This window comes from Neoarius graeffei, chromosome 8 (assembly GCF_027579695.1).
Source record: "Neoarius graeffei isolate fNeoGra1 chromosome 8, fNeoGra1.pri, whole genome shotgun sequence".
Taxonomy (NCBI): domain Eukaryota; kingdom Metazoa; phylum Chordata; class Actinopteri; order Siluriformes; family Ariidae; genus Neoarius; species Neoarius graeffei.
The window spans coordinates 70,355,929-70,500,107 of NC_083576.1; the positions used below are offsets into that span (position 1 = coordinate 70,355,929).

The window sequence follows — 144,179 nt, forward strand, 5'->3', positions numbered from 1 at the left end:
TCTATATTTATAAATATTTATATATATTGTTTTTCTTAATATATATATATATATATATATATATATATATATATATATATATATATATATATATATATATATATATATGTGTGTGTGTGTGTATTTGGCTTGTGTGTTAAACCATCGTATCCGAACAAATTTGCCCCAAGAAAAGTATCTCCTGACTTTTTTCCTTTCGTTATCTCTTATTTTCTCAACTTTACCCACATTCCTTATATATCTTTATAGCGCTCCCCTTCGCTGTTCGTTTTTTCCTTTTCCAGTTTCAGTTTTTCTCTTATACAGTGTATCTTTCTCTTTCATATATTCTTCCTTTCTATTTATTTATTGTTCTTCTTAAGTTGACTTATTCTGCCTTATTCCGACACGTTTTTTGGATCCACTCCTCCTCCTAGGGCGTTCGAGGTAGAGACACCGTTCCAACTCTGAGACGTCTGGCCCGAAGTGTAATGTGCTTGTATACAGCTTTTGGATCAACGCGCCCGTTCTCTTGTTCTTGTCATTTTTCTTTTGTTTTTTTCCCATAGAGAATGAATAGGGCTCATGAATCGAATCGTCCTACTCGGACACGCTCCATCGCAGATGCACCAAACCTCATGTGATACTTCAGGCCAACTCCCCCGACACATACATGCAATCGGTTCTGACCCGCACTCACAATTTTCCTTTCTTTTTGCTCATCCCTTTTTCCTCCATAGGCTTACATTGATTTTTGGCCCCATTGAAAATTAATGGTGTTTCAGGAGAAAAACTTTCACTCTCCATCAATTTTTTTAACCAAGTGACCAAACTTCAAGAAACTTCACTTGATGCCTCAGGCCAAGGCTCCGCACAGATCCATCCCCTCATCTGAGACCTGCACTCGTCTTTTCCTTGGTTTTCATGCATCTCTTTTTACCTCCATAGGCTTCCATTGATTTTTGGCCCCATTCAAATGAATGGAGTTTTGCTCAGTAACACTTCACCACACATCCACCAAACTTCATACGGCACCTCAGGCCAAATCACCCATCACACACATGATATCGGTTCTGACCTGCACTCGTCTTTGTCTCACCTTTCATCTGTCCACTTTTTCTCCATTTTGCCGCTAATCAGTGGAAGCTTGAGTCATTCCTCCCTTCCCCCATAGGTGATGATGCATTTGGCAAGGATCTGCTCATTTGAGACTTTGACAGCAAATCAACTTCAACTCAATGGCCACTTTATTAGGAATACTTACACGCACACACGATAGCATGCAGAGTTCGCGTGTTTGCTGTTAGCGAGTTCGCCTGAGCATGTTAGCATGCTAACTGTTAGCTGTTAACATGTCACCCTCTGCATGTTAGCATGTTAAAAGTTAACATACTAGCCATTAGCATGTTAGCCTGTTAGCTGTTAGCATGATAGCTGTCAGCATATTAGCCTTAAAGTGTTAGAATTTTAATAGCATGTTAATCATTAGCATGTTAGAATGCTAGCTGTTAGCATGTTATCTATTAGCATATCTATTAGTATGTTAGCATTAACATGTTAACATGCTAGCTTTTAGCATGTTAGTATGCTAACTGTTAGCATGCTAGTTGTTAGCATGTTGGCATGCTAGCTTTTAGCATGATAGCATGATAGCTGTTTTGCTACAGTTCAGCAAGCACACTGCATTTTCTCTGTGGAAATGCAGTCTAGTTATACATTGTCAATTGTGCTTAGCCTTAGGTAAACGGGAATAACTACTGACCAAATTAGAACCTTAACATATCTCTTTGTTTGCATCCCGCACTGCCATTTCTGCCTAAGGCTATGGTCCTTCTTTCCTTTAGGCTATTGAGGCTAATTTACTCAGTTCATTTTTCTTTTTGAATTTGAGTCGTTGAGCTTGAGCTCTCATATTCAATATCAAACATGTCTAGACTTTGGCTTTGATCTAGATCAAAACTAGATCAAAGACTAGATCAAAGCCAAAGTCTAGACATGTTTGATATTGAATATGAGAGCTTAAGCTCAACGACTCAAATTCAAAAAGAAAAATGAACTGAGTAAATTAGCCTCAATAGCCTAAAGGAAAGAAGGACCATTGGACATTGGACATTTTCATCGAAAATCTGACACAGTTACAGTGTTCATCCCAGATATCAATGTCAGATTTTCAACAAAAACAGACAAGATGATGAGACAGATTTTCTGTTTTTTTTTCTTTCACTCTTGCAAACAATCATAAAAAGCTATAGGGGGTCCACGCAAATGGCACTGTGCACACGTGTAAAAATTATTACACACTATCAATCCTTGATTTGCAAGTGACGTCAAAGCAAAATAGAAACCTGGATGTCGGCCATGTTGGTGGAGATACAAATGCGGGGTCAAGCAACATTCCATACAAAACATAGTCACGCGTGCACAACTTCGTTTTTCCACTGCTTTAAGTGTTCTTTTAGCTATGCCATATCTTTATGCTGTATATGGTTATGGTCACAACAGTACTTGTGACCGTGGCATGTTCCAATTTTTTAGAAGTCTGTCCGTGATTCGGAAAGAGGACGAGGAAACTCTGAGGCTTAGTACGGAGAGGAGACGAGGAGCTCAGGACACTTCGTCCAATGACCATTTTGTTCAATGCCATTTCGTCCAAAGCCTTTTCCAGACGCACTATCAATTATTTTATATTTCAGGTGTTCCAGTGTTTGTGAACGAAAGCCCTGCAAGCGCACTCCTCTGCGCCTAAAGATTTAATATGATCCAGCTGGCTTTAAAAATTAATAACTTGGCCAATGGAGCTCGCAGTGAAGCCAAATTTTACAGGCGCCTCCCCCTTTGAAAGAGCATGGTCTTGGGTCGGTAGGACTGCACCTCGTCCCGGTATTCGTGAACACCTGCGCCTGAAGATTTAGTATGATCCAGCCAGAAATATAGACATGCAAGCGAGCAGCCTGCAATGACAAGGGAGTTTGCTCATCCCAGGGTCAGCAAGTGGCACAGACCTACATGGTTACCCCCCTTAATACGCTCTTTCTTGTCGAAGCGCACGTACTATGGTACTCATCATGGTGGACGCTCATGACGTAGCACATTTTGATCACGTGATTGCAAGTCATCTATAGAGATCTTGCAGTCACGTGACCGGAAAGTACACAGCCGCCATCTTGTCGGTAAAAAACACCGCTGAATACTGCTGCACTCGTGTACAGAATGGATCAATTTCAACTGACGGACTACACGGCTCATTTTTCTAATGAACAGATAACTAGATATATGTCTAAAATAAACGATCTACAGATTAGTGACCCTTATGGCTTACCGGACGGAGTTTTCACGACCGGATTTTGAACTGCCAGCGGAATACCTGGACGTGTATAATTACCTCATCAACTTTCCCTCGCTGTTCAGTGGTGAAGCACTGCATGCTTATAAATCTCTGGACAGTTATCTTTACAGAAATTCAGGATTTGTCAGCGACTCAGATGTGGCATCTTGTAAACAAGAAAATAATCCTCATTGGACGGGTAAGTCACTTAAGTATTGAGTATAGCACTGACCAGCCGATTATAGAATAGAATAAGGTAATTCCAGCTGTAATTCCAAATCGTCCGTCTTGTTTACCATGGATCTGGCGTTGGAGAGGTAAAGGCTTGGCAGTGGAGGTTTGAGTGGCTGTTTTCTGAGCTTAGTCAACAGGCCGGCTCTGCCTGCAGCCTCGCTTTTGCTTCCGCTCCCGACGCCGCCTCCTTCGCTTTGCTTCCGATAACAATCCACGGAGACCCCGCTGGTCTCGCTATCTCGTCCGGAATGTTGTGCATGCGATTGAAATCGCTACAAACCGTCATTTTCTGCTGGAAACCAATGTCCAGTAAGTCCATACAGTTGTAGTGGATATTGAAGTCTGGTACAGACGAACAACATGCAAAAATACACACAAAAAACACAAAAAACGTGCACAGGTAGGGAGAGCTTGTAGCTGCAGCCGTTGTAGTAGAATTGTATATAGTAGGGTTTTCCAGAAGAAAAGGTAGAAGTAAAAGCAGAAGTAGAACTAGAAGTAGAAGGCGGAAATATGGCATTTGACCGACAAGATGGCGTCTGTCACAATCTGGATCGGCTGTGACGTCACATGCAAGTGCTCCATACTCACAGGTGAAATGTCTTTCCACAACCTTTGACTTGATGGTTTGTACAGTTCACTGCTGCACATGCAGGCATTTCTCTTGTGATTTTTCTCACCAGCTACATAAATAACTTGTCCAGTTTTGTGTAGCTTCCAGTAGCCTAAATGATTGTTGTGCTCCGCGATGCGACTGGTAAGATGGCGGCCAGATGGCTTCACTCTGATGAGCCTATGAGCTCTCCAGATTTTATATAGAGCTCAGTGGGCTACATCTATTTAAACTTTCATAATCAGGTCTTATCTGGATAATGGCATTAAAATATTTTTCACTGTGAGACACTTCAGACCCCTGGAACTGTTTTTGTTATTTGTTTTTTAAATTCATTTTAAAAAATGCTTTATTTAACTATGAATAGTTTTACTGCACTCAGTGTGGTCTAAAGGGTACCTGTATAGCATTTAAACATGATCGATATCCATAGTACAAGCCATAATGATAATGCACACAAGTGCAGCCACCTGATTAGCTTTCATAAGTAGCTTTAAGTGCTTAAAAGTCCAAAAGCATGTCAAGCCAATATGGTGTCCAGAATGTGACGTCAAGTCGTCGCTAGCTAGCCAGGTAGCAACCTTAAGTGACCTTGGGATTGTGGAAGGTGCTATAGACCCCTTCGCAGTAAACGTCATTCATACGCAAGAGGAAATTGTGCGCGCAGCCTGGACCCAAAAAAGACTCAGCGACGGTAGAGACGAGAAGAAATATTTGGAAGAAATGCCTAGTTGTTGTGTTGTCGGGTGTCAGAATCGTAGCAGTGATGGGGTTAAAATGTACAGAATTCCAGCAGGATCTCACCCATTCCAAAAAAATCGCCAACATCTATGGCTACAAGTCATCAAACGTGTAGACTGGGATGAAAGCACTATCAAAAATGCGCGGGTTTGCAGCGCCCACTTCATCACAGGTAAGATCAGGCTATTTATTAAATCTTTCTTTTTTATTCTTTCTAGTCTTCGTTTATTGATGTAGCAAAATACTTTGGTAATGTTTGTCTGATTAGCTGGGTCATAGTTACACAATGTAATGAATATTGTTAGCATGTTAACTTAGCTTTGCATGCAATTTTGTTTGTAGGAGGTTACTTACCCTGCCATACATGTGCAATTGGCTGTCAAAACGTAGCCTTCCAGCTTGTTGTATACCACCCAGGCTTCATACATAGCAACCTTCTGACCTTGACGCTGACTTGGTAAGATTTTTGACTTCAGAGCACAGAAGTTTTCATCAATTTCAGTGTAAAGCATGTTCTGTACATGCCCGCACATAACATAATCATATGCGTCTAAAGACTTGTAGGCACGAAGTTTTTCGTGGGTGTACACTGAAGTCTTGTCAATAAGGTACGAGTATATATCTGGCCATTGTATACCAGGGAACTTACTAACATCGTCCGTTCACTCTTTAATTAAATACGGATCCGGTAGGCGATGTCCACTTGTTAGAGTTAACTTATTTATGTAGCATTCTCGATCTTGTAACGAGAATTGTTTTGCATAATCTGACAGCTCATAATGCCGGTCTATGGGCAGCGCCATTGTTTCTGAGTCCAGGCTGCGCGCGCATCCTGGCAACGGTCGGTTTGTTTATAAACATGTGAAGGGGTCTATAGAAATTTAACTTATGATTATTACTGAAATTTAAGTGTAGCCGATGTACAGTAAATATAGTTGTTAGCTTGGGTTTACTCAGAAAAAAAAAGTTATTTTCAAGTCGGTATGGACAGCGGAGAAATCGGATATCTGTATGAACCTCGGAAAGAGGACTATTCACATCTGGGAAATGATTTAAACAGTGAATTATGAGATGATTCTAATGATGAAATTGGTGGTGCTTTTCAAGTGCAGGGTTGGGAAGGCAGGTCAAAGGGTTCGGCAGCTATCTGGTTCTGATGTGGAAAGTGTGTCAAGTCTGGATGATGTCATTAAAATATTTTCACTGTGAAACACTTCAGACCCTTGGAACTGTTCTTTTTATTCCATTGAAAAAATCCTTTATTTATCCATGAATAGTTTTACTGATGTGTTTGTTGTAAAACTTTTATGCGATATAATACAGGCACAGTAATTGTATTGTTTCACAGAAAAACCCAGTTTGGAAACGTATGTTGTACACAAGCCTGCACTGGAAATGGCCTATATGGAGACCATGATAGCCAGGCATGTGAGAGGGCCAGTACCAGATGGAGAACTCACAAATCGGTAAGCAGACTGTTATATATAAAAACTCAGTGTGCGTGCTTGCTTGTGTGTGTGTGTGTGTGTGTCCATCTATCCATAGGCCTTGCACGGCACCGATTTTCAACAATGTTTTGGCTACATCATCCAACTACATTACGGTGTCAGGAGCAGAGAACCAATCAAGATACAGGAAACCTATCAATGATTCTACGGCATGCTGACCTTTGACTCCCACCTACAAAATGGCAATATGGGTGCACCCTGAAGTAGAACTTAAAGCAGATACGCAGAACCTTTATTTTTAAATACATTTCTGAGTGGATAGTATATCCATCCTTGACTCTTGTATGCTGCACAAATGGGAATAAAAATATATATTTTTGAGAGTTAAAATCGACCGCAAAGTTGGCGTTTGAGCTGCCCCGCTGAGCCAGCCAGCCTTGAGTGCGTGACATCACAGCGGGAACCGATTTTAAGGCCAAGGCCTTTGACAGCTATACCAAAGTCACATAAATAAAAATTTATGGTGAAAGTAAGAAATACCGTTGCCGACTTGCTCAACTAAGACTGATTTGACTTCATTGATTGTGAGTTGACTCTCATTAAAACAGGATAAGTGTTATAACTTATGCAACATACATGTACATGCATGCATTTTCACTGATAAAACGTAAAAGGCTAATTAAATAATCTTATACCGGTAACTTAAATACACAATACAAGTTACATGTATTAATCTAAATGCAGGTAAACAATGATTGTTGTTGTTTTGGTTTTCTTTATCCAAATGAGTCGCAGCTTATCCGTCTGTGTTCTCGCTTCCTGAAGGCTGATCTTGTGGCTGATTTTTTTGAAACAATCTGACTTTCAGTTGTTCATTCAGTTCTCCATTCATTTACTTCTTTCACGTAAGGGTGAGATGGCAGCAATATCCAGTGAAGAAATCAGATGGCTGCTACACTCATTCTCTCCATACTGTGTATTCCGCCATTACTGCTCGGCTCAGGCAATTACTAAAACCCGGGACGGAACATCACCGGTTTCAGCAACAACCGCGGGGAGGTCACTGCCCGAGCGATATGTCCTGTCCTGTTCCGTCCTGGGTTTTAGCAGCAACCCTTGGCTCATGCTCCAGGAGGACTGGTGCAACTAAACTCACTTTAAAAAAAATAAAATAAATACTTTCCTTTTCTTGTTTTATTTTTCTTTAATTGGTGGTACTGTACCCTCTTTCAATATGGGCTTATAGCCAACGCTCATCAATAGATAAGAGGTTTCGTACGAGTCTTCAGTAAAATGTGCAGAGCAGAGGAGAGACCACTTCATAGCTGCCCAATGTGCCCGTGAACTTCTCGCAAAACACGTGCAAATCTTTGCAGTTTAAACATTCTTGGGCCATGAATGCAACATAAATCCACCTTCTGTCATGTTGCTGCACCTGCCAGCAACACATCTACGTGGCATGGTGATAAATTAGTTCAAAATGGAGGATCGGAGTTGCAGTCAGCTCTGTGTTTTAGTATAGCAGAAATGGCGATGAGACCGATAGACTTCCTATTGTGGCATTACGGACGTCAAGGTCATTCACTCAGACCTCGACCTATATGAAACACTTTAATGGTAAAAATTACTATATTAGATTTATTAATAGGGCGGCACGGTGGTGTAGTGGTTAGCACTGTTGCCTCACAGCAAGAAGGTCCAGGTTCAAGCCCCGTGGCTAGCGAGGGCCTTTCTGCACGGAGTTTGCATGTTGTCCGCGTGGGTTTCCTCTGGGTGCTCCGGTTTCCCCCACAGTCCAAAGACATGCAGGTTAGGTTAACTGGTGACTCTAAATTGACCGTAGGTGTGAATGTGAGTGTGAATGGTTGTCTGTGTCTACGTGTCAGCCCTGTGATGACCTGGCGACTTGTCCAGGGTGTACCCCGCCTTTCGCCCGTAGTCAGCTGGGATAGGCTCCAGCTTGCCTGCGACCCTGTAGAACAGGATAAAGCGGCTAGAGATAATGAGATGAGATGAGATTTATTAACGCTTAAACCTATTCCTGTGCCATTCTTGAGGTCTCAAGGCATTTATAAACAAAAAGTGACGCCATGGTTCTGCGTATATTTGGACTGTGGGAGGAAACCCATGCAGATGGGAGAACTCCAGGCCTCCTTCGGTTGCTGGGCTTGAACCCAGAACCTTCTTGTTGTGAGGTGAGTGCTAGTAGAAGTCTGAGTTCACCATTTACAGAAGGCAGATCTGTTCAAAGCTCAATGGACAGGCTCTTGCATTAGAATAATGAATATTTATGCTGGGTTTAAAGGAAAAGGCGCTCATAATATGGACATTATGCTGTGATGAATGAAGCACCTGCTGAAGAAATAGCATGTTTTTATTTTGTTCACTGCAGTGAAATCTTTCCCTTTTGCTCGCTTGCTGTAAAGCAGTGAATGCGGCTCCAGGAAGACCAGAAAGGTCGGATGTGATTCGCCGGAGTCTCGTGCATGCAGCCAGTGAAACCTGCCGTTAACGGCGGATTAAACCTGAACAGCCCGTGTATGATTAATCTAAAGCGCATGTGAACATTATTCTGCTGTCCGAGCATGCTGAGATTGTTTTTGATCGGATGGAGCTGCTGGTCCTGATGCTGCGGCCTGCCTGAGCGGATCCGCTGCTGCCATGGCGATGGGTAAATGGCTGCTGTACACCGGTCTCGCGCTTTCTCTGCTCGCTTTGTGCTTCCTCACGGTCGCTATATCCTCCGATCACTGGTACGAAACGGACGCCAGGAGGTACAAAGAGCGCTGCCGGGCTTTCTCGAGCCGTCGCACCGACCCGGGCTTCATCTACATCCCGAGCCACAGCCTCCCGCTGCACGAGCCGCGGCCACTGATGCTGCGCGAGCGGAGGGAGCTGTTCGGTGCGAGCGCGACAGACGAGTGCAAGCGCCACTACAATTCCACCACCCTGGGGCTGTGGAGCAAATGCTACCGGCTCGGCTTCGACCGCAACATCGAGGAGCTCATTAAGAAAGGTGACACCTTCATCAGCCTGTTTTTTTTTCTTTTCCCCCATCCTCTTGTATTAATTGCATGGTTAATAAATCAGCTGAAGCCATGACAGTGTTGACAATCATGTTTTTATTATTACAGTGCTTAAAGGCCACATCACTTCACACATCAAGCTCCCAGTGTGAAACATGCTGAGATGTGACAAACCCTTCCACAAACATTTGTCCTCAGACATAAGCTATTGCACTGCATTGCATTGTATATCCATCCATCCATCCATCCATTCATCCATTATCTGGAGCCTATCCCAGCTGACTATGTGTGAGAGGCGGGGTACACCCTGGACAAGTCACCAGATCATCGCAGGCCTGACACATAGACACAAACAACCATTCATACTCACATTCACACCTACAGTCAATTTGGAGTCACCTAACCTGCATGTGGTGGAAACCAGAGCACCACGCAGACAACATGCAAACTCGACACAGAAAGGCCCTCGTTGGCCGTTGGGCTCAAACCCAGGACCTTCTTGCTGTGAGGCGACAGTGCTAACCACTGCGCTGCCATTATCTCATCTCATTATCTCTAGCCGCTTTATCCTGTTCTACAGGCAAGCTGGAGCCTATCCCAGCTGACTACGGGCGAAAGGCGGGGTACACCCTGGACAAGTCGCCAGGTCATCACAGGGCTGATACATAGACACAGACAACCATTCACACTCACATTCACACCTATGGTTGTCTGTGTCTATGTATCAGCCCTATGATGACCTGGCGACTTGTCCAGGGTGTACCCCGCCTTTCGCCCGTAGTCAGCTGGGATAGGCTCCAGCTTGCCTGTAGAACAAACTCGACACAGAAAGGCCCTCGTTGGCCGTTGGGCTCAAACCCAGGACCTTCTTGCTGTGAGGCGACAGTGCTAACCACTGCGCCGCCATTATCTCATCTCATGCAAACTCGACACAGAAAGGCCCTCGTTGGCCGTTGGGCTCAAACCCAGGACCTTCTTGCTGTGAGGCGACAGTGCTAACCACTGCGCCGCCATTATCTCATCTCATTATCTCTAGCCGCTTTATCCTGTTCTACAGGCAAGCTGGAGCCTATCCCAGCTGACTACGGGTGAAATGCGGGGTACACCCTGGACAAGTCACCAGGTCATCACAGGGCTGATACATAGACACAGACAACCATTCACACTCACATTCACACCTACGGTCAATTTAGAACATGCAAACTCTGCACAGAAAGGCCCTCGCCAGCCACGGGGCTCGAACCCGGACCTTCTTGCTGTGAGGCAACAGTGCTAACCACTACACCATCGTGCCACCCAATCATTGTAAAATCAAGCTTTTCCCAGCTCCATTTTGCAATTAAATATTTATTTATTTATGCCTTTTATAAGCTGTATGAGGTTATTAACCACTTTCTAAATATTAGCAAAGAGATATACAATGCGGGTGGCACGATGGTGTTGTGGTTATCGAATCTTTAGGAGCCACAAATGTTCTCTGATTGATATAGGGTTAAGTAGTTCATATACAATGTAATTTAATGAATAAAAGTATGCTACTTGAATGGAAATCTAAAATGTATTATTATTATTAGTAGTAGTATAATTTGTCAATCATCAATGTCCTATCCATCCATCCATCCATCCATTTTCTGTAGCCGCTTATCCTGTCCTACAGGGTTGCAGGCAAGCTGGAGCCTATCCCAGCTGACTACGGGTGCACCAGTTACCCTAACCTGCATGTGGCGGAAACCGGAACACCACGCAGACATGGGGAGAACATTTAAACCCGACACAGAAAGGCCATCATTGGCCGTTGGACTCGAACCCAGGACCTTCTTGCTGTGAGGCAACAGTGCTAACCACTACACCACCGTGCCGCCATGATTATTATTATTAGTAGTAGTAGTATCATTTGTCAATCATCAATGTCCCATGCATCCATCCATTATCTGTAGTCACTTATCCTGTTCTACAGGGTCGCAGGCAAGCTGGAGCCTATCCCAGCTGACTACGGGCGAAAGGCGGGGTACACCCTGGACAAGTCGCCAGGTCATCACAGGGCTGACACATAGACAACCATTCACACTCACATTCACACCTACGGTCAATTTAGAGTCACCAGTTAACCTAACCTGCATGCCTTTGGACTGTGGGGGAAACCGGAGCACCCGAAGAAAACCCACGCGGACACGGGGAGAACATGCAAACTCCACACAGAAAGGCCCTCGCCGGCCGCTGGGCTTGAACCCAGGACCTTCTTGATGTTAGGCGACAGCGCTAACCACTACACCACCGTGCCACAGTATGCAATAATGACTGAATTTTAGATTTCCATTCAAGTAGCATACTTTTATTCATTAAATTACATTGTATATGAACTACTTAACCCTATATCAATCAGAGAACATTTGTGGCTCCTAAATATTTGATAACCACAACACCATCGTGCCACCCGCATTGTATATCTCTTTGCTAATATTTAGAAAGTGGTTAATAACCTCATACAGCTTATAAAAGGCATAAATAAATATTTAATTGCAAAATGGAGCTGGGAAAAGCTTGATTTTACAATGATTGGGTGGCACGATGGTGTAGTGATTAGCACTGTTGCCTCACAGCAAGAAGGTCCTGGGTTCGAGTTCAGTGGCCAACAGGGACCTTTCTGTGTGGAGTTTGCTTGTTCTCCTCGTGTCTGCATGGGTTTCCTCCGGGTGCTCTGGTTTCCCTCACTGTCCAAAGACATGCAGGTTAGGCTAATTGTTGGCTCTAAATTGACCGTGAGTGTGAATGGTTGTGTGTCTCTGTCAGTCCTACGATAATTTGGCAACTTGTACCCCGCCTCTCGCCCATAGTCAGCTGGAATAGGCTCCAGCTTGCCTGCGACCCTGTAGAACAGGATAAGCAGCTACAGATAATGGATGGATGAATGGATGGATGGATGGGCGGCACAGCCGTGTAGTGGTTAGCACTGTTGCCTCACAGCAAGAAGGGTCTGGGTTCAAGCTCAGTGGTCAGCAGGGGCCTTTCTGTGTGGTGTTTGCGTGTTCTTCCCATGTCCGTGTGGGTTTCCTCTACAGTCCAAAACATGCAGTTAGGTTAACATGGGGCAGCCATGGCCTAAAGGTTGGGTGGAAGTACACCTGAGCAAGGCACGTAACCCCCAACTGCTCCCCGGGCACTGTAATATGGCTGCCCACTATGGGTATATGTGTTTTCATTGCTCACTTGTGTGTTCAAATGGGTTAAATGCAGAGGAGGAATTTCACTGGGATTAAGTCCGTGCTTGAATGTATGTTTGATAAATAAAGGCTTCTTTTCTTGTCTTGAATACCACATACAGTATATAGATATGGACCATATGATCACATATGTACATTTTGTACAGACAAAAGCCATCTGTGTAGCTGACTCATGCTGATGCTCATTATGAAGAATACCACTGGTTCTTTTCCTTTTCTTTTGTCTCAGCTCCAGTCTCTCATATCTCTATTCATACATTCAGGGCTTTCCCCAGAAAAAAAATATCAGAGTGGTGCTACTGATGTTGAGCACAGCCCATAAGGGTTGGCCCAGAGGGCCTTGAAGGCTACTTGGGGGATCCAGGGGCATGCTTACCGGGAAAATTTTGAAATTAGAGACTTCAAATGGTGCATTCTGGTGGCATCTAGGGCTAATTTAGGCACAATTCAACTTTATTAAATTTGCTGATTTTTACCTTGTCAAATATACAAGGGGCAAAATTTAAAAATCAAAATTATATTTGAAATGAAAACACTTTGTAGCACACCTCTTCATTTTCCAGTTCCAGGATGCCAGGAGCAGAATCGAGGTCAAATCATGCAACAACACCATCTAGTGACCAGCGCCTAGAAGGTGGTTTTTTGTATGGTTGCGAATGGCAGTCAGTGTACGCAGCGAAATCCTTTATTTTCACTTCTGGGTTGAGTACCAGGATAGTCTAGACCTATATATTACAATATCTTCCTATTTCTATAATAATTACTCATTTTCAGAAGGTAATAGGAGATATTTAGGTGCGGAAAGTACTCTGCATTGTTTAATTTATGGTATTGATTTTCTTTTTTTTTTTTGGTGTGCAAGTGACCGCGCGGCACTGACCGTCACACAGCGCAGCGAAGTGCCACATATCCACGCTTTGGGGAAAGCCCTGACATTGCAACTTGCTCTTGTGTCACCTGATAACACTTGGCCTAAACTTGAACTTTCCTTTAAAATACACTTAGGGATTATTGAGAGGTGCTCCTACATCAAGTACTACTACACTTCATCAACTTTGGTGCGAAAGGATATCTCTTACAATATCACCAAGACCATTCAGCAGGACGACTGGCATGCCTTACGTAAGTGAGATGTGCTCTATATTAAGATATTAAGAGAATATACTGATCTGTGACACTTTCATATCGATCAGGGGTTCAGAGACCCCTTGAAATGTAAAATAAATTCTTTGGACATCCTTAGTCAAGATTTATTCATGTACATAGTCCACCTGTTCAAATATTTTGCACATTTGATTGTACTTGACATTAACCCCTCCAGACATAATGTGTACAGTTGACACATGAAGCTCCATAGCATTTTTCCTCGTGTCCGAAGGGGTTATTTATTGGTTTACTTGGATATGAGTAAGAAAAAAAAAAAGAGGAAATTCTACCCAATCAGTGAGCAAGGCAAGCAGGATTGTAGCGAGAATTTACAGACCACAAACACTTTTTACATTCATCTAGGTATTTTATGTACTATGAATATATTCATTGTCCAGCTGTCATCCCCTGCATTCAGCACCACCTTTTATGCCTCTAGCAACGGCCTGGTAAAAATACATACCGAATCCATACCGCTGCCTTCACATGCTACATCATATTAACTAACCTACTCTACTGTTCAAGCTGACTTCACACTTTATGGCCTATCAGTAATAAATTAAGATGATTATCATTCCAGAAAATTAATGCCTCAAGGGGTTAAATGTCTAAGATAATACACCATGCCACTGTATCACATGGACAAAGATAACTGGAAATCTTGGACATTTGATGCACAACTTATCCTCAGATCTGCGCCGGATGACAGCAGCGTTCATGGGCATGGCTCTGTCCATCATCCTGTTTGGCTGGACAATAGGACTACTGGGCTGTTGCTGGGATCAGGGCCTCATGCACTATGTGGCTGGCCTGCTCTTCCTTATGGGAGGTAGGACTTGTAGCATCAAAATGACTGCACATCTGTCTTGATGTCATTTCCCTTTTCAAGCTCTTTTTTTCTCCCCCATTAAAATGTTCTTAACGGTGTGGTTTTTATCATAGGCACATTTTGCATCATTGCCCTGTGTACTTGCGTGGCTGGCATCAATTTCGAACTTTCCCGCTACCCACGCTACATGTTCAGCCTCCCGGATGACATAAGCCACGGTTACGGCTGGTCCATGTTCAGCGCCTGGTGCGGTTTGGGTCTGACACTCATTGCTGGTTTCTTCTGCACTCTGTCACCTTCTATTCAACCTCCACCGAGCCGTACTCCCTACCCCAAATCCCGCATGGAGAATGGCATGGTGTGCTAAACTATCGAAAGGGCTGGAGGAGTGAAAGAATACAAGCCTTAACCATAAGGCACATCCTGAACTTTTTAAAGGGAGTTGAACACTACATGTAAGTGTGGACAGCCTGTGTGTGGACCTGTGCTATAAAATAGTTGTACAGATATATAAAAGCGCTTGTCTTGATGTGATCAGAATACCCTCGATGGAGCAGTTCTTGTTCTGTTTCAGTGTGCATTTTCTTGATTTGACGACAAAAAAAAAATCCTAACATTTCACAAGACACAAAGCCATCAAAGTTAAATATACACCTCATGAAAAGAACATCAGTAACACTACACGCTATTGTGATGTGCTCATTAGATAATAAAAACTTACTTAAAAAAACCCTTGTACATAATTTCTTTACTCCATGACACAGAAATAAGACGGAAAAAACAGATTAAAACAGAGGCACTGAGTATTCAATTTTATTTAGGATTTTGTTGTTCCAGGTCTGCAGAAAAGTCAACTCTTACTTTTTTAGCTCTTCACTTTGTATTAAATGTGTTATCTCAGCAGCATGTTTAAAAACAAATAGGTTGTACTATATTGAATTTTTCCTGAAAGGATGAATGAGATCTGAAAATACTGCTTAGTACGGGCCACACAGTAGACAAAAAAAAAAAAAAGGAGAGAAATGATTAGGAGGGCCTGAATTGGCTAGGTGGTGTTACTAAAACAGTCATCACTAGAGCTCACGTTATCAGCATTTTACCTGCCATTTTTTGCCACCCTTCTTTAGCTTTATCACAACTATGTATTTCAGATAGTCATGCTTAGCAACTGTGCACTGCAGTCCTAATGCTTCTCACTAGAAGTGGAGTGACAAAGTGCCACATGGTGGCATCTTTCACCCACTGTAGGTAATGTGGTAGTGAGATAGGCCCCAAACCCCCATCCATCAGCAGGGCAGCGCTCCATCCTCTGATACAGAGGTACAGCAGTGACTCCCTGCTTGCTGTCTGGGGTGCATCAGGGGTCTTTAAATCGATGCTTTGTGGCATTAAGACTCCTATGTGCATACACACCATGCTTACACAAGGGTAAGGCTCCGTTTTCATAACCCCCTATTTCTGTGAGCCAATATAAGACTGTCCAAACATCATTGACAAGTATTTCCTTCCTATGAAATGACTGTTCAAATGACCTCACTGATAAACTAGTCATTAAGATCCCTGTCATTAAGTAACACATTCACAGTATTAGATCAAAATTGGAGCCTAGAACAGACGAGTATTGTATGAGTTTTTAACCATTATTAATAGTGTGCGCATTGAATGTTTTTTAAACCCTCCTTGATTGCTTACCTATGAACCATGGCCTTCCGCCCTCACCAAACTGTTTGTTAATGTGCGCCTCAAAATACAGGAGAGAGGAGGGGAATAATGGAGAGGGACAGGGGGTCAGACAAATAAGAGCTTATGTTATTAATGATCAGGATATTTGCCGCATCATTACAGTTAAGTTAACAGGGATGGAAAGAGAGATGAAGTTCTGTCCCTAGTGGCGCTCCATGGCGGCGCTCTGTAGGAGGTCTGTTGTCGTCTGCGCTGGAGGTCTGAAGGCTGTCTGGAAGCCTGGTGGAGGAGAGTGGAAGTGGCTGGGAGGGAGTGATGGAGGAGGGAGGTATGGTGCCCAGTTGCCTCTGTGAAGAGGAAGCCGAACTGCAGAGTCCAGCAGGCCTGAGCGACGAGGCTGAGACACCACTGAACCGCTCGGCCCATCTATCTCAGTCAGAGCTTGTAGAGACTTGAGCCAGTGCGGAGGGTTTTCGTCCTGCACACAGTCCAAATTGCTGCCGGTGGATGCTGGCATGCCTGGAGCAACGAAGCAAGAGAAAACAAGAACAAAAATAGTTGGTATTCCAAGTGGCTTTGCAAAACAGAAAATATTTTTTAAAAAGACATTTTTCTTTCATGAACTGATGTTATTCAGAGTGAATTTTTGCTTGATAGAAATTGAGTAATAAGTTTGTTTTTTTTTTGGGGGGGGGGAGAATTATTCCTATTAAAAAACTATTTTTATTAAAATAAGTCATATCTTAATATTTGAGTATTATTTTGTCTGTAACCATGTCCATGGCGACAGTCAAATATCAGAAGTTTAGAAGCATTTTGTGGTAAGATGATCATAAAAATAAGCTTTCAGTCTTGTATTGATGCACAATTTGATCAAAGAGGTTTTTTTTTTTTTTTTTAGTTGACTTCAGGCTGCATTTACAAAATGTAAATCAAAACCAGTATGTAGTTAGATGATGGAGTTAAGGCATGATATAAAAAAAGTCATAACACAGAAGGCCTTGCTTCTGCCTTTGAGAAAATTAATAGTTTGTTGAAATTACCGATAAAATGTCTGTTTCTTCCTTGGCCTACTGAGTTCTGATTGCAATGTTTATTTTTCCCCCCACTAATATCAGTATTCATGACCATCCTTTGCTCTGTTCATCTCAAATTTGCTTGCGTTGATGTTATAGGGATGAAATGACTCTGTACCTAAACTCCTGATGTTACAGTTTATTCAAGAACAGCAAGTACAGGCTCTTTTGCAGATTTTTTTTTTGGGGGGGGCGCCAAAAACACCAAAACAAAGCAAAACGTGGAATGGGTAATTAAGGCACCTGCTCTGAATCAGCCCTGGAGGTCAAGTCCTAGCTGGAAATGTGCCCAGCCCAGGTGTGTTCATTTATCAGAGATACTGGTACCATCGATACACACGTTAAATATTCAGATGACCAAAGGTCTTTAATAAGTCAGATGTACTGAGTGCCCTGTTTTAAAAACCTTTGAATATGTAATTTAAAGTACCAGTGATGATTGCTGGGTCCATCCAGCTCGTTGTGCCATCCCAGCTCAGACTGTGCGATAGTCCCACTGATCCTGTCGGGACCCCCATGTGGTTCATACTGGAGGTGGATGAAGAGGAGGAAGAGGAAGAGGATGATGTGGAATTTGGGATGCCTCCGAAGTTGATGTTGATATTTGGAAGGAGTGCTCTCAGGCCGTCCTGCCACTCTTTCACGTTTATGCTTTCCACTGAACCGCTGTTTTCTGCTAAAGAAGGAAAAAGATTAAGCTTAAATGCGAATTAAAGAGACAACTGCAGTGCATCTGAATCAAATGTCCTAAGCACACAAACAACTGGGAAGGAGTTCAAAAACATGGTACATGGATCATCATTTTGCAGCTGGGCAGCTGTGACTAGCCCAGGTGTCACTATTTATCATCTGTAGATGCAGTTATATATTTAGGTTTAAAAAAAAAAAAAAAAAAAAAAAAAAAAAAGGGTGTTTAACCTGCTGTGTGTATGTGCACCTGATATAGTGATTCCCCCGAGGCCTGTGCCGTGGTGTTGTGGTGGACAGTTTGGATCTAGGAAATGGCTGTGTGTGATGTGGTTTAAATGTGCAAAGTTATTGCGCGAGGGCAGGCCCATCCAGGGCTGGCGTGTAGGGGTGGTGTGGGCGTGTGTGGGCAGGCTGAAGGAGTTGTAGAGGCCTCGGTGCTGCAGTGGAGGAAGGCGTGGCTGGCCATTAGGGAGGAGTGATGGGGAACGTGGTGAGGCTTCTTGCACCGACAGCTCCTTCTCAATGAGGTCAGCCAGTGCTTTCCTTGTCACATCGAACGGGTCGAAGCCTAGATCATCCTCCTGCTGCTGCTGCTTGGCCGAAGAGCCGAAGCCGAAAGCTGCTTGCCAGTCAGTGGATGAGGACACAGGGATGGTGTCTGGAAAAGACATGAACATTCACACTTGAGTACACAGTCGATTGTTCTGTCGCTTTGTTCCTCTAGCATGACTTAAAAGCAGGTGTTTTTCAAAATCACTGGATCATGGCCCATTAGGGGGCCATGAAGCGCCATCTAGTGGGCCACAAACCCACCCCAAGTTGAAGCTAATTTTTTAGTAGGGTACAATTGCTGGGGTGCATCCAACGTCACATCCACCTCATTAGATATGCAAGACATGAAGTGGTGGTCAGTTAAGCTCACCGTTTACAAAATGTTACCATCACTGGAATGCCTTGATAATCGTTAAACTGCCTTATGCTTGTGTTGTTTTGGACTGCTTGAGTCAAACAAAATGTGAAATTGATAAAGTTTCTTCTGGGTTCTCCATGAAGTGATAAAGGGTGAAAGAGCAAAGGATTTTACCAAAAGACAATGAGAAAGGTGGCTCCTGAACCTTTCGCTGCAATGGAAGGGAGGAGAGTCGAAGAATGCTCGAGTCTGCAGTGATCACTTTGTGAAAGATTTGTAAAAATTCCTCAGATTCATTTCGTTTGGATTTGCAAATGACTTTTCTTGCCATTTTCCATTACTTCGTGATGTTTTGAAGTTCAGGAGATGCTTAAGTCCTCAGACAATGTTTTTATTTACTGTTTGATCATGGTCACCATATTGTAAATTAATGCGTATATAATACACGTAATATCCAGGTCTTTAAAGGGGTTTCTGTGGATCTTTGTGAATGATTTACCCGGAAGAGAAGAGCAGAGAGGATTGAGAATCGAGCGGCTGTGGTTTGTTTACACCCGATACTAAAACTTGTAGCGCCCTAGCAACCATCGCACAGACATGTACAAAAAGCCTCAAAAATGCCTCCTTACCCAGGCATAAATACAGGATTTATCTTGTAGTGTCCTGATCCCCAGATCTTTAACCCAGCCACACATAAGGTTGTACTCCTCCATGCTCTTCCAGGTTTTCATCTGTTTGTCTGTGTAGAACGATGTCTGCAGCACCAGGCCGTCTGAGATGGTCGTTGAGATGAATTCAACGGATGGATAATTATCCAACTCATAGGAAAATCCTTGTTTGTTAACATGTAAGAATCTATCCCACTGAGTGGTTTCTATATCCACTTATTTTGAGTGTACTTCTTGGTTTTAAAAGCTTACTTGTTTGCTGTACACAAACATGACAATGAGTTCTTGTGTTAATTGACCAAACTCCAGTTTTGGATTATTAATCCCTTTTGAGTGAGAATGCCCTGCATGCATGGTTTCATGTTGGCTTCTGGCACATCCATACAGTTTTAAAAATACCATACTTACAATTAAAAACAGCTTGCTTTTATTTAAAGGAACAGTCCACCGTATTTCCATAATGAAATATGCTCTTATCTGAATTGAGACGAGCTGCTCCGTACCTCTCCGAGCTTTGCGCGACCTCCCAGTCAGTCAGACGCGCTGTCACTCCTGTTAGCAATGTAGCTAGGCTCAGTATGGCCAACGGTATTTTTTGGGGCTGTAGTTAGATGCGACCAAACTCTTCCGCGTTTTTCCTGTTTACATAGGTTTATATGACCAGTGATATGAAACAAGTTCAGTTACACAAATTGAAACGTGGCGATTTTCTATGCTATGGAAAGTGCGCACTATAATGACAGGCGTACTAACACCTTCTGCGCGCTTCGGCAGCGCATTGATATGGAGCTCAGATATCAATGCGCTGCCGAAGCGCGCAGAAGGTGTTAGTACGCCTGTCATTATAGTGCGGACTTTCCATAGCATAGAAAATCGCCACGTTTCAATTTGTGTAACTGAACTTGTTTCATATCACTGGTCATATAAACCTATGTAAACAGGAAAAACACGGAAGAGTTTGGTCGCATCTAACTACAGCCCCAAAAAATACCGTTGGCCATGCTGAGCCTAGCTACATTGCTAACAGGAGTGACAGCGCGTCTGACTGACTGGGAGGTCGCGCAAAGCTCGGATAGGTACGGAGCAGCTCGTCTCAATTCAGACAAGAGCATATTTCATTATGGAAATACGGTGGACTGTTCCTTTAATTCCTGGGCTCCCATCTGTAACAGGGCGTGAGGTTGCATTCTGTTAATATACTTTACAATTAGATTCTAATAGAATAGATGAGCCAAAATAATTGGTGATCTTTTTTAAATGGGTCCCAACTCGTTACAAGCATGAATAGGTGAGCCTTAAAGTAAATGAGGTTGAGAACCCCTGACTTAAAGGCCATGTTCCTATATGGACATTTATTAAAAATTTAATCTGGCAAAAGAAAATGTGAATCTCAGTATTCATCAGCTAGAGGTCCACAATTATTTGAAAAGAGATAGAGTTCTCTCAGAAAGAATACAGACAGTGATCCAATTTCAGTCCTAATCATGCAGACAAGTTAATCTAGTTTCCTATTACATAATAATAAGAAATTATTATTTTTACTAAGTAATAATAGTAAGAGGCGGCACGGTGGTGTAGTGGTTAGCGCTGTCGCCTCACAGCAAGAAGGTCCTGGGTTCGAACCCCGGGTCCGGCGAGGGCCTTTCTGTGTGGAGTTTGCATGTTCTCCCCGTGTCCGCGTGGGTTTCCTCCGGGTGCTCCGGTTTCCCCCACAGTCCAAAGACATGCAGGTTAGGTTAACTGGTGACTCTAAATTGACCGTAGGTGTGAATGTGAGTGTGAATGGTTGTCTGTGTCTATGTGTCAGCCCTGTGATGACCTGGCGACTTGTCCAGGGTGTACCCCGCCTTTCGCCCGTAGTCAGCTGGGATAGGCTCCAGCTTGCCTGCGACCCTGTAGAAGGATAAAGCGGCTAGAGATAATGAGATGAGATGAGATAATAGTAAGAAGTCAGTCACTGAAAGATGTCCTTGTGAGACAGGACCTAATGACATGACTGAAGATGAAGCTCACAGCAGGAACAGAGAACCGTTTTGCACAGCCTAAATAAAAAGTATATAAGAATATTTGGGCTATTTACTTGAGCTGTTTATTCCTGAACTTTCCACTTACAGAACACATTTTTATTAAAATTGTCATTAGATTCCATTTTGTCTGAAAGCCTACTTGATTTTGAATGAATAAACTGGAATAAATCCATTCAAAAAGCTATGATAATGTGTTTTTTTTTTTTTTAAATCACAGACCCCCTGGCTATGAGAACCACTGGCCTAAATAATGAGCTGGCACTGCATTTCTGTCCAACCAGTCCATGTGTGGGACACAGCTTCCGCTTCAAGACAATCTTATGTACAGTCAATGAAACATGATGGTATTTGGTAGATTAATCAAATCTGTTAGCATGTACAGCACAAATGTTGAGAGATTAGGATTCTGCACCATTAATCAAAACCAAAATAAACAGCCCAGTCTCAAGTACTGCAGACTGACAGCTTGTCAGGGTTTAACAGAGTAACTAACGGAACCTGATATTAAATTTACAGAGTCAGAGATAATGAACAAGTATACCTGGATTGGAAGTGATATCATGGATAACTAATACAATCAACAAGCGCAAATGAAGACACTCTCACACGTATATATTAAATACAGATCACAGGTGTTAACAGACAGTTACGAGATCAAAATATCCAGAGAACATCAGCAAACTGCTTGTTTACGGCATAATCTTGTAAATCACAAAACTACATTTCATTCCAAATGTTGATCCTACATCTTGCTAAAATAAAATATAAAACTTCTTGTCCTACTTTTCTGAATAATTTGTTATGCAGGTTGTTAGTAATGTTGGTCATAATGATTCCTAGGGGTCATTATGATGAGCTATGAACAGGAAAAACTGTTAGCTAATCTGGGTGCAGTGGCAGCTCAGTGGTTAAGGTTCCATTCTCCTGACTGGATGGTCATGTGGTCAAATCCCAGAGCTGGAAGAGAACCTCTGCTGGGCTCAGCCATTTACTCTAGACTTGGTACACACAAAAGGATTTTTCAGGTCAACCGATTTTAAAAAATGTGGGCGACCAGACATAATGACAGATTTAAATCGCAAGAACTCGCACACCAGATGATTCAATCGAGACGCAGGACCGCATACTTAGCAATTATACTGAATGATTTCAGAGTAGAGATTCTGGGGACTCGGGATCGCATCGAAACTTGTTCAGAGTTTGAGAAGGCTTCCCAGTTAGCTTGCTCTCTGTTCAATATTTCAACGCTGTTCCTTTCACACTACACAATTTCTAGTCATAAATAGCAAACATTTGAGATTTACATGTTTGTAAACCCCTCATTATACGGGATTATTTGGGCAAATAACTGCTTCTGACGAGCCTTAAATAGGGAACACCCCACAATTATTAGAAAGGCCAAATCCAGGGTTTCTGCAGGCTTGAACAAGTTCAATTTAAGACCTTTTTAAGACCATAACGGGTTAAATTTAAGACTTATGCCGCACAAAAAAAAAAATAAATAAATAAAAAAAAAAAATTGGGAGAGCCTGAATTACTTTCAAAATAACAAAATTTATTATCATTCACCAATGAACTCATTACATCCCTAGGGTGCGCTCTTGCATTAATGAGGAACTAAGGCCATGTACACACGTAGCCGGGTATTTTTAAAACCGAACATATTCTCCCCCCCCCCCCCCCCCCCCCCCCCCCGTTTATAAAAATGTTTTATCCACACCACCTCGTCTTCGAAAAAAATCCCTTCCACACATAACCGAACATCTGCATTTTCAATCACATTCATAAGTATTCCAAACCTGTAGATGGCATTATTTCCCCAAATCCTACCCCCAATCACATCAGAATAGCCCTCTGTTGGCGTCACTTCCGCCAAGCTCGTTCGTCTGGACAGACTCGGAGACAGAATTGCTTCTAAACACAATTTTGGAGTATAAACTTCAAAAGACGCAAGAAAACGTTGATTGGGAATCTTATCAGTAGTTGGGCTTCTAAAATTAAACATGTAAATAGCACCTGCACAATAATTAACGCTTTCAAGGCACTACTGCGATCCATTACTCTTTGTCCATGCTTAATCTGGCTTCTGCAGTAAACAAAGGTCGCACGTTTGACGTCAGGGCAGATTTGTCGTCATTTTTTTGGCGCAGATTGTGACGTTCTAAAACGCAAAACTCCGGTTATCTCTGTCTACACGAAAAGGCATAAAAGGAGTTTTCAAAAATCTTCACTTTGCCCGGAGTTTTTTTAAATATTCGTTTTTGATGTGTTTTCATGTGGATGACAGGCCAAAACGTAGAAAAATATCTTCGATTTAGCAGATACCCAGCTACGTGTGGACGGGGTCTAAGTTGCAGTGGAGCCAAAGACATCCCGCAAATCACTTGAGGATGAGGCATTCGATTCCGTACGGTTTGTGTGTTGTATCGTTGCAGTTCGCACGGAGTTAGCTGATACACCGTCTCGAGATGTGCTTGGACTTGACAACAGTGAACAAAATTGAGTGATGGCATGCGAATGTTGCAGACTTTTATGGGCAGCCTGGTGCTTCTCTGCTTTCGCGTGCGATTCCAGTGCCTTTACACCCAGGGTGCCGAGTTTGAGTGTTCTTTTGCGCAATGTGCAGTACGCCTCAAACGGATTGTTTGGTACACGTTTTAACCAGTCTACGAAATCATTGCGTTCAAGCCAGCAGTCGTTAAACTTGCATTTGCCCATTTTGCTACAAACCATGACAATCTCCCTCTCTTCTTTTAGGCTCTACTGTCCAAATGCGCGCGTACCATGCCCTGTGCATCACCATGCCAACCGGGCTAGACACCGGATTCCACTGTGTCTCATTTGTAGTTTGCAGTGTAGCCTACTGATACTAAGTAGGCCTAGCCTATATGACTAATTATGAATATCACCAACGCATTTAACAAAAAAAAAAAAAGCGAATGGGGTAAATGGACGTAAGGATTTAAGACTTCACAAAATTACATTTAAGACCTACAATGCAAAATATACTCGTATTTTAGACTTTTTAAGGCCTTAAATTAGGATTATCAAATTTTAGACTTAAGACTTTTTAAGACTCCGCGGAAACCCTGAAATCAGACCCAAAATCAGCCCGATTATCCTCTAGTATGGGGCCAGCCTTAGATAACCTTAGGTAAACTTAAAGGGGAACTGAAGGCAAATTTTTTTTATCATTAAAATTCTATTTCTCTCATTTTATTAAATATAGGAATGCATTTCTGATAGCTATTTTGTCACTGCTATAGCAAGTTATGAGTGTTTGAAATATGCTACGTAATTATATACATCAGTCCATATGTCAAAGCAACAGCCGTAAACGAGATTTGTTGAGATCTGTGCGAGACATCGTAGGACGGAAGTAAAAACATACAGCAGAAATCAAAAAGTGACCAACATCTGCCAACGTTGTCAAAAGACGCGCGCACCCTCCTTCGAATGCTGACGTAATCAAACCGGAAGTTTTTCGTGTCCAAAATCGCTCCCTACTCCCTATATAGGGCACTCTATAGTGGGGACACCATTTTGTAGCGCTGTCCAAAACCTTAGTGAGGATTATGTGGGAAATGTGCTCAGTATCACATCACAAATACATGCATGTATTTATTATTTTGAAAACCCACCAGCTGCCTGATCTGGCACGTTTTAATTGTGCGACAGCAATGACGTAAATACCAGAGTGACGGACTAATCCTTATCCTGTCGTCTTTCCAACTCTTCTCTACTCCACGTTGGTTCGAAGTCATATGGAATAATCTCCATCACTGACGAAGCTGGCAAATCTTGAAATTAATCTAAATTGGAATGATCTGGCCGCTGTGTAAACAGTTTTCAAAATGACTATGCTGACACTTCACGTTTGAAGTCTCGAAGATTGCGCGGATAAGCGACGCCTGCCGTGGACCATACGAACTACATTCAACATGGCTAAAAACCGAAAAGGCCCATAAGTATAATATAATATGCCAATATGAGTCACAATAAGGTTAATAAAACCAAAAACGTAATTGAATAACACGTTAAGAAATAAAGCAGGTTTAAAAATGACTACAGTTCCCCTTTAATGACAATGTAAACAGCGAGTTGAGTAACTGTACCTGAGGTAAAGAGGCTTTGGGGTTCAGGGGTCATGGGCCAGTCAGAACCACCCTGTGGGGAGCTGGGGAAAGAGGGCAGGCTGCTGGGGATGGGGTTCGGATGTCTGAAGTTACTGTTGTCTGAGAATAGCGACTGAGACTCTGCAGGAGCTCCCTCAAACGGTGAGCGAGCTGCGAGTTCTGCCACGCTGATGGGCACTGCCAGGCTTGGCTTAGAAAACCCAGGTGGAGGGGAAGGGGAGTCACTGCCTGGGACCTGAGGAAGCAAAAATGCATACAAAATAAGAAACGTCATACAAGACAACACTCCTCAAGTATATTACGCCCTAAAGTGTAAAGAGCAGTTCTTACCTGTGCTATATTCTCTCCGTTCCCTATACTTACAGGTTCTGTTGGTTTATCAACAGGACTGAAAGAAAATCAAAGATGTATATGAAATCAAATGATTTCACATCAAAAGTACTGATATGCAATATTGCATTTTAATAGCAGCTGAGTTTCCAGTCACCAATTTTAATGAAAAACTGGTTTATTAATAAAGAAATTATTTTTCAAATAAATGATACGATATCAAGTGTGCATCTCGCCATTACTACATCCATGACTGTAAACACTAAACCAGGAATGGCCAAATGCAACAAGCGGACAAATGTTTACTGGTCTGTGGCTTCGGTGTTAGAATGTACTGTACGTATAATAGGTGGCCACGTTGCAGGTTTTTCTGGCCCTTGGGTTTTGATAAGGTCAAAACTACTCCTCGGGGGGGGGGGGGGGGGGGGGGGGGCATCTGGACACCAGTGCACTAAACAGAAATTCCTTATTAGCTACCTTTTTGCTGTCAAAGTTAAGACAAAAAAGGTCCTGAAGACATTCCTGTGATGGAAAACTTGAATGATACTGGAAACTCCATCTACAAACATTAATAAGAGTGCTCTGAGAGTACAATATCCCCCGCTGGCAACTATATCTATGCTATAAGGCCATAACTCTGGCAAAACGCGACTGAAGTGAACAAAACTGCAATATGCGTATTACCAACATATAACAAAGAACGCTATCAGGTTTCGTGAAATTCCTTCAAAAATTGTTAGAGGAGTTGATTTCAGAAGGTGAGTACCCTTCCCGGGATGGACGTCGGCACAACATAATCCCACTTTGGGCCTTTCAGATTTGGGGGGGGGGAAAAAAAAAAAAAAAAAAAAAAAAAAACACACCACCTTCTCTTTATAGAAAACTTCACCATATTAACAAATATTTTTCTTTAAGACATTTTCCAAAAAAAACTGCCTGTAATTACACTTGGATTTTGTAGAGCACCCATTTGAATTAGTGGGTATTATAGAAATGACAAAGAAAGGGCACATTTATATAAATCTGTAATTTGCCTTGCACCCAGAAAAGCTACTATTATAGAAAAATCAAACCAACACCTACTGACCAATCAGATTTGAGACTTCAACAGTACTGCGGTATGTTGTAAATTATGATATCCACATTCACTGGATATGAGCAATCGTGCACTCTTATTGGCTACTCTATTACTAGGCTATCAGCTCATATACCATGAGTAGAGAAAAACAAAATGGTGGAACGCATTTCTGAACCAACCGAGAACGAAATAAAAACTACTTGAAAACAAAACCCCAAAAAATACTACAAAAAAGGAGCAACAAAATATGGAAAGTATTTGATGGTAAAAACGCTTATTTTCAAGAATTATTAGCATTTTTCACAAATCACTACTGTCATTTCGCCGGTTTGTTTACATTCATCATGTTGAAGCACTCACATTTGTTGAATTTTTTAGACTGGTTCAAAAGCTCAAACACGTTTGAAAATTGCATAATGGAAATGTCCAAGGAAGAATTAACTAAAAACATCTAAAGCTATTCTATACCTCAACACGACAGCAAGACGGCACTTTCTACCAAAAAAAAAAAAAACCCACTAAAAAGTCAATTCGTGCAGCCATCAATAGGTTTTTAAGAAGTCTGCTGAAGCGGAAATGATTTTGTCGGACATTTTGTATAAAGTTTTATTTATCTAATTTGCAAAAAATGCTCCGTTTCTCAAAATCCGGTGAACATGGATAGAATAAAACAGTTATTCCACTCAATCTCTTCGTACATTGCTTATAGCCGACTCAGTGCTATGCGCCTCGTCGGCTATCGGCTCATGTACGACTCGATTTTGTGGGATAACAAATATATTCTCTAAAATTGCACACTAAAGTCTGTTGGTGTATATCTAGTATTTTGACCAATATATGATGTGGTTTGATGTAGGGGTCGACCGATAATCGGCCTGGCCGATATATCGGGCCGATATTCTGCATTTTTAGGGTTATCGGTATCGGCCATAATTTCCACCGATATGCCGATAACATGCCTTTTTGCAGCCATTTCGTTCCTAACGCGACTGTCACTGCACGTCCTTTCCTGCACTCGCCTCTCTGAGTTCAAGAACAAGGTCCTGCCCAGCACAACATCTGATTTGTTTGGCACAAGAGATATAGCCAATCGACACGCGCAGCTAAACACTCTGAACTGTTTCAAGGCGCCCGTATCAAGGTAAGGACACGCTGCTTTTCCCGCAATAAGTCACAAACACACAAGTTGCAAAAGCACAACATTATATGTTTACATTCTTCATCTACTACTCGTTAAAATTGTCCATTTGCATCTGTGTAGCCAGGCAAACTTAGCTTACGGAAGGAAGCACTTGAATTAGCCTACAACCAACTAGTCTCGCTGAAACAGCATAACGTAGGCTGCAGTCATTTTTAAATCCCCGTCTGGAAATGTTGTGAATGTGTCAGTAGTTCTACTTGAACAGTAGAATGACAGCCATTCAGAGAGGTGGTCAAGGCAACTTTATAAAGCGCTGTTTGAACATTTAAACAAGCCAGGTGTGACTAGTATTTATAATTCTTGCGCAAGTGATTCTCCTCGCTAGCGCTTCTGATTCGGAAAGCGATATACTCTTAAAGGAGCAGCCGCTCCTGATAGGGAGTGATAGCCTACTTTACTGTATGTTTGATTTTACTTTTTAAAAAATGCTGCAGGCAGCTCCCTACACTTGATTTGTTATTTAAAAACTACTTGAAGTTGGTAAGTCTTACTTAGTTCTTAGTGTAAAAGAATCCAGAGTGTATTTTCATTTATTTTCCACTGAAAATGGTGAGCTGTAATATAGTAGGGAGTGATTTTATTTTTTTATTGGTGAAGATTTATTTTATTATTTTATTTCTCATTTTATTCTAACTAATGTTTGACTTTATTGTACAAATGCTGCTGGCATCTCCCTGCACAAAATTTCATGTTCAATTTTACAATTAAACATACATTTCATGGATATGAAGGTCTTTGTCAGTGTGTGCTATGTTTAATTTCATGTGAATTATAATGTTTACATTTATCGGTTGCACATATCGGTTATCGGCATCCCAATTCCATAATAATCGGTATCGGCCCTGAAAAAAACATATCGGTCGATCCCTAGTTTGATGATGCATTTAGCTCTTCTGATCACGTAATCCAGTGATATTCTTTTTAGAATATTTGATTTTACAGCTGTTTGGTTAAAAGTTATTAAAACATTTGGATGGAAACACATCTATAGTATGCATAAGTATGTGAGGCAGTGTGTACCTGGTAGGTTCTAAAACTGAAGGAAAGTGCGAGAGTCCTGTGTTTTGATCTGTTCCTAGCTCAGAGTCTGGCTCTTCTGGGGTCAGGTGATCCGAGTCTGTCAAACAATCTAAAAGGGGCGGGGACTTCCGATGTTCTGTAGGTAAACCATTCACTAGTTTACCATAGCCTTGTAATAAAGGCCAACCTTCTTTACCACCACTGTTCTGTCTGTGGAAAAGGAAGGAAGGGGAGAGAGTACATTTCTTTACAGGGTGATTTTACACCACATAGTGAACCAATATTTTAATTTTAAGACGCAACTTCACTACAATATGAAAATCCCACCTTTGTGTAGCATTTGCTTTGTTTTTAGATTTTTCCCCTCCACATGTTGAAGTTTGTAGAAAGTTGGGATTTGCTTTGTAAAGATCTTGGAGTAGTTTTTGTTCGTATTCCTGGTGTTTCCCAGCCTACATGAACAAAATGACACATTACCAATATATTAAGACAAATTTTACAAGATGAGCTGATTTCATCCGCTTCACTTGTGACCACAAAGAATTTGGTTCAGTCACTTCTGCATAGTCTGATGATAAAGAAAACACGGTTTCACACTCACCTGCATCTCTTCTTTAGTAAAACTAGCTGCCTCATCTCCCAGTTCATGCAGATACATGCAGTCCGGCTTAGGGCACTGCATACTTTTGAGGAAATAGCTGCAGTACTTTGTTGTTCCTAAAGAAGCCTAAAAGACGAAAAGAACTAGCTCAATAAATGTATTTACTGGAAGTAGAGATTCTCACTTAAAACTTGATTAAGAGTCAATAACCATCTATTCAACATATTCAGCATGTTCTGCATGAGATGTTATCGTAGGCAATATGGCAAAAACACAATATCACAAATACTTCCAGTATTCAAGTTGTGTATGGTCAAATCTGATCATAAAATAAGTGTATGCAAATCCAATCGTCATTTTCCTTATTCATTAATTGCATCTTTGGCACACAGTCAGTATGCTCAAACTCATGTGTTGCAGTATTGTGCTCACCTTGAGTGTTCTACCATCGACTACCACATTATTAACACACTGTATTGCTCTGAGGGCATCTTCTGAGCGGATGTATGTAACATAGGCACTGGCACTAGGACCCTGCGGAGTAAATGAGTACATTGTTCATTTCGAGATAGACATTTTGGTTTACATGCCAGACCATTTCTGTGCTTGAAGTGACACTCACCTGTGAGCCCGCATATGATGTACTGTTATTGATGACCACTTTATGTATTTTGCCGAACTTTCCAAAATACTCTGGCCTCTTAAGAACCTGCAAAATTGACATACACCAGGTTTACATACTCAAATCAGAATATGAACACCACAGCACACCACGACAAAGCAGGAATCAGTGTATGGCATTTACAGTATAATCAAGAAGTGCTGTATTTTAGTTCCAGTTTATTAACTGGAAAATGAGAAACTACACTGAATCATTTCTGCACTGACTCAGTTCCATTTTAAGGAAGCGCCACTCACGCCGTTATTAGACTCAGTTAAGAGTCTGATACGGACACAATAAGTAAGATCAGGTTAAACAAAACAAGGCACCAACTGCACCTGGGGCTTTTACAAACAAACATTGTTATATTGTCAATGACCTTCACTGGTTTTCTAAACCCATAGATTCAATACTCATCATCTGATGTGCACCGAGATGACTAAGCGGAATCTGAAATATTCTGTTTAACAAAACCTATTATATAAATATAGCTTTAATCGTCGGCCAGGCATGTCGCTTTTTTGGTTCGTTTTGAATCTCGAAGCAAACCAAGCATCCAGACATTTTTCCTGACTTTGCTGTGGGTTTTAAAATAAATTAGTAATTAGCATTCCTTTTTATCACACTACCAGTCCAGTCTGTGAAAGCAAAGCGGCTGGAAAAATCGAGGTACAGTGCATTTTTAAGATGTGTGTGTGTTTATGATGACTCACCCAGCCTGTTACTGACAGTATTGAGGTATTTCACCCACGTGACCAAGTCATGTGATGCTGCCATTTTGGACGGCACAACTCGAATCCGTTTGAATGCGAGGAAGGCGACAAACGAAAAACATAAAAGAAAAAGGAGCGAGATGCAGAAAACACCTTCACTATCCAGCAACGTAGGGCATTTACAGGGCGAGCAGAGGGAGAGGTATTTGCAAAAATTGAGGTTAGCAGGCTTAGAGAGCGACGTTTACCTGCTTCCACCAGGATTGTTCACTGACGTACGGAAGTACACGAAGCCCTCGTCTTTACCTGACTTCGGCCCACATGATCTGTATACCTATGTCGTTAAAAACCCATCGCCATACACAGGTATTGATCTGAAAGCGTATAAGAGTTTGGATACCTCCAAATATTTTGTGTCAGGCTGGGTAACATGCCTACATCAGCGGGTCGTCCCTGGAGCTGGTGGTCGCCATCTTATTACAGCTAAGGTTTGTTCACATTTTCATTTACTTTCGGTCCTCAGGATAAACAAAATGTTATTAAATGTCATTGAAATAACTTCTTAGTCTGTTGAGACATGGCCCGTTATAAATTTGCTGTTACCAGACAATGACCAAGAACTATATTATTAGGGTCGATGTAGTTGTAGTAGTGTATTAGCAACTAGCTGTTAGCACTAGCTAATGTCAACAACATCATAGCTGGTATGTTACTGTAGCAATGTTTACGTTCAGTCATTTGGATGACTGTTAAAACCTTTCAGTCTCAAGTTTTTCCTTTACTGGATTTACTAGTTTACTGAGCTAGCGCGCTCGTGCTAGCCGGCCGCCGGCTTCCCCGAGCGCGCTAGCTCAGTAAACTAGTAAATCCAGTAAAGGAAAAACTTGAGACTGAAAGGTTTTAACAGTCATCCAAATGACTGAACGTAAACATTGCTACAGTAACATACCAGCTACTGTTGTTGACATTAGCTAGCTTGACGTTCAAAATGGCGGACACCGGGGCGTCATGTGACCCTGTGACGTCAGGTGAAATACCTCAATAGCACAACATGGCATATATTATATCCACACACTAGACTTGGGTCAGTAAGACAATTCTGAGTTCTGCATTCTTTTTTTAATGGGTACAGCATAATAGACATTTCATTCTTGTGTGCATCACAATGTTAGAAAGTTTGGTGAACGACACTAAGAATTAATTCAAATATTTATTCATAATTACACAAATCACAGGAATTTAAGAGCTCACCAACACTGTAGGCTAAAAGCTCAGAATTTACAGTTGCAGTCAGAAACTTACATAGAGGCAGGGCTTTGAACCGGTTCAAGGAACGAAAACCGGGAACTTTTTCTATTTCACATGGAACAGAAACGAAACCAGAAACTTTATTATTTTTTATGTTCCGGAACAGAAACGCTTATTAAAAATAATGGTAACCGGTTAATACCGGTTTTTATTTCGTTCCTCAAAGTTTCTGTAGCCTACAAATAGTCATTCTTCTCCTGCGCAAGTTTCTATGACCCGCTGGGGTTCACTTCCTGTGTGACGTTCGCTGACTGAATGGAGAGAGCGGGAAGGTGGACTGCTATCCCGTCTCCATTACTGAGTGTCTGAGCAAAGAAGAGCCTGAACGATGCAACCTCCCTATTGGCTGTTTGTAAAAATGTATCAGTTGTTGCCCCTCCCACGGGAATCATCGCGGACTCGAGAGACGAGACCTGACGAGTTAGTTCGTTGGTAGCAGAACAAAATGTCTGGACACAAATCGGGTTTTCAGAAAAGGAAAGAAAATAAACGGAGGGTCGAAAATACAAAAAAGGAGGCAGAAAATGCAAAACGAGTTTTAAGGTAGGACAAATGGTTACTTTTCTGAGGCAGCCCGCCGTGGCTGCCTGCAGGCTTATTTATTATAGCCCATTTAGTTAAAATAGTTGATATAAAATGTTTATAGTTATAGTTATGTGATGGTTGTCCTGATTTAGACTGTTTTTTTGGGGGGGGGGGGTTGCGCGATGTTGCACCCGGGTCCAGATTAGGGCAGAACCGGCCCTGGCTACATTTCAGCTGTAGTTTATGAATGTATGTACTTGCATAGATGTGTACTTCCAATATGGCGCCTAACAAAATCTCGCGGCGCGGTGACGTCATGCGGTAGCCCTCTATAGGGCCTGACTAGCCTTTGGTAACACACTAAACGAATTATCTTTCATTTTTGGCACTTTTTCTGTTTGTGTAGCTGGGAAGACATACTGAGAATCCAAATCGCCAACATTTGAAATAATAATTGTTTTGAATTATTTCTTGTCTTATTTAATGAAGGTTGTAATAGAATTAGCCTACATTTGGCTTAAGCTGGATGAGACAGAGACATAATTTTATAGCCATTTGTTAAACAGCTGACAGGGAACGTAATTAACCGTTCCGGGAACGAAATTTTTTTGTTCTAACCGGTTCGGGAACGTCTATTTAATGGTGGAACCCAAAACCGGAAACGTTAAAATTCCGTTTCTGTTCGGAACGAACCAATAGGAAAAAAATTCCGGTTCAAAGCCCTGCATAGAGGCACATGAATGTCATGGCAATATTGGGTTTTCAATGATTTCTTTGAACTGTTAATTTCTGTGGCAGTAGGTTTGTACAACATACATCTTTAATGGGGGGGGGGAATTGGTGCATGACTTAATTTATTTTGGGTTTTCTGACATTACCAAGGGTCAAAATTAAACATGCATGGTCAAAAATATACATACATCCACTTATATGATTAATTTGGTGGTGCTGAAAGTTCCAACATGCCTTAATTTGCCAATTTCCTGTTAATGATCATGACTGACTACATCTCTTAGCTTCTCTATGCCAACATAAAAAGGGTTTGTTTGACAGCACTCACTGGGCTGACCAACACACAATACGCATCCGAGGAGCTCAGTGCAGATCTGAGAAAGAGGACCATAGATTTACACAATACAGGAATGTCTCTTGGAGTAATTTCTAAACAACTGCAGATTCCAAGATCAGTTCAAACAACCGTATGCAAGTACAAGTTAGTAGGAGGTGTATCCCCTTCACCAAGCCACTTTGCCAGAAGACAACCCAAATCGGTCACCCTCACAGGGATGAGAATGAAAAATATTTAAAAAGTCTGAAAAAACCGGGGCAGGGCCCATGGCCCAGGGGGGCAGGGCCCAAGGGTTCCAGGGGCTAATGATTTTTGGCTTTTTTTTTTTTTACCCCAAAACCATTAATTTTATCAGCAAAAGGTTGCAATTTATTTGGAAATAAAATTCCCCTTCTTGGTGGACTACCAGGTGAAAATGATTAATATGGTACAAGAGACTTGTTTTTAATCAATTCACATTTGATGATTTTTTTTTTTAAATCAATGTACCTTTTAGTATAAACGAGCTCTACAGTATTATATTTCTGCATTTTAGCTATTCATGTCTCTGAATACTCTAATCCTTTAAAATGAAGTGCAAACCAGAAAAAAGTTCTATCATATAATTCTCTTAAGGTTTCTTCTGATGTTATCATGGTAGCAGGAGGTCTTGCTTATTAAGCAGGTAACATTCAACATCACTCATCACTTCCCTTTCAACTGTTGTGTGTACTAACTAGGTTTTATCTGGACAGGATGTTGTGTAATGTAATACATATACCATATGGTCAATTTGAAGATCGAGATGGTGATTTTGAGTTAAAGAACAGGCATGTACAATTGGCATTACATATTGGAAAATTTTTTTTAAATCGAAAACTATAAGTTCATCTCGGCCTAAAAAATTTGGGCAGACGCTCCCGCGCGGCACATGCCAGCAATTCCCCCCGTCCCCATGAAATGAGCAATAAGTAGGAGAGTTATACATGGTATCACACCTAAAGTTTTATCAGAAATATAGATATATGATACTATGATTCTCCCCAACATGCTACATTAGATAAGCTAACCTCATTTATAAAAGATACACAATATATGACGTGTATTTGATATACATGTGATATATATGATGTATATTCATACATTGTTACTTTACGGAAATCTTCAATAAGTTTGGTCTTTTCGTGACAGCCTGTTGTAGACCTAAATATAATGCACATGAAATGACACTCCTCACGTCCTTTACAATCATTTAAGCCACCATGGGCAATGGTGAAATCACTGTTACAAACAGTACATCGCGCGAAACTGTCATTATTGTTGACCCTTATTAGACAGGGATATTCTTTTGTGTAATCTGAGGTGAAGTGGGTTTTGTACTTTGGTTTTTTGGGGCACACACCCTCTCTCTGCCATGACGATCCTGTAGGCTGCACTGACTCAACTGAAAGCTTTGGTCCTCGAGAAAAGGGATAAAAGCCCGCCCACACTGAAAGCTGATTGGCTTATTTTGCTGAGTAATCCAATCAGGATGCTCTTTGTCTGGCATGCGCTACATGAACAGGCACACAGGCAGTGTTGCCACATTGGGCGGTTTTAAGTGCATTTTGGCGGGTTTTGAACATACTTTGGGCTGGAAAACGTCAGCAGTACCTGGCAACACTGCACACAGTCTACCTCGTGCGCGCACATTCTAAGATGCGTGATGCAGACCTTAATGTTGCACGCGCACGCTCTTGCTCGCTTCCATCAATATGCAGGAGACTCCCGGAAGTTCCGGGAGACTTAGGATGTCTGCGTTATAAGGTGACTACAGATCGTTAATCATACCACCCCACCCTGAAAATTCCTCAACGGATTTACATCGATCTCAAAAACGATCATTTTGGTCTGAAAAAGTCGGAAAACCGCCGATCGGCGGAAAATTCTCATCCCTGCCCTCAGCTGAGAGGAAATTAGTTTGGATGGTTAGAAACAATCCAGAAACCACCAAGGCACAGGCCTGCCATGAACTGGAAGCTGCTGGAACACTGTCTATAATCAAGCAAGTTTTATATTGCCATGGACTGAGAGGCTGCCATTCAAGAAAGAAGCCCATGTGCCAAAATCAACACCTTCAAGCTCGACTAAAGTCTGCTGCTGACCACATGGACAAAGAAAAACCCTTATGAGGTAAAGTTTTATGGTTCAATGAGACAAAGATTGAGTTGTTTGGCCATAATGACCAGAGGTAGAAACAAACATTGTACCAACTGAGAAGCATGGTGGTGGTAGCATCATGCTCTGGGGGCTGTTTTGCCTGCTTATCATCAGGTGTATTATAAGTAGATAGAATACTGAAGGAGGACCACCTCAGAATTCTTCAGCATAACCTCAAAACGCCAGAAACTTTGACACAATTGGGTGTCTCAACAGGACGAATGACACCAAACACACATCAAAGCTAGTTTTGGAACTGACAAAACAGGCCAACTGAAAACAAGTCCTGAACTCCTCCCTATTGAAAATATGTGAACCGTGCTTAAAAGCTGGATCTGTACCAGGAAACACACAAATTTAACTGAACTCTACCAATTCTGCCCAACAGTGCCATGACATTCATGTCTGTGTATGTAAACTTCTGACCCCAACTGTATTTCCTTCATAACCAAGTAAACACCAGAGCATCAGCGACACAGTAGCTCACACTGCTGTACTATGAGAAACAAGACTCGTTTATAATTAGCCATGTTGTTCATGAGAACAATTACATCTTCCAAACAAAACAATCAGAATCAAAATCCATTGAAAACTCAGGGAGGACTAGCGATTTTCCTCAAAGTTCATTAACCGGCCTAATTAGCAACTCGTTAATGAGAAATCACAAAACCAGGGAGTAACTTTTGTGCAGACTGATTAGATCTTCCAAGCAAAACAGTCAGAATCAAAATTCATCGAAAACTCAGGGAGGAGTAGCGATTTTTGTGAATTGTGGATGGACAGACGACAGACACCACATGATAGCAATAGCTCATCGCCCTATGGCTGATGAGCTGATATTATCAATCATCATCATTAATAATAAAACACTTTATTTGATCCCTGCATCGTAAGCTGTAACTCTTACATAATTATGTAATATGCAGTCAGTCTACAATGATTAAGCAGGGCCAAGTCATTATCACTGATAACTGACATAACAGATGCTATAATATTCATTACATCATATTAATTTTAAATGATGATCCAGTCAGCATAAAGTATTTAATGAAATGTTTCATGTGTAGCATGAGACATAGGCTGCCACAGTAATTAGTGATAATGGTGACATAAAAAAATGTCTTTGGAGCTAAAACAGTCATGACTACTAATGACAATTATACACCTGCCCTGACATGTCCATGACATGATCATGTAGGCAGCAAAATCACTGGATGATAAAAAAGGTCATGAAATAAGAGCAGAAGACTCGAGTAATGACCTCTAAATAAAATATTAGGCTAAATGTTAAAAGATTCATGTTCATTTCCAACCAGTAAAGTGTCACAATATTTTATGCTGTACTAAGGGTGTATCCCAAAGGTGAAAAAAGGTGAGCACACTGCATGATTAATAGCAATAACAGTCAGTAACAACCATATCTCTTAAAATATCTGCAATTAAAGCCACCTCATTCACGTTTACTTGTTACAAACCTGAAATAAGCAGGGGATGACATTAGACAATGCCCGAGATGCATTACTAACAATAGCTGCTGTGCCATCAGAAACTCTTCGGATCATAAATCTCCGCTTACCTCAGGGTCCGCGAGCCTCTGTGAGAGACCCACCACGAACACGAGGTTCCGCTGTACCACACGCACGCTGGCCAGGTGCTTCCGGTTCTCCGTCACTTTCTGCTTCTTCTCGTTCTGCTTCTGCTTCTTCTCGTTCTTTATCCTCTGGATCTCCTCCTGTGAGAGGGGCTTGTACACAGCCGGATCCTCCGGGTACGGCTAGAGCGCACACAAGATGATCGATTAGACACTGTTGTACGCTTTCATACTATGAAACCCCGCAAATAGCCTCATAAAACAAAATCGCAGCATAATGTTCTATTCAGTAGCGTATGAAGATGAAAACCATTAGCCACAGGAAAGGACACTGGTCTAGGGAAATATTTCTTCCTCCAAATGCACACTCTCGCATTCAGTGATTAACAATAGTATTACTGGAGACAAGGGTGGGCACAGAGCTTGTTCAATGTGCTTTGGACCTCCACTTATACAAAACTAATATCATTTTTGCTTCAGCTTACACCCTGACTGAGAAGACCATTTGTGAAGTGCAATGGAAATGAATTAACATAAAATTTTAAATGGCTTCCTATTGGACATTATGCACTACGTGGTGTTTAGAAGTAATTACATTGCTTACAAATATAATTGTCCCATAAAGTGCATGTATCTAGAGAGCAGGAAGCCATTTGGGATTTGGCCCACTCTCTGAGGGCTGATCATCATGTTACCATAGAAACAGGCGTAAATATGGCTGGCATTGTCAAATTTGTTAGGGAGAAAAGTGCATGGGCAGAATGCAAAAATGTGTTTTGTATAGGATTTCTATGTTGTACTCGACATTACGGTACATTATGTTTGGAAACGTTATACATCTGATCTGTTACAGGGTTATGAGCCTTGAGTAAACAGGATTCTGGTCTTGTATGTCTGGAAATAACTTCCTGGGAGCGCTGCCAAAATGGCCGTCTTTGTGGTGGTCAGACTTGACCATAAGGCTTAGCATTGTTGTCGCTATGGTTACCACATGAGAGACGCAAACGATTTTCATCTGCCGCATTAAACGCTGTGTTGAGTGGGAACTCTGACTCAAACTCATATAGGAAGTAGAGACAGACAGGCAGAGTAGAGAGATTTATCACCTGCTGAGTCTAAATCTGGCTTTTCTGGCACTTACATCATCCAACTTACTGAACATCGGTATAGATGGAATTTATCAGCGATCAGCTCAAGCTGAGTCTGGACAAACACCACTCATTTATCCATCTCCAAATAATGAAATGAGAGCTTTCTGAAAGAAAGCAAGTCCCTAAATATCATCCAGCAGCAGTAGCGCTGTACCTTCCTGCAGGCTGGACAGAGGCCGTTCTCGTCTGTCCGGATGCGATGCCAGCAGAAACGGCAGATCTGGTAGCCGCAGGTACACGGGAAGAAGTTGACGTCATCGATCTCCAGAGGCTCCATACACAGAGGGCACTCCATGGGGTCTTCCTTCAGCTCAGGGCTACGGGACATCTTATTGCACTGGTACAGGGGAGATCACGGCAACTCGCCAGAACGAGACGCAACAAAGCTGGAAAGAAACGGGAGATGCAAAGAGGGGAGATTTTAGGCAGGAGTATGGAGAGACGATGAGATTTGTGAGGAGCGCTGGAGCAGGAAAACACAGACTGTTTTTAATTGGAACTTCTTTAAATCATTACTCGTTACCACTAGCTGTGAAGTAAACTGACAGTATACAGCAGGGGTGGGCAATTATTTTTTCCATGGGGCCACATGAGAAACAGAAAATTTTGTGGCGGGCCGGACCAAAAGGCTGAACTAAATTCTGCATAATATTAATTGTATTTCTTTATATAAAGCAGTAAATAACATTGTTTTTACAAGCTGCTAAGACTGGTAAGAGGATGGAAAAAACGAGGTTGCCTTACAAAAAAAAAGTCATTTATTCAATCAAATTTCCCAAAACAATGGTTAACAAAATGTGAACGTTTGTACCATTTTTTTTCAGTCACATTCACCCCAAAACACAATAAAGACATCACAATATTGTCTTTCTACTCCACATATCAAACAAGATACATCATATTATAATAATGATGCCGTGTCAATTCGGTGTAGGTATCAGATCTACAGCTCGGCTCGGGCGCTTGCTAGTGACGTCACACTATGTGATTGGCTGAACCGTTTGAAGGATGACGTACAAGTTTGTGGTTGGTCTGGACAAATTACGGAAGTAGTTATCGCGGGATTAGGTTTCGTGGGATTTCATGTCATGTTCATGTCGCGTGCATTGCGTTTTTGTTGAACACAACTTCAAAATAAAAGCAATGCACATTCAGTCCATGCATGAGGTAAAATTAGAAAATACGTTTATTTTGTAATTTCTAATTAACCTTACGCGGGCCGGTCAGAATGAACCAAAGGGCCGGATGCGGCCCGCGGGCCGGAAAATGCCCAGGTCTGGCATACAGTAACATGATCACAGTGGAAGTTACACAAAACACAATGTACTTTCTAAACAGGGGAGCCACCGAATCTGATTTCCCACATCATCTCATCGTTATCGTTACGTCTAATCACTAATACAACAAGCTTTTTCAATATAAAACAGTGACGAGGGTGTCGTGATTTTTTTTATACAGTACAAATATGAAAGCTTCAATACTGATTTTATACCGAAATCCTCTTAGTAACTGAGTCGATTAATTCTGAGCAAGTTATGAGAAACATCAGTGGAGTGATGGAGGTGTGCTTCATAACATGACATGAAGCACAGGAAGCTCTGCGTTCATGTGTCTCGGTAACAGGCGGTAGAGAAAACTCTCCTACGTTTATGTAATCAGAAAGCTCTTCATTCTTAGACCCCGTCCACACGTAGCCGGGTATCTGCTAAATCGAAGATATTTTTCTACGTTTTGGCCTGTCATCCACATGAAAACACATCAAAAACGAATATTTAAAAAAAACTCCGGGCAAAGTGAAGATTTTTGAAAACTCCGTGTATGCCTTTTCGTGTGGACAGAGATAACCGGAGTTTTGCGTTTTAGAACGTCACAATCTGAGCCAAAAAAATGACAACAAATCTGCCCTGACGTCAAACGTGCAACCTTTGTTTACTGCAGAGGCCATATTAAGCATGGACTTAAGCTAGCCGCACACTACGGCGATCCACGCGGTACCGAACCGACCCATTTCAGAGCCGACTCCCGACAGGGCACGCACATATCCCCCGACTGTTGACGAGTGCAGTCGCGATTGAAGCGACACGTGACAACTTAATAGCTTTGTGATTGGCTATTGGATATAGTTACTGTTAAATCCAACACTTGAAGATGCTACAGGCTGAATTACAAATGACAACATGGAATATGTAGCGCACTATCTAGGCTGCATGAGCTATTATTTCCAACCTTAAATAGTGCACTTATATAGGGGAGTTAAAGCGATTTGGAATTCAGCCACACAACTTGAGCAGAGTGGCTTTCCAGCCCACTGTGTCTATGGATAAAGCGTCAGTCTATGGAATTACAGTATATACCTGCATTAGGTGCTACCAACACGTATTTCTCGCGCTAGAAATTGTGTTTAATGATGTCACGTGTTATATGCGAAAGATATGATTGGCTATTGCTAGCGACTCTCGCCGATCAGTCTGGCTCCCGATTAGTTTTTCGAATCGGCTGTGAGATGAGTCGGTACCATCGAAAACTAGTCTTTACACCTGACTCGCGACTTCAGTTGGCTCGGTACGCTGAAAATCGGTGTAGTGTGCGGCTAGCTAAAGAGTAATGGATCGGAGGAGTGCCTTGAAAGCGTTAATTATTGTGCAGGTGCTTAATTTTAGAAGCCCAACTACTGCTCCAAGAGCACAGGCGATGTGATTAGGGGGTAGGATTTGGGGAAATAACCATCTACAGGTTTGGAATGCTTATGAATGTGATTGAAAACGCAGATGTTCGGTTATGTGTGGAAGGGATTTTTTTCGAAGACGAGGTGGTGTGGATAAAACATTTTTATAAACAGAGGGGGGGGGAAATGTTCGGTTTTAAAAATACCCGGCTACGTGTGTACATGGCCTTAATCACACAGGAAAAGGAAAGTCTTCAGGATAGAGGTCAGTGTACTTTACCATCTCTCTAACATGACGGGCTGTTTTTTTGTTGTTGCTGTTTTTCTGTATCAACTTCAGGAGAAAGAAAAATCAAAGCTAGTGAGAGAAAGGCACTTTACACCTGCTATAACGAGTGATAAGAGAAACTCCACAAAATTAGATCCAACTATAAAAAGTATAAACCATTCCCATCAGGCCGCATCACACCACCCGGTCATTGATTTGACTAGGTTTCAGTAACACACCCGGTCGTGATTTATTCCTTAAATAGAATATATTACAACAAGAGATCAAAGCTCAGTTGGAGCATTTCCTTCATATTTTGGAGGAACATTAGCAGAAGGAGCTATGGGGGGGAAACCCATTCCTAACAACCGACAAGCAATTACTCACCTTAGGCGAAATGATAATCAGTAAATAATAACCAAGACGAAGTCGAGATTATTCATTGTTATTCACCGAGTCTGAGGTGGATAATTGTTTTAATATAAATACACCGGTGATTGTTTTTTAAAAATCATTTTTTAATATCATTTATTTCAATCTTCAAAAGCAGCATGCAAGTGTAACAAAGGTGTGGCGCGGACATGTCACTTATCTATGCCAAGTCATGTAAAATACTTTGTTTTGAAATAGATAAAACAAATCCCAATTCCACCTTACCTTTGAATAGTTTTAAACCAAACTTCATAGCTTCTTTAGTGCTTTTAAGAACAGCATTTTCTTTCATAATTTCTAATTCGTCCTCACTTACGGTGATGAAGTGATTGGCCGCCATTTTGGCGAGTCGCTCGAGATACTCTAAGGGTGTATTCAGACCAGGATAGTTCGATAGTTCACTTGCTTTGGTCCGAACCAAATGTTTTTTTTTATTTTTTCATTTTGGCGCGGTTCGCTTTCACACTGTACATTTTAGTAAGCGGACCAAAATCTGTCAACAAAGCCACGCGCCCTGAGGTCGTTCAGCTATTGGTCAGAGACGACACGCGCACAAAGCGTTAAGTTCAAAAGTAGTCATGGAGGCTTTCCGTGCTGTTATTCTTTTTAATGTCATCAAAGCTATATGTTTTTTCCAGTTTTTACTGTTTTCACAATTGTGCGATTACTATGCTGTTGTACAAGTAATTTATCAATGACGACGACAAAGGGCAAGGCGGCTACGGAGGATGCGCTGATGAGCGCACATCATGTTGTGACAGTTCTGGCTCTTCACGCAATAGATGAATTTCATTTTTGCGTCGCTAGTACCACCACTTTTTGAAAGAATGTCCCTGATTTTAATGTAGGTCTGACGGAGTTTCTTCGCTTTTAGCCGACATTGTTTTGGGGAGCGCGTGAACCCCTTCTCCTTCATTTTCTCACTGAATACAGCAAACACGTCGGCATTTTTGTGCGTTCTCTCCAAAAGCTCAGATATGTGGACATCTGCCCATATATCCACAAGGGTACGCGTTTCTTCCTTGGCCCACGTTTGCCCCCTACTCATTTTTTGTACTCTGTAGTCTAGCCTACCACTGGTCTGAATGACTGAACGACTGTTGTAAGGTTCCCTTGACAACCGAAACAGTGTTTGCACTTTGCGGTGGAGTGTCAAGACTCTGTTTCCCATAATGCTCGACAAACGACGGAAGCTCCCGAGGTACAAAAAAGCAAAACTGTCGGATTAGGTCCGGTCTGCTTTCACACCTCCAAAAGATCCGCACCAGGGTTCCTTTGGTCCGGACCGAGTCCGACCTTGCAGCTCGGTCTCGGTCCGCTTGTTTGGTCCGGACCAGAGTTCGGTGGCTTGTATTCAGACCAACCCAAAAGGTCCGGACCAAGGGAAATTTGGTTCGTTTGGTCCGGACCAAACAACATAGGTGTGAATACGCCATAAATCTCTCGACCAATCAGCGTGCGTGATTTCCTATGATCACCTCTGTATTTACCTGAAAAGGACATAATCAGGATTTTGAAGGGAGTCTAAAAGGTCAGATAAAACCTGACTGAGCTCACAAAATTATATAATCACAGACATTAAGGAGATGCTTATCAATGGCCTCAAGAGCTGAAAAGGTATCACGATAGAGGTGGCACATTTTCTGATTGAGACGACACGGATCTTGCACTGAACACAAGACAGAATTTGCTTTCAAGTCCAGCTCTAACACACTGTAGTTCATAGAAAAATCATGCAGTTATTGTGACGCTGTCTATATCATAAGTATTTGTATCGGTCGAAAAAATTATAAATATGGCATGCGGTAAAATCAAGTGAAAATTTATAATGTGTTTTCAGAAGGTGTTGATTCATTTCCAACAGCAGTTTTTCTGTTAGGATGTGTTTATTTGGCATTTATGGAAGGAGTCACCAGTGTCAGCACTTTGAGACGATTTAGGACTTGTGGTTTGCCAGTACCACAGCAGATGGTAAACTGTCTTGCAAAATGATTTATTAACTTCAAGAGAAATGAAAAAGAGAAGCTTGGTGAAGGAACTACTGTTTGTATCAAAGAGATGACACAAACTTGTCATGCATAACATTAAATGGAACTTAGAACCATGGTGGTGTCATTGTTTAGTGACATTTAAAAATGTGTAAATGCTGGCAAACCTGCTGTTTTGTGTGGAAAATACTCCACTTTTGGGGCAGCACGGTGGTGTAGTGGCTAGCACTGTCGCCTCACAGCAAGAAGGTTCTGGGTTCGAGCCCAGCGGGGGCCTTTCTGTGTGGAGCTGGCATGTTCTCCCCGTGTCTGCGTGGGTTTCCTCCAGGTGCTCCGGTTTCCCCCCACAGTTCAAAGACATGCAGTTAGGTTAAAGTGCATATTCTGGAACAATTTTTTTTTAATATGAAAGTATGTCCCTTTAAACACTCATCCAGAAGGGTAATTTTGCACAAGGCCATCTGTCTATAGCAGAAAAAATAAAAAATAAAACGCATCTGGAAAAATCCCAAGGGAGTCTGGAGCCAGATTCGTGACGTCACCTGCGGAAGCGCCAGCAGGCTGCGCGAGCTTGCACGGTTTCAGTGCACAGCCTGTGTAGACCAAGTTTAGCAGCTAGCGATTTTGCATTGAAATATGGAATTGTCACCTGAGCGCAATGTTACGTCACCTTTGGATAAAGAACATAATGAGATGTCAGAATTATTTCTTACTCTGGCAACAGTCAACTTGTGAATTGCCGATTTTCTTGGTCTTTTTCTCGGCTCTGCTTGGGCCTCGGCTTCCGGGTGCCTTGCACGAAGCGCTCCCATTTCTCTCTCATTGTCCAGTCTTTTGGGAAACGATGAGTACTAATCCCATCAAGATTGGTGTTGCTACACCCTCCTACGATACATCTGTTAACCATTTTAATAATTACGTGATAACGTTGAAGAAATTTGCAGAAAACCACCAGATCGTTTTCTCAAACAAACCAGCGCTAATGTAGGATTCAGAAGGAGGCGTCCTGCACGTGACGTCACGAAAATCAACGTTTCCCGGAAAATCCAAATGCCAAGTTTTTTCAGAGGCGGACGAATTCGCCTCAAATGGCTTGATTTCAACTGAATTTTTCTGGCATTGCGCAAGGTAAAAAAAATTTGCACAAAACGTGACCGATATTTGACCCAAGTTTAATATAAAATAGGAGAATTACATTGATCTTGCTTCTGAATTTACCCGTGATACGCACTTTAAGATGGGGCGGCCTTGGACTGAAGTGCTCTTGAGCAAGGTACTTAACCCCTGACTGCTCCCCGGGCGCTGTAGTGTGGCTGCCCACTGCTCTGGGTGTGTGCGTATACGTGTTCACTGCTTCAGATGGGTTAAATGCAGAGGATGTATCTCACCGTGCTTGAAGTGTGCATGTGACAAATAAAGGTTTCTTCTTCCTTCTTCTCTTTTGGGTGAGAACAGGAATGCTGGCTGCTTGGTGTCAGTGCTGGATTGTACCATCCTGTTGTTGATTACTTTCCTATAACAGCATGCTCTTGAATGCTTATCCTTTATACATCATACTACACTAATAATATTCCCAGTGGGCGGCACGGTGGTGTAGTGGTTAGCGCTGTCGCCTCACAGCAAGAAGGTCCTGGGTTCGAGCCCCGGGGCCGGCGAGGGCCTTTCTGTGCAGAGTTTGCATGTTCTCCCCGTGTCCGCGTGGGTTTCCTCCACAGTCCAAAGACATGCAGGTTAGGTTAACTGGTGACTCTAAATTGACCGTAGGTGTGAATGTGAGTGTGAATGGTTGTCCGTGTCTATGTGTCAGCCCTGTGATGACCTGGCGACTTGTCCAGGGTGTACCCCGCCTTTCGCCCGTAGTCAGCTGGGATAGGCTCCAGCTTGCCTGCGACCCTGTAGAACAGGATAAAGCGGCTAGAGATAATGAGATGATCTGTAAACCGTGTACAACAAAATTGCGTGGAATAGCTGTTTTATGATATCCACATTCACTGGATTTTGAGAAACAGAGCATTTTTATTTAATTTTTTTGCAAATTCGATAAATAAAAATGGGTGGCACGGTGGTGTAGTGGTTAGCGCTGTCGCCTCACAGCAAGAAGGTCCGGGTTCGAGCCCCGTGGCCAGCGAGGGCCTTTCTGTGTGGAGTTTGCATGTTCTCCCCGTGTCCGCGTGGGTTTCCTCCGGGTGCTCCGGTTTCCCCCACAGTCCAAAGACATGCAGGTTAGGTTAACTGGTGACTCTAAATTGACCGTAGGTGTGAATGTGAATGGTTGTCTGTGTCTATGTGTCAGCCCTGTGATGACCTGGCGACTTGTCCAGGGTGTACCCCGCCTTTCGCCCGTGGTCAGCTGGGATAGGCTCCAGCTTGCCTGCGACCCTGTAGAACAGCATAAAGCGGCTAGAGATGATGAGATGAGATTATTCCCAGTTAGCAATTATTTTAAAAGACAACCCAAAACTCTTGATTTTATAACAACTAATTTTTGGTATTTTAAGAATGAACCTTAGCTGTCTAAAATCTAGTGTTTTATATATATATTATATAAAAAGTCATCTCTGTAACTCACTTTTCATGGTTTGGGCGGTAAGGGATTTGAGAGTGACAGGGCGGTCAGGTGCGTCCTCACAGCTGGGACAGAGCTCGGAGTGACGAGAGGCGACAAAAACACAGCACACAAACCTCCACTTTCAATTCTAAACATTCTCAGGGATAAATCCAAGCCTCCTCTAGGGCATTTCAATCTATCTGGCAATTTAGGAATCACAGTTTTTCCTAAATACATGTCTGTTTATGAGCGGTTGAGTGTGTTAGAGACTGCGGCCTACACCGGCCCGAAGCCTGCGCCTCTCCCACTGCTCACACCGGCTCTGGCCAAAGGGACGCCCGGTGTCAACCTTTGACTTTTCCCCTCTACTCCCACTTAGGCTCTGAGGTACTACCACTTAGTGTGTCGTATATAAAAACCAGTACAAGTCTTCGGAAAACACAACATTTTCAACACAACCGTGCGGAGAACATTTAGCAGTACAGAGCCTAGTTTTTGGATACTCACTTAAGCCGGGATTCCTCTCCGGAGATATTTATACAAATATCAGGCCGGAAATGTCCTTTTTGTTTCCTCAAACCAACCGGAGTTTCTTTACTATCCTATCCGGCTCTGCTCTGGTTTTAAACGTCGGTTTTGTTATTTAGTCTAGTCTAACTATTTCTTAAGGCAGCAGCGTCTTACTACCATCTTATATTAAAATGAGGAGGAGGGAACACAGTACCCGTTCACCGCGCACTCTGTTTGCGCACACAGGGCCGCGATGCATTTTGGGAGATGTAGTTTAATACGGTTAGCGCCATAATGTGCAAAACTACAGTTACATTCACAGACCAGAGGTCAGCTTGTGAACGAAGCACCATGCGTATTCAAGTTCATCTCATCTCATCTCATTATCTCTAGCCGCTTTATCCTGTTCTACAGGGTCGCAGGCAAGCTGGAGCCTATCCCAGCTGACCACGGGCGAAAGGCGGGGTACACCCTGGACAAGTCGCCAGGTCATCACAGGGCTGACACATAGACACAGACAACCATTCACACTCACATTCACACCTACGGTCAATTTAAAGTCACCAGTTAACCTAACCTGCATGTCTTTGGACTGTGGGGGAAACCGGAGCACCCGGAGGAAACCCACGCAGACACGGGGAGAACATGCAAACTCCACACAGAAAGGCCCTCGCCGGCCCCGGGGCTCGAACCTGGAACCTTCTTGCTGTGAGGCGACAGCGCTAACCACTACACCACCGTGCTGCCACGTATTCAAGTTCTTCTTTCTTTTGATTTTCTTCTTTCTAGTAGTTTTTTTACTGGACAGTTATTCCATGACTGGTGGTGTAGTGGTTAGCGCTGTCGCCTCACAGGAAGAAGGTCCGGGTTCGAGCCCTGTGGCCGGCGAGGGCCTTTCTGTGCAGAGTTTGCATGTTGTCCGCGTGGGTTTCCTCCGGTTTCCGCCAAAGACATGCAGGTTAGGTTAACTGGTGACTCTAAATTGACCGTAGGTGTGAATGTGAGTGTGAATGGTTGTCTGTGTCTATGTGTCAGCCCTGTGATGACCTGGCGACTTGTCCAGGGTGTACCCCGCCTTTGCCCGTAGTCAGCTGGGATAGGCTCCAGCTTGCCTGCAACCCTGTAGAACAGGATAAAGCGGCTAGAGATAATGAGATGAGCTGTAAACCGTGTACAACAAAATTGCGTGGAATAGCTGTTTTATGATATCCACATTCACTGGATTTTGAGGAACAGAGCATTTTTATTTTAATTTTTTTGCAAATTCGATAAATAAAAATGGGCGGCACGGTGGTGTAGTGGTTAGCGCTGTCGCCTCACAGCAAGAAGGTCCGGGTTCGAGCCCCGTGGCCGGCGAGGGCCTTTCTGTGCGGAGTTTGCATGTTCTCCCCGTGTCCACGTGGGTTTCCTCTGGGTGCTCCGGTTTCCCCCACAGTCCAAAGACATGCAGGTTAGGTTAACTGGTGACTCTAAATTGACCGTAGGTGTGAATGTGAGTGTGAATGGTTGTCTGTGTCGAAAGCTGTGTTCACATATATACCGGTACGATAGTGGTATAACTGTATCGATACAAAGTATACCGGTACAGTTTAGTGCATCTGTCCACACTAGAGAGAAATGTTTGCGGTTTTCTTTCACGGTAGTTGAAATGCGCATGCGCGAAATGTTTCCGTGGTTACCGAGTAACTTCCTTCCGAGAATATGGCGGATAAAACAACGTGTGTGCGCTTTTTGTTGTCAATGTACAGTCTGTATTTCTGGTGGTCATTTATTCAGTCAAATCGTATAAAACGCACGCGGCAGTTGAGAAAGAAACAAAGAAAACGAATCTCCGTTCTTCACTAACTGTTCCTGGCATCGCTTGTCTCCCCAAAGCTCCAACAAACACATAACTTCGTCTTTGCTCCATGTAGCTCCACGGTCGTTTTGAGCCATTTTGACATTTTATTTACAGCTGGAAAGCATGTGCGTATTGTATTGTATGAATAACCCGGAAGAAGTAGGAATGGTTCACTGCACATGCGCATTATATTTGTATCGATACAGAACTGCTTCATCTGTCCACACTACAGCGAAGCGCTACAGTACCGATACTGTACCGGTACGAAACCCATACATTTGTGGGTTTCGTACCGATACAGTTATATCGCTACAGTACCGGTATAGTTGCTAGTGTGGACAGGTGTTGCAGTACGAAAGTAGTATCGTATCGGTACAAAATCTCTAGTGTGGACAGAGTATATGTGTCAGCCCTGTGATGACCTGGCGACTTGTCCAGGGTGTACCCCGCCTTTCGCCCGTAGTCAGCTGGGATAGGCTCCAGCTTGCCTGCGACCCTGTAGAACAGGATAAAGCGGCTAGAGATAATGAGATGAGATGAGATAAATAAAAACTTTATACTAAGCATCCGACAAAACCCTTGCATCCATCCATTATCTGTAGCCACTTATCCTCTTCTACAGGGTCGCAGGCAAGCTGGAGCCTATCCCAGCTGACTATGGGCGAGAGGCGGGGTACACCCTGGACAAGTCGCCAGGTCATCACAGGGCTGACATACAGACAAACAACCATTCACACTCACATTCACACCTACGGTCAATTTAGAGCCACCATTTAGCCTAACTTGCATGCCTTTGGACTGTGGGGGAAACTGGAGCACCCGGAGGAAACCCATGCGGACATGGGGATAGCATGCAAACTCCACACAGAAAGGCCTTTGTTGGCTGCTGGGCTCGAACCCAGGACCTTCTTGCTGTGAGGCGACAGCGCTAACCACTACACCACCGTGCTGCCATCTGACAAAACTATTTCCACTTATTATTTAAATTGACAGGGGCAGCATGGTGGTGTAGTGGTTAGCACTGTTGCCTCACAGCAAGAAGGTGCTGGGTTAGAGCCCAGCGGCCGACAAGGGCCTTTCTGTGTGGAGTTTGCATGTTCTCCCCGTGTCCGCGTGGGTTTCCTCCGGGTGCTCCTGTTTCCCCCACAGTCCAAAGGCATGCAGGTTAGGCTAATTGGTGGCTCTAAATTGACCGTAGGTGTGAATGGTTGTCTCTGTGTCAGCCCTGCGATGAACTGGCGACTTGTTCAGGGTGTACCCCGCCTCTTGCCCATAGTCAGCTGGGAGAGGCTCCAGCTTGCCTGCAGCCCTGTAGGACAGGATAAGCGGCTACAGATAATGGATGGATGGATGAGCTGATATGCACCTCATCGGCTATAAACCATGTACAACAAAATAGTGTGGAATAGCTGTTTTTTTATATCCACATTCACTGGATTTTGAGAAACAGAGCATTTCTATTTTTATTTTTTGCAAATTTGATAAATTAAAACTTTATATGAAACATTCAACAAACCATTTCCACTTATTATTTAAATTGGCATGGGTGGCATGGTGGTGTAGTGGTTAGCACTGTTGCCTCACAGCAAGAAGGTCATGGGTTCAAGCCCAGTGGCCGGCGAGGGCCTTTCTGTGTGGAGTTTGCATGTTCTCCCCGTGTCCGCGTGTGTTTCCTCCGGGTGCTCCACTTTCCCCCACAGTCCAAAGACATGCAGGTTAGGTTAATTGGTGGCTCTAAATTGACTGTAGGTGTGAATGTGAATGGTCATCTCTGTGTCAGCCTTGCGATGACCTGGTGACTTGTCCAGGGTGTACCCTGCATCTCACCCATAGTCAGCTGGGATAGGCTCCAGCTGCGGCTACAGATAATGAATGGATGGATTTAAATTGGCGGAACAGATTGAGCATGTTCAGGGATGTGCCACAAAACGAGTACCTGGACTGAAGGATCTTCCATATGAGGACAGACTGAAAGCTCTTAAGCTACCTACATTAGTGTACCGCAGACTATGAGGCGATATGATAAACACCTACAAATATTTACATGAAAAATACGATACAAAGGCATGCATAACAGGAATCAAGACAAGAGGGCATAGTCTACAACTGAAAAAGAACACTGTCAAGAGCAACAAAAGACTGTATTTCTTCAGCAACCGAGTGGTCTGTTGGTGGAACAACCTGCCTGAGACAGTTGTTACAGTGTCAAATATTAATGTATTCAAAGCACGGTTGGGATAAACATATGGAGGACCATCCCGTGGTATGTAACCACAGGGCACTAGACAACCCACAGAGACCTGAAATGACAGTCAATTGAAAATAGGAGTGGCTCACTTTGGAGTACTACAATTCCTACCCAGCCGAAAGACTCTACTTTTAGAATGTAAACAAACTGGCGAAATGACAGTAGCAATTTGTGAAAAATGCTATAATAATAATAATAATAATAATTCTTGAGAAATAAAAAAAATATAGATACGTTCTTACCATCAAATACTTTTATTCCATATTTTGTTGCTTTTTTTGTATTTCTTGGGGTTTTGTTTTCAAGTAGAGTCTTTATTTCGTCCTCGGTTGGTTCAGTGACACGCCGCCATTTTGTTTTTTTCTACTCATGGTATATGAGCTGATAGCCTAGTAGTAGATATCCAATCAGAGTGTGCGATTGCTCATATCCAGTGAATGTGGATAAAATAATAGCAATTATAACACAGTCCAATTGATCTGTAGTAAAGACAGAAAGCAAGTGGAAGAACACTAAGAGACATGGAGATATGCACTAGGGAGAAGGGGAATGAAAGTCAGAAGGAAAAAGACAGTACGTGTGCGTGAATGAGGGTGAGGAGAGTGGAATGATACAGCTGCAAGGAATAGAGGTGGTCAAAGCAGATGAGTTCAAATATCTGGGGTCAACTGTACAAAGTAATGGCGAGTGTGGAACAGAAGTAAAGAAGAGAGTGAAGAAGGTTGGACTGGATGGAAGAGAGAGTCAGGAGTGATTTGTGACAGAAGGTTGCCAGCAAGAGTGAAAGGGAAAGTGTACAAGCCAGTAGTAAGACCAGCTATGTTGTATGGCTTGGAGACAGCGGCACTGACAAAAAGACAGGAGGCTGAACTGGAGGAGGCAGAGCTGAAGATGCTGAGATTCTCAATGGGAGTGACAAAGTTGGACAGGATTAAAAACGAGAATATTAGAGGGACAGCACATGTAGGACGGCTTGGAGACAAAGTGAGAGAGGTGAGATTGAAATGGTTTGGACATGTACAGAGGAGAGATCCAGGATATATGGGGAAAAGATTGCTGGAGATGGAGTTGCCAGGTAGAAGGAAAAGAGGAAGAGCAAAGATGAAATTGATGGATGTGGTGAAGGAGGACATGAGGATGGTTAGTCTCATCTCATTCTCATTATCTCTAGCCGCTTTATCCTTCTACAGGGTCGCAGGCAAGCTGGAGCCTATCCCAGCTGACTACGGGCGAAAGGCGGGGTACACCCTGGACAAGTCGCCAGGTCATCACAGGGCTGACACATAGACACAGACAACCATTCACACTCACATTCACACCTACGGTCAATTTAGAGTCACCAGTTAACCTAACCTGCATGTCTTTGGACTGTGGGGGAAACCGGAGCACCCGGAGGAAACCCACGCGGACACGGGGAGAACATGCAAACTCCACACAGAAAGGCCCTCGCCGGCCACGACCTTCTTGCTGTGAGGCGACAGCGCTAACCACTACACCACCGTGCCGCCCCGAAATAATAATCTCATCTCATCTCATTATCTCTAGCCGCTTTATCCTTCTACAGGGTCGCAGGCAAGCTGGAGCCTATCCCAGCTGACTACGGGCGAAAGGCGGGGTACACCCTGGACAAGTCGCCAGGTCATCACAGGGCTGACACATAGACACAGACAACCATTCACACTCACATTCACACCTACGGTCAATTTAGAGTCACCAGTTAACCTAACCTGCATGTCTTTGGACTGTGGGGGAAACCGGAGCATCCGGAGGAAACCCACGCGGACACGGGGAGAACATGCAAACTCCGCACAGAAAGGCCCTCGCCGGCCCCGGGGCTCGAACCCGGACCTTCTTGCTGTGAGGCGACAGCGCTAACCACTACACCACCGTGCCGCCCGAAATAATAATAATAATAATAATAATAATAATTGAATCTGATTCTTCAGAAGGTGTTGATTAATGTTCTATATATAACAGTAGCTCTGACAGTAATTCAGTTCAATTCAGTTTTATTAATATAGCACTTTTCTCCACTTTTAATAATGGACATTGTCACATAGCACCTTTACATATATCTGGATATGGATACAGATTTAGATTTATCCCTAAATCAAAGAGACAACACGACAGGAGGAAGAAATATTCCCCTAGAGTATAAGGGGAATAATACATCAGGATGCACTGTTATAGGAAAAAAAAAAAACAATAACTTCAGGGTGGTAACAGTAATTCTGCCTCATGTCAGGTCCCTGTGCTTCTCTGTGCAGTGAAAAGTGACAGAATGATTGTCTGTGGTCATCTCGCATACACTACACCACTATACACTGCAGATGAGTTGGATAGAAGTAAGGTTAAAAACAATGGAGTATCCCTTTAATATACAGTATTTAATATTCAGTACCAATCAAAAGTTTGGACACACCTACTCATTCATAGGTTTTTCTGTATTTTGACTATTTTCTACATTGTAGAACAATACTGAAGACATCAAAACTATGAAATAATACCTGGAACATATATGGAATTATGTGATAAACAAAAGAAGTGTTACAAAACTTAACATTTCATATTTTAGATTCTTCAAAGTATCCAGCGTTTACCTTGATGACTCTTTGCACACTATTGTCATTATCTTAACCAGCTTCATGAGGTAGTCACCTGGAATGCTTTTCAATTAACAGGTAAGTCTCGTTAAATGTTAATTAGTGCAGTTTCTTGCTTTCTTAATGCGTTTGAGATCAAACAGTAAATAGTAAATAATAAAAATACAGTAAAAAGCTCTATTCCACAACTGTACACTGTTAGAAATAAGGGTTCAGTACGAGTCCATTTCTGTACCCAAAGTTACAATCTACACTAATGTACCCTCTAGGGCTCATTATTGGACCTCAAGATAACTATATGTAGATTTGTAGGGCCAAAAAGGTACATACCGGTATATGTTCCCAGGTAGTACATAAAGAGTACAAATACATACCTTAGGGGTACAAGCTGTTGTACCCCTAAAGGCACAATAATGTACTTTATTTTCTGAGAGTGTAGTAATCCATATTATGTCAAGAACCGCTCAACTAAGTAAAGAGAAGCAACAGACCATCATTATTTTAACACAATTAATAAAAATAAAGAAAAAACATTGAACTAGGTGTGTCCAAACTTTTGCCTGGTGCTGTATATATAATAGTTACAATGGTGCTTGAAAGTTTGTGAACCCTTTAGAATTTTCTATATTTCTGCATAAATATGACCTAAAACATCATCAGATTTTCACACAAGTCCTAAAAGTAGATAAAGAGAACCCAGTTAAACAAACGAGACAAGAGTATTATACTTGATCATTTATTTATTGAGGAAAATGATCCAATATTACATAACTGTGAGTGGCAAAAGTATGTGAACCTTTGCTTTCAGTATCTGGTGTGACCCCCTTGTGCATCAATAACTGCAACTAAACGTTTCTGGTAACTGTTGATCAGTCCTGCACACCGGCTTGGAGGAATTTTAGCCCATTCCTCCGTACAGAACAGCTTCAACTCTGGGATGTTGGTGAGTTTCCTCACATGAACTGCTCGCTTCAGGTCCTTCCACAACATTTCAATTGGATTAAGGTCAGGACTTTGACTTGGCCATTCTAAAACATTAACTTTATTCTTCTTTAACCATTCTTTGGTAGAACGACTTGTGTGTTTAGGGTCGTCTTGCTGCATGACCCACCTTCTCTTGAGATTCAGTTTATGGACAGATGTCCTGACATTTTCCTTTAGAATTCGCTGGTATAATTCAGAATTCATTGTTCTGTCAATGATGGCAAGCCATCCTGGCCCAGATGCAGCAAAACAGGCCTAAACTATGAGACTACCACCACCATGTTTCACAGATGGGATAAGGTTCTACTGCTGGAATGCAGTGTTTTCCTTTCTCCAAACATGACGCTTCTCATTTAAATCAAAAAGTTCTATTTTGGTCTCATCCGTCCACAAAACATTTTTCCAATGGCCTTCTGGCTTGTCCATGTGATCTTTAGTAAACTGCAGACGAGCAGCAATGTTCTTTTTGGAGAGCAGTGGCTTTCTCCTAGCAACCCTGCCATGCACACCATTGTTGTTCAGTGTTCTCCTGATGGTGGACTCATGAACATTAGCCAATGTGAGAGAGGCCTTCAGTTGCTTAGAAGTTACCCTGGGGTCCTTTGTGACCTCACCGATTATTACATACTTTGATCTTGGAGTGATCTTTGTTGGTCGACCACTCCTGGGGAGGGTAACAATGGTCTTGAATTTCCTCCATTTGTACACAATCTGTCTGACTGTGGATTGGTGGAGTCCAAACTCTTTAGAGATGGTTTTGTAACCTTTTCCAGCCTGATGAGCATCAACAACGCTTTTTCTGAGGTCCTCAGAAATCTCCTTTGTTCGTGCCATGATACACTTCCACAAACATGTGTTGTGAAGATCAGACTTTGATAGATCCCTGTTCTTTAAATAAAACAGGGTGCCCACTCACACCTGATTGTCATCCCACTGATTGAAAACACCTGACTCTAATTTCACCTTCAAATTAACTGTTAATCCTAGAGGTTCACATACTTTTGCCACTCACAGATATGTAATAATGGATCATTTTCCTCAATAAATAAATGACCAGGTATAATATTTTCATCTCATTTGTTTAACTGGGTTCTCTTTATCTACTTTTAGGACTTGTGTGAAAATCTGATGATGTTTTAGGTCATATTTATGCAGAAATATAGAAAATTCTAAAGGGTTCACAAACTTTCAAGCACCACTGTATAGAATAATGACTGACTCGCTGGTGTGGCTTCTCGTTGAATGCTTCAAACTTGCTCCATGAATTTGCACATGATGTAATCTTGAAAAGCATCTCTCCATCTCCTAGGAGCTGTAATAAGTGTATATATATATATATATATATATATATATATATATATATTAATGTGTGTGTGTTTTATACTATATTTTTATGTTTTTAGATTAGGTAAAATAACCAACCCCTAGGGTTGTACAAGGCAGTGCATACTTAGTGCCGGTCCCAAGCCTGGATAGATAGAAGGCTCACTGTAAGATTAGCATGAGCTAAACTGGTTATTTACCTTCTGAAAATAAAGTCTCATAATTTTATGCTACCAAAAAAAGTGAACAGACATCAAAAAGCACGGCAACAGCTATGTTGCTCCACCTGGTTCAGATATCAAGATAACATCATGAATTAAGACTCTAATCAACTAGTATGATTAAATGGCAGTTCAAATTTGGGTATATTGTGCTTTTATTTAATTAATTAATTAATTAATTAATTAATTAATTAATTAATTAATTTAAATTTTTTTTAAAAGCCCAGTTTATTATGATTCTATCCACATGCGAGTTGGCTTGGGCCAGGGTTTTAGGTGCACCCTGTCTGGGAGGATGGCATCTGCGGTCAGAGATGGCGCGATGGGGTGAGGAGAGAATAAAGAGAGATGTGCAGCAAGGATGCCCATTCGCACACAGGTGTCCGTGTCTTTCCCCTGCAGGATCCCTGCCATCATCGCACCTGCAAGACTGAGAGAGAGAGAGAGAGAGAGAGAGAGAGATCATGAAAGTTAGCGTATGAATAAAACAGTGAAACGTTCCACAAAGTGCACGGTGTGTAGGGTTGTGTACCTGTCTCCTGCTCCGGACACGTTGATCGTTTCCTCAGAACATACTGGCAGTGCTGGGTAGTACACAGCACATAGTCTTCCTTTCTGCACAAGAACATTCTCTTCAGTGCCCTACCTCACAGCAAACACATGTCCAGCAACAGCAGTGTGTGTTTGTGTGTGTGTGCATTCTACTACATGGAAGAAGCTGAATTAGTGACAAACCCTATAGTACAGCTTTTTCAAGGCTTTCTCAGGAGAGATTTTTAGGAACATATATCTTGTATCAACACTCAGTGGGTATTTTATCAGTAAATCTACCATGTAGCTGGAATTTATAGGTGGACAGATCATGGATTCAATTGGACTTGATGTATGAGTGTTCAAAAGAATGAAATGCTTTCTGCTTAAAGTAAATCTACTATAAAGAGCAGTAAACAGTAATAAACTAATCAAAGAAAACATTTGGTATGACAACCCATGGCCTTTTGAAAAGGAATCAGTCATCTGAGGTACATTTTGTGCAGCTCTGTAAGAAAACTGGCTGGTACACTTTAATGAGCATCTTAGAGAATCTGTCACAGTTCCTCTGGAGACTCTGGCTGTCACACTTACAGGTAAAACCTGACAGCCTTGATTATATTTTTTTGTCTGAAAAGTGGTTTATCGTATATATATTCTATCCACATTCACTGGATATGAGCAATCGCATGCTCTGATTGGCTACTCTACTACTAGGCTATCAGCTCATATACCATGAGTAAAGAAAAAGAAAATGGCGGAGTGTGTTGCTGAACCAACCGAGGATGAAATAAAAACTCTACTCGAAAACAAAACCCCGAGAAATACAACCCCGATTCCAAAAAAGTTGGGACAAAGTACAAATTGCAAATAAAAACGGAATGCAATAATTTACAAATCTCAAAAACCGATATTGTATTCACAATAGAACATAGACAACATATCAAATGTCGAAAGTGAGACATTTTGAAATTTCATGCCAAATATTGGCTCATTTGAAATTTCATGACAGCAACACATCTCAAAAAAGTTAGTACAGGGGGCGTCGTTGCTCGGGTGGGTGGAGCGCCGTACCGTGGGTCCGGGGACCCGGGTTCGATTCCGGCCCGGGGTCATTTCCCGATCCCTCCCTGTCTCTCTCTCCCGCTCGTTTCCTGTCTCTGCGCTGTCCTATCCAATGGAGGTGAAAAAAAGCCCAAAAAAATATCTTTAAAAAAAAAAAAGTTGGGACAGGGGCAATAAGAGGCTGGAAAAGTTAAAGGTACGAAAAAGGAACAGCTGGAGGACCAAATTGCAACTCATTAGGTCAATTGGCAATAGGTCATTAACATGACTGGGTATAAAAAGAGCATCTTGGAGTGGCAGTGGCTCTCAGAAGTAAAGATGGGAAGAGGATCACCAATCCCCCTAATTCTGCGCCGACAAATAGTGGAGCAATATCAGAAAGGAGTTTGACAGTGTAAAACTGCAAAGAGTTTGAACATATCATCATCTACAGTCCATAATATCATCAAAAGATTCAGAGAATCTGGAAGAATCTCTGTGCGTAAGGGTCAAGGCCGGAAAACCGTACTGGGTGCCCATGATCTTCGGGTCCTTAGACGGCACTGCATCACATACAGGCATGCTTCTGTATTGGAAATCACAAAATGGGCTCAGGAATATTTCCAGAGAACATTATCTGTGAACACAATTCACCGTGCCATCCGCCGTTGCCAGCTAAAACTCTATAGTTCAAAGAAGAAGCCGTATCTAAACATGATCCAGAAGCGCAGACGTCTTCTCTGGGCCAAGGTTCATTTAAAATGGACTGTGGCAAAGTGGAAAACTGTTCTGTGGTCAGACGAATCAAAATTTGAAGTTCTTTATGGAAATCAGGGACGCCGTGTCATTCGGACTAAAGAGGGGAAGGACGACCCAAGTTGTTATCAGCGCTCAGTTCAGAAGCCTGCATCTCTGATGGTATGGGGTTGCATTAGTGCATGTGGCATGGGCAGCTTACACATCTGGAAAGACACCATCAATGCTGAAAGGTATATCCAGGTTCTAGAGCAACATATGCTCCCATCCAGACGACGTCTCTTTCAGGGCAGACCTTGCATTTTCCAACATGACAATGCCAAACCACATACTGCATCAATTACAGCATTATGGCTGCGTAGAAGAAGGGTCCGGGTACTGAACTGGCCAGCCTGCAGTCCAGATCTTTCACCCATAGAAAACATTTGGCGCATCATAAAACGGAAGATACGACAAAAAAGACCTAAGACAGTTGAGCAACTAGAATCCTACATTAGACAAGAATGGGTTAACATTCCTATCCCTAAACTTGAGCAACTTGTCTCCTCAGTCCCTAGATGTTTACAGACCGTTGTAAAGAGAAAAGGGGATGTCTCACAGTGGTAAACATGGCCTTGTCCCAACTTTTTTGAGATGTGTTGTCATGAAATTTAAAATCACCTAATTTTTCTTTTTAAATGATACATTTTCTCAGTTTAAACATTTGATATGTCATCTATGTTCTATTCTGAATAAAATATGGAATTTTGAAACTTCCACATCATTGCATTCCATTTTTATTTACAATTTGTACTTTGTCCCAACTTTTTTGGAATTGGGGTTGTACAAAAAAGCAACAAAATATGGAGTAAACATATTTGATGGTAAGAACATATCTTTTTTATTTTTCAAGAATTATATTATAGCATTTTCCACTAATTGCTCCTGTCATTTCGCCGGTTTGTTTACATTCTAAGCGGAAATTATTTTGTCGGATGTTTTGTATAAAGTTTTTATTTATTGAATTTGCAAAAAATAAAAATGCTCTGTTTCTCAAAATCCAGTGAATGTGGATAGCATAAAACAGTTATTCCATTCAATCTTGTAATACGCACTTCGTCGGCTATCAGCTCATGTATGACTCGATTTCGTGGAATAACTGTTAAATATATGTTACTTTTTTTTCTGACATGCTAACTTTTTTTTCTGTAATATGAAGGTTTTTTTTGTTTGAAAATACATTTTTGGATTTTTTTAACTTTCTTAATAATGACAAAAGTTTTTATTAAAAAAATAATAATAATGGTGGCTAAGACTTTTGCACAGTAGTGTACCATATGTCATGTACCTCACTCGCATGCACCTACAAAGTGCATCTATATGATCATTACCTGTCAAAATAGCCAAAAAGTGTTGCTACAATATAGTGGTGGTAACGCATGAACTGGTCAATCAAATGCAGTAAATATCATAATGTGTTACTATGACAAATCAAATTTAAGTGCTGTTAAGCCCTATAAGCAATCCTTCATACCCGTTTGTGCTTTCGGGGTCGCAGGCTGACTGTTCCAGCCTCATTCTCTCCACAGACCAACACTCCCAGTGCTCCCAGTGTCACTACTACACAGTGCAGGTGCTCCAGCAGGGGGCGAGAAAGAGCTGCTGCACACTCCAACACATCCTCCAGAGAGCTTGGTAACACTAAAAAATGTCATACACTGTATTAACAAAGGGACATGGAATAAAACATTAATCCATGATGGGAAGGTTTGACACAGCCCGAAGGGGAAAGAGTTACTGTTAACACTCCAAAGTGAAGGCGGCACGGTGGTGTAGTGGTTAGCACTGTCGCCTCACAGCAAGAAGGTCCAGGTTTGAGCCCCGTGGCTGGTGAGGGCCTTTCTGTATGGAGTTTGCATGTTCTCCCCGTGTTCACGTGGGTTTCCTCCGGGTGCTCCGGTTTCCCCCACAGTCCAAAGACATGCGGGTTAGGTTAACTGGTGACTCTAAATTGACTGTAGGTGTGAATGTGAGTGTGAATGGTTGTCTGTGTCTATGTGTCAGCCCTGTGATGACCTGGCGACTTGTCCAGGGTGTACCCTGCCTTTCGCCCGTAGTCAGCTGGGATAGGCTCCAGCTTGCCTGCGACCCTGTAGAAGGATAAAGCGGCTAGAGATAATGAGATGAATGAATGAGACTCCAAAGTGAATTATTTTCCGATAACAGCATGTTCTGAAGTAGCTTATTCCTTAATGTTCAGGGTTTTTTTTTTAAATTTCCTGTTGAACAACATGACAAATTCTATACATTTACAGTTACATTCAATGTTGTGGACCATATGCGAGACACATTAGTTCCAGCTTGTCATGTTACCAAGAAACCAGAAAGGTTTCTATCATGAAGACTTTACTGTGGAGGAAATCTTATGGAGCATTACAAACCCGAGGCTCTTTCCATAAACGTTAAATAAATATCATCATATACAACCCCAATTCAAAAAAAGTTGGGATGCTGTGTAAACTGAAAATAAAAACAGAATGCAATAATTTGCAAATCATGGAAACCCTATATTTCATCTCATCTCATCTCCTTATCTCTAGCCACTTTATCCTGTTCTACAGGGTCGCAGGCAAGCTGGAGCCTATCCCAGCTGACTACGGGCGAAAGGCGGGGTACACCCTGGACAAGTCGCCAGGTCATCACAGGGCTGCTGCTGACACAGACACCCATTCACACTAGATGTTGAAACTGAGAAATTTTATTGTTTTTTGAAAATTATATGCTCATTTTGATTTTGATGTCAGCAACATGTTTCAAAAAAAGTTGGGACAGGGGCATGTTTACCAGTGTGTTGCATCATCTATACTTTTAACAACATTCTGTACATGTTTGTGAGCTGAGGAGACCAATTGCTGTAGTTTTAGAAGAGAAATGTTGTCCTATTCTTGCCTGATATACAGTTTAGTTGCTCAACAGTTCAGGGTCTCCTTTGTTGTATTTTGCACTTCATAATGCGCTAAATTTTTAAATGGAAGACAGATCTGGACTGCAGGCAGGCCAGTTTAGCACCCGGACTCTTTTACTACGGAGCCATGCAGTTTTAATTTGTGCAGAAAACGGTTTGGCATTGTCTTGCTGAAAGAAGGAAGGCCTTCCCTGAAAATGATTTTGTCTGGATGGCAGCATATTGCTCTGAAATGTGTATATATCATTCAGCATTAATGATGCCTTCCCAGATGTGCAAGCTACCTATGTCATGTGCACTAATGCACCTTCATACCATCACAGATGTTGGCTTTTGAACTGTGAACTGATAACAAGCTGGATGGTCCCTCTCCTCTTTAGCCTGGAGGACGTGGTGTCCATGATTTCTAAACATAATTTTTTACTTTTGATTGTTCAGACCTCAGGACAGTTTTCCACTTTGCCTCAGTCCATCATAAAAGAGCTCGGGCCCAGAGAAGGTGGCGGTGTTTCTGGATATTGTTTATATCTGTTTTTAACTTGAATTTGTGGATGCAGTTATGAACTGTTTTCACAGTTGATGGTTTTCTGAAGTGTTCCTGAGCCCATACAGTGATTTCCACTACAGACACGTGTCTGCTTTTAATGCAGTGTTGCCTGAGTCCTGAAGATCACAGGCATCCAATGTTAGTTTTCAGTCTTGTCTCTTGCATACAGAGATTTCTCCAGATTCTCTGAAATTTTTAATGATATTATGTACCATAGATGATGTGATCCACAAATTCTTTGCAATTTTACATTGAGGAACGTTATTCTTAAATTGTTGCACTGTTTGCCCACACAGTCTTTCACAAAGTGGTGAACCCCTCCCCATCTTTACTTCTGAGAGACTCCGCCTCTCTGGGATGCTCTTTTTATACCCAATCATGTTACTGACCTGTTGCCAATTAACCAAATTTGGTTGTTGGTTTTTTTTAGCATTACACAACTTTTTAAGCCTTTTGTTGCCCCTGTCCCAACTTTTCTGAAACATGTTGCTGACATCAAATTCAAAATGAGCATATATGTATTTTTCAAAAACCAATAAAATTTCTTAGTTTCAACATTTAATACGCTGTCTTTTGTACTATTTTCAATGAAATATAGAGTTTCCATGATTTGCAAATCTTCACATTCTGCTTTTATTTACAGTTTACACAGCATCTCCACTTTTTTGGAATTGGGGTTGTATAAAGTTTTGCCATATTAACAATTATACATTTTTGGTTTGTTAAATAACAACCTGTTTTTTAATCCATGTTTTATTATTTGGCTCGATTATGTGAAGTGTCCATCATATAAGTCCATGTACTATACAAATGATAGTCAAAAAATGAGCACATTCGAATATATATGTGTATATATATGTAAATCTGTAGTCCATAACACATCCAGCACCATGAGGTTATAGAATAAAACCCCTTGTTAAGAATCCAACAGCACTTTGGTATAATTCAACTCAGCAAACACTGGTTGCTTTTGGTTTCAGAGCATACTCCTAGAAATCGGTAGAAATCTCAGAGTGTGTTTGATTTTAATCTTTCCAGGTAATACAGGAAACGAGTCATCACTTGCTTTTTTTTGTGTCTGTTTGTGTTCCTGAGCATGAGTCAAGAGAAGTGTGATGAGGTACAAGCAGCACGCGCTTCACCATGAGTTATTAGTGATCATTTGTGTTTGATAGCAGGATACCCTGTGGAGTAGGAAGACAGAGAGTCTGGTTCATGGTGCACAGTTCTGCCAGGTTGGGAGAAGTGTAAGTGAGTGCTTTCCAGCTCTCTGAAACGAAGGGCTTACAGGCCTTATCAGCATCTGTGGGCTCATACCATACTGAAACACACACGCACGCACACACACAGATGACGCAGTTGTGGCTTGAAGTATCTCAGTAGCCGAATCTGTTTTTAGAGCTCTGGATGTACCTGGAACTGAATGTTTCTTGACAAGGCTGCATACATAATCAATAGTAGAAACAGGAATGTTGCCATCAAGAACCACAAGAGACGCAGAGGAAAGCTGGTCCTCATACTGCGAAACCTGTACATTTACAAACAGACATAATGCTAGGACATGCTATCTAGTCACTAGGCATGCAACGATTCACCCGATTCACAATTCGATTCGATTTGATTCATGAAACTGTGTTCACAAGCTGTTTCCCCCCCCAAGATATTTTTGAAAAAAAAATATTAAATGAAGAAAATTTTATTAACAAAAATGCAATATTCATTTTCCTATTCTTTATCAAATTAATTTTCCTTTTGTGAATATTTTCTTAAAGGCAGACTGCCTTTCAGATTTTTCAAGTGTAGGTCATAAAAAGAATTTTCCTGATACCCAATTATTTTTGTTTAGTGGACCAAAAGCTACTGAATTCAAATCACAGACTTCCAAATTTATTTGTTTTTAAAAAAAATAGAACAATTAATGAATTTAGGGCCACATGGCCCTAAATTCTCTGCTATTTTTTCCTGCTTCACCATGACCTAATTCAAGATACTACATCATGCATCACATGGTGGGCTTTCCCCGTTCATGTAAGGCATTGTGGGATGCAAATTTGAAACAGGACAGAAAAATGGAGGACGTGAGTGTGCAAATGAAATGTGAAAGATGGACTACAGTAACAGAAAATGAGAATAAAAGACATTATGTTGCAAAGGAAAGGAAACGCAGGACCAAACTAATAAATATCGGCAGTCAGTGAGCACCTCGGTGTGATCAGCTGTTTGTTTTGCGACAAAATGATGTAACTGTCAGTGCACAGCCAAGGTAAACCTGTAGATGGCAGTAATGCAACACTGTGAATGCCAGCTGCCATAAAACCCAAAAGAAGAAGAAGAAGAAGGTAAACCTGTGCATGTCCACACGGACTTCCTGTCTGCTTGACTGCGCAAAGTGATTTCATGCACATTATTTGCTTGAGAATCCTTTCAAATTGAATAACTTCCCAGCCACAGAATGGCCTGATATTTTGTGAGATATTACAGAAATAAACATATATCACAATGACCAAATTTCAGAGGGAACTAAATTTCACCGATTTTATGAAATCGAAAGACAGTCTAGCTTTAATAACCAACAACAATTATCCATATGTGGATAAAAATGAAAAAAGTTAATAACAAACAGGCCTTTTATTAATAAACCTTTCTGAACCTTTATACTACCTCCATTTTCTTCTCTTATCTTTCGCTTTCAGTAGTCTGTAAAAGAGAGCTCTGATTTCTTGTTAAATTTATTTGTGTAGTCAATTGCACAACAGCTGTTTCCCATTTTAGATTTTTTTGTGTTTTTTTCCACAGCATTAGAGCTGTGTTACTTCCACCTACCCTGAAGTAATTCGCATTCCCACTATTGTATGTTGTCTGCTGTCTAAACAATGTAATTACAGCTAAGAAAATCTAATATTACACAGCCTGATAATAATCGTGATTCATTTTTTCCATTTCAAATTGTCATACATTTGTATTGGAGCTTATCATTGTACAATATATCATTACATGAGGACTAGCCACTAATTCACCTTTAATTGTAGCTATTCTGACTATTGAGTACTTCTGATGTCAGTCACTCAAAGAAAGGAAAGATCATACTTACATACTCAATCAACATACTCAGTGGCACTCACATACTGTTCTTTAATTTCCTGGTGAATGTCCATGTCCCCAAGTCCAAGACTCAGCTCTCCACTCTCTGTGATGATGGCACAGTAAGTGGCCGTTCGCTGACCCTGCAATCTTGCAACTGCATGAGTGTCCTGTTAAATGAACAATAAAGATGTGGGGTCTCATTTGTTAAGGTCTAATTCTGAGCGTACACACAATGGGCTTGTTAGTTCCAGTGAGGGGAAATCGTAATGCTACAGCATACAAAGACATTCTATGCAATTGTGTGCTTCCAGATTTGTGGAAACACATTTGGGGAAGAAGCACAGATGGGTGAGATGATCAGGTTTCCATAAATGTTTGGCCATAAAGTGTACGTAACACAGGATCTCAAAATCAAAAGTCAGAATATAGCTCCATGTGGTGTAAGTATGTGTATATGAGGTGTGAAAACAAAAGGGAAACATGGCTGTATGACAGCAGTATTTATTTAAAATACTGCATTGTCACTATATGCCTTTGTTGGAGGGTTTTGGTATGAGTGACTGCCCTATGCTGGGCAGCACGGTGGTGTAGTGGTTAACACTGTCACCTCACAGCAAGAAGGTTCTGGGTTCAAGCCCAGTGACCTTTCTATGTTCTCCCCATGTCTGTGTGCTCCAGTTTCCCTCACAGTCCAAAGACTGTGGTTAGGTTAACATGGGGCAGCCATGGCCTGAAGGGCCCTTGAGCAAGGCACCTAACCCACAACTGCTCCCTGGGTGCTGTAGCATAGCTGCCCACTGCTCTGGGTATGTGTGCATGCATGTGTTCACTGCTTCAGATGAGTTAAATGCAGAGGAAACATTTCACTGTCTGTCCTTGAGTGTACATGTGATAAATATTACATTACAGGCATTTAGCAGACACTCTTATCCAGATCAATGTACAGCATACCCAGAGCAGTTGAGGGTTAGGTGCCTTGCTCAAAGGCACTTCAGCCATTCCTGCTAGTCCAGGGAATCAAAGCAGCAACCTTTTGGTCCCAAAGCTGCTACTCTAACCATTAGGCCAAGGAGGTATCCAAGTATTAAAATCGGTGACACAGAACTACATTTTATTACATTAACTCTTTTAAAAAGTGTACAATTTTAGTCAACATCAGCACTGCCATGATGACTGAGCCAATCAAGTCTAACCTGAATAAAGCTCCATCATTGCTGAATTTATCAGTATCGTTCAGTGCTTACCATGTGCTTACAGTAGTTGAGCACAGAATCACTATGCGAATCTGCTCCAATGGCTGAGATGAACAGAACTTTTTGACCCAGTCTACTCAAACAGTCTTTGGGGACAAATGTCAGCAGAAAGAAAACAAGTTATGGACTCTAAATCTACAGCAATTCATACATTAAAATAAAACTAGCTTTATTCATGAGAATTCAGCGCTAAAGAACATGAGATTTTACCTGCAATATTCCTACCCACTCCACCAAAGGACTGACAGACACTTCCTGGGTTTGTCTGTCCAAACTTATGCACAGAACAGTTTGTTGAACAACAGTTTATGATTAAAATAATTTACAAAGCTTTATGCTATCAGGATGCATGCATAATGTTTACTCATACCAATAACTTCTTGCTTGTTCCTTTAGCAATGAAATCAACATTTACACCTCCAACGACAATCTGTACAAGATCGGAAATTAAATCAGACACCTACTAGAAAGCAAAAACTGTAAACACGTTATGTCAGTTTCCTGGCCATGTTTAATCAAATGCACTGTTAAAAACTGTAACGTAATTTTCACTTCAAATTTAGGATTAATCAGCATCTAAAAAACCAACACTGAGTGAGGGTGAGTGTGTGTATGTGAGAGTGGGATTGTGCTTTGAATATTACATACAGCTTTAGATTTGGAGGCCTGATTCTCATTCTTGTGGCTGTTACAACCTCCTCGTGGATGATGCATGCGCTCAGCAAGGGCACGTGATATCTGACTGCCCACCCTGGCATTATTATGAATTAGAGCTATATCTAGGAGAGAGATATGATAAGGAATTAACTGAAACGTGAAACACAAGTGAAAGTAAATAAGTGAAGTGAATAATATTGATTATTCTATCCACATTCACTGGAGGCGGCACGGTGGTGTAGTGGTTAGCGCTGTCGCCTCACAGCAAGAAGGTCCGGGTTCGAGCCCAGCGGCTGACGAGGGCCTTTCTGTGCAGAGTTTGCATGTTGTCCGTGTGGGTTTCCTCCGGGTGCTCCGGTTTCCCTCACAGTCCAAAGACATGCAGGTTAGGTTAACTGGTGACTCTAAATTGACCGTGAGTGTGAATGGTTGTCTGTGTCTATGTGTCAGCCCTGTGATGACCTGGTGACTTGTCCAGGGTGTACTCCGCCTTTCGCCCGTAGTCAGCTGGGATAGGCTCCAGCTTGCCTGCGACCCTGTAGAACAGGATAAAGCGGCTAGAGATAATGAGAGGAGATGAGACATTCACTGGATATGAGCAATCGTATGCTCTGATTGGCTACTCTACTACTAGGCTATCAGCTCATATACCATGAGTAGAGAAAAACAAAATGGTGGAGCGTGTTGCTGAACCAACCGAGGATGAAATAAAAATTCTACTCGAAAACAAAACCCCCCCAAAATAAAAAAAACAACAAAATATGGAATGAAAGTATTTGATGCTAAGAATGCATCTTTTTTTATTTTCAAAAATTATTTTTATAGCATTTCCCACAAATTGCTCCTGTCATTTCATCAGTTTGTTTACATTTTTCATCTTTAAGCGTTAAAATTTGTTGATTTTTTTTTAGGCTGGTTCAAAAGCTCAAAGAAGTTTGAAAATTACATCACTGAAATGTTCAAGGAAGAATTAAATAAATGTCTAAAGCTATTCTATACCTTGGCACGACAGCAAGACGGCACTTTCTACAAAAAAAAAAACACAAAAAAAACCCAACACTAAAGTCAATGTGTGCAGCCATCAATAGGTTTTTAAGAAGTCCACCTAAGCGGAAATGATTTTGTTGGACATTTTGTATAAAGTTTTTATTTATCGAATTTGCAAAAAATCAAAATGTTTGTTTCTCAAAAACCAGTGAATGTGGATAGAATAAAACAGTTATTCCACTCAATCTCCTCGTACATGGCTTATAGCCAACTCAGCTACCAGCTCATGTATGACTCAGTTTTGTGGAATAATTGTTAATTATTCCTTGTCAAAGAGATCAAGAGAGATGGGTAGATGAATGGATGGATGGATACTGGCTCGGAGAGACTGTCCCAAAGTGAGCTCATTGACTCTGTGTAGGATGAAGGGGGTCACATCTCTTCCTTTGATTCCCTTCAGCCTGTGGATATACAGAACCTGCTGATGAAAATGGGATACCTTTTTGCTTTGTGTAATACCAATGTCCTGTTGTAGATGTTAATGTCTTGACAAATTGTTATAATTAACCCTAGTACCAGCTTTCCAACTTTCATACAGCACAAAAAAACTCTTAAATTTGACATAGTAAGTGTAGATTGGGGCGGCACAGTGGTGTAGTGGTTAGCGCTGTCGCCTCACAGCAAGAAGGTCCGGGTTCGAGCCCCGTGGCCGGCGAGGGCCTTTCTGTGCGGAGTTTGCATGTTGTCCGGGTGCTCCGGTTTCCCCCAAAGACATGCAGGTTAGGTTAACTGGTGACTCTAAATTGACCGTAGGTGTGAATGGTTGTCTGTGTCTATGTGTCAGCCCTGTGATGACCTGGCGACTTGTCCAGGGTGTACCCCGCCTTTCGCCCGTAGTCAGCTGGGATAGGCTCCAGCTTGCCTGCAACCCTGTAGAACAGGATAAAGCGGCTAGAGATAATGAGATGAGTGTAGATTAAATTCATCTCAAACTTTCTTTCCACATAGAGTAATGCTTTAGATGTGTGTAGCTGATTTAACAGAAAAGGGCAAAGAAACACCTACACTTTTACCCTCATCAGGATTCTATGAATATGTATTGAGGACATCTCTAAACCTACATGTGCCACCCCCTTAACTTTGGCATACACAGTCTGCATTTTTTCTAATTTGTGATGCATGTTCAATTCCAACTCAGATTTTTCAGTTTAGTTTTTAACGTCCCACTGCTTCTTAAAAAAAGAAGTACGACAAAACTGCAACAGTGATATTTTTCATATACCAGCTTGGGCACTTGAATGAATTTCTCCTGAAGAGATGTAATCATAAAAATACAGTTTAAATGGTCCACGACCATTTTATGTTAGAAGTAATGGATAAAACATTTCATGGTCTGCCATTACAGGAAAATAATCAACACCAAGGTGGTGTGATATCACTAGAACACTATTTTTAATTTTTTAAAGTACAACATTGTGCAGTTTATCTATTTGTTATGTTTAATGTTGTGAAATATCTGCTGAACAGATCAGTTCATGTTATCACTTATGTTATACTCTATAAATAATATACAGTCCATTGCCAGCCTTTCTTTTTGAAATCACATAGACTTTTCATAGTGTAATTGCTTTACTGTTAATTGTTTAAAAAAAATCTGACACTGGAGATTCCTTCCAAAAATGCTAAACGAATGTCTCCTCAAAGAAAACCTCACCATATTAACAATTTCAAATGTTTTTGAATACGTTACTGTGAAATGTTCTCCATGTGAATGAGAAATGCTAACATACTGTATTAGAAAGAACAGCGGGCACTACTGTCAGAGCTGCTGTCACAGAAAATTAATCAGCACCTTCTGACAAATAAGATTCGATAATAATGCAGCACTGTGGTGATATCAGACTTAAGATCTGTCCCTAAAACAAACAGCACTCGATGCCTCTAATGCCTCTAGTGGAGGCTTTGCACTGTCACTAACCCCATAGCAATGGTAACTACACCGCCATGACAGAGGATACACTTGTAGTGCTTCATTCAGCTGAGTTAGTTGTTATTGACTGGTATGGGAAGGGTTTGCTGTGTTTTTGGATGTACAAACTGTTTTGAATGAAACAAAGACATCAGATTTTTTAACTTACCAAAAGTAATTCATCATCAGAGAGAAAAATTAAAGAGATTTCTAAACGTAGAAGGGAAAATGGGGGGAAACATTCAGTGGGACTCGGTGTCGAATGGAGAAGTCAAAAACTCGACGGTATGCTCACTTCATTTCCACTAAGGTAATAATTAAAAAAAAAATTATTTCACAACTGCAGCAACACAGCGGCTTGGCACAGTGTAACCTTCATCGAGACTTAAAAACTGCATTTACATTCGAGATCCTTCAGAGTGCGTTGTGCGCGTGCTTGGGACCCAGTCACTATGGGAAATACCTGATGCTGATTTAAGCACAATCAGCACACACATATACGTAAGGACGCTGCGTTCACAGAAACTTTGTGAAGTATTCCGTCAGGTATGTGGCGATAGATGGATCTACACTACCATTCAAAAGTTTGGGGTCACCCAGACAATTTTGTGTTTTCCATGAAAAGTCACACTTTTATTTACCACCATAAGTTGTAAAATGAATAGAAAATATAGTCAAGACATTTGTCTGGCCATTTTGAGCATTTAATCGACCCCACAAATGTGATGCTCCAGAAACTCAATCTGCTCAAAGGAAGGTCAGTTTTATAGCTTCTCTAAAGAGCTCAACTGTTTTCAGCTGTGCTAACATGATTGTACAAGGGTTTTCTAATCATCCATTAGCCTTCTGAGGCAATGAGCAAACGCATTGTACCATTAGAACACTGGAGTGATAGTTGCTGGAAATGGGCCTCTATACACCTATGGAGATATTGCACCAAAAACCAGACATTTGCAGCTAGAATAGTCATTTACCACATTAGCAATGTATAGAGTGGATTTCTGATTAGTTTAAAGTGATCTTCATTGAAAAGAACAGTGCTTTTCTTTCAAAAATAAAGAAATTTCAAAGTGACCCCAAACTTTTGAACGGTAGTGTAAGTGCAGGAAGAGTGTTTATTAGCAGGTGTGATATTTACTAAAACGAAACTGAAAGGAGAGTTATAAACATGGCTATAAACAAACATGACAGTGATAATACTTTCCAAAGTCTCTGTGGGGCAGCATGGTGGTGTAGTGGTTAGCACTGTCGCCTTACAGCAAGAAGGTCCTGGGTTAGAGCCCAGCGGCCGACGAGAGCCTTTCTGTATAGAGTTTGCATGTTCTCCCCGTGTCTGTGTGGGTTTCCTCCGGGTGCTACTGTTTCCCCCAAAGACATGCAGCTTAGGCTAACTGGTGGCTCTAAGTTGACTGTAGGTGTGAATGGTTGTTTGTTTTATGTGTCAGCCCTGCGATGACCTGGCAACTTGTCCAGGGTGTACCCCGCCTCTCGCCCATAGGCAGCTGGGATAGGCTCTGGCTTGCCCACGACCCTGTACAGGATAAGCAGCTACAGATAATGGATGGATGGAAGTCTCTGTGTACTTATATGCACATGCTGATTGTGCTCAAATCAGCATCAGGTGTTTCACATAATGACAGGGTCCCAAGCGCATGCACACTGCGCTCTGAAGAATCCCTGAATGTAAATGCACTTTTTAAATCTCAATGAAGGTGAAGCTGTACAGAGCCACTGTGTTGCTGCAGTTGTGAAATAATTTTTTTTTAAATTCTTCGTGGAAATTAAGTGAGCATTCCATTGAGTTTTTGACCTCTCCATTCGACATCGAGTCCTGCTGAATTTTTATTTCCATTTTATCTTTCTACATTTAGAAATCTCTCTAGTTTTTCCCCTGATGATGAATTACTTTTGGTAAATTTAAAAAATCTGATGTCTTTGTTTTGTTCAAAATGATTTGCACATCCAAAAATGCAGCAAACCCTTCCCATACCAGTCAGTAACAACTAACTTGGCTGAATAAAACACTACAAGTGTGCCCCCTACACTGTAAAAAATGTAACTTACAAAATTGTTGAGTGAAAAAAGGATTCTAAGTTGAATGAACAAATTTCCCTCCTAATTGTTCAAGTAACTAAAAAAAATAGTTGAGACGCCTTTCCTTCACCACAAGTTCATAGGAATTGGAAAATTAAGTGAACTTATACTGTATATTCAAGTGCTGATTGACTCCCCTTAACCGATGCCACTGCGCATGCGCACTTTACAAGTTCGAAAGTTTCAACGGTCGGGTGGAGTGAGAAGTCCGTGGAAACTGACACGAGATGTTGTATAGGAGTATAGACTAAGCTTTCCTCAACAGAGGCCAGGGAATTCCCTCCTTGTATGTCGGTATTTGTTTCTGTTTGTGTAATAATAGGCAAAGTGAAGTAGAACTTAAGCGTTGAGAGGTTTGTGTTAACTAAAAAATGTAATGCACACTAAATCATTGTTAAAAAAAAATAGTCAAGCCAACTTAAAAATGTAACGCAACCTGCTGCCAAAGGATTTTGAGTAAACTCAACTTAGAATCATGATGTGCCAACTTGCTCTTCTAAGTTAATTGGCATTATTATTTCAATTTATTTCAACTAAACAATTTGTTGGACTGGCGGCATGGTGGTGTAGTGGTTAGTGCTGTCACCTCACAGCAAGAAGTTCCGGGTTCGAGCCCCGTGGCTGGCAAGGGCCTTTCTGTGCGGAGTTTGCATGTTCTCCCCGTGTCCACGTGGGTTTCCTCCGGGTGCTCCGGTTTCCCCCACAGTCCAAAGACATGCAGGTTAGGTTAACTGGTGACTCTAAATTGACCGTAGGTGTGAATGTGAGTGTGAATGGTTGTCTGTGTCTATGTGTCAGCCCTGTGATGACCTGGCGACTTGTCCAGGGTGTACCCCGCCTTTCGCCCGTAGTCAGCTGGGATAGGCTCCAGCTTGCCTGCGACCCTGTAGAACAGGATAAAGCGGCTAGAGATAATGAGATGAGATGAATTTGTTGGACTGAGCTTCTAAAGGCAAGGCAGATCAACTCAACATAAAATACTCTTCTATGTGAACTTAAAAGAATGTTTTGGGGCGTCATGGCTCACACTGTAAAAAAAGAATAGTTGAGAATACTTGAAATTTCAAGGCAACAGTCTGCATTAAGAATTTTATGTTTTGCCAACGATGTATGCCCATGATAATCCAAACTATGATAACACTGTTATCTTTATTAAGAATTCTTAATTAAGTCAATTTTCAATTCCTCATTCTGCCAACATAGATTTCTCTTTTTGCTGAACAGTGGCATTCACAGTAGTACAAAAAGGCAATTGAGGTTCTCACAATTTTTTTTTACCTTTATTTGGATAGGACAGTGTAGAGACAGGAAATGAGCAGGAGAGAGAGACGGATCAGGAAATGACCTCAGGTCGGAATCGAACCTGGGTCCCCGGACTTATGGTATGGTGCCTTATCCACCTGAGCCACGACAACATGATCTTCAACCGGAGAGAGAACCACATTGCCCAGCCCTTGCATTTGGGAGAGGAAACCCCGTGTCTTGGTCATTAAGAGCATGTGCTGAATAAACACCTGTGGCAATTATGTATTTTCAATTCAGATTATTCACTATTGCATATTTACACATCATTGAGGTGCACCCTATCAGTTTGATGTGGATTTTTCTGTTCGTTAATAATTATTCATATTTTCTTGTCCATTCAATTGTGAATATGGAATTACTTGAACAAAGCATAATTCTATTTTTTAGAATTATCCACATCAAGAAAAATCCACATCAAACTGATAGGGTGCACCTCAATGATGTGTAAATATACAATAGTGAATAATCTGAATTGAAAATACATAATTGTCACAGGTGTTTATTCAGCGCATGCTCTGAATGACCAAGACACGTGGTTTCCTCTCCCAAATGCAAGGGCTGGGCAATGTGGTTCTCTCTTCGGTTGAAGTTCATGTTGTCGTGGATAAGGCGCCATACCATAAATCTGGGGGCCTGGGTTTGATTCCGACCTGAGGTCATTTCCTGATCTCTCTCTCTCCTGCTCATTTCCTGTCTCTACACTGTCCTATCCAAATAAAGGTGAAAAAAGCCCCCCCAAAAATTGTGATAACCTCAATTGCCTTTTTGTACTACTGTGAATGCCACTGTTCAGCAAAAAGAGAAATCTATGTTGGCAGAATGAGGAATTGAAAATTGACTTAATTAAGAATTCTTAATAAAGATAACAGTGTTATCATAGTTTGGATTATCATGGGCACATCGTTGGCGAAACATAAAATTATTAATGCAGACTGTTGCCTTGAAATTTCAAGTATTCTCAACTATTCTTTTTTACAGTGCAGGTGGATAAGGTGTCATACCATAAATCCGGGGACCCGGGTTTGATTCTGACCCAAGGTTGTTTCCCAAGCTCTCTCCTGCTCATTTCCTGTCTCTACACTGTCCTATCCAATAAAGGTGGAAAAAGCCCAAAAAGAAAGAGAATAATTTAGGATAACTTAATGTTTTTTTTGCCAACTTGCTTTTCCAAGTTAATTGGAATGATTATTTCAATATCACAATTTGAATGCACTGAACTTGCTAAATAAAGTAAGGTCAACATAAAATACTCATCTGTGTTCACTTAAAAGAGCAAGTCAGCACAGTTATTTGGCCCGGAGTTGAGTTTACTCAAAATCCTTTGGCAGCAGGTTGCGTTACATTTTTAAGTTGGCTTGACTAATTTTTTTTTACAGTGTATCATGCCAGCGTAGTTACTGTTGCTATGGGGTCACATGATGGTACAAAGCCTCTATAGCAATTTTAAAGTATAGCTTGGATATAATTCCATTTACTCTTATTACAGACAGGTTTAAGAATGAAAGGAAAAACCTCCATAAGTAATCCCCAGGCTGTCTGTGTTACCTGGCTTCAGTCACAGCAGCTTGTATGGCATCTTCTATCTGCTGTCCAGCAGCAGCATGTTCATCTGGAATAGGCACAGCAAGCAGGACTCCACTCTGAAGGCCCAGAGAGTGTGTACTTGCTATGTGAAGAGAAAGTGTCACATCCACTTAGGAAAAAACAATCTGCTAGCAAAAATATGTCTATGCTCATTACATAACTAATACTGATTTAGTAGATGATAAAGAAGCTGCAATTTCTTGCAATTTAAAACGCACACACACACACACACACACACGATAAGGAATGATAAATTAGTTCAATCTTACCAATAAGCTCAGCTGCTTCTTCAGCATTGAGGACATTATAAGATGATGTGTATCCACTTTTATGAGAAAAGAAAGCTGGGAAATTCTTTGACTCTCCGTAAGTGGCTACACAAACCCCTTGAGTTTCCTAGGATTATAACATACTATATAATAAATAAAGTATATATATATATATCAAATCTTGGCATTGATCTGACTTAATAAACCACTTCCTTATAGAAATGGTCATTTGGGTTATGCTCCTTGATCACTGACCAAGAACTCCAGGGTGCGACCAATGTCCAGGATGGACTTTACCCCAGAAGACACCACAGCAATTGGAGTGCGACCCAGTTCAGTCAGATCTGCACTGATATCCAGGGCTGTGAGGAATATTCACTTATTACACATTAAAAATGACTGCTACTACTGTAATTCATAATCTCATACAGCAAAATGATGCTAAATCTTAAATTAAAAAAAGCTGTTCTCAATGATTAAAAATTTGAGTGAGTGGACTGTCAATGTGTAAAAATTGTCCCACATTCACAAAGTGAAGCTGACAACTCAGCAGAGTTAGTATCAAACATGTGACAGGTACACTATATGGCCAAAACTATGTGGCAGGGCTATGTGACCAATACCCCATATGTGGGCCTTCCCCCACTCTAAGTCCTTCCTGCACCATGCATGACATGTTTGGCAGCGCCGATCTCCATTTCGTAGCCCTCAGCCTCTCACCTATATTACATAGCTAAGGTTACAGTGGGGGGCTAGTCCTCTGGTAACCACAAGAGTTTGACTCCCCACTCACACCTGTGTGCCTTGCCAGATGGCAGTAGGCACCATTTTTATGATGGTCTTTGGTATGACTCAACCATGAGTAGAACTCGCGATCTCCCAGCAGACACGCTAACCACTAGGCCACTCGCCTGCCACAAAATTGGAGGCACATGATTTTCTATAATGTATTTTTATGCTATAGCATTATAATTTCCCTCCACAGGAAGTAAGGGCTCCAAACCTGTTCCAGCATGACAATGTCCCTGTGCACAAAGCGAGCTTCATGAAGACATAGTTTGACAAGGTTGGTTTGGAAGCATTCAAGTGGCCTGCAAAGAGGCCTGACCTCAACCCCACTGAACACCTTTGAGATGAACTGAAATGCCAACTGCACCCCAGGCCTCCTCACCCAACATTAGTAATGCTCTCATAGCTGAATGAACACAAATCCCCAAGCAAAATTTGAAAATCTAGTGGAAAGCCTTCCCAGAAGAGTGGAGGTTATTATCACTGCAAATCTAGAATTGGACGTATGAGTGTGGTGGTCAGGTGTCCACAAAGTTTTGGCCATATATTGTAAGTGTTAATGCATCATAAAATAGAAGAGCCAATAGTACTGCAATTTGGAAATACACACCATGCAATAGTAGGGAAAGGGCATGGTTATGGCCAGGAGCCAAGGGAGAAAAATTGGCCATGCTCTCTGGATAAGAGGGATGGCATACTTTCTCTTCCCTGTCAATCACAGTGACACTAGCCAATCACGGGTATCTGTATGCTCATGTATGCAGAAAATGAAATGACAGATGGTGCTTTCCTCAGAAAGTTTTACACTGTCCTGTCATGCAGCATGAGCTGCAGGTTGAAAAGATGCATTGGGTTGGCTTCACGTATCTCAGAGGACGTGTAGGACATATTAGCCCTTCCCAGTTGGTAGCTGTCACATGATGGGCGAAAACTAGCCGGTGGGTGGGAAATGATGACCAAATTGGGAAAAATGTAGTGAAATGATTTTATTGTCTATTATATTTTAGTAATACTCAGTGTGACTTACTATTTTCTCCATCTCTGTGTACTCCACCGATACCGCCAGTAACAAAAACAGGAATTCCCGCTTTATGAGCTGCAATCATTGTACCAGAGACTGTAGTTCCTCCAGACAAACCCTACGGATTCATTCACTCACATATCATTCATATTCAGAATGAAAGTTTTTCTTATAACAAGAAAAGACGCACTATGAATGTTTCTACCTTGCTGATAACATAAGGCAAGTCTCTCCTGGACACCTTGAGGGTTGTTTTACTGCAGGCCAGGAAATCAAGCTCATCTGAAGACAAGCCCACATGTACCTTTCCCTCCAGAACAGCCACCGTGGCTGGAGTCACGCCCTCAGCTCTCACAATGTCTTCCACCTCTTTGGCTGTACTAGAAATTGTCATTCAATTCATGGGTGTAACACATTAGATATTTGCCCTATCAATCACTGATTGATTGATTGATTGATTGATTGATTGATTGTCATCAAGATGCTTATGCATACAGAGCCTTTGATTGGATAATTACTTCAGTGTTAATATATTTTAGCTGGCAATGATTCTTTTAAACCTAATTGATGCAGTGAGTAGCTTCTCATTTCTTTAACAACCATGTCAAAACCATCAACTTCGCAGAAAAAATGTGGTCATAAAAAAAAAAAAATCACTTAAATACTTAATGAAGTTGAATTATAAAAAATCAACAGTAGAACATATGGCTATGTTTAAAGGAAAACTGAAGTCATTTTTAAACTTGCTTTATTTCTTAATTAACGTGTTATTCAATTACGTTTTCAGTTTTAGTAACCTTATATTGTGACTCGTATTGGCAACTAATTGCAATTAAATATTATACTTATCAGCCTGTTCGGTTTTTAGCCATGTTGAATTTAGTTCGTTTGGTCCACGGCAGGCGTCGCTTATCCGCGCGATCTTCACAAGATTTGTGTGAGATTTCAAAACTTGAAGTGTCAGCCAGGTGTCCTCAGCATTTTGTGTCACATTTATTCCACCAAATGAACTATTTTCCAAACTAAATATTGCACAAAAATGAGTTGAAATGATGATTACTACCTACTTTCTTCAAACTTTCCTGATTGCTATCAAAACAAACAAAACTTCTGGCTTGATTACATCAGCATTCGAAAGAGGGCGCATGCGTCTTTTGACAACGTTGGCAGATGTTGGTCACTTTGATTTTCGCTGTACGTTTTACTTCCATCCTACGATGTCTCGCACAGGTCTCAACGAATCTTGTTTACAACCATTGCTTTGACATATGGACTGATATATTACATAGCATATCACGGCTCGAAATTCGCGGTGGTCCGGTCGCCCGAGGCAACTAAATTTGTCATTTGGCGGGTAATTCCTGTCACTAGCCAGCCCGGCTGGCTAGTTGAAAATAAAAAATATATATGAAGCGAAGGTTCAGACTAGGGCTGTGCAATATATCGAATATACTCGATATATCTCCGAAAATTCTGTGTGAGATACATAAAATTATTATATCGTAACTATCGAGTATTTTATGGTCATCTGCCGACTTGCGTTTGTTTCGTGTTTGTTGCATTTGTTTAAAACATTTTCTGGTGGTTTTCTCCCTGTCCCTCAGGCAGTAATGTGAGAGGCTGCCTAAGGGTAAAAAAAAACAATAACGTCACACACTCGCCAACCAATCCCGGGCGACATCTAGGTGCTGAAAGGAACTTGCAGGGAGATTTTCTAGTTTTGGTTTACAGCGCTGACTCAGTTCGTGCAATCGCTGGTGTTGCATAGGCTATCGTGTAAGCTCTGTCAATTTCAGCGACAAATTTAAAATGGAAGCGGACGAATTGGTTCCTAAAAGAACTAGTAAGGAGTCAGTCATCTGTCATTTTTTTGGATATCGCGAGGAGGACATGGAACAGCAAATGCCAATTTGTAAAGTGTGCAAAAAAAACCTGTCATCACGAAAGGCAGCAGCACTACAAATATGTTCCATCACCTGAAAACTCACCCGGTACAGTATGGAGAGTCTCTTAAACTCAGAACTACTTGCCCACAAGCTAAAACCCCCCCACAAGCTAAACAAATGACCATAGCGGCCCCGTTCTTCAAAGCCACCCCATATGAGAAAACAAGTCAGAGATGGAGAGCTATAACGGATGCAATCACTAACGTCATTGCCGAAGACATGATCCCAATTAGTATAGTGGAAAAACCAGGCTTCCAAAAATTACTAAACACACTCGATCCCAAATATGAGTTGCCTGGTCGCAGACATTTTACAGAGAAGGCAATACCGGAATTATACACATCTGAGAGGCAGAGCCAGAAAACATTCAGTTCAAAAGTGTGCAAAGAGAAAAATTATGTTTTGCAGATCTCTCTCTTCTCTCCCTCAATCTCTCTCTCTATTGTGAATGTTCCAGTGGTTCTCAGTAGTCAGGTTAATAGCTTGGAGAGCTACCTCTATTTTTAAAAATAATTTAATGAAAGAGCACTTTTCTTATTTAGGCTAAATGTCTTTCTCAGTGTTGAGCTTGCACTTTATTGATTTGAGCTCTGAGCAACTCTGTATTGTATTGCCCCTTTGTTGCAATTTTCAAGATTGTTTTTTCAGTTTGTGCCACATCTTTGTTGAATAAAAATCGTCTTATTTCAACTCAATTGTGATTAATCACGAACATGAAAATTTAAAATGTGTTGTTGAAAACCACCTGTAAAGTTAACCAAAAATGTTATTTAATCTGCAGGGATTGTAGTGAAAACAGTAAAGAGTAAAAGTTAGATTTCATGGGGTCCTTTAGAGGAGATTTCAATATATCGTGAAATGGAGAAAATGTATCGGGTTATTCATTTTTTTCCCATATCGCGCAGCCCTAATTCAGACACACCGTCAACTAAAGCCACCACATATTAAGCGTGTGCCATGTCTGTGTTAATCGATGTGTTTATCGGCAGGACGGAAAATACTGAAGAATTCCTTATTACATCGTGTACGAGTCAGGCTGTCGGTTTTTTCACTACTGCACATGCATATAACGCATCTCGTTGAATATCGCGGTAATCACATTATCAAATTCAATAGATGTGGCCACATTATCGCCCATTTAAACACGTGTTTTTGTTGTTGTTTACATCTACATCTGCCAAAGCTACGTTGCGATGTGGAATTTTCTGAAAGGTGTACAGAAACCGCCAGAGACGAGGACAAAGTGACCTTGGTCTGAAGAGGAGAAAAAGGCCGCCGATAAAGCGTATGAGAAGGAGAAATGACAAAGGACTTATAAGCAAACGTGGGAGCAGGGTAGGCCTTGGCTGCGATACGATTTTTATGGAATAATTATTTTTTTTCAAGTTGATTCCTAGTCAGTATGAAGCTCCTAATGCTTTCTCTCTCATAAATGGTTAAATACAGAAAGCATGTTGGACATATTTTGGGTGCTATAGTCATGATAGTAAGTATATTTGTTTTCAATACTCATACACCAAGTTGCCAAGTTTTCCAATATATTATTATTTGTTGATATTATATTATGGTGCTCTGTGTTGTTCTCATTTATGTATTTAACAACAGTATCAAAATACTCAGGTCTTGAAATAAATGCACATTAGTTATGAACAATGGTAACTACTCTCTTTTGTGTTATTTTTGACAGAAGTAAAATTCATACATGAACAAATTTTGGCTAGTTGATTTTCTGTTTGGCTAGTTACTTTGGAAGGTAACTAGTCCGGCTAGCTGGTGAAAAAATATATGAATTTCTAGGCCTGCATATTTCAAACACTCAAAACTTGCTATAGCAGTGACAAAATAGCTATCAAAAATGCATTCCTATATTTAATAAAATGAGATAAATAGGATTTTGATAATAAAACATTTGCCTTCAGTTCTCCTTTAATGGTGAAAGTAAGAGCATTTCCATACACACAATGTGATGAGAACTCACAGGATTGGAACTAAACAGCTGTGTGTCCATAAGAAAATCACTTCAGTGAGACTAATTAGAAGGAAAGGTTTCAATTTGTTAGGGGGCATAAAGATTGGACTCTGGCACAATGGATAAAGGTCATGTGGTCTGATGAGTCCAGATTTACCCTATTCCAGAGAGATGGGCATGTCAGGGTGAGAAGGTAAGCACATGAAGTGATGCACCCATCATGCAATGGCCAATGTAAGGCAGGGCAAGGCAAGTTTTTTTATATTGCACATTGGTAATTCAAAGTGCTTTACAAATATGCACATGAAGTATAAAGATTAAAAGGAAGTGCATTAAAAAGAACATATAAGAATAAGAAACAAATCAAAATGTCAAGAGATAATTTAAAATGCAGTTTAACAGTTAAATGTATAGGATGAAAAATAAATTCATAAAATTAATTAAAAGGAAGCTAAAAGAACATGGACTTACATACAGTGTCGTGCAAAAGTGTAAAGAAATGCTGTAGACCAAAAATGACTTAAACATAATGTAATGAAATGTTTCAACATAAAAAAATACTATAAACAGTAGTAAGTCATAATAAATGGGGGAAAAAGTGAATATTTGGTGTGAGATAACCCTTTGTTTTAAAAAAAAATATATAGTAGTCTCAGGTACAATGAGTGCAGTTTGATAAGGAAATGAGCTGTAGGTTTTACTTAGCATCTTACAGAACCAGCCACAGTTCTTCTGGACACTTTGACTGTCATACTTGCTTCTTAATTTTGCAGCAAAACCCCGTAGCCTTAATTATGTTTTCTTTTTTAATCTAAAAAGTGATTTCTTATGTAATACTATCAGGTTACCTGGTGTTGCCCGGGTTTTGCGAAATTCTGGGTTGACCCCAGACTTCCATGTCAAATTTGGTGAAGATCCGTCGAGAAATGGTGATGTTAACCCAAGACAAACAAAAATCCAAACATCCACCAAATAGGGACCCACCAGGAACCCCCTGGAGCCCAAATATGGAATTTCTGAGTTCTGCCAAATTGTGGCCATCTCCTGTACCTACGTGCCAAGTTTAGTGAAGATCTGTTGAGAGTTTTTGTTGATAAATGTAATATGAAAGGCATTGAGGGAGGGGGTGGGTGGATGTTGTGCCCCCCAGGGACATCCCTGGGGCCCGTACATGAATTTTGTTTATATCTGCAAAATTCTGGGTCATCCCCGGACATACTTGCCAAATTTGGTGAAAATCCATTGAGAAATGGTGACGTTAGCTCAAGACAAACAAACAAACAAACTTTGCCGCTTATTATATAGATGCTGCTCAGATACAAACTTTTTTTTTCTGTAACATTTAATTTTGTGCTGGAAAACGAACGTTTGGAACTTTAAAATGTTTTTGTACTGACTCGATAATGTAGAAGTCATAAAATAGAAATCTATAACAATGTTTGTATGAAAACCAGGGTGCCTAAGACTTTTGCACAGTACTGTACATAAAAAAACATAATAAAATGGAGTGTATATGATCAGTTACAGAGATCAGTTACTGTACAAGCCTCTGGAGGCAGTGCTATGATCTGGGGTTGATTCAGTTGGTCAGGTCAAGGCTCAGCAACGTTATGTGGCAATAAAATGAAGTCATCTGACGACCTGAATGTACTGAATGACCAGGCTAACACATCGATGGATTTTTTTCTTCCCTGGTGGCATGGGCATATTCCAGGATGACAATCCAGGATGATTTATCAGGCTCAAATTGTGAAAGAGTGGTTTAGGGAGCATGAGGAATCATTTCCACACATGGATTGGTCAAAACAGAGTCCTGACTTTAAGCCTATTGAAAGTCTTTAGGATGTCACATCGTCAATGAAAGATCTCGGTGAAATATTAATTCAACTCTGGATGGAAATAAGTATTGTGACGTTGCATAAGGTTTTATGGAGACTAAACTTTTGTTCCAACACATAAAGACTCAGACTTAACCGAATTTTCGACTGGCTTACTCCAGTCCTCGTCAAGGAATGACCCTCTGCTTCCGGCATGTGACTTTATGCGATTGGAGCAGAGGATGAAAGGTTGTCGATAACCGGAACCTCCCCCCGTCTTTGTTTAGAGTTGGTTGAAGGGCCCTGATGTAGATGACTTCTTTTACTCCTCTAGTGAAGAAATCTGGTTCACTGTCTAGTATTTCCACTGTGTTGAGCGTGTAATGGAAATTTCTAATAAACACTTCAGAACGCTTAACAGTTGTCTTTTCAGTTATTTATTATAGTAAATCATACAAAGGAATATAAGAAAGGAAAGAAAGAAAATTAAATCAGAGCATCACCTCTAGTGATGTGAGAGTACGCGCGCGCTCTCTGAGTTGTGTTTTAATGGCTGCTATCTATTATACTCTAAAGGCATTCGCTTACTGCTTACATCTTCACGTGATTGGCTCAAGATTTTCTATGAAGCTTTGTTAAAGCGTGCACCTGGCGTGCTCTGGTATGTGCAGGCGGATGCGTAGTTATGAGAACTCAGGCACCCTGCTTATCACCACCGAGGTCAGGAAAGGTGGTTACATCATGAGAAGATGCGTAGTTAGGACGAACTCAAGCAGCCTGCTCATTACCACCAAGGCCACAGCAAAGCGATTACAACATTGGAAAAAAATATCTTTCTCAGTATATTAGGCCACTTGAGCTCAACACACAGAAACACAGAGAATAGGAATGTTCATCCACTAAATTTCCCTCACAAGCGTGACTGTATATCTCAGTGATTCTAAATGGATGTGTTGTGATACCTCTGATGCTGTCGAGCTGGGTCGTTTGTGTTCTGAGCAACTGGTTTTCAATGAGCGTTCTCTTTCTCCTATGTAACTTTCTCTACACTGGCCTTTGGAAGTTTTTCCATGGCAAGGAATCCAGTATACAATCCTACACTTTTTCTCCTTGGGAGTTCTATCCTTGGGGGCAACAAGAAGACTTCTCAGGATGGAGGTGAGTTTTATACAAGTTTTTATCCCATGGGATCTGAAGATCCTCTGGAGTGCTTCAGATTGTCCTCTGATGTAGGGAAGAATGATAAGGCCTCTGTTGTTCTGTCCTGGGTCTTTTTGTTGGTGTTGTTCCCTAGGTTGGCGGGGTTTGGGTTGAGTAGCGTTATCAATCGCCCACTGGGGATATCCGCACTTCTTGAGCACCTGCGTGATGTGTTCTTTTTCTTCCTGTATGTCCTCTGGGTCTGTAATGATGGAGTAAGCCAGTCGAAAATTCAGGTAAGTCCGAGTCCTTATGTGTTGGAACAAAAGTTTAGTCTCTATAATGTCGTTTACCAACACAGATGAGTCTACATGCATTGCATAAGGTTGTTGAAATAATCAAACCTAAAGTTGGTTTTTTTAACTTTTTTTTGGCCAGGCAGTGTTTTTAAACAGAAATACAGCAGGCTGTTGGCATGTACACTGAATAAATGGACATTGTCTACCTCAGGTTTTGAGGGTATGGCATTCCATGTGTGATGATGGTGCTCTCCAGAGCCACGACAGGCCGGCGCACAGCTAGAGCTTCACACACAGTGGGGTGAATTTTAAACAGCACATCTGGGGAAAATACCCAACCAATTACACATCACTGGCTTAGGTTGCCTTTGTTATAATGAAACAGTAGCAGGTAATAGTAACTATTAAAGCTATATGTATTTGGACATACAGATGAGAGACAAATTAAAAGTAAAAAACACATAAAATGTTTTAGTAAGGTGTTGGATCACAGCAAATGACCAAAACAGCTTCAGTGCAAGTTAGCATAAATCTTACAAGCCTCTGGATCTGTACTGGAGTGATGAACACTGCTCTTTATTACAGATTATTATACATACAGGACACTTTTTCGATGGAATAAAAACATGTATTCTATTCCCTTCTAGTGGGTTTGCTAGCATGCAAAATTGTTATCATATCACTTATCCTACATGTATTACGCCACTCTCCCCAATGGAGAATGACCATGCAATATTGTTACAATATTGCACGTTGTCAAGGCAATATGACGTCACATGTCGGAGCTCATGTGAATATCCAATGACAAAACTTTTCTGCTGTGCATGTGCAGAACCATTTCATTGTCTTCCAGGAAAGAGAAAAGATAAGGTTAATCCAGTGCTACTGCTAGGATTAGCTATGCTATAATCAAGCATGAAATAAACAAACTGTAAACTGAAACTAAAGACGCACTGAACACCCAAAAAGGTACCAAAACTTCTTTATATATTCTTCACGCATATTTACAAGTGAAAAACATACCAACAGACATTGAAAAACTGGAGAAGAGACACGTTGGAGACATAAAACTTCCGTGCTAGCGAGCAACTGTGGCAATTTATAAACAAACATGGCCACCAGGTTTGCTTCGTTAAAAGTGGAAGATTTTGAGAGAATTTTGGCTGCCGGGTCACTATGTTGTGTGTAGCTGTCAATGTTGATTTTAAAAGTAACTAATTACACAGGGAAATGAATACTTAAGTATGAGTCAAAAATACTCTGGCAAGCATGCGTGGAAGAAGAGTCTGGAGACAGAAATCTTAGTTTCTCCATCATTAGCCTGTGCTACTTGCTCTTGATAGCACTGACTTGACTACGCTAGCGTTGGCCTTCACTAACACTATTGCTGAACGCTACAGCGATTGGAAGGTGACTTCACTGCCACGCTGATGAACACTACAGCGGCTGGAAAGTGCCACTGCCACGCTAACAGCACAAACTTGTGGGTAAGCTAGCATTGGCCTTTGCTAACACTGCTTATGAATGCTACACCAGCTAGAAGGTGACTGCACTACTGCACTGACAGCGTAAGTTAGCTTTGGCCTTTGAGTATGCTGGTATGAAGAGAGTGTGTATGTATAATAATAATAATATTGGCTGGCTTTTTTTCATGGGCTATCAGATATATTCCATTCAGCTATACTCATCTTTGACTTATTCAGTAATATGCAGCTGAATGGAATACAGTGTTCAGCGTACATGAGTACACCCCTTTTGAAAAGTAACATTTTAAACAATATCTCAATGAACACAAACAATTTCCAAAATGTTGAAAAGACAAAGTTTAATATAACATCTGTTTAACTTATAACGTGAAAGTAAGGTTAATAATATAACTTAGATTACACATTTTTCAGTTTTACTCAAATTAGGGTGGTCCAAAAATGAGTACACCCCACAACAAAAACTACTACATCTACATAGTACTTTGTATGGCCTCCATGATTTTTAATGACAGCACCAAGTCTTCTAGGCATGGAATGAACAAGTTGGCGACATTTTGCAACATCAATCTTTTTCCATTCTTCAACAATGACCTCTTCTAATGACTGATGTTGGATGGAGAGTGATGCTCAACTTGTCTCTTCAGAATTCCCCAAAGAAAATAATTTCTTTACACCACAAAGGTGAAGGCTACAAGAAGATCAGCAAAGCTTTACTTATCAGTCAGAATACTGTAGCAAAAGTGGTACAAAAATTTAAGAAAGATGGAACTGCAACCATCTCACAGAGATGTCCACGGAAGTTAACACCTCGACAGGAGCATCTTCTGATGAGAAGGGTTGAAGAAAATTGGCGTGCAAGTTCACTGCAGTTATCTAAAGAAGTAGAAAGCCAAACTGGGGTGACTGTTTCCCATGACACAATACGGCGTACACTGCAGAGGAATGGCATGCATGGATGCCGTCCACGAAAGAAGCCTCTCCTAAAGCCTAGGCACAAAAAAAGCCTGCCTAGAGTTTGCCAGGGCCCATGCTGACAAAGATGAAGACTACTGGGACTCTGTACTCTGGAGTGATGAGACCAAGATAAATGTTTTTGGAACTGATGGCTTCAAAACTGTATGGCGTCGCAAAGGTGAGGAATACAAAGAAAAATGCATGGTGCCTACAGTGAAACATGATGGTGGTAGTGTCCTTATGTGGGGCTGCATGAGTGCTGCTGGTGTCAGGGAGCTGCATTTCAATGATGTCATCATGAATTCACAGATGTATTGCTCTATACTGAAAGAGAAGATGCTACCATCACTCCGTGCCCTTGGTCGTTGTGCACTTTTCCAACTTGACTAAACACACATCTAAGGCCACTGTTGGATTTCTGAAGAAGAACAGCGTGAAAGTGATTCAGTGGCCAAGTATGTCTCCTGATCTGAACCCAATCGAACACCGATGGGGAATTCTGAAGAGACAAGTTGAGCATCACTCTCCATCCAGCATCCAGTCACTAAACGAAGTCATTATTGAAGAATGGAAAAAGATTGATGTTGCAAAATGTCGCCAACTTGTTCGTTCCATGCCTAGAAGACTTGGTGCTGTCATTAAAAATCATGGAGGCCATACAAAGTACTAGATGTATGGTAGTAGTTTTTGTTGTGGGGTGTACTCATTTTGGCACCACCCTAATTTGAGTAAAACTGAAAAAATTGTGTAATCTAAGTTATATTATTAACCTTACTTTCACGTTATAAGTTAAACAGATGTTATATTAAACTTTGTCTTGCCAACATTTTGGAAATTGTTTGTGTTCATTGAGATATTGTTTAAAATGTTACTTTTCAAAGGGGGTGTACTCATTTACGCTGAGCACTGTATATCTGATAAACCACTCAAAGCCAGACAATATTATTTAAATATTCCCTCAGTTGGATGTTTTGATGATGATGATGATGATGATGTGGAGCATTGTCCAACATGTTGCTCTGAAATCTCTCAAATGGGTTGGTATCTGGTGAGTGTGAAGGCCGTAGCACATGATTTACATTTACACTACATTTCATCCTCTTGGAACTATTCACTGAACCCTCATGTCCTGTGGATAGGGGCAGAGTCATCCTAGAAGACACCGCTCCCATCAGGATAGGAATGTTTCATCATAAGATAAAGGTGATCACTCAGAAGAGCTTGGTATTGATTTGCATTGACCCTTCTTTCTAAGGGGACAAATGGAGGTAAACCATATCAACAAAATGCTTCTTACAGCACAACAGAGCCTGTAGTTTTTCCTTTAATTTGTCACCCATCTGTATGTTTTTTGGAACATCTGGGGTATAGTTTACTGAAATATACAGTGAAAGCGTTACCAGATCTGCAGGAAGTTGCTGATATGTAGCGCTGCAGGGTGGATGACAGCTTCCCCAACATTTTTATACCAAAGGAATCTCAGTGATGGAAAAGTAATGCAAAGTCAATCAGCCACCACTCACAGAGCAATCAATGTAACTACCATAATATAGCACATTTTAAAGGAAACTATGCTGAGCTCCAAATGCTTGGGAAAAGCAAACAGGATGCAAAGTAAAGAAGTCGATGAACTATTCTAGTGAAACAGCAGCGTAGTTCTGCATTTGAAAGAGCTGGTGTACTTTGGATCAAACATCAAACAACTTTTACACACTTACACTATGCTAGATATGCATATCCTTAGTCAGGGCACTTACTTGCTACTGTAACAGGAGACTCAAGTGCGCTGGTTTGTGTTACCGCAGAGCTATCAAAGACTCGGCTACTAAAAACACCCTAAATACACAGAATTAGCACTGATTTATCATATAGATTAGCAAACATGCTGAAAGTGAGGAAGTGAGCTTTGACCAGAGGTGTAGTCTATTTGTTTTTGACCAAAGGCCACATGTTCGTTTACTAAATAGTGCACAATAATGATGTGGTACTGAACAGGATGATGTGCACAGATGTAAATTTAGTTTGTTGTATTTTATTTTATCTGTATTATTTTGTTCTTTGGTCTTTTGTATGTCTCAACTTCTGGATTGATTGATCTTGTTTTTTAAGTGGTGCTTGAAAGTTTGTGAACCCTTTAGAATTTTCTATATTTCTGCATAAATATGACCTAAAACATCATCAGGTTTTCACACAAGTCCTAAAAGTAGATAAAGAGAACCCAGTTAAACAAATGAGACAAAAGTATTATACTTGGTCATTTATTTATTGAGGACTGATCAACAGTTACCAGAAACGTTTAGTTGCAGTTATTGCTGCAGGGGGTCACACCAGATACTGAAAGCAAAGGTTCACATACTTTTGCCACTCACAGATATGTAATATTGGATCTCATCTCATCTCATTATCTCTAGCCGCTTTATCCTGTTCTACAGGGTCGCAGGCAAGCTGGAGCCTATCCCAGCTGACTACGGGCGAAAGGCGGGGTACACCCTGGACAAGTCGCCAGGTCATCACAGGGCTGACACACAGACACAGACAACCATTCACACTCACATTCACACCTACGGTTAATTTAGAGTCACCAGTTAACCTAACCTGCATGTCTTTGGACTGTGGGGGAAACCGGAGCACCTGGAGGAAACCCACGCGGACACGGGGAGAACATGCAAACTCCACACAGAAAGGCCCTCGCCGGCCACGGGGCTCGAACCCAGGACCTTCTTGTTGTGAGGCGACAGTGCTAACCACTACACCACCGTGCCGCCCTAATATTGGATCATTTTCCTCAATAAATAAATGACCAAGTATAATATTTTTGTCTCATTTGTTTAACTGGGTTCTCTTTATCTACTTTTAGGACTTGTGTGAAAATCTGATGATGTTTTTTAAGTCATATTTATACAGAAATATAGAAAATTCTAAAGGGTTCACAAACTTTCAAGCACCACTTTATATATATATATATATATATATATATATATATATATATATATATATATATATATATATATAAAATATAAAAAAAACCCGATTCCAAAAAAGTTGGGACAAAGTACAAATTGTAAATAACAACGGAATGCAATAATTTACAAATCTCAAAAACTGATATTGTATTCACAACAGAACATAGACAACATATCAAATGTCGATAGTGAGACATTTTGAAATTTCATGCCAAATATTGGCTCATTTGAAATTTCATGACAGCAACACATCTCAAAAAAGTTGGGACAGGGCAATAAGAGGCTGGAAAAGTTAAAGGTACAAAAAGGGAACAGCTGGAGGACCAAATTGCAACTCATTAGGTCAATTGGCAATAGGTCATTAACATGACTGGGCATAAAAAGAGCATCTTGGAGTGGCAGCGGCTCTCAGAGGTAAAGATGGGAAGAGGATCACCAATCCCCCTAATTCTGCGCCGACAAATAGTGGAGCAATATCAGAAAGGAGTTTGACGGTGTAAAATTGCACAGAGTTTGAACATATCATCATCTACAGTGCATAATATCATCAAAAGATTCAGAGAATCTGGAAGAATCTCTGTGTGTAAGGGTCAAGGCCAGAAAACCGTACTGGGTGCCCGTGATCTTCAGGCCCTTAGACGGCACTGCATCACATACAGGCATGCTTCTGGATTGGAAATCACAAAATGGGCTCAGGAATATTTCCAGAGAACATTATCTGTGAACACAATTCACCGTGCCATCCACCGTTGCCAGCTAAAACTCTATAGTTCAAATAAGAAGCCGTATCTAAACATGATCCAGAAGCGCAGACATCTTCTCTGGGCCAAGGCTCATTTAAAATGGACTGTGGCAAAGTGGAAAACTGTTCTGTGGTCAGACGAATCAAAATTTGAAGTTCTTTATGGAAATCAGGGACGCCGTGTCATTTGGACTAAAGAGGAGAAGGACGATCCAAGTTGTTATCAGCGCTCAGTTCAGAAGCCTGCATCTCTGATGGTATGGGGTTGCATTAGTGCGTGTGGCATGGGCAGCTTACACATCTGGAAAGACACCATCAATGCTGAAAGGTATATCCAGGTTCTAGAGCAACATATGCTCCCATCCAGACAACGTCTCTTTCAGGGAAGACCGTGCATTTTCCAACATGACAATGCCAAACCACATACTGCATCAATTACAGCATCATGGCTGCGTAGAAGAAGGGTCCGGGTACTGAACTGGCCAGCCTGCAGTCCAGATCTTTCACCCATAGAACACATTTGGCGCATCATAAAACGAAAGATACGACAAAAAAGCCCTAAGACGGTTGAGCAACTAGAATCCTACATTAGACAAGAATGGGTTAACATTCCTATCCCTAAACTTGAGCAACTTGTCTCCTCAGTCCCCAGACGTTTACAGACTGTTGTAAAGAGAAAAGGGGATGTCTCACAGTGGTAAACATGGCCTTGTCCCAACTTTTTTGAGATGTGGTGTTGTCATGAAATTTAAAATCACCTAATTTTTCTCTTTAAATGATAGATTTTCTCAGTTTAAACATTTGATATGTCATCTATGTTCTATTCTGAATAAAATATGGAATTTTGAAACTTCCACATCATTGCATTCCGTTTTTATTTACAATTTGTACTTTGTCCCAACTTTTTTGGAATCGGGGTTGTGTGTGTGTGTCTATATATATATATATATATATATATAATCATGAATTTTTAAAAAAGGACAAACTGAATCACAACTGAATCAAGTGAATCAAAATATCACTTGGTGCAGTGTCTTAAAATTCTTTTTTTCTTTTTTGTTTGTGAATAGACACGAGGATATCGATGAATTGTTTTGATTAACTAGCGTACATTTTGTTTGTGAATGTGTCTATATAATAAAAGAAAATCACATGTTGGCTTGAAGATATGAAGTTTATCTTCACGTGTTAAAAACTCACATTTTTCATACAAAATACATCGTGGATCTGAGTGATGTATTTCCCGGTATTTCAATCCGATGACATCACTCCCAGTGTTTTCCTGCTGACCTGATGTGCATTGTCAAAATAACGAACCAGTTCAAAATTAAAATTCTTTTGAGTAACTTACGGGTTTTTTTTTGTTTGTTTGTTTTGTTGGATGTGTCCATATGATATAAAGAACATTACACAGTGGCGTGAAGGTATGAAGTGTAGCTTCTTGTGTTGTAAAATATTTCACTTGTTTGCATCGTTCACTTACGTTCACCACTCGAGAATAAACTTCATATCTTCATGCCACCATGTAATATTCTCTCTCTCTCTCTGTCTCTCATATATATATATATATATATATATATATATATATATATATATATATAAATTTTTAACAGTTCTTCCATGAAATCGAGTCGTACATGAGCTGATAACCGACTGATGCCGAGTTGGCTATAAGCCATGCACAACAGGATTGAGTGGGAATAATTCTTTTCTTCTATCCACATTCACTGGATTTTGAGAAACAGAGCATTTTTATTTTTTGCTAAATTGCTAAATAAAAACTTTATACAAAACATCTGACAAAATAATTTCTGCTTAGAATGTAAACAAACCGCCGAAATGACAGGACCAATTCGTGAAATACTGTAATAATAATTCTTACCATCAAATACTTTTATTTCATATTTTGTTGCTTTTTGTATTTTTGGAGGGTTTTTTTGAGTAGAATTTTTATTTTGTCCTTGGTTATTTCAGCAAAACCCTCTGCCATTTTGTTTTTCTCTACTCATGGTATATGACCTGATCAGAATCAGAATCACTTTTCTTGCCAGGTATGTGGACACACACGAGGAATTTGACTCCGGTTTCACTTAGCTTTCATAGTATAAAACAGATAAAACGCGTATACACAAGACAAACAAACAAACAAACAAACAAAAAGGTGCAATAGGTGCATAGTGCAAAGTAATCCAAGTAAGTCAAGTATGAAATAGATAACTATAAAGTATACAGTGTGCACAGAATGACGATATGAGTGTGCAGATATTTTATAAGTGATATTACTGATATATGAATCTGGATTTTAGCTGTTCATCACAAAAAGGATTTTCCCTTTTGGTGCAATATGGTGCATAGTGCAAAGATGAAATAGGAAATATAAATAAGTATAAATATAAGTAACAGTGAGCACAGATAGCCTAGTAGTAGAGTAGCCAATCAGACCGCATGATTGCTCATCTCCAGTGAATGTGGATAAAATATATTATATATATGCTTAAAAATCTCATCTCATTCATCATCTCATCTCATTATCTCTAGCCGCTTTATCCTTCTACAGGGTCGCAGGCAAGCTGGAGCCTATCCCAGCTGACTACGGGCGAAAGGCGGGGTACACCCTGGACAAGTCGCCAGGTCATCACAGGGCTGACACATAGACACAGACAACCATTCACACTCACATTCACACCTACGGTCAATTTAGAGTCACCAGTTAACCTAACCTGCATGTCTTTGGACTGTGGGGGAAACCGGAGCACCCAGAGGAAACCCACGCGGACACGGGGAGAACATGCCAACTCCACACAGAAAGGCCCTCGCCGGCCCCGGGGCTCGAACCCAGGACCTTCTTGCTGTGAGGCGACAGCGCTAACCACTACACCACCGTGCCGCCCACATGCTTAAAAATATGTAGTGAAAAACATGAAAGATAAAATCAGCTTTTTTTCAGTTAAACTCTCAAGATAAAATCGCTGACATTTGCAAATATAAAAAAGGATAAATATAATACATTTATCTTACAAAAATACAATGAAGTTTATTTATATGTAAACATTTCCATTTTAAACTTAACAGCTCGTTTCCTAAAAAATTGCACAAATTGTACCTGAGACTACTATGTTTTAATCAACAGGTTGTCATGCCAAATACTGACTTTTTCATTTAATAGTGTTCACGGTGCTTTATGGTATTTTTTTCTGTATAAAAAAATTAATTTCATTAAGACAATAGTAGGCTCAGGTACAATGTGTGTTATAATGACGTTAGCAAGTATATATGATGATAAATACCCAATTTTTGCTGATGTCAACTCAGTGCTTGCATCAAAATCACATTATGCCTAAATATTCCAAAGTCTATCGATTTCTATAATTTTAATTAAATCACATAAAGCGGCTAGAGATAATGAGATGAGATGAGATTACCTTGAATATATTTTTCTCAGTATGATTTCTTACTACTGAAAATATTATCAATAATCATCCAAGAAAATGTTACATGCATCTGATCATTTGTTCCATTACTGATTATATGCCACAATTTACATAAATTCCTCCAAAGTCCTACTCAGGTATCAATAAAGTAAGTACATCTATCAATTTATCCATCAATAACCTTTAAAATGATTCATTTCCTGCTAATGAAGAAGGGTGTCACAGCACTGTTGTTTTTTTCTTCCGCTTTTCTCTTTCTTTCATGTGTGATCGATCTGACTCTACTCAAGCTGAGTGTAGTTTCAGATAATAAAAACTGCTTTGTTTCATGTTATTGACCTTTGACAATGTTAGTGAGTACAGGAACTGAGATCTCATTGATCAGCAGTTTGTTATGAAGAACGCAATAACCGCTGTTTTCTGTACCATCCTCCTGCTCAAGGTCATTCCCCTCAAATTCTTCATGTGTATCGACGAGCTCCATTTCAAACCAGTTTGGGTTCTTTAGTTGGTATGCCTGAAATGCCTTAATGGCGTCTTTTAAGGCTGGGCAACTGTAGTAGCCATCTTCTCCAATGCCATCAATGTGTTTAATCCTTCCAGGTTCATATTTCTCCTTGTTCAGGAGTCTGAAGAAGAGCTCTTCAAATTGTTTCATTAGCTGGTACTTTACAGCCACGTGAAACACAGCAGGTACATCCTTCTCACTGCACACATCATCAAAGTAAGCTATGGCGTACTTCCCAAAAGATGGCGCGCGCACAAATTCCGGTATGATGAGGCTGAGAGCCGGAGTTAGCATATCCCCCATGGGTGAACAGACATCCTCCCGGGTCACCACCCTGCGCCCTCCACACATGGCATTCCACTTGGCACAGACCCCTGGAGAACACAAGATGAGTATTTTATCAGAAGTATTGGCAAGTATCTTCCTCTGCATGTCCAGCCACTGGATGCTGCCTATAGTGCTGAGGCATGTAGAGTCCAGCAGGTCAAGTGTGACTTCAATTCCACATTCAGCCATGAGGAACGCACACAGCTTCAGGACAATCTCTGTGTACATGGGGTGGTCCTGAGAGTAGATGATCAAGACTTTACTGCGCTCTTGGACTGGAACCGTTTCCAGGTTGCCCTTGTCCGTGGTGTTATGAGAAGAGGAAGACAGATCTGTCATAGATGGAAGATCAAGGAGAAGTTAACTAAATACAATTTCATTGACAGGGTAAAAGAAATAAACACCATAAAATAAATAAAAATCTGAAACGGTCAATCTTCCGAACAATTAAATGAACCAATTAACCATCATCAGTGGGGGAAAAAATTACAAGTAATACTATGTATGTCTCAGCATTGTTGAATTCTCTAATCTGATTGGTTTGAAGTTGATTAATTTTCTTTAACAGCAGCTCTGACTGTAGTCCAGCTGCAAACCACAGGGTTATACTGATATCCTTGTTCTAATAAGTTATTGTTTTTATAATAGCATCTCATTGATAGGACTTGTATAGCAGATGCGCCACATCTAAGGCTGATTTTAAAAAAAAAAGAAAGAAAGAAAGAAAAATGTATAATCTTTAAAATGGTGAAATTTTCTGTAAGGAGATGTTTATATAACATTTATGGAAGGAATCTCTGGTGTCAGTGGTTCGTAAAGGTCAGGATGTTTTTCCACCACAGGAAAGTCTTCAGAACATGTGCACATGGTTTCTCGGTAACATGTCAAGAAAAAAAGATGAGATGGTGAGATAATGACTTTATAGCTTCTATCATGTTTCTGATGACAACTAATTTGTCCTGTAGATGTTCCACAACATTAAATATAAGTATATATTGATAAAGAGAAAGTTTGTGTTTTTTTATTAAATTTTTTTTGGCAAACTGTTGTGGAATAAGAGCAAGAGAGCACTTCACAACATGCTGTTATTGGAAAAATACTCAACATCTTTGTGTGGTTTTTTTTTTTCCAAAAAGTGTGGTGTCCCCCCCCCCACATTATTTATACCTGTATGAATGGTTCTAATTCTGTTATGCAGTAAAAATGCTGTGAAAGCAAAGAAAAGCAGTCCAGCTTGGCCAAAAAGCATCCAAACCATGTGTTGTCTCTTGGTTGATCGAATGGTATAATCTAAAATAAACAGAAATTTAACATCACTGATTATTGAAATAGTCTTAAAGAGAGACTGCCTTTCGATTTCATAAAATCGGTGAAACTTAGTTCCCTCTGAAATCTGGTCATTGTGATATATGTTTATTTCTGTAATATCTCACAAAATATCAGGCCGTTCTGTAGCTGGGAAGTTATTTAATTTGAGGGGATTCCCGAGCAAATAATGTGCATGAAATCGCTTGCGTCGCGCAGTCAAACAGACAGAGGAAGTCCGTGTGCGCATGTGCAGGTTTACCTTGACCATGCACTGACAGTTACATCATTCTGTCGCTAAAGCCCGCTGCACATGGCTGATTTTTCCGTCACTTGGTTGTGCAACTTTTTGAGGCAAGTGAAAAATTGCTTCGTGTGTGGATATTTGCGACGGCGATTTTTTTGTTGCTTGCTTGTTGACAGACCACAGGTATTAAACATGCTTGATATTCTGCGACAAAATAATCGGCAGTCACTGACTTCTTGCAGAGATATCGCCGCATGTACGTGTCTTTGTGATAACGAAGCGATCACCTCCAAAGGCTAAGTCAATTCCCCGCCCGCAAAGTAGTCACATGATTTCCACGTGACTTGCATCCTCCTCCCCAAATCACCCACTGGTCGCAGATAACGTGCACACGCAGCTACCTGAGAGGGGAAACTTATATCCAAAAATCGCAATACACTTGTGACGAGAAGTCGCCTGTGTGCGCTGAGCTTAAATGAACAACTGATCACACCGAGGTGCTCGCTGACCACTGATATTTATTAGTTTGGTCCTGCGTTTCCTTTTCGTCGCAACATAACGTCTTTTCTTCTCGCTTTCCGTTACTGTAGTCGGTCTTTCACGTTTCATTCGCACACTCGCGTCCTCCATTTTTTTTCTCCTGTTTCAAATTTGTATCCCACAATGCCTTGCATGAATGGGGAAAGCCCACCATGTGATGCATTACGTAGTATCTTGAATTGAGTCATGGTGAAGCAGGAAAAAATAGCGGAGAATTTAAGGCCATGTGGCCCAAAATTCATTAATTGTTCTCTTTTTAAAAAACGAATAAAATTGGAAGTCTGTGATTCAAATTCAGTAGTTTTTGGTCCACTAAACAAAAATAATTGGGTGTCGGGGAAAATTTGTTTTATGACCTACACTTGAAAAATCTGAAAGGCAGTCTACCTTTAATCTTGCATCTGCATGTATAGGGAACTATTGATCAATGTATCAAAAATACTTACAGGAGCAAAGATTAACCTTTTGTTGGTGATGTGAACACTTTTCCATGCATCGTATAAAGAATGGTTTGATCTGTAACAAAAACGAGAAAGAAATAATACGCTTTTTTTGGTAATATGCACTGGAAACACAGGGAAACACTCTAAATTTGTCTATTTGAATTATTTTTGAACTCACCCCAAAGAAGACCTCACAATGTTCTGACTGCCAAGGGTTCAGAGAGAAATTGACGCTGATTGAAGTATGATTGTCCTTTAAAAGCAAAATATTTCGAATCGTTTTAACTTACAAGAGTCATGCTATGTAGAATGAAGAATAAGGAATTATACAAATGAAGTTTGCAAAAGCAGCCAGTAAAAACACAGTACCTTTGAGACTTTGTGTGAGAGCTCCGTGTGGAGGTCAGCAGACTGAATGTATACTTTGTACATGTCAGAGAAGGGTGCTGTATTAAATATCACTTCAATCATAAGTCCATTTCCCCAGTTGTCTCTCACGGACCATGTCATGTTGTGATCCCAAAGGCTGCCTGTTATAACACCACATTTCCCCATTTGCACATAAGAAACATGCAGAACCTTCTAAATAGAGTAATTTTTGGAGCCATGAATAAACACAGCTCACCGTTCTCCAAGCACACACGGAGACTTCGGAGTTTACGATGTTCACAACCTTTACAAAAGAGAAATAACGATTACCATCTGACATACACTCACCTTCCACTTTATGAGGAACACCAGTACACCTGCACATTCATGAATTTCTCCAAACACTCAAACCTCATGTGGCAGGAGCATAATGCATAAACAAGTCAAGAGCTGGAGGTAATGTTCAAATCACCAAAAAACAATAGAATGAGGAAAAAATGTGACCTCAGTGATGTTGACCGTGGCATGATTATTTGAGTCAGAAAGGCTGGTTTGAGTATTTCAGAAACTGCCAGGTTTTTCCACACATACAACAATCTCTCGAGTTTACACACAATGGTGCAAAAAATGCCCAGTGGGTGGCAATTTTGCAGGTGGAAATACCTTCCTGATGAGAGAGGTCAAGAGAGAATGGCCAGACGGTTTTGAGCTGACAGGAAACCAATGATAACCACTCTTTACGACCATGGTCGACAGAAAAGCATATATACAGTGGTGCTTGAAAGTTTGTGAACCCTTTAGAATTTTCTATATTTCTGCATAAATATGACCTAAAACATCATCAGATTTTCATACAAGTCCTAAAAGTAGATAAAGAGAACCCAGTTAAACAAATGAGACAAAAATATTATACTTGCTCATTTATTTATTGAGGAAAATGATCCAATATTACATATCTGTGAGTGGCAAAAGTATGTGAACCGTTGCTTTCAGTATCTGGTGTGACCCCCTTGTGCAGCAATAACTGCAACTAAATGTTTCCGGTAACTGTTGATCAGTCCTGCACACCGGCTTGGAGGAATTTTAGCCCATTCCTCCGTACAGAACAGCTTCGACTCTGGGATGTTGGTGGGTTTCCTCACATGAACTGCTCACTTCAGGTCCTTCCATAACATTTCGATTGGATTAAGGTCAGGACTTTGACATGTCCATTCCAAAACATTAACTTTATTCTTCTTTAACCATTCTTTGGTAGAACGACTTGTGTGCTTAGGGTCGTTGTCTTGCTGCATGACCCACCTTCTCTTGAGATTCAGTTCAAGGACAGATGTCCTGACATTTTCCTTTAGAATTCGCTGGTATATTTCAGAATTCATTGTTCCATCAATGATGGCAAGCCGTCCTGGCCCAGATGCAGCAAAACAGGCCCAAACCATGATACTACCACCACCATGTTTCACAGATGGGATAAGGTTCTTATGCTGGAATGCAGTGTTTTCCTTTCTCCAAATATAATGCTTCTCATTTAAACCAAAAAGTTCTATTTTGGTTTCATCCGTCCACAAAACATTTTTCCAATAGCCTTCTGGCTTGTCCACGTGATCTTTAGCAAACTGCAGACGAGCAGCAATGTTCTTTTTGGAGAGCAGTGGCGTTCTCCTTGCAACCCTGCCATGCACACCATTGTTGTTCAGTGATCTCCTGATGGTGGACTCATGAACATTAACATTAGCCAATGTGAGAGAGGCCTTCAGTTGCTTAGAAGTTACCCTTGGGTCCTTTGTGACCTTGCCGACTATTACACGCCTTGCTCTTGGAGTGATCTTTGTTTGTTGACCACTCCTGGAGAGGGTAACAATGGTCTTGAATTTCCTCCATTTGTACACAATCTGTCTGACTGTGGATTGGTGGAGTCCAAACTCTTTAGAGATGGTTTTGTAACCTTTTCCAGCCTGATGAGCATCAACAACGCTTTTTCTGAGGTCCTCAGAAATCTCCTTTGTTCGTGCCATGATACACTTCCACAAACATGTGTTGTGAAGATCAGACTTTGATAGATCCCTATTCTTTAAATAAAACGAGGTGCCCACTCACACCTGATTGTCATCCCATTGATTGAAAACACCTGACTCTAATTTCACCTTCAAATTAACTGCTAATCCTAGAGGTTCACATACTTTTGCCACTCACAGATATGTAATATTGGATCATTTTCCTCAATAAATAAATGAGCAAGTATAATATTTTTGTCTCATTTGTTTAACTGGGTTCTCTTTATCTACTTTTAGGACTTATGTGAAAATCTGATGATGTTTTAGGTCATATTTATGCAGAAATATAGAAAATTCTAAAGGGTTCACAAACTTTCAAGCACCACTGTGTGTGTGTATATATATATATATATATATATATATATATATATATATATATATATATATATATACACACACTACCGTTCAAAAGTTTGGGGTCACCCAGACAATTTTGTGTGTTCCATGAAAAGTCACACTTTTATTTACCACCATAAGTTGTAAAATGAATAGAAAATATAGTCAAGACATTTTTCTGGCCATTTTGAGCATTTAATCGACCCCACAAATGTGATGCTCCAGAAACTCAATCTGCTCAAAGGAAGGTCAGTTTTATAGCTTCTCTAAAGAGCTCAACTGTTTTCAGCTGTGCTAACATGATTGTACAAGGGTTTTCTAATCATCCATTAGCCTTCTGAGGCAATGAGCAAACACATTGTACCATTAGAACACTGGAGTGAGAGTTGCTGGAAATGGGCCTCTATACACCTATGGAGATATTGCACCAAAAACCAGACATTTGCAGCTAGAATAGTCATTTACCACATTAGCAATGTATAGAGTGGATTTCTGATTAGTTTAAAGTGAGCTTCATTGAAAAGAACAGTGCTTTTCTTTCAAAAATAAGGACATTTCAAAGTGACCTCAAACTTTTGAACGGTAGTGTGTGTGTATATATATATATATATATATATATATATATATATATATACACGTGTGTGTGTGTGTGTGTGGACGAGTGTTTGACTGGGAAATACACCACTCATATTTTTCATACGAACTACATCCAGGACATGGAGAACCAAGACCGTGACATAAATCTCTATATGTCATTTGTGAGGAAATCAATGAATTATTTTTATAAATTTGGGTACTTTTTGTTTGTGAATGTGTCGATATAATAAAAAGAAAATCACAAATTGGCTCAAAGATATGAAGTTTATCGTCTCGTGTTGAAAAACTTGCATTTTCATACGAAATACATTGTGGATCTGAGTGACATACCGTATTTAAATAATATTGGCTGGCATTGAGTGGTATATCATTCAGATATATTCCATTCAGCTAGCATGATATTGAACAAGTCAAAGATGAGTTCAGTATCATGCTAGCTGAATAGAATACTGTATATCTGTTAGACCACAAAAAAAAAGCCAGCTACTACTACTACTACTATTATTATTATTACTATTGGGCGGCACGGTGGTGTAGTGGTTAGCACTGTCACCTCACAGCAAGAAGGTTCTGGGTTCAAGCCCAGGGGCCGACAGGGGCCTTTCTGTGTGGAGTTTGCATGTTCTCCCCGTGTCTGTGTGGGTTTCCTCCGGGTGCTCCAGTTTTCCCCACAGTCCAAAGACATGCAGGTTAGGCTAATTGGTGGCTCTAAATTGACCGTAGGTGTGAATGTGAGTGTGAATGGTTGTTTGTCTCCATGTGTCAGCCCTGCAATGATTTGGCAACTTGTTCAGGGTGTACCCCGCCTCTCGCCCATAGTCAGCTGGGATAGGCTCCAGCTTGCCTGCGACCCTGAACAGGATAAGTGGTTATGGATAATGAATGGATGGATGGATTATTATTATACATTCTTTTCAGGTGTTTAACACGTCTTTCTCTTTCAAAATTCTCTCAAAATCTCCCGTATTTAATGAAGCAAACCTGGTGGCCATGTTCATTTACAAATTGTCACAGTCGCTCAACAGCGCAGAAGTTTTACGTCTCCGACATGACGTCATGTTGTCTTGACAACCATGCAATATCATAAACCATATTCAACTCTCATTCTTCATTGGGTAGAGTGACAGAATACACGTAGGATAAGCGATATGCTAGAAATATTGCATACTATCAAACCAAATGAATGAAACCCACTAGAAGGGAAAAAAATAAATATATTATTTACCAGCTGAGAGGTCCGTATCGTGAAATACCGTGACCGAGGTCTTGAAAATACTGAGCGAGGCCCTCTGGGCCGAGGTCAATATTCAAGGCCAAGGTCACGGTATTTCACCATATGGACCGACCTTAAGCTGGTAAATAATATATTTATTTTTTCTTTACCAAATTCTAACAGAAAACGAGAGCGCCCGAAAGGGAAAACTGAGCTGAGCCGCCATTTTGAATCCTCATTCACGGCTGTAATGCAAATTGATTCCTCCTTGGTATACAAGTGCACTTCCATGGCAGGAAAAAAATACATTTTGCCGCCTATGTAGGCCCCTATTTATACAAAATTGAGTCATTCGGGATTCAGCCATGTTTTTGCTCGGCGTTAGCAAGTTAGAGGTTTTTAGCTTTCACCTGAAATGTTTTCTTTTATTTCTTCTTCCTCAGGGTAGTAAAACTCGCTTTCGCTGTGAAGACTGTCGTTATCACTATCCATGCTGTAAAATTAATGCTATTATACTGAGAAATGCTGGCAAAAATGTATAAGATTTTTGATAATCTTATAAATAAATCTTATAAAAAAAAAGATAAATGTTGACAAAAAATGCTACTGTGTTGTTGTTGTTGTTGTTGTTGTGAATGAGTGAGTCGCCAGAGGTCCATAACTGGGGTCCGTAACTGGGGTCCGTACCGTAGGATACAGACCCGCTTGCCAGCCAATCAGAGCGCAGGATTTGATGGAAACTGGACAGCGAAAAAAATAAATGTTTTTATTCCATCGAAAAAGTGTCCTGTGTATATATAACAATTCCTGATATTTCACTCTGATGATGTCACTCCCAGTGTTTTTCCACTGACTAGACGTGCACTGTCAAAATGGCAAACCAGTTTTGATTATTTTGCATATTTTCTTGTGAACGCATCTATATAATATAAAGAACATTACACAGTAGCATGAAGATATGAAGTTTATCTTCTCATGGTCTTTTGCATGGTCACTTGTGAATGTTCACCACTTCATATCTTCGTGCAACCGTATAATATCCTCTCTATATAAAGCTTTTTTAAAGGTAATTGTGTATTTAAAATATATAATAAATTATATAAATAAAATATAAAGTAGGGTGGCACGGTGGTGTAGTGGTTAGCACTGTTGCCTCACAGCAAGAAGGTCCTGGGTTCGAGACCAGAGGCCGGTGAGGGCCTTTCTGTGTGGAGTTTGCATGTTCTCCCCGTGTCTGCGTGGGTTTCCTCCGGGTGCTCCAGTTTCCCCCACAGTCCAAAGACATGCAGGTTAGGTTAATTAGTGGCTCTAAATTGACCGTAGGTGTGAATGTGAGTGTGAATGGTTGTTTGTCTCTGTGTCAACCGTGCAATGACCTGGCGACTTGTCCAGGGTGTACCCCGCCTCTCGCCCATGGTCAGCTGGGATAGGATCCAGCTTGCCTGCGACCCTGTAGAACAGGATAAGTGGCTAGAGATAATGGATGGATGGATGGAAAATATAAAGTATAAAACAGCTCAGTTAGTGCCAATAACCATCACAGACTGTTACCTACCTGGAACTGTTATATTTATCAATTTTGCATTTCCCCCAACATCTGGCTTTGGTAAATTAGACACAGAAACCTGATATGCCATTCCTGGATCAAGGACAATCTGATCAAGCGCAAAAGACCACTACAAATGAAATGCAAAGATAATTTTGAATAAGTAATATTCTCACTCACTAGTAAAAGCCTGAAGGTCATTAACTGGCTGAAAAAGCATGACTACACTTCAGATATGATCTTACTGGCTCAAAGTCTGGCCGCTGGATCCAGGAAAAGTTGTTCTTGAAGATATAGCAAACACACAGACTGTTGTTTGTGGTCATTTCATGCACATGTATCTTCATCCCCTGCAGTCTGTATATGTTTGCTGCAGGAAGAATGAGAAAAGCGAATGAGTGAATGAACACTGAAATGAAGATATATCAAATAGTTGCAGTATGAAGTGCTTATGAGTGTCATATAAAGTCTGTAGCTCCTATATAACTATATCTTACCATCAGAAAACTGTGTTAGTGTGAGAGACAACACAGGAACTGTTTCATTCCTCTCATCTTCCTTGGATTTCACCCTGGATTCTACATGGGGGTATGGACTTGGAGCCTCGGACCTCGGCTTCGTCCAATCTTTAACTGAACAGTTCGGCCTGCCTGAGTTCAGCAAGGAAAGATTGATGGTGATATAACGAATAACTGCAGTGTGCTTAAATAATTGTTGTCAATGTAGTAACACTTAACTGGATGTTTTAGACATATGCTCTTATCTGCAATGTGATTAAAGCTTTCACCTCTTACAGAAGCATTTTGATCGCACAGCTGATGAAGGACTTTTGTTCAAAAGGTACTGTTTCTCTACTTCCAGAAAAAAGTGTTTCAACATGGGAAGGGTTTTCCCCATTACAGTATATTACAGTTTAACCACTACTGACAATTAAATAATGAAACTCTTGTTCCCTCAAATATCTCATCATCGTCATAGCTCGAGTATCTTTTCCAAGATCAAGGCGCAGGGTGTTTGAAGAAGCATATGGTCCATGACCTTGGAACCTTTCGCTAAGGATTTGTTTAGAGTGGTGATCAGTTTGTAACGCTGAGCCACACTGCTTGGCCTGGGAGGATCTTGTTCCATGGCAACACAAGAGAGTGAAGACAATGGGACTTTCCACAGGTTGCATCCCACAAACATTCACACCTGTGGACATGCAAACTCCATACAGAAAGGCCCCCGTTGGCCACTGGGCTCGAACCCAGAACCTTCTTGCTGTGAGGTAATAGTGCTAACCACTACACCACCGTGCCACCCCTCAAATATCTAAATAATGGAAAAATTAATACCAAATTCTATCAGGACTCTCAATATGTGCTTTATTAAAGGCTCTCGTTTAGCCAAGTATTTACTGCATGACTCTAAGTTACTGTACGCATAGATTTGTATTACAGTTAATATTAGACAGTGTTAGACTGTTATAAAAATATGTATTGGATGCTATATGTGCCTAATTAGAGTGAACCAGATCAGCATTTCTTGGTTAGAGCTAAGTATTTATCCAATAATATGAAACTAGCAAACATTTCTCAGTATTTACACTACTTAAACTTTCTAATTGTCTCTTTTTTTAAAAACATATATTTGTCTTTCCGGGCGGCACGGTGGTGTAGTGGTTAGCGCTGTCGCCTCACAGCAAGAAGGTCCGGGTTCAAGCCCCGTGGCCGGCGAGGGCCTTTCTGTGCAGAGTTTGCATGTTGTCCGCGTGGGTTTCCTCCGGGTGCTCCGGTTTCCCCCACAGTCCAAAGACATGCAGGTTAGGTTAACTGGTGACTCTAAATTGACCGTAGGTGTGAATGTGAGTGTGAATGGTTGTCTGTGTCTATGTGTCAGCCCTGTGATGATTCGCCCGTAGTCAGCTGGGATAGGCTCCAGCTTGCCTGCGACCCTGTAGAACAGGATAAAGCGGCTACAGATAATGAGATGAGATATTTGTCTTTCCTGTTAATTTGGCACCACTGAATAAAAGTTTTGTCTTCCTGCGGCTCTCAAAGCTTTAATAAATAAAAAGAAAAGAAATAAAATGAAATTTGATACTTACTTACTTGGACACTGCAGGATAAGCCCTTACAAAGAAAGAGTAGTGTAGTTAGTGAATCAGATTAGTCTGATTCAGATTTCAGAACATAATCAAAGTGTTTAAAAATGAAGCGAAATGTCTTCTTACTTCCTGAGAGCACTGCAGTGGAGGCTGCTCTATCAACCTAAGAGCAGAAATCTGAACAATCACACCTGAGAGCAACAAAAAGATGAAAATCATCTTCGTCAAAATGTAACACAACACAGGACAAGCGGAATGAACCATCCTGAAGCTGATGGCTGAAGAGTGAACAAGCTTCTCACAGGGTAAACAGGAAATGAGAAGATCAGATAACTGCAGCAGTAAACCCTTTACATTTCATGTGAAACAAACCTAGTTAAACATTTCCATTCCTTTAATTTTCATTTCCTTGCTAAAGGTTTTAGAAACATGGCATCAGGATATATTTTTAGAGAACTGTACACGTAATTAGATAAGTAATAAATGAACAAAGAAAATTCAGATCTCCATGATATTGACATGCACGTTCATTTCAATCATATTTTACACCATGCTATATTTGTAGAATAGAAATACTCACTCAGTGGTGAACCGTTACTATTAGAGCTGGGACTTCAGCTCAGCCAAAACTTAGCCAGCCACCAAAAAGCAACAGGGCAAAGGATTTTGCAGGGGATTAGCGGCAGGGTGCCAGGTAGATTCATTGTGTGTAGTTGTTGATCTTGATTTTAAAAGTAACTAAGTAAATTACATGGGGAAATGAATACTTAAGTCTGAGTGAAAAATACTGTAGTGAGCATGTCTTTTGTTAATGGTGTTTATGAGGTAAAGGAGTAGATCTGGAGGATCCTCAGACAAATCTGTCCCTCTGATTTACATGCCGGTCCTGGGATCGAGATGCTGACCTCTTCTGCTCCTCGGACCTGCCTGATCCATCCTGGTGCCCTGTGTCTGGTTGGAGTCTCATTGCATTGCTCCTGTGGAGGGCGGCCCCATGTGGACAGTTGGGGGTCGCGCCTGGAGGATGCTCTGGACTCTTGCAGTGGTGCTTTTGTGGCTGGGGACTGCAGTTGACTTGCTGACTTTAGGACTGCAGTTGACTTGCTGACTTTGGGACTACGGTTGTCGTGAACGGTTTTGCGCTCGGGTTTCCATCGGTGGGGGGTTTATAGCATCAACGAAGCTGACTTTATGTTAGAACTGTTAATGTTATAGTCATGTTGTCTGTTGTTGCCCGGATGGGGATGGGTTCCCTTTTGAGTCTGGTTCCTTTTGAGGTTTCTTTCTCATGTCATCTGAGGGAGTTTTTCCTTGCCACCATCACCACAGGTGTGCTCATTGGGGATAGATTCGGGATAAAATTAGCTCATATTTTAAGTCGTTCAAATTTTGTAAAGCTGCTTTGCGACAATGTTTATTACTAAAAGCACTATACAAATAAACTTGACTTGACTTGAAAGAAGAGTCTGGAGACAGAAATCTTAGTTTCTCAGTCGTTAGCCTGTGCTACTTGCTTTCGATAGCACTAGCTTGACTGCTAACACTACTGATGAATGCTACACAGGCTGGAAGGTGACTTCACTGCCACACTGATGGTGTCGACTCACGGTTAAGCTTGTGTTGGCCTTCGAGAAGGCCTAGGGCGATAAATTTTTGGTCCCTCCCACTATAAATCAAAATCTGATTGGTTAATTCATCTGTCATTTCCTACATCAACATACACTGCCATGGCCTTCTGTCCCGGCAATGACGTCCTTACCAATGAGTGAGTCAGCTCTAAACTCTTCTCAGCCTAGAGACAACAAACAAAAAAATCTCATTGGATAACTTGGGTTTTAATGTTTTCAGGACATTAACCCTTTCATTTCTGAAGCAAATTTGATAGAAAATGAGGCCAAATTAGAATTAGAAGAGAATAATTATAATGAAATTATGAAAAAATGAAAGCAATTAAAGACAGAAAGAAATTAAATATAACATCTGAAATGCTGATATTTTGGGGCCTTCTCTGAAGGCCTAGAAGGCCCTGACGGTTCCCCTCTGTACTCACTAGAGGACAGTATGCAGTAACATTATACATTTTTTGCTAAATTTCTAATTTTCTTAATGTGAAATATGTATTTTTTTTCTTTCATCCATTGTGAAAGCATACAGTAGATATACTTCATTCTCCTGTTCGGTTCAGGATACATAACATCATGCTTAGAGTCCATCTTATTTATTATAAAATAATAAATATATAATCAGTTAATACAATACATAATGCAGACAAATATTGTGAATATAAAATATTAAACTCTACAGTATTATAAGAAGCTTTGAGAAGTCCCATTCGCCTCACACTGTCACTCACACTAATGCTCACCAAATATCATTACACACTCCACTTCCTGTCTGTCAGTCAGCTACAGACAATGACTGTATTGCTCATAAAGATAACACACTTCCACACATACTCTTAGTTATACAGTGGATATAAAAAGTGTACACACCCCATTAAAATGATAGGTTTTTCTGATGTAAAAAAAAAATGAGACCACGATAAATAATTTCAAAACTTTTCCCACCTATAATGTGACCTATAACCTGTACAATTCAATTGAAAAACAAATCTGTTAGGGGGAAAAACATAAAAAATAAAAAATTTACAATAAGCTGGTTGCATGAGTGTGCACACCCTTAAACTAATACTTTGTTGAAGCACCTTTTGATTTAATTACAGCATTCAGTCTTTTTGGGTTCACACCTGCCATCAATTAAAATAACTCTGATTAACCCCAAATAAAGTTCAGATATTTGCTCAGTTGCATCCTCCAGCAAAAGCCAGCGTTCACAGAGAGCTTACAAAGCATCAAAGGGATCTCAGTGTTGAAAGGTATCAGTCAGGAGAAGGGGACAAAAAAATTTCCACGCCATTAGATATACCATGGAGCACAGTGGAGATGGTAATCTGTGGTTGGTTGAAGAGAGCAACTGGACTTGCCCGAAGACTCGAAGAGGATAAATACTGGATACTCTCTATTAGTCAGACAGAGCTGGGGAGGCCTTTAGGATGAGAGGCGAAACGTTTTCAGGCGTCTTCGGGCAAGTCCAATTGCTCTCTTCAACCAACCACAGATTACTATGTACCTGGATGACTGAGATTCTTCACAGATAAGTGAAGATGGTCATCAAGAAGTGGAGAAAATATGGGACAACAGTGACATTACCGAGAACTGGATGTCCCTCCAAAATTGATGAAAAGACAAAACAAAAACTGATCAGGGAGGCTGCCAAGAGGCCGACAGCAACACTGAAAGAGCTGCAGGAATTTCTGGCAAGTACTGGTTGTGTACTACATGTGACAACAATCTCCCGTATTCTCCATATGTCTGGACTATGAGGTAGGGTCAAAGAAAAACATCCAGACCCGGCTAAATTTTGCAAAAAAATACATAAACTCTTCCAAAAGCATGTGGGAAAATGTGTTATGGTCTGATGAAACCAAGGTTGAACTTTTTGGCCACAATTCCAAAAGGTATGTTTGGTGCAAAAACAACACTGAGCATCACCAAAAGAACACCATACCCACGGTGAAGCATGGTGGTAGCAGCATCATGTTTTGGGGTTGTTTTTCTCCAGCTGGAACAGGGGCTTTAGTCAAGGTGGAGGGAATTATGAACAGTTCTATAATACCAGTCAATTTTGGCCCAAAACCTTCAGGTGTCTGCTAGAAAGCTGAAGATGAAGAGGAATTTCATCTTTCAGCATGACAATGACCCCCAAAAAGTTTTGGAATGGCTCAGCCAGAGCCCAGACCTAAATCCAGTTGAAAATCTGTGGGGTGACCTGAAGAGGGCTGTGCACAAGAGATGCCCTCGCAATCTGACAGATTTGGAGCACTTTTGCAAGAAAGAGTGGGCAAATATTGCCAAGTCTAGATGTGGCAGGCTGATAGACTCCGACCCAAAAAGACTGAATACTGTAATTAAATCAAAAGGTGCTTCAACAAAGTATTAGTTTAAGGAAGGGTGTGCACACTTATGCAACCAGCTTATTGTACATTAAAAAAATGTTTTTCCTCCTAACAGATTTGTTTGTTTTTCAGTTGAATTGTACAGGTTATAGGTCACATTAAAGGTGGGAAAAGTTTTGAAATTATTTATCGTGGTCTCTTTTTTTTTTACATCAGAAAACCCTATCATTTTTTTTTTAAACATATATTTATTGGTTTTTCTGTTAATTATAACAACATCAAACACAACGAACATCATAAACGTATGGCAGTACAAATAATAAAAATAATACATAAATTAAATAAGAATTAAATAATACAATATGTATACACATACATATATAATACATAAACATAAATAAACAAACAAAACTAATAATTATAATAGATACCACAAATATTAAATATAGGTTACATCATACACTCCCAACAACAAATCAAATGCCTTTCATTATCTCATTCCTCCGCTGTCCCCCCCATACCCCCAACCCTCAACAGTTCCAGAAAAATCCTCCAAATGATGTAGAATTCAGAAGCCCTCCCTCTAACAATATAGGTCAGTTTCTCTAGGGCCAAACCCGATGTTAAGTTATTTAACCAGTGGTTAAAAGAGGGGCAACTAACATTCTTCCAACATAGTGCAATACAGCGTCTGGCCTGCAGTAAACAAAGGTCAACCAGTTTTCTTTCTTTACAAGATAAAGAACAGTCATCTGGATAAATGCTTAAAATACACAATTTAGGGCACAACGGTACAGGACAACTTGTGATCTGAGAGATGTATTTCAACACTGAACTCCAAAATTTTTGGATCTTTTCGCATTGCCATAAGCAGTGGTACAATGTACCTTGGTGGATGTTACACTTATAACATAGATCGGGTATATTAGGATCAAATTTATTTAACTGTACAGGAGAGATATATGTTCGCATTATCCAATTAAATTGTACCATTCTCAATCGAGTGTTGATAGTTTGAGTGTGTGTTTTCAAACAAATTTTACTCCATTCTGAGATTGTAATATCGTCTTGTAAGTCTCGTATCCACGCCTGTCTCTTACAATCAGAGTTTTCTTTATAATTTTCAATCAACATGTTATAAAACCGAGAGACCAGTTTTTTACCCCAACAGTTTTTTGCCACGTGTGTTTCTAAGATTGAGAACGGAGGTTGCTGTACAGAATTGTTTAGATGTGCTAGGATAAAGCTTCTAAGTTGTAGGTATTTGAAGAAGTGTTTTTGTGGAATATCAAACTTTGCCTTTAACTCATTGAATGACATTAAAGTATGATCCTCATATACATCCTGTAGTTTTTCTATGCCCTTGTTCATCCATGTTTTAAAACCCATATCGTTTTTTGTGGGTGCGAAGAGATCATTACCCCAGATTGGGGAGAAGCAAGATAACCCTAGGGAGTCTCCCATCATTTTTTGAACTACATGCCAAACAACAATAGTGTTTTTTACAAAAGGATTAGTAGTACTCTTCTTTAATGTTTTAAAGGATGCTGAGTATAGATAACTATTCAGTGACAAACCTTTTGTGGCTAGTTTTTCTAAATTTAACCAGGGCAGGAGAACACCCTCAGAAAACCAAAACATTGTGGCCCTCAATTGCGCAGCCCAATAGTACCACTCAAGATTTGGCAATTGTAGCCCTCCCCTATCGTAAGGCAAATATAACAGGGAAAGTCTGAGTCTTGGCTTCCTATTGTTCCAGATGAAATTAGAAAGAAGTTTTCTGGCCCTAGGAAAAAAGGAGGGAGGAGGGGAGAGAGGAACTGACTGAAAAATGTACAAAAATTTTGGTAGTATAGTCATCTTTATAATGTTTATCCTACCCAACAACGAGAGAGGTAGTGTTGTCCACCTAGTGATCTCTTCTGCCAACTCTGCTAACATGGGCTCATAGTTGGCAGCGCTAAGATTACTTATCTTTGGAGTTATTCTGATGCCCAGGTACTTAAATCCGTCACAGGCGTTCACAAATGGGTGGGATACTGTTGGTTTCTTCCTCTCTTTTGCAGTTAGAAACATAATAGATGACTTCTCTTTATTCACTTTAAACCCAGAGATAGCACCAAATTGACCAAGCAACTCTAAGAGAGATGGTATAGATTCTGCAAGATGTGATAAAAATACAATGGTATCATCAGCGTACAGTGCTGTATTATGTACCGTTTCTCCAATCTTAATACCATGAATTGTGACTTGTGATCTGATCGCAATTGCTAACGGTTCCATGGCTAATACGAAAAGTAGGGGTGAAATTGGTGACCCTTGCCTTGTGCCTCGAAATAACTTGAAAGGCTGAGAGGTAAGGTTATTAGTAGATACCATTGCAAAAGAATCCACAAGTAAAATTTTGACCCATCTACAAAAGTAATCCCCAAAGCCAAAACGCTTGAGTACCTCAAGAAGATAGGGCCATTCGACTCTGTCGAATGCCTTTTCCGCGTCAAGTGAAAGTATTGCATTGTCAGAGGATTCTTCACACTCGTGGATTATATTAAGGACTCTCCTCACGTTATGAAATCCCTGGCGATTTTGCACAAAACCATTCTGGTCCCCATGTATAATGGCTGGTAGGACTCTCTCAAGTCTCATAGCTAGAGCCTTAGCTATAATCTTTGCATCAGAATTTAAAAGTGATATGGGCCTGTACGAACCGCATTCAGTTGACGTTTTGCCTGGTTTTAGAAGAAGAATAATCAGAGCACTACGTAAAGAAGCGGGTAAGCAACCTGTTTCAAAGGATTCCAAATAAACATCTAATAATGGGGCTATTAATTTTATTTTAAATATTTTATAGATATCTATCGGCAGCCCATCTGGACCCGAAGCCTTACCTCCTCTCATGTTTGTAATTGCATTAGAAATGTCATCAAGGTTTAATTCCCTATCCAGTTCATTTTTTGTATCATCAGAAATACAGGGAATGACCAATCCATCCAGGAGACTGTAATGATTTAGCTGGTTTGTAGGGCTGTCAGAATTATAAAGAGTTTTATAATATGAGACAAAGGTGTTATTTATCTCTGTGGGATTTGTAGATAATTCTCCTTGTTCATTCCTAATTGTATTAATGGCTCTGTCGGATTCCAGTTTCTTTATCTGCCAAGCTAGCAATTTACCCGGCTTTTCACCCTGATCATAAAAACTTTGTTTCAGTCTTGTTAAACCATCTTCAGCCTTAAGCATAGAAAGCTCCTCGTATTTAGCTTTAAGAGTTCGTAATTCTAGTTTTTTGTGTGTAGAATCATCTATAATAACCTCTCTTTCTAATTCTTTAATTTTAGAATCTAATTCATTCATTGTCTGTTTAAATTTGTTAAATTTGGAGCTGGTGAAACTTATCATTTGTCCTCTAATATATGCTTTAAAGGCTTCCCATCTAATGGCTGCTGTTGTTTGATCTGTGTTAATTGAAAAGTAGACGTCGATGTGTTCTCCTACAAATTTCATAAAATCTGCATCTTGAAGCCATTTAGGGTGTAAGCGCCAATTAGCCGAGTGTCTATTCGTTTGTCCCACGTTGTAAAATAATGAGGTTGGGGCGTGATCTGACAAAACAATGCTATCATATACACAATTAGTTATACTGGTTAGCAGAGATGAGGAAATTAAAAAATAATCTATTCGAGAGTGGGTTTTAAATACTGCTGAGTAGCACGAGAATTCTCTTTTGTTGGGGTTATGAGTTCTCCACGGATCACAGAGATTGAGGTCTTTCATGTATTGTAATATTTTTTTCCTTGTATGAGAATGGGATGTATCTATCCCTGACGAGCGATCAAGCTTCGGGTCTAAAACGCAATTTAAGTCACCTGCCAATATTATCTTACCCGTGAGGGTGGCCAACGACAGAAATAGATTTTCAAAAAATGATGGGTTGTCATCATTGGGGCCATATACATTAACCAAATTAATATTCTCTCCCAATAGAGTTCCTTGAACCACCAAAAATCTACCAGCTTTATCGTAAATGGTGTTGTTTACTTGAAAAGGCACCGAATTATGAATTAACACCATGACCCCTCTGGAGTGAGAAGGGAAACAAGACGCTAGCACTTTGCCTGGCCATCTCCTATGTACTTTCACCAAATCCTCCCTAAGTAAATGAGTCTCTTGGATAAACACAATTGATGACTTAAGATGTTTAAGCCTGGTAATAACCTGTTTAAGTTTAGTCAACTTTACCATCCCTCTAACGTTCCAAGAAGTAAATTTGAAATTATTAATTGAAGTCATCTAGTCTTAGTAATACCTCAAAATGTACAGCGTAGCATCATCTTTGGTTATTGGTAAACCCGTTAAGTATCTGTGTGTTGTATTGGAAGTGCACCAGCAAAACACAACATATTGTAAACAGCACAGAAAAACAAACATAAAACTTAAAATCTGCCATACAAGAACCCCCTTAGCTGTCAACCTGAACAAGACAGCTAATCGCTCATCCCCACCCTCCCCCTTACCTTGGAATGCGGTTGTGAGCACGCACTGATCCAGTGTAAACAAGGGAGCAGCTAAACTCAACCAAGCGGTCATTATAACAGACCAAAAGAAATCAAAACAAACAAGTCAAGTGTGACTTCTGGCAAAGATATAACCTACACAAACATGTGAATATAGAATGATCAACATAATCATTTTGCAGCTGAACTCTTAACAAAGAAAGCAGGCTTTCCCGTGAATATCCACTTCTCCAGTGAACGAATGAAAGTCCGCCTACAATGGGCACGAGGCAGTCTCTTTTAAAAGATTAAATGGAAGACCCCATCTGTGGCAACAGAGGAATGATACAAAAAATATAAAAACAGCAAATTCTTATCAGAAGAAGGGACAGAAAGAGAAAAAAAAAAAGGTGACCGCATAACCAATATTCTTGTGTTACTGTCCCATAAAGTCCACAATAACTTTCACAATATGGCTCTTATAGGCGAGTAGTAAAGGATACAGCAGTCAGACTAGTTAGTCTGTGAGTCCTCAGTGTTCTGTAGTCCTTGGATGAATTTTTCAGCATCTGCTGGGGTTTCAAACTCCCGTGTTCGTCCATCAGACGTAACTCGTAGCTTTGCTGGGTACATTATTCCGTATCTTATGTTCATGGATCGAAGCTGTTGTTTTACCCGATCGAATCCCCTTCTTCGTCGGTGGAGGTCCACCGACAGATCCGGGAAGAACATGATCTCTTGACCGTCGCAGGTAACTTTGCCTTTGGCCCTGGCTGCTCGCATCACCCTGACTTTATCTTGGAAGTTTAAAAACTTCACGATAAGGACTCTTGGTGTAGCGGGTCGATTAGATTGTGACCGGCCGGGTAACCTGTGCGCTCGCTCGATGAGCGGTGGTCTTGGGAATGTCGCGGGTCCCAGCGCCTCTGGGAGCCATTTCTCAAGAAAAGCCACCGCGTCATTTCCTTCTATCTTCTCTGGCACGTTAAGAAGTCGCAGGTTGGAACGACGAGAACAGTTTTCGAGCTCGTCTATTTTATTCGTGAGGAGAGTCATTTGTTTAGCTAGCGCATCCGTTTTGCCTTTCTCTGAATTAACGGTGTCCTCCACGTCGCTAATGCGCGCTTCTGCTGCATCCATGCGCACCGAAAAGTCTTTCACGTCTCTTTTGACGTCTAGGATAGCTTTCAGGACCACATCAATCTTAGTGGAAAAGTCATTTCTGATCCCGTCGAGTACCTGAATAATGTCCGTGTTGTGGGTCACTTCAGCGTTCACGTCCACATGAGGCCCGGGGCTAGCTTCAACTGTTGAGTTAGCTGCTAGGCTGTTAGCATCCGAGAAATCGTCTTCCTCGCCCGGAGAAGAGTGAGTTTTAGATTTGTTTTGTGCCTTCTTTGCGGGCATATTATCAACGGTGTATACTGATATGTCGCCGCAAATGATAGTTACCACTGTTTATGCAGTTAAAGGAAAATTTACAGGATTTCCAGAAAAAATCGCCAGGAGCTCACAAAAAGACGTGTGCTCAGTTCAGCGCCATAACCACACCCCCCCAAACCCTATCATTTTAACGGGGTGTGTACACTTTTTATATCCACTGTAGATGGTTCTTGCTAAATGGTTTTGACCATAATTGTAAGTTCACTGATTGATTACACTAATATGGATCATGCTATACTAAGAATAGACACATTTGTGATCATGTAGTATAACATGAATTCAATGAACTTTTTCTGTAACTTGTAAGAGGAACGTTCCACTTTAATCAGACCAGACAGTAATTATTTCATTGAACTGCACTGCACAAAAACAGTCTAGATTTGCTTTGGCCGGGCACTGCCCGAACTGATAATTATATCATCAGTTTTTCTTTGTCTCATCAGACACAAGGTATACCACCACTCTTGCCAGAGCAGTTGAGGGTTAGGTGCCTCACTCAAGGGCACTTCAGCCAGTCCTGCTGCTCCAGGGAATTGAACCAGCAACCTTTTTGGTCCCAAAGCTGCTTCTCTAACCATTAGGCAAGATACAGATTGGTGAGTAGTCCAATTAGATTGGATTAGATGAGATTAAATTAGATTTTCTTTGTCACTGCACAGAATACAAGTGTTCTGAAGCATTAGAAATTTGAAGCATTTGGCTGAATCTGAGCAAAATATCTAGCCCTGTATACTTCTGAATTCATCCAGCTGCTTTAGTTAGCAGTCACATCATCAGTAAATCCAAGGGAACCAGTTCCTTTAGTAGTCATACATGCTCATGCCCAGAGCCGGCCCGTGGCATAGGCAATATAGGCAAATGCTAAGGGCGCTGCGTCCATCCAGGGGCGCAGAAATGGGGGGAGAAAAATTATGACTTCCACTATTCTGAAAACGAGTCAGCGTTATAATGTCTTAGCCTAATTTAATTGTACAGCAAAGCATGTAGTCAGGGTGTGATTTGTCAAAAAAAGCGGGGTGGGGTGGGGTGGTGGTTGTTAATCATGAAACAATAAGCGCTCAACAGTGGTTCGCCCTGTCTATGTGTCTTCGGGCGCACAAGTGTGCATCCGCGGCTATTCTCTGTTTTGGCCATGTAATCATAGCCGGCGATTGCTACAGGCGACCTAGGCAATTGCCGAGAGCGCAAAGTGTGCCCAGGGGCGCCAAGGGCGACCAAAACCCCACCAAAAAGGAGGGATGGAGTTATTGAATGGAGATGTTACCAAGTGCATCAGTGGTATACAGTGTTTTCAACCACTGTGCTGCCGAACTCTAGTACCGCGGAACACTAGTGTGCCGTGAGAGATCACCAAGTGTACCGTGGAAAATTATAGAATGACTGTATATTGTAAATATTGGCAACAGCGTTTTAGTTTCAGTCAACATTTTCTATTGGTGATGTGCCTTGAGATTTTTTCATTGAAAAAAGTGCGCCCTGGCTCAAAAAGATTGAAAAACAAGTGTAGCCTACGCAGTAGTGGTCGGTGATTTCCTTATGCCTACTAAAAATGCACAATGATAGGTTATAAGGGGGGCGGGGGGATCGGTGTTCATCGGGGAATGAGAATGGCTATCCAATGCAAAAAGTAGCCCAGACTACAAGTGCTTAAATGAAGAAATCCAAACTCTCGGGTGCGCAAGGGCGCAAACGAAGGCTACAGGAAGAAACAAATAGAGCCAAGTATAGAAGTAAGTCTGATCTAATCTCTCATATCAACCATTCTAGTGGCAAATTAATATTTTAGACGCCTGAATCAATGTCTGCCTAGCTAACTAGATGCAAACAGCAATAGACTTCAATAACAAAGTACCCATAATAGCACTTTTGTTTGAAAATACAGCCCATTGATGTCCTAACAGGGTGCTTAAGTTTGCACAATTTAGAATTGTAGAATTTTTTATTCATTTAATTTGTTAATTCTTCAGAGATGACTTAACTTTTAATAGCAAAAAAGAAACTAAAAATAATTTCTTGTTTATTGTCCATGCACTACACTTTGAACAGGGTGCGGAAGAGTTTTTGCCCATTATATGGAGATATGTATTGAATTTGTGTGGTCATTTTACTTTGTGACACTTTATGTTAATAATGATAACAATAATAACAATAATGAAAAAGATAAAAATGACTTCTTGTTTATTGTGCATGCACCATACATTGTTTAATAGTAATAGAATAGAGTGATTAGATTAAAGTGTTATTTAGATGTTATTAGAGGGGTTTTTTTTCTTGGGGGAGGGGGGGGCGCCAAAACTCAATCTCGCCTAGGGCAGCCAAAGACCTAGAGCCGGCCCTGCTCATGCCATACATGCTCATGAAAAGCAGGCAATGGCTATGGTCAAAAGTAAGCAGGAACAGGAAGATTCCCCAAATCTTTCCAGTGTAGACTTTGGGAGAACTTCACCTTCCCAGGAAGTTACAATGGTGGCTGAGCGAACCATTATAGTGTGCCAAATCTGCACAGCTATACTGCTACACAGGCTTGTAGTACTCAAGTCCAGGACTCGGACTTGAGTCCGACTTGTGCCCTGATTTTAAGGACTCGTGACTTGACTTGGACTTGAGCACTGATGACTCGGACTTGGACTCGGACTCGTGCATTAACTGCATTCAGACTCATAAATTGGAGATGAGGACTCGGATTTTTTCTTTATTTTTTGTAACATACCATAATAATTTGGCATAAGATATTTATATCTACATTACATTTTATACTAATTTCATGCAAGAGAATGCACATTCACCTGTTCATACGTCATGTTCAGGAACAAACTAACGTTAATGGTGCTAAAATGCCTGGAGAGAAGCTCCTAGGATTGGCTGCTTTGCTTATACAGACTTCTCATGCAGTGGGAAAAAATGCACTGCTGTGTGTTCCATATGTAGAAGAACTATCGAGGAGCTGATGAGGACAACCTCAAACTTCAATTGTCATTTGGCAAGACACCACCCAGAGAAGTAAGTGAGATGCTATGTTCATCGTTCTGTTGATAGCGGGGCTTGCTTGCTGACTGATGAACTAGCTAGTGTTAACCCTCTCTCATGTTATTTGCCCTGTTGATAGCGGGGGCTTGTGTCGGACTCAACTCGGATCAGTAGCGTATACCAGTGTATACCGGGAGCCAGGATGCCGGACACAGTAGGTAATCTTAGGGTCTTAGGCAAGCACAAGTTCTCCAAGATAGTTATTCATGTAGGAGCTAATGATATACACCTTCGTCAGTCTGAGGTTACTAATACCCCAGGGTTTCCCGCAGCGCTTTATAGTTAGGGCGGCCGCCTTGACAACAACTGCCCCCCGCCTTGACTACGTCCCCCCGGAAAAAAAATAATAAATCTGCCGCATCCACGCATGCATAGACAATTAAAATACGGCCGCATTGCGATGAGGCCGAATAGTGGCATCCGCTGGTTAAATATGTTACTGCGCCATCTATCACCTGTTGCTACGCCAACATTATTTTTTTTTACGGGAAGAGGCTAATTATCCGACAACTGGATATCATACAACCTGTCGTCGGCGTGGGAAGGACATGTGGAGGTAAGATAATTATTCATCTAAACTAAACATATTTAGAGTGTCCTATCAACTGCTTGCCCATGCATTCTGTTAGATAGGCTCTGTAGTGCCCATGCATTCTGTTAGATAGGATGGCCTGTAGTGCCCATGCATTCTGTTAGATAGGATGGCCTGTAGTGCCCATGCATTCTGTTAGATAGGATGGCCTGTAGTGCCCATGCATTCTGTTAGATAGGATGGCCTGTAGCGACATTACTTGCCGACTGTGCCATAAGTAGTCAGAACAACTACCTGAACACAACTATCTGAAGTTGTGTCCGACTAGAAGTGTTTTTGCACGTTGTGCAATTGTATGCTGTACCTTGCACTTAGTTACTGCTTTCTTTATTTATAAAGAGTAAATAAGATGTTGTTTCCCTTATGATCCTGTAAACACCTACCTCCACCCCAATCAGTGTTGCCAGATACTGCTGACGTTTTCCAGCCCAAAATATGTTCAAAACCCACCAAAATGCACTTAAAACCGCACAAAATGTAAAATGTACTTGATGCCTATCTTGTAAATTAAAAATATGCAGCTAAAGACCAGTATACTATTTGCAAATCAAACAACAATGCAAACAACTTCTAAATGGCAACATGAGACCGTCAGTGCTGCAGGTGAAAAATCTGCTGTCTGGTACTAGGCTACGTATGGTTGAATCAGATTATAACTTTGCAATCATCTGCACCAGTAGGTGACGCACACGCAGAATATTATGTAGGATGTTAGGCTACGATGCAAATCTAACATCTGCATTGCTGAGGTTATTTATTTTTTATTTGTCTTTTATTTATTTATCTTTTTATTTATCCTGTTTGTTTTATTAATTTTATAGTCCTAGTTATTCTGCTTAATTTATTTTTGTCTACATCCATGTATTTTCTTCATCTGTTATCCTGATACTGTACTTTTTTTTTTTGTATTTTGCCCACTTTGGCATCTTGACTAGCCGTCGTTCACTAACTGCACTCTGTGTCGTGTGATTCCCACGATCTCTGACTGGGTGGATGTAGACTAGTGGACGTATAGTACATAGAATGTACTGCATCAAAGTCCTTCTAAAGGCCTCTGCATGCTCTTGCGACAAGGCTTTCGCAGATAGCTTTTCGCAGACAGCTGTAATTTATCGTTGAGCCGGGAGTAATAGGCGTGTGCGATGTTATTCACTGCCACAACGCAAGGGGGCGCGAAGTCGCTAGGAGTAGTTGGTGGGTGTGGTTAGTGGAGTGTTTATCCTCCGGTTACTTATAATGACTAGAACTGGAGTCGTATAGATGTACGTACTTCCTCACTCAACCGCTCTTGTGCTGCTCCATCTTCGCTCATGTTTTTAAAAATGGCGGTCGTGAAAACAAACCAAACCGGGAAAGTAGGGAAGCGGAAGTGCGTGTACAGCGGATGTAGAGTGGACCAATCAGAGCCCTCTTGTCTGCGACGCTGTCTGCGAGGCTTCTGCGGTGGTCACAATTTTTGGGAGGTGCCCGCAGAGCGTCTGCGAAGGGTGGGGGGGCTACGCAGACGCTATCTGCGACACCGTCTGCGAGGACTGCGTTGTCAGCATAAATTGGCCTTAAGGCTATATAAGTGTCTCTGGCTGCATTCTCACACAGAATGTTGGTGCGAAATATTTATAAACATCTGATAAAAACCCACCGAACTAACATCAAACCCATCCAATTTTTGTCAACGAGCCCAAGCCATTTTTTGCCCGCAAAGAAGAATTCAAAACCGCCCAATCTGGCAACACTGAAATCACAAACAAGACTCAACAGTGCCCCTTCAGAGATTACAGACAACTATGTGAAGTTGTATCATACTACTAGAATACTTGCATATGTTGTGTGATTGTATGTTATCTTGTTATTGTTTATTATTTTGTTATTGCACTTTGATTGTCTGTTGTTATCTTGTTGTTGCACTTTGTTATTGCACTTTAACTGTTTTGTTTATTTATAAAGAGTTCAGTAAATAAAAGAAGGCTGTTGCCCTTAAAGAAGCTGTTGGCCCTAACAGGACACCACCCGGCCAACCCCCCCGGCTCGACTGTCGCTGCCGCCACTGCCCCCCGGGCAACGCCGCCTCCCCCTGGTCACCACCTTGACTAACTGATTTTCTGCGGGAAACCCTGTACCCCTTTTCCACCAAATCAGTTCCAGGGCTGGTTCAGGGCCAGTGCTTAGTTTGGAACCAGGTTTTCTGTTTCCACTGACAAAGAACTGGCTCTGGGGCCAGAAAAACCGGTTCCAGGGTAGCACCAGCTCTTTGCTGGGCTAGAGGAAAGAACTGCTTACGTCAGCGGGGGGGGGGCGGAGTTGTTAAGACCAACAACAATAGCAAGACCACGAGAGGGCGCCATTTTTAAATAAGCGACAATATATCATGGATGCAGTAAAGCAGCAGTCATCCATTATTATTGTTGTTGTTGCTGCTTCTTCTTCTCCGTGTTGTTGTTGCTTCGATGTTGGCGCCAAGTTTTTTTTTTCCGCCTTTTTTTATTATATCAAGTCAAAAATCATAATACATACATCAACATACATGGGGTACAAAAATACAAAAAGTAAATCACAAAGAGGAATGCAAATCTGCAAGCACGCAGAGAGTCCTGTCTGCTTTTTGGCTGTATAGTCCCATTAAAGTGTTCAGATAGGAATTGATTTCATTTTTAAATGCAATGATTGAGGGTTTCCCTCCCCCCCACTTACATTTGTGGATGTGGAATTTTCCTAACAGGATAAGAAGATTTATGGTGAAAATGTGATTTTTACAAAAGGCTTCTTTCTCAAAACTTCGCGCCAAGGTTTATGCAAACACAGCAACATAACTGATGTATACAGTGACATAATGACGTGGCTCCCCTTAGCACCCCGAGCTATGGAAAAGCAAACTGGTTCTCAGCTGGTTCGCAAGTTGAACGAGTTGTGAACCAGCACCAGCACTGACCCCAAACCAGCCCTGGAACTGATTTGGTGGAAAAGGGGTATAAGAGTAACTTTGTAGAGGTGTTTAAATTAGCAAAGGCGATGTCCGATGCTGTAGTATGTTCTGGCCCCATTCCATTGCGGCGTGGCGATATAGCTTACAGCAGGTTATGGTCACTGAACTGCTGGTTGTCCAGGTGGTGCTCTGAAAACAGTGTGGGCTTTATAGATAACTGGACTAATTTTGAGGGCACTGCTGGCCTGTTAGGGTAGGATGGTATCCATCCCACTCAGGAAGGTGCTGCTTTCATTTCTTGCAGCATAGGTTATAGTCTCAGAACAGGTTTAGTTAATGTCTGACAATCCAGAGCCAAGGCCAGGGAGCAGACAAACAGGCTAAACCGACTGTCTGCTAGCTGCACAGAGTTGTCACTCAGGATCCACTACATCAAGACTGTGTCTGTTCCCCGAGCTAAACAAAAAAGTAGAAATACTCAGAGTTTGTTCTAGTAACCTAATCAATATAAAATTAGATCATACTGACTGTACAGCCACTGCCAGCACCTTTGATCTAAAGGTAGGGCTATTAAATATTAGATCTCTTACATCTAAAGTGCTAATTGTTAATTAACTTATCACTGATCAGGAGTTTAGTGTACTGTGTTTAACAGAAACATGGATTAAGCCAAATGAATATATAGCATTAAATGAAGCTAGTCCTCCTGGATACAGTTATATACACCAGCCTCGTCAAACTGGCAGAGGAGGAGGCATCACAGGTATTTATAAAGATTATCTAGGTGTAACACAAAAACCTGGTTATAAATTTAATACATTTGAAGTTCTTCATACTAATATAATGTATGTAGCCCTGAAAAATAAGTCTACCCAGTTAATTCCATTACTTATTATTTACAGACCCCCGGGGCCATATTCTGAGTTTCTTTCTGAATTTGCAGATTTTATCTCAGACCTGGTTATTTCCTTAGACAAAGCTTTAGTTGTCGGAGATTTTAATATTCACTTCGATAACTCAGTGTAATATCTGACCAGGTGGGTGGAGCACAGAAGCACGGCAGGCCAGTACTGAGTTCTCAAAACTCTTTTATTTTCTGCTTTTCAGCATTACGCATTCATTCGTGTACACACACACACACACACACACACACACACACACACACACACACACACACACACACACACAAGTGTTCAGGTTGGGGGAGAGCTTCCTTCCTCTGCTCTCCCTCTCCTCTTTATAGGGCGCGGTCACTGGGGAAGACACACAAACACAGGTTAATTCCCATCAGGAGCAGTGATTCTACCATTTACCTTCCCTGACTCCGCCCTCCATTCACAGACTGATGCTTGACCACATCCCCGCTGCCACACTCAGAAGACCATTTGAAAACAGTGTTTGTGTCCATTTTAGATTCAGTAGGGGTTAATCAGAGTGTCATAGGACCAACCCATAATGGCGGTCACACTCTCGATCTAATACTAATATTCGGGTTAAACGTAGAAAATATTGTCACACTTCCACAGTCTGAAGTTATCTCAGATTATTATCTCATCTCATTCAAAATATGTATGAGTAATAATATATGCACCTCACCACGCTACTGTATTAAATGTACATTCACGGCAACTACTGCACAGAGGTTTATAAATGATCTCCCAGAGTTATCAACTTTGATTGGGTCATTGTCAGCCCCTACAGAACTTGATCAGGCAACTGAATACATAGAGTCAAAGTTCTGCTATACTTTAGATAATGTAGCTTCTCTTCAAAGAAAAATGATTAGAAAGAAAAAATTAGCACCCAGGTATAACAATGACACTCACACTTTAAAACAGACCATTCGAAAATTGGAATGTAAATGGCGTCAAACAAAATTGGTAGCAATCAAATTAGCTTGGAAGGAGAGCTTCCTGAAGTATATAAAAGCTCTCAGTGCTGCTAGATCAACATATCTCTCCACCCTAATAGAAGATAACAAAAATAATTCTAGATTCCTATTTAATAGTGTAGCAACATTAACCAGCAATAAGACCACTATCGACACATGTACACCTGCAGTATATAGTCGCAATGACTTCATGAATTTTTTAATGACAAAATTGAAAATATCTGACAAAAAATTCAAACTACTAATTTAAGGTCAGACAACTTACGGGTAAGTGGCAATTTAAGTGACCCTGTAGTTAACAATATAACTGTATCAGATCAGCAATTAGAATGTTTTACTCCTCGTAGAGAAATCAAACTACTTTCATTAATCTCTGCATCAAAATTCTCAACTTGTGTATTAGATCCCTTACCTACACGTCTATTCAAACAGAGAATACCTGAAGTAATTGAACCACTTCTAAAAATAATAAATTCTTCTCTTAGGATCGGCTATGTACCCAAATCCTTTAAACTTGCAATTATCAAACCCCTGATTAAAAAACCTGACCTTGATCCCTGTCATCTGTCCAATTCGGCCAATATCAAACCTCCCCTTTATCTCCAAGATCCTAGAAAAAGCTGTGGCACAGCAGTTATGCTCATATTTACATAGGAATAATGTCCATGAAATGTATCAGTAAGGATTCAGACCTGATCATAGCACAGAGACAGCTCTGGTTAAAGTAGTAAATGACCTACTGTTGGCATCTGATCAGGACTGTGTCTTGCTGCTTGTGTTGCTTGACCTTAGTGCAGCATTTGATATCACTGATCATTCCATTCTTTTGGATAGACTAGAAAATGTTGTGGGAGTTAAGGGAACGGCCCTCTCCTGGCTCAGCTCTTATTTAACTGATCGCTAAAAGTAGGTTTTCTGATTACACAGTAACTCTGGATGGCCTTTCTGTTTCTTCACGTGCAGCAGTAAAAGACCTCAGGGTGATTATTGACCCCAGTCTTTCATTTGAAACTCATATCAATAACATTACCTGGATAGCTTTCTGTCATCTCAGAAATATTGCTAAGATAAGGAATTTAATGTCACTACACGACACAGAAAAACTAGTTCATGCTTTTGTTACCTCCAGGTTGGATTACTGTAATGCCTTACTGTCTGGATGTTCCAATAAGTGCATAAACAAGCTCCAGTTAGTTCAAAATGCAGCAGCAAGAGTCCTTACTAGAACTAGAAAATATGACCATATCACCCCTGGCTTATCCACACTGCATTGGCTCCCAATAAAATTTCATATTGTTTATAAAATACTACTATTGACCTTTAAAGCACTGAATGGTCTCGCACCACAGTACCTGAGCAAATTTCTGGGCCTTTATGACCCGCCAAGCCTACTTAGATCAAAAGGTGCAGGCTGTCTGCTGGTACCTCCTATAGTAAAGGCTACATCAGGGGGCAGAGCCTTTTCTTACAAAGCCCCACAGTTATGGAACAGCCTTCCAAGTGGTGTTCGGGAATCAGACACAGTCCCAGCATTTAAGTCTAGGCTGAAAACACATCTGTTTAGTCAAGCCTTTTGTTAATTTTATTCAGTAAAGGAGTAGATCTGGAGGGTCCTCAGGCATAGAGTGTTTTGGTAAACTGGGATGTATGGATGCTGCCAGTCCCCCACTCACTTGCTCACTCGAGTTTGTTGACGGTGTAGTGGCTGGCTGCTTTATGTCTCAGGGCTCCCTCATTCCTGTGTTACCTTCTAGCTCTCCCCTTTTAGTTATGCTGTCATAGTTAGTTTTGCCGGTGTCCCTGCTTGCACTCAGCACAAAATGTATACTATTCTTACTCATCAGGTGACATTGGGCATACCTAACAACCTGTGTTTTCTCTCTCTTCTTTCTTTTCTTTTCTTTTCTCTCTCTTTCTTTTTCCCTCTGAGTTACATGTCAATCCTGAGATCGAGATGCTGACCTCTTCTGCTCCTCGGACCTGCCTGATCCATCCTGATGCCCTACATCTGGCTGGAGTCTCAACACATCGCTCCTGTGAAGGACAGCCCCATATGGACAGTTGAAAGTCACACTTGGAAGATGCTCTGGACACTTACAGTAATGTTTTTATGGCTGAGGACTACAGTTGACTTGCTAACTTTAGGACTGCAGTTGTTTATGAACAGTTTTGCACACAAGTTTCCATCAATGAAGAGTTTATAACTTCAACAAAACAGACTTCATGTTAAAACTGTTAAAAATGTTATCATATTGTCTGTTATCAACCAAATGAGGATGGGTTCCCTTTTGAGTCTGGTTCCTCTCAAAGTTTCTTCCTCATGTCGTCTGAGGGAGTTTTTCCTTGCCACTGTCGCCACAGGCTTGCTCACTAGGGATAGATCAGGGATAAAATTAGTTCATGTCATTAAAACTCTGTAAAGCTGCTTTGCGACAATGTCTATTGTTAAAAGTGCTATAAAAATAAACTTGATTTGGATCAATAGTGGACTCGACTCGAAATTTTCTTTAATGACTTGGACTTGAACAGTGGGGATGCGAGACTAGACTCGGACTTGAGGTTTAGTGACTCGACTACAACACTTCTGCTAAGAGTCTGAATGGATCACACAAGCGTTGTGTCTTTATTAAGCTTCTGTAGTTGTACTTTTATAATCTTGAATATTTTTGAATCAATTGAACAAAGGAAATCAAACACACATTCAGACAATCATGATTTAAAAAAAATAATATAAGGTTTAATCTTTTATATTTACATTGTTAGCAAAGGATGTAAGTAAAAACATGCTGAATTGTATGAAGTAGAGGCTGGGGCTGATTTCTTTTTAGCCCAAACTGTAGATACGCAGCCTATCTAATGACACACGGTGAAATGCCATTTAGATTTCGTGTGCCTTGGGGCTAATATATTTAAGCCTGCTTTGCTGCCATGTCTATAACTCATCATCAGTGGTGATCGAGAAGTGATTGTTGTGAGTGTTGGAAAAGTGTACTGACAGTATAATGAATGAATATGTACTGTTTGATAACAGAAACATTACTTACGACCAAAACATGTTACAGTCCACAAGTGAGTACACTACCGTTCAAAAGTTTGGGGTCACCCAGACAATTTTGTGTTTTCCATGAAAAGTCACACTTTTATTTACCACCATAAGTTGTAAAATGAATAGAAAATATAGTCAAGACATTTTTCTGGCCATTTTGAGCATTTAATCGACCCCACAAATGTGATGCTCCAGAAACTCAATCTGCTCAAAGGAAGGTCAGTTTTATAGCTTCTCTAAAGAGCTCAACTGTTTTCAGCTGTGCTAACATGATTGTACAAGGGTTTTCTAATCATCCATTAGCCTTCTGAGGCAATGAGCAAACACATTGTACCATTAGAACACTGGAGTGAGAGTTGCTGGAAATGGGCCTCTATACACCTATGGAGATATTGCACCAAAAACCAGACATTTGCAGCTAGAATAGTCATTTACCACATTAGCAATGTATAGAGTGTATTTCTGATTAGTTTAAAGTGATCTTCATTGAAAAGAACAGTGCTTTTCTTTCAAAAATAAGGACATTTCAAAGTGACCCCAAACTTTTGAACGGTAGTGTAGATAAGGGCCCTTGAATTATATCTTACCCTCAGTGCATTTCTACAGCTATGCAGGGTACATACCAGCTGAACACATTCTGCATTTATGGTCATCAGAGGCACGACTGGTCATAATGGACGCCTCTTAATTTCTCAGTATTTACAAGGTCATTCAATTTAAAACCTTTGGTGATAAGGGCTATTAAATATTGACATGAATTTGATTTGCGTGTGTTACAATTACAGTATGTAGTTATGTGATTTGATCTTATTTGCTTGAATGTTTACAGAATGTTAAACATTGAATGATGCATGGTTGTGCTTGTTTTTATACATTTATGATGATTTTTATGTGTGTGTGACTGAGTGAGTGAGGAGTGATGTTTAGAGCCCCATATGAATACCACACTAAATAGCAGAGTCATGGAGTCAGCGATGAAGGACATGCCCCCCCCATGCCAATGCACACGTGAAAGGGACACAGATGCATAACAGAAATAATTCAACAGCTCTATTTTGGTTAGCCATTCACAAGTGAGCATTCGAACCATAAATCTATCATCCAAAAATCATAAAATGCCTTTTCTTCTCTGGCCTCGCCACACAGCTCACTCTCCCACTTTCTCACCGAGGTCAAGGTAGGTTTGGATCATGACTTGTCTAATAAGGCTAAATATGAGCTGGTGTCAAAGAATATTAGCTGGCTGGATTGATTATGATGCAACTATTATACTTACAACAACCTTGAGGACTTTGCAGGGGATAATATCATTTGTCTTGAAACCTTACACTCTGAGAAGTTAAAGTACTAAATTGGATTGTTCCTTGTTGCTGGGGTGGTACCAGTATGTAGGCTATTTAAGTATACCATGTACACAATTAGACCTGAAGGACCTTTTAGTCTAAAAGCTTTACTACAAAAATAATAATAATAATAATGATAATAATTAATGGTGCAACACATGCACCTTCCCAAATAAAAGATAAACTCTACATACTAAAGATAAAAAACATGGAGCCACTCCAGTGTCAATAATAAGTACAGGTCCTTTATTTCTGAGAGTCTATGTATGATATAGTAGGAATTGTACAAGGATTGTCAAGAGTATATGAGCATTGAACAGTTTGCTGAGGCTAATTTTGAGGGAAAGTGTGATATTAAATACTAGTCAGCAATCCTGAATGGAGGAATGTAACTAGACCCAAATGGCATCAGATTTACGCAATGAGGAGGTACACAATGTGCTCGTAGGTAAGCTTGATCATTGAATAAACTGTCCTTTAGACTGTCTATCAGCTAAATCTGCTCTGCATGTGGCACAAATTGTGATTTAAAACTCACTGTGAAATAATGAGACAGCTGAAAACTAAAGAGGAAATGCACATTCAGGGTCAAAGATAAATGTGTTAATTAAGCAGTTAATACAGCTAATTTGCTATTAGAACCCCAGTTTTGTTTGGTTTTTTTTCACTCTAATAAAACTATTTGAGTAATATTGTAAGCAAATATTAATACAATATTTTAAAAAACCCTCTTGTGCTTGATTGCTGCTGATATAACAATAAAATGTCTTGTTTAGTGTGTGTAGTTTCTTTGTTAAATATAAGGACATTATGTGGTTGTGGTGTACTGGGGTTGCCAGATCAGCATAAAAAGCAGGCGTTATTAAACATCTGGTATTTCTGAATAGTTCTTAACCACTTTGCCAAATGGTTCAGTTTTATACCTGCTGTCATAAATAAAAATAAAAAGTGGTTAAAAAAAACTAACCAGGAGATATAAAGCACTTCCTGTTTCTCTAAGCCTTTTAGGCAAATATGAAGGACAAGCGCAATTGTGCATAAAATTTTAGTATTTTCAACACAATTCAAATAATCAGCAAATGAACCCTTAAGTTTACAAGTAAACACGGCACATTGTTTAACCTGAATGCTTGACCTCAGGTCCAATGCTTCTGTGGACGAGTGTCAACAGGAGACCTTGGGGAGTCATCTCAAGACCAGGGCCGTAGCCAGGATTTTTCAAATACCGAGGTCAAACATGGCTAACAGCACCAAAGCCCCCCGGCACAACTTAAATAAATAAATAAATAAATAAGGATAGATTTGGTGGAGGACACATTTATTTTAACAATTCTAAAACTGTGGCACCATAACTGTGGTGTTTTATCTGACATAAAAGTAGAAAAGTAGTGAACTCTTGAACTGAGTATACATACCTAAAGTACCAGTTACCTAAAGTATTGACATTATTTACATTGCAGCATACACATGACAGAAAGGGTGTGAACTGCTGAATTGTAAGCTTTAGTATTACACCTTATAATGATAGTGTGAGTGTGAGTGTGTGTGTGTGTGTGTGTGTGTGTGTGTGTGTGTGTGTGTGTGTGTGTGTGTGTGTGAGAGAGAGAGTTTGTGTGTTATTTGTGGGTGTCTGTATGTGTAGAGACATTCTGAGCAGTAATGTAAAGGCATCAGTCTATCTGGCTGTCTTGAATTGAGATCCATTTGCATGCATTCTCTGAAACAGAATGTTCTCACCATTGCCTGTAATGTAAGTTTGGCTCACAACACATTTACTTTAACAATTCTAAAACTGTGCCATCATAACTGTGGAGTTTTGTCTGACATAAAAGTCAAAACTGAACGGAGTGTATTGCTCAGCTACCTGAAGTATTGGCATTATTTACATTTCATTATCTTAAATTACATTAGAATGTAGAGCTATTAGTTCTGTGTGAAGACTATGTATTAGAGAGAGTGTGTGAGAGTGTATTATTTGTGTGTGTGTGTGTGTGTGTGTGTGTGTGTGTGTGTGTGTGTGTGTGTGTGTGTGTGTGTGTATTTGTGTGTGTGAGTGAGTGAGAGAGAGTTATGAGAGAGAGAGAGAGAGAGAGAGAGAGTTACTCGAACAAGCCCGTTTACTCAGCCCTGCACAGGGCTGCCTGTGACAACGTAGTTTTGAATGTTTCTCAAAATGCTAACTAAAATGTAAGAGGCAATGAAAATGAAACGTTTCCTCTTGGAAAGTTGGCATGACACCGCTGAACGGTCTGCCACTGCACTGACAATATTTTCTCACCTTCCCTCCTTCTCTTTCCCTGCTCTTCTGTTGACTGTCCAAACCTTAATTTAGTTTGTTGCAACTTTTTCATTTTGCACTCGGGTAAAGCTCTATAATGCTATGTGACTATTAGCCTACGTTAGGTTAGGTATATGTGATATGTGATAGAGCGTAGACTACACCCTGCCTGTTTTATCCAAAACCCAACTTCCCCGGCCGACACTAGTATAGGCTACGTCGCGTGACGCTGCGTTAGACACGGCAATGATAGGGATAGAGGCTGAGAGATTTCAGATGACATTAGACAAATGTGAATTTTATTGGGGGGAAATACAGATGACGTGGATGTGGACGCTGCGTTTTACATTGATCACTACTCGAATTCAGTGTAGACCAATTTGAAATTTCTGAAAAAAATACCGAGGACATGACCTCGGTGTCCTCAATGGTAGTTACGGCCATGCTCAAGACCCTTGTATCCACTCCATTATTAGCTCTGATTTTTTGTGCTGGCATAATCGCCTGTCACTCACTAGCTGAAAGGTGTTGGCATGGGTGCAGTTTCTTCAACAAATGACTGACCTTACTAATTTTAAGCAGGAACTGTGTGTTGGATTATCTAAAAGAACAAGTAAAATGGGAGAAGAGTCCATAACCTTCTAAGAGTCTGACAACCTTCTTGGGTTGCAAGGACAAAAGAAAAACTGGTTCCTGTTGTATTGTTCCCTCTATTAAGATTTCAATCCTGGTAGCCAAGATTTTATGGTAGGCCTGGTTGTCATCCGGCAGCTTCAAGGCTGCAGCTGCTATCATATCTGGGACAGAGGAAGGAACGGTAGCAATGTTCAAATATAGCCAGACAGGAAAAATTATTGCAGCTCCTGGCCTTCAATTAAGCAACGACAATATAACGTGAACAAATATACAGAACAGGACAGAGAACATCATGTGCTACTCTACAGATCTATATTCGGTCTGTTGGAACTAAGATACAGTTGTCCTCATGGCTTTCTAAAATTTGACAGACTTGCTTTATGTCATCTTGGTAAATCAGCAACAGTAACACTGTGCTTTCTTTTTCTTCAAAGGCACAAAGAGAACTATGTCTGAAGGGTAATGTGACAACCTGATGCTGATTATACAATCATAACAATGAATATTAGTCAATGAAATGTTTATTCGATTAATCAGTATTTGCTCTCCCTTATTTTTTGTTTTCTTTTCCCCTTTACATACATGCACAGACCTGTAAGTTGAACCCTGAACTCTTCTACTTCTCCATTGCTTTACATTACAATGGCATGCAATTTTAAAAATCACTTTTAACCACGTTAAGTCCCAGGACCCATCCAGTTGTGGATTCAATTATACATTTAATTTCTCACATACCCGTAGTTACATACTATACCTTTTGTATTAGTTTAACTAGAGTTCCTCATTCATTCCTGGTAGTTATAAATACCATTCTTTCATGTTTCATTTAAACAATAACACATTTCCTTTTTTTCACTTTCAGAAAAAGAACAAGATCTCAGCCACACGCCGGCTACTCCTAAAAGTGAGTCCCATCCTTATAAACTGTACTGTATTTTTTTATGTCAGGAATAAAACATGACAGGGCGTGCATCCCGTTATAGGAAAATAATCCACAATGGGGTGTGTGATCCCGTCTTGAAGTGAATTAGTTTTCAATAATAGCACATCCAGAAATGTTTTATTTCTATTACGTCCACAACAAATTTTCAACTATTCATTCATCTCATCTCATTATCTCTAGCCGCTTTATCCTTCTACAGGGTCGCAGGCAAGCTGGAGCCTATCCCAGCTGACTACGGGCGAAAGGCGGGGTACACCCTGGACAAGTCGCCAGGTCATCACAGGGCTGACACATAGACACAGACAACCATTCACACTCACATTCACACCTATGGTCAATTTAGAGTCACCAGTTAACCTAACCTGCATGTCTTTGGACTGTGGGGGAAACCGGAGCACCCGGAGGAAACCCACGCGGACACGGGGAGAACATGCAAACTCCACACAGAAAGGCCCTCGCCGGCCCCAGGGCTCGAACCCAGGACCTTCTTGCTGTGAGGCGACAGCGCTAACCACTACACCACCGTGCCGCCCCCTCTTGAAGTTAATAATAATAATAATAATAATAATACTGTGATGACCTGGCGACTTGTCCAGGGTGTACCCCGCCTTTCGCCCGTAGTCAGCTGGGATAGGCTCCAGCTTGTCTGCGACCCTGTAGAACAGGATAAAGCGGCTAGAGATAATGAGATGAGATGAGATAATAATAATTAACCTGCAGCTTGTTATGTTGGAAAGTTTACTGACTGTTATAAAGCACTGATACAGGTGACTCCTTTCATAAATGTGCAACAAGTGTCTCTTTAAAGCAAGCTTCATCATATCCATGATTATATGATTTTCTTGGTTAAATAGCAAAACATTATTTTAACCTTAGGTTATGGAGAGCATCTGCCATACAATTCCATCTCAATGAATGGTTCCTATAGAGATGATAATGTATGTTATTCTATCCACATTCACTGGATATGAGCAATTGTACGCTCTGATTGGCTACTCTACTACTAGGCTATCTATCAGCTTGTATACCATGAGTAGAGAAAAAACAAAATGGCAGAGCACATTCCTGAACACCATGAGTTGGCCTAGTGGTTAACGTGTCCGCCTCTCGATCGGGAGATTGTGAGTTCTATTCACAGTCGGGTCATACCAAAGACCATCATAAAAATGGTACCTCTGGCAAGGCATGCTGCAATACAGATGCAAGTGGGGAGTCAAACTCTTGCGGTTACCAGAGGACTAGCCCCCCCCACTGTAACCCTAGCTATGTAAGAGGCTGAGGGAAACGGAGATTGGCGCTACATGGTGTGGGAAGGGACTTTGACGTTGCTGAACCAACTGCGGATGAAATAAAAACTCTACTTGAAAACAAGACCCACAAAAAAAGCAACAAAATATGGAATAAAAGTATTTGATGGTAAGAATGTATCTTTTTTATTTTTCAAGAATTATTATTATTCTAGCATTTTTCACAAACTGCTACTGTCATTTCACTGGTTTCTTTACATTCTAAATGGAAATGATTTTGTCAGATGTTTTGTGTAAAGTTTTTATTTATCGAATTTGCAAAAAATAAAAATAAAAATGCTCCATTCCTCAAAATCCAGTGAATGTGGATAGAATAAAGCAGTTATTCCACTCAAGCTCATCGTATATGGCTTATATCCAAATCAGTGCTACGCGCCTCATTGGCTATCAGCTCACGTACGACTCAATTTCGTGGAATGACTGTTAAATATAATAACATATTATTTTTAGTTGGCACTACTCTCAGAAATGCTGTCATAGAAAGTTAACCAACACACACACACACATATACACATATATATATATATATATATATATATATATATATATAGAGAGAGAGAGAGAGAGAGAGAGAGAGAGAGACCAATCAGAATCAAGAATTCAACAGCACTGTGGCACAACTCAAATGATTGCACTGTGTGCCTGGCTAGTGAATCTGTATTTGTTCAGTATCACCATCTCATCTCATTATCTCTAGCCGCTTTATCCTGTTCTACAGGGTCGCAGGCAAGCTGGAGCCTATCCCAGCTGACTACGGGCGAAAGGCGGGGTACACCCTGGACAAGTCGCCAGGTCATCACAGGGCTGACACATAGACACAGACAACCATTCACACTCACATTCACACCTACGGTCAATTTAGAGTCACCAGTTAACCTAACCTGCATGTCTTTGGACTGTGGGGGAAACCGGAGCACCCGGAGGAAACCCACACAGACACGGGGAGAACATGCAAACTCCACACAGAAAGGCCCTTGCCGGCCACGGGGCTCGAACCCAGACCTTCTTGCTGTGAGGCGACAGTGCTAACCACTACACCACCATGCCGCCCAGTATCACCATCTCACTGTTTAAATCTTTCTTCAACAGGGCAAGCTGCTGAAGAAGGCAGTGGCTATGCTTATAGCTGAAAAAGAGCAGAGCAAGCGTGATAGGGAGAGTACCCTAAACGAGAGCGTCCCTCCACTCAAACTGTCTGGACTGTCTGTACAGGAACTGCAGGTAGACACAATGTCTCACACGACTGCGAGTAGTGTATGTGATAGAGCTTTGTAAAATCCTGACTGCTGATTATTTCTCAAAAAATTTCTTCACAGGAGCTTTGCAAAGAACTGCACTGCAAGATAGGGACCGTTGATGAAGCACGATATGACCTTGAAATTAAAGTGTCCAAAAATGAAAAGGAGGTACTGATGAAAATTTACTAACAGGGCTGCAATAAAAACACATCAAGATAAGGTTTCATTTTCTGGCATCAACATCAGTCTATTTGTCTTAAAGTGGATTTTTGTGGAACCAATGCAACAGCACCACCAATAGAGTAGTTGTAAGAAATACAGGGTGTCTCAAAAAAAATTTACTCATTCAGGATCGTCTTCATTTAGAGTGTGGATTAATGTTGGAATGTAGGATTTCCAATGAACTCGCTTCAAAATGCAATGGGCGCTTGATTTTGGGATTCCTGTCTCACGAGCCATTTGTCGTACAGATTTCTGTGGGGATCGGTTGAGGGTTTCCAGCAATTGATTTTCCTTTGGGGGGCTGGTTGATGACCGTGGTCTTCCTGAATGCTCCTTATGGACGTCATGCACAGTTCCATCTGATTCAAACTTATCTCAGATGGTGCGTTGCATTGGTGAAAATGTCTTCTAAATTGTCTTTGCATTTCCATGATGTTTTCATGCTTCCAGTAGCACTTTATGGTAAATTTTCTTTCTTCAAAACTTGGTCGTACTTTGGCCAATATTAGGGTTAATTTGATCTGAAAAGAAATGAAAACTCCAATGAGTTATGAGAAGTCAAAATGTGAGTACATTTTTCTGGGACACCCTGTATACACAGAATGGTACAGTATGAAGAACAAAGGCTGGGGCTGATTTCTTTCTAGCCCAGACTGTAGATTCATAAAGCCTATCAGTGACAGTCGGATCAACTTTTTACACAGAGTGAAACTCTCCCTACCCTAAATTTAATCTATATTTGGGCTGGTATTTTTCACATGACATCTACAGTGCTTGAGAAGGCAGATTATATATATATATATATATATATATATATATATATATATATATATATATATATATATATATATATATATATATATATATATATATATACACACAAAACCCCGATTCCAAAAAAGTTGGGACAAAGTACAAATTGTAAATAAAAACGGAATGCAATGATGTGGAAGTTTCAAAATTCCATATTTTATTCAGAATAGAACATAGATGACATATCAAATGTTTAAACTGAGAAAATGTATCATTTAAAGAGAAAAATTAGGTGATTTTAAATTTCATGACAACAACACATCTCAAAAAAGTTGGGACAAGGCCATGTTTACCACTGTGAGACAGCCCCTTTTCTCTTTACAACAGTCTGTAAACGTCTGGGGACTGAGGGCCCGTTTACACGAGGACGCCGTCGGGTAAAAACGACTAAATATTTTATCGGAAGTGCCTTTCGTCTACACGGGGACGGCGTTTCCGAGGCTGAAAAACGGAAAAAATTGAAAACGCCTTCCAAAGTGGATAAGTTTAAAAACAGCCCCGTTGCATAGCCGTCTAAACTACCCAATACGCGAAACTCTGCTCGGATCTGCTCACGTCGGGTACGCGTTTACGTCATACATATGTCATATACTGTACATGCCAGCCCGGGAAGTAAGAAAGTAAGTAAAAAAGTAAGAGCATGTCTGATTACATCGATCCAACGGACCTTCAAGCTGCTCTGGCAGCTTTAATAAACGTCCAGGAGTCCTTCGAACACCTATACCGAATCTGCACATATACCGTTAATGAACAGAGGCGGGTATAGCATGCTCTTACTTTTTTACTTTCTTACTTACCATAGCCAGAGTAGTCAAAGCTTTCGTGGCGCAGATGTGCAGATCAGACAAGACGGAAGACGTTGCGCATGCGTGCAGACATAGCGGAGGTCTTTCACAGCACCGCCTGGCATGCACATCTGTGACAGAGCGCAATGCGTCTGTCACTAAACAGCGGTTCCTCCCGCTGGTCATGTTTCAATGGTCAAGTGCAATGGACTAAACCACAGTTGCAAAGACATTCCAAATACAATCTGTGTTGTATGTTTGTTGTGGGTTTGGTAATGGGGGCTTTACAAGTATGTTTTGTTACGAGTACATTTGTTACAACTTTTAGATATGTAAACCTGAAATGTTTGGTCCATGTGTTCATAGTAAAAGATGCGACACAGGTTTAAACAGCGCAAGCATTTATTAGTTTTCACTATAAACAATAGCGTGTAAAGATTCATTAAGTGTGCACGTTTAACATCTGAATCCTTTTCTGCTAGAGTTTATCTAACATCAGCCAGAAATGTTTGTAGCCATTTACCTGCTGTAGTCTTCCGGGTGCGGGACCAAAGCAGAATGCGGGTCTGAAAGCGCTTTTCAAGGTTTCTTCCGCGATGCGCGGGAAAGCAGCTCATTAGAGCGGAGAGAAATGGTCTAAAAATCTTACGTAAGTGTTTGTTGTAATATTTAAGGTCTGCACATTGTTGTAGGAGTGTAATGCATGCAGTGAAAATGTTTAGAACTGTTAAAATCTGTCTAGATGTGTTGATTGATTTTAATTGTGTTAAGACTGTGCCGTAGTCTTTTAAATATGCGCTGCACTGTTCATTCAGGAGATGGCCTCTGCAGGGAGAGGACGCGTGACTTGAGCTCTGTGTGAGTAATGCCAGAGTAGTCTAGCTTGCGTGGGCATTTTGTCTCAGAATTTTTTTTTTGGTTGGTTTTGTCATCAGTGTTTTTTTGTTTGTTTGTCCTGTTTGTGTTAACTGCCGGCTTAAGAATAAAAAGAAAACTATTTTTGTACAAGAATTTTCCTTGTTTTGCCCATCATTCTGACTGACTACTCCATCCGCTCGGCACACTCTATTACAACATCCAATTGAATTCCACACATTTATGCGTCACCGTATAGACGCAGATTTCCTCCTTGAAAACAGTCGTGTGGACGCGGAAAAAAGTGAGAACGAAAACGGACTTTTGCGTTTTTGTTTCAGACCGTCCCGTGTAAAGTGGGCCTGAGGAGACAAGTTGCTCAAGTTTAGGGATAGGAATGTTAACCCATTCTTGTCTAATGTAGGATTCTAGTTGCTCAACTGTCTTAGGTCTCTTTTGTCGTATCTTCCGTTTTATGATGCGCCAAATGTTTTCTATGGGTGAAAGATCTGGACTGCAGGCTGGCCAGTTCAGTACCCGGACCCTTCTTCTACACAGCCATGATGCTGTAATTGATGCAGTATGTGGTTTGGCATTGTCATGTTGGAAAATGCAAGGTCTTCCCTGAAAGAGACGTTGTCTGGATGGGAGCATATGTTGCTCTAGAACCTGGATATACCTTTCAGCATTGATGGTGTCTTTCCAGATGTGTAAGCTGCCCATGCCACATGCACTAATGCAATCCCATACCATCAGAGATGCAGGCTTCTGAACTGAGCGCTGATAACAACTTGGGTCGTCCTTCCCCTCTTTAGTCCGAATGACACGGCGTCCCTGATTTCCATAAAGAACTTCAAATTTTGATTAGTCTGACCACAGAACAGTTTTCCACTTTGCCACAGTCCAATTTAAATGAGCCTTGGTCCAGAGAAGACATCTGCGCTTCTGGATCATTAGATACGGCTTCTTCTTTGAACTATTGAGTTTTAGCTGGCAACGGCGGATGGCACGGTGAATTGTGTTCACAGATAATGTTCTCTGGAAATATTCCTGAGCCCATTTTGTGATTTCCAATACAGAAGCATGCCTGTATGTGATGCAGTGCCGTCTAAGGGCCCAAAGATCATGGGCACCCAGTATGGTTTTCCGGCCTTGACCCTTACGCACAGAGATTCTTCCAGATTCTCTGAATCTTTTGATGATATTATGCACTGTAGATGATGATATGTTCAAACTCTTTGCAATTTTACACTGTCGAACTCCTTTCTGATATTGCTCCACTATTTGTCGGCGCAGAATTAGGGGGATTGGTGATCTTCTTCCCATCTTTACTGTACTTCTGAGAGCCACTGCCACTCCAAGATGCTCTTTTTATACCCAGTCATGTTAATGACCTATTGCCAATTGACCTAATGAGTTGCAATTTGGTCCTCCAGCTGTTCCTTTTTTGTACCTTTAACTTTTCCAGCCTCTTATTGCCCCTGTCCCAACTTTTTTGAGATGTGTTGCTGTCATGCAATTTCAAATGAGCCAATATTTGGCATGAAATTTCAAAATGTCTCACTTTCGACATTTGATATGTTGTCTATGTTCTATTGCGAATACAATATCAGTTTTTGAGATTTGTAAATTATTGCATTCCATTTTTATTTACAATTTGTACTTTGTCCCAACTTTTTTGGAATCGGGGTTGTATATATATATATATATATATATATATATATATATATATATATATATATATATATATATATATATATATAGTCATGAGTGTAATGAACATGTACAATGTGGATTATTTAGTCCTTTTGCCCCCAAAATGCCTATTAAAACATACATTGTCCAATTAAAATACAAATGATCCAAAAAGAAAAGCTGGCATAACCATAAGTTTGGTCTTTTTTTATTTGAATAAAAGGAATGCAGCTTTTCTGTTGACCATTTTTCATATTCTGAGAAAACATGGCATAACCCCAGTATGGCAATGCAGACTTGAACCACTTAAAAACATGAATCACTCTTATTATGCCACTAATGAGAACTTCTGATATAAAGTATTGCTCAGTCCTAATAGTTTTATTATCGAGCTGCTGATAGATACAGTATTAGCTTTTAGCCTCCTATCTAACATCACTACCAGACATTACTGCAGAGCATTTTTTTAACATAGTTACTGGGAGACCAAATGGTCTCCCAGTGGTCAGATTTGGTCTCCTAGTCAATGCCAAACCAGCTTCACTGGGAGACCAAATTTTAAACCAAGTTATGTCTTATCATTTGGTTCAATCAGTTGCAATTAATTAACCAAGTACCTTGTAAGTATACATTTAACAAGGAAAATGAAGATCTATGTTATAAGATATACACACAAGATCATGTTGATTAAGAAAAACAAAACTAAAATTTGGTTGCTGAGATGGCTGATGTCAGAATCCAATGTCATTACTGTGTAACTTTGAGTGTCTTTGACATAACATGTGCTTGGTAATTGCTCTTGATAGCTGTGTAGTCACTGTAGTGTGTTTGCCTGTATGGTGATTGGTGAACCACTTTGCATCACAGAATCTGCCGCAGTGGTGCAGCCGCATGGACTCTGGGGCCTGTGATTGTATTGCCCAGACCAGCTGGTCTCCTAGTGGAAAATCCTTAAAAAATGCTCTGCATTACTGTGCACCAGTGTGTCTAAGGTTGGGCGAGTAATGAACATAAAAGCACATGTTTATAGGACAATGGACAACTTGGGTTCATTGCTATGATGCAATTCTGCTATGAAATAGTGCAGCGTTTGCATTGTTTACATTCATAAATGCAGTAGAGTAACTCTTCAGTTTGCTCTCACTCATTCATATGTTTATACGTTTATACAGGGTGTTTTTATGAGATATACACTCACTGGCCACTTTATTAGGTGCACCCATACACCTGCTGTTTTATGTGATCTAATCAGCAGATCCCTTGACAGCAGCACAATGCATAAAATCATGCAGATACAAATCAAGAGCTTCAGTTAACGTTCACTTCAAACATCAGAATGGGAAAAATATACCGTATATATGTGATCTCAAAGTGTGACTTTCACTGTGGCATGGGTGTTGGTTTGAGCCAGATGGACTGGTTTGAGTATTTCTGCTCTCCTAGGGTTTTCACACACAACAGTCTCTAGAGTTTACACAGAATGGTGCGAAAAACAAAAAACACTGAGTGAGCAACAGTTCTGTGGGTGGAAACAGATGCCTTGTTAAGAGAGGACAGAGGGAAATGGCAAGATTGGTTTAAGCTTCCAGGAAGGATACAGTAACTCATAAAATCACTCTTTACAACCATAGTGAGCAGAAAAGTATCTTCTGCAACAGCAGAAGACCACACTGGGTTCCACTCCTGCCAGCCAAGAACAAGTTCCTATTAAAGTGGCCAGTGAGTGTATATTAAATAGGTATTTTCTTATCTTCATAGTTGTTTGTGTCTGATGAAAGATATTGTTTGAAGCCTTTCTTCAGCTTGCTAGAAGAGACTTTGAAAGTATACTTGCATTGTTGATGAACATCATTGGCCTTCTTGCAGACGCTGACAGTAAAATCCTGCCACTGTGGGATTTATAGTGAAAGAACCCGAAATGCAGGAGCAGTACTCAGGACAATGTAGAAGTGTTTATGCAATGAGCCCATTGATTCAAAACATTGTTTAACTCTAAAATCGCAGGATCCAATCAGTAGGTCTAAACACACACTCGTCACTCTTGTAGCTATGAACTATGCCTATTACAGTCACTGTAATGAATAAATAGTTCATTGTATTTCCTAAATAATGAAATATCTGGTGAAGGGGTTAATCTGAAGATCTTCAGTAACACAAGCACTGTTTTGCTGTAGATCCAAATGCTGACGCAGAAGATTGGAGAAATAAAGGGCAGCATGAACAGAACCAAACTAAAGAGGGTGAAGAAATCTGCTGATGCTATGCTGGGGGCTCTGACTGAATCCAAAATGTCATCGAAGGCAGACTTTAAAGCCAACCTGAAGACAGTCAAGAAAGAGGAGGAGAAGGTAAGCTTTAAGATGATGCTACAGCAGGAGATCCGGTTTTCTTAATGAGTCAGTATCATGAACGTTGTGTTCAAGTGATTACTTCTCATTACGAGTTTCCTTCCCACAGAAAGAGGAGGTGACTGACTGGCGTAAGAACGTGGAAGCCATGTCTGGTATGGAAGGCAGGAAGAAGCTGTTTAATGCTGGTCAATAAAAAGTTAATAGATGCAAAAGGGTTTGTTGTAAACATGTTAGAATGGCTGAGTATAATATCATAGTTAAGCGACAACTGCAAACGCATAACAAATAGATGGCATACTCAAGAACAAGGTGCCCCACGATGAGACGAGATCCTTGTGGAAATGGAAGGAAATAAAAACTGTGCATATTCAATTAGCTTGTAAATTTATTCGTGATCTGCGACTTTCCATGTATTTATGACTGTAGATAAACTTTTTGTGTCCCAAAGTTGTGTTGTGTCTCAGAACATGTTGGTCTTTGTGTCAAACCAGCTGTTGTCAGCATCAATGTATCTGTGTTGTATATGTAGAAATACGTTGTGTGCATTGATCTAATCGATAGGTAAAATGAATCTGATTAGAGATAGATGAACTGTACTTGACCTTGAAGTGTTGCATTATAAGATGGCGAACATTGAAAACCTTTCCAGTCACTTGGAAATACAACTCACAGTGTAACGGCATTCCACAATTAAATAAAATATGACACGATATATTGATGAAACAGGTGTGGTTTGTTTCCATCTAGTGCTCTCATTTGAACACAAGATCTGCCTTCATTCAGAAAAAAGTGTTGTCATGTAGCTACTAAAATATACCAAAAGGTTTGATATGCCACATGTTGTTCGTCTATGAAACTATTTACATTGTGTCCATTTCTTAAAAAGTCATATTATTGAAGTCAGGTGCTACTCGATCAAAATTGGCTCATAATCATAAGCAAATTGAAACCACAGGATGAAGCTTGCACTGTTGGATCACATATTCATTGTGGCAGCCTTCACTCCTTGTAGGGTCAAACAATGGGAACATAGTTGACCCAGGTAAGTCAGTGGAGCTTCAAGAGGTCTTGTCTATTTTAGTGCTCCACTTATAAGAGGCCATTGAAGCCATAAAATTAAACCGGTATGATCTCATTGTTGCGTTGCCACACATTCCTCACTCTCTTGGGCTTTTCCTGCACAGATGAGGTATGTTTTCACAATGGTATTGAATGTTTTACTGAACTAGAATAAAGATTTGTGTATAAAATTAACTTCTAGAATCTGAGCTTTAAGAGGTCTGATTTTTCTCACCTTGCCAAGTTATTATATAACTTTCAGTGAACTTGAAGTTAAGTAACCACTTCGAACCTTTTTCTAATGTTCAACATTTTTCCTCTTTTTTTTTGGTTGTGTTGTTTATTTACCCCACACTGTTAATCGTAACACATTTTGAATAATTCTGATTGACTATATGCTAATACAGATATTCTTTACCGAATGTAAACACGTGTCTTGGTGATGGGAGAAGGATATACTGTACCAGTGCAAAGTCACAGAAAGGTATTTATACTGATAAAAATAATGAATGACTTGGACACATGACCATAACATTCTTCTGTCCTAAAAATGCAAGACTGTACCCTCAAAATTTGTTTATAAATATAAATGATTTCTGCTGATTAGTCACACACTATTTCCTATTTATGTGTTTATGTGTATGGAAGTCGCAATGTCTGAAGCGCAAGTATCTTTCTAGTCATGTCTAATTTCCAGCAAAAGCTTCATTGATTTTTTTCCCCTGAACATTTTAAAACTTTCTTGTCATCTTTCTTGTCAATAATCTACAACTCAAGACCAGTGAGTCAGCAAAATCCTACTGCAGCTTTACACTAGTGGTGGTTTTCTACTAAAGCAATAGAGGACGCTAAGCAAGTGCAATTTACTACGGAAGCAGTGGCGAATGCTGCATTTCACAAGGTGAAAATGTGAATTTAATTGCATTTAATCTAAATCTTAAAGGAACCTTAAATTTAGTAGTGTTTTTAAGTTACCTTTAAAGGTAGCCTGCCTTTCAGATTTTTCAAATGTAAGTTATAAAAAGAATTTTCCCTGACACCCAATTATTTTTGTTTAGTGGACCGAAAGCTACTGAATTTGAATCAGAGTTTGCTAATTTCAGCAAAACAATACCAAACTGCATCCTGCACATATTATCACTGCATGGCTCCAGAGTAAAAGAGTCCAGGTGCTAAACTGGCCTGCCTGCAGTCCAAACCTGTGTCCCAGTGAAAACATTTGGCGCATTATGAAATGGAAAATATGACAAAGGAGACCCTGAACTGTCGAGAAGCTGCAATCCTATATCAGGTAAGAATTGGACAACATTTCACTTTCAAAACCACAGC

General features: G+C 40.7%; 5 protein-coding genes across 12 annotated transcripts; 2 read left to right on the forward strand and 3 right to left on the reverse strand.

The window, feature by feature from the left end:
• The first annotated feature begins 8,959 nt into the window (after window positions 1–8,959).
• On the forward strand, window positions 8,960–15,038 carry tmem178ba (transmembrane protein 178Ba). The gene is made up of 4 exons (XM_060927025.1): window positions 8,960–9,356; window positions 13,593–13,709; window positions 14,425–14,562; window positions 14,676–15,038. Exons 1-4 carry the CDS (start codon window positions 9,002–9,004, stop codon window positions 14,927–14,929), a joined length of 864 nt encoding a protein of 287 aa, XP_060783008.1. The 5' UTR covers window positions 8,960–9,001; the 3' UTR covers window positions 14,930–15,038.
• Window positions 15,039–15,359: 321 nt separating this feature from the next.
• cnot4a (CCR4-NOT transcription complex, subunit 4a) lies at window positions 15,360–47,782 on the reverse strand. 5 transcript variants are annotated; one of them, XM_060928145.1, is made up of 13 exons: window positions 47,587–47,782; window positions 39,333–39,564; window positions 38,013–38,210; window positions 30,605–30,691; window positions 30,415–30,516; window positions 29,983–30,108; window positions 29,709–29,833; window positions 29,382–29,591; window positions 26,083–26,140; window positions 25,732–25,987; window positions 18,259–18,669; window positions 17,752–17,994; window positions 15,360–16,764 (listed from the first exon to the last, which is right to left on the reverse strand). In XM_060928145.1, exons 2-13 carry the CDS (start codon window positions 39,504–39,506, stop codon window positions 16,448–16,450), a joined length of 2,307 nt encoding a protein of 768 aa, XP_060784128.1. In that variant the 5' UTR covers window positions 39,507–39,564; window positions 47,587–47,782; the 3' UTR covers window positions 15,360–16,447. The 5 variants fall into 5 exon arrangements, with proteins under 5 accessions (XP_060784128.1, XP_060784126.1, XP_060784127.1 ...); XM_060928143.1 differs by having other exon boundaries at window positions 17,752–17,997; XM_060928144.1 differs by lacking the exon at window positions 47,587–47,782 and adding an exon at window positions 44,699–47,575 and having other exon boundaries at window positions 17,752–17,997.
• Window positions 47,783–57,039: 9,257 nt separating this feature from the next.
• zgc:136858 (uncharacterized protein LOC678543 homolog) lies at window positions 57,040–89,349 on the reverse strand. Its single transcript, XM_060928149.1, has 18 exons — window positions 88,655–89,349; window positions 85,020–85,134; window positions 77,848–78,022; window positions 77,649–77,760; window positions 76,088–76,194; window positions 75,833–75,959; window positions 75,525–75,645; window positions 68,987–69,072; window positions 67,616–67,746; window positions 67,338–67,397; window positions 67,178–67,241; window positions 66,959–67,053; window positions 65,753–65,881; window positions 64,044–64,158; window positions 63,814–63,951; window positions 60,653–60,819; window positions 57,341–57,423; window positions 57,040–57,238 (listed from the first exon to the last, which is right to left on the reverse strand). The coding sequence occupies exons 1-18, from the start codon at window positions 88,713–88,715 to the stop codon at window positions 57,040–57,042; spliced, it is 2,085 nt and encodes a 694-aa protein (XP_060784132.1). The 5' UTR covers window positions 88,716–89,349.
• Window positions 89,350–93,630: 4,281 nt separating this feature from the next.
• On the reverse strand, window positions 93,631–106,232 carry LOC132890860 (interleukin-17 receptor A). Of its 2 annotated transcripts, XM_060928150.1 has the most exons (11): window positions 106,085–106,232; window positions 105,959–105,983; window positions 104,370–104,522; window positions 104,118–104,242; window positions 103,882–104,002; window positions 98,386–98,433; window positions 98,130–98,290; window positions 97,939–98,013; window positions 97,764–97,833; window positions 96,393–96,515; window positions 93,631–95,557 (listed from the first exon to the last, which is right to left on the reverse strand). In XM_060928150.1, exons 1-11 carry the CDS (start codon window positions 106,220–106,222, stop codon window positions 94,722–94,724), a joined length of 1,875 nt encoding a protein of 624 aa, XP_060784133.1. In that variant the 5' UTR covers window positions 106,223–106,232; the 3' UTR covers window positions 93,631–94,721. The 2 variants fall into 2 exon arrangements, with proteins under 2 accessions (XP_060784133.1, XP_060784134.1); XM_060928151.1 differs by lacking the exon at window positions 96,393–96,515.
• A 22,486-nt stretch (window positions 106,233–128,718) lies between these two features.
• On the forward strand, window positions 128,719–142,514 carry LOC132890863 (troponin I, slow skeletal muscle-like). Of its 3 annotated transcripts, none has more exons than XM_060928160.1 (6): window positions 128,719–128,760; window positions 132,445–132,486; window positions 134,922–135,053; window positions 135,149–135,238; window positions 141,615–141,788; window positions 141,898–142,514. In XM_060928160.1, exons 1-6 carry the CDS (start codon window positions 128,734–128,736, stop codon window positions 141,982–141,984), a joined length of 552 nt encoding a protein of 183 aa, XP_060784143.1. In that variant the 5' UTR covers window positions 128,719–128,733; the 3' UTR covers window positions 141,985–142,514. The 3 variants fall into 3 exon arrangements, with proteins under 3 accessions (XP_060784143.1, XP_060784144.1, XP_060784145.1); XM_060928161.1 differs by lacking the exon at window positions 128,719–128,760 and adding an exon at window positions 132,150–132,176; XM_060928162.1 differs by lacking the exon at window positions 128,719–128,760 and adding an exon at window positions 132,210–132,227.
• The last annotated feature ends 1,665 nt before the right edge of the window (window positions 142,515–144,179 follow it).

Coding starts and splice junctions, on each gene's coding strand:
- tmem178ba (XM_060927025.1), top strand. CDS start 9,002: ATGGCGATGGGTAAATGGCTGCTGTACACCGGTCTCGCGCTTTCTCTG. Junction 9,357..13,592: donor CGAGGAGCTCATTAAGAAAG/GTGACACCTTCA, acceptor AAATACACTTAG/GGATTATTGAGAGGTGCTCC. Junction 14,563..14,675: donor CCTGCTCTTCCTTATGGGAG/GTAGGACTTGTA, acceptor TTTTTATCATAG/GCACATTTTGCATCATTGCC.
- cnot4a (XM_060928143.1), bottom strand. CDS start 39,506: ATGTCCCGTAGCCCTGAGCTGAAGGAAGACCCCATGGAGTGCCCTCTG. Junction 26,141..29,381: donor TCAGTTTTAGAACCTACCAG/GTACACACTGCC, acceptor ATTTTCTTTCAG/TCCTGTTGATAAACCAACAG. Junction 25,988..26,082: donor ACGGAGAGAATATAGCACAG/GTAAGAACTGCT, acceptor TTGCTTCCTCAG/GTCCCAGGCAGTGACTCCCC.
- zgc:136858 (XM_060928149.1), bottom strand. CDS start 88,715: ATGTTGGGGAAGCTGTCATCCACCCTGCAGCGCTACATATCAGCAACT. Junction 69,073..75,524: donor GCTGCTGTGACTGAAGCCAG/GTAACACAGACA, acceptor GTATATCCACAG/GCTGAAGGGAATCAAAGGAA. Junction 67,054..67,177: donor AGTGGGTAGGAATATTGCAG/GTAAAATCTCAT, acceptor TTGTCCCCAAAG/ACTGTTTGAGTAGACTGGGT.
- LOC132890860 (XM_060928150.1), bottom strand. CDS start 106,222: ATGGTTCATTCCGCTTGTCCTGTGTTGTGTTACATTTTGACGAAGATG. Junction 98,434..103,881: donor GATAAATATAACAGTTCCAG/GTAGGTAACAGT, acceptor TCTTTTGTAAAG/GTTGTGAACATCGTAAACTC. Junction 98,291..98,385: donor CCGTGTGTGCTTGGAGAACG/GTGAGCTGTGTT, acceptor GTGTTATAACAG/GCAGCCTTTGGGATCACAAC.
- LOC132890863 (XM_060928160.1), top strand. CDS start 128,734: ATGTACACAATTAGACCTGAAGGACCT. Junction 128,761..132,444: donor CAATTAGACCTGAAGGACCT/TTTAGTCTAAAA, acceptor TTTCACTTTCAG/AAAAAGAACAAGATCTCAGC. Junction 135,239..141,614: donor TGTCCAAAAATGAAAAGGAG/GTACTGATGAAA, acceptor GTTTTGCTGTAG/ATCCAAATGCTGACGCAGAA.